This window comes from Syngnathoides biaculeatus, chromosome 19 (genome assembly GCF_019802595.1).
Source record: "Syngnathoides biaculeatus isolate LvHL_M chromosome 19, ASM1980259v1, whole genome shotgun sequence".
Taxonomy (NCBI): Eukaryota; Metazoa; Chordata; class Actinopteri; order Syngnathiformes; family Syngnathidae; genus Syngnathoides; species Syngnathoides biaculeatus.
In genome coordinates, this window is record NC_084658.1 from 11,115,307 (window position 1) to 11,259,485 (window position 144,179).

Sequence of the window (144,179 nt, forward strand, 5' to 3'; positions counted from 1 at the left end):
TTAAGGTCCACGTGGTTCTATGTACTGTATACTAGAACAACAAGTAGAATGATTTGATTTGAGAATGATGACTTTTGGCCTTACTAGTAAATCACTGCACCGTACTAGGAACAAAATTAAAAGTTAAAGTTAATGTGGTTTGAACAAAAGAAAAAAAATGTAGCTAATTTCCATTCAGTTTTATATTTAAAAAAAAATTAAAAATAAAAAGCGTTATAGCTTGTAACATGGACAATTAATTGTAATTTTAGCTAAAAAATGCATATAAGAATATTAAAAATAAAAAGTGTGATAGCTTGTAACATGGATAACTATTTTTAATTTTAGCTTTTAAAAAAAGTTTTTATTTCTAATTTTCTCATTCCATTCACACTTCTTCTTAACCTTTTGGTAAGTCCAAAAGAAACTAACTTAACAGTTGAGTGTTTATTAATGTGACCCCCCCCCCACACTTTTTATCCCTTTTATCAGTGTTAAAATACATTTATGAAAATGAATATGATTAAAAAAAAAAAAAGAAGAGACATTTCACAAATGTCAAAGTAATCAGTTTTCTTCTCCAACAGGAGGTGGCGATGATGTGTCACAACGCCGTTTGAGCGTCACATAAGCACGAGGAAGAAGAGGCCCTGCACGTGGAGTCTACGTGATGACGTCATTCGAGACGTACGCACTGACGTTGCCTCACATCACATAACCCTGTGGTAAGTTCCACCGCTCGTTGACATTGGAGGCTGAACGTGGACTTTCGTTAGCAGCTACTTATTATTTTGTGTCCTTATACTCCAACCTATATGTGAGTAAACCCTGTAGTCAGCCTTTTACCACTGTATGCTTTTTGTTTTACGTCGGGATATTTGTTAATTGAGGAACTTTAGCCAATATTAGCAGTGCTACTAGCTTGTCTGTGCGTGAGCTGCTCAACATCTCATTGAAGTCTGTGTGCTGTTTCTTAGTTTAAGTAATAAAACGATTGAACATTTCAAATGTTATAATAATATGTTTGAGTTGAAAAAAGTGTAGCTTCCAAAATGCTAATGTTAGCATAGAGGTCATTTAAACGTCCATGACAGTGTGCCATCTGATTATTATTACGTTGTTTTAATGACATGGGAGGTTAATTATGACACGAATGCACACGTGTAATCATCCTGTGGTCAAAAAATGTTTTTATCTTGACATTGATGATTTCGCAGTGGTGTGGAAGTAATAGAAGTGTTGTCACGTAGGATATGTTGAATGATGGACCTGATATAGTGGAGAAACACTATTTATCGTCTCGGTGTGTGTGTTCGTTGCCCCATCAGATGAGACAAGATGGGGGCCTCCACCTCCACCCCTGCTACTCCGACAGTTCGGGCAGAGGCAATGGTTGCTACGCCTCCTCAAGGCTGTCCTATGCACAAAGAAAACCAGCCCGTTAAAGGTGATGACGCATAATATAACACCATGAAAATTGTGGGAATATCATCTAATATTAGTGTGTGTCTCGTTTTAAAAGTTTTATCCCCCCCGTCAGAGTGTCCCATGCATCAGGCTCAGCCAGTTAAAGGTAGGTACGGGTCGAGAGTTCAGACACGCCGTACCTTGCATCGTGGTGTGAAGTCATAGCCTTCCGTCTTAACCCGGTGCTCTGTTCTGCTCGCAGCATCTCCGCCTTCGGAGTGCCCGATGCACAAAGCAGAATCCGGCCCGGTTCACCAGGATCGCGCCTATGAATTTGTGGAGTGTCCCATGAAAGCGTCAGCAGGCGCGAATAACGACATCGACCCGGCAAATATGGTACGATAAACGCGTCTGAGCGCTTTTATTTGTCGGAACGGCGTGAAGATGTCGTTTAGAAAAGTTAGTTTTTCACTCACAAGACTGAGTGTTGCACTGTGTTACATAAAATAAACCGTCAGTCTCCATCTATTCTCTAATGCTAACCCTCAGCGGTAGCTTATCTCAATTTATAAAATATACATTTTAAGTGAAAATAATGTAAACTCAAATGCAGGGTCTGACTATCTGTGGCAGGGCTCGGTCCCTTTTCCTGCGAATATCAAAAAGCCACGATTAATTGCAATAAGGAGTTAGAATTGCCGAGAGAAGATGCTACCTGCTGCCGGGAAGCTAAAGGTCCAAAAGTCCGATTCGCTTTAATGTAGTAGTTCACGCAGGCACGGGGGGAACGTGCAAACTCCACACAGGCGGGGACGGGATCGAACCCGGGTCCTCAGAACTGTGAGGGCCAAAGGTGCCACAAGATGGCGCTGAAGTAATACTTTTATCTACTTGGAATGAGCAGAAAGACGGCAAATGAGTTTTTCTGCTGAGTTTTTCATTTTGCAAACACAGTTTAATAATTACATATTAGTTACATAATTATTACATAATCACAAAAGCTGTTTGTACGAGGGCCATAAATATGTAAACATCAAACAGGACAGTAGTATCAAAAGGCACAAGGTCACAGAGGTCGGGGTAGGCCCGTAATTTCCGCAAAATCATCATTAACCGAGCTTTTGTGTTTGACTAGTTTTTTTATCCTAAATACTTTGACTTATTTCTTCTGCGACACATTTTCAGATGCCGCCTCCCAACCAAACGCCTGCTCCGGACCAACCCTTCAAGTTATCCCTCACCAGGGAAGAGTCGACAATTCCCCGCCATGGCACGGAAAACCGCTGGGTGTACCCGTCCGAGCAGATGTTCTGGAACGCCATGCTGAGGAAGGGGTCAGTGTGTTTTTTTTTTTTTTTTACTTCATCACCCGAATAATGCCGAATGTAGCAGAGCACTGCAAAATTTTAATAATGATCGTTATGAGCCACTTCAGAAAAGTGCTTAAAAGATGGCAGAAACAAACATTTGATTCGTTCTTTGTGAAAAAGGGGCGAGTCACCCCCACCGAAGACATTTGAAACTGTTGTTTTGCATTGCTTTTTTTCTTTTGTTCCATTAACCCTACCTCTAGTTTCTAGTTGTTGTTTTTTTTTTACATGTTGCGTACTTTCTGTGCAAATAATAAACAATTTGGGTTTTTTCCCCCTCATTATTGCTTGTTTAAAGTTATTTAAATACATTTTATTGCACTTTTGTTAATAAAGAAAGGTTTACAAAGCTGGGGGCTGAGTCGCTACAGATACGGCATTGCACTCCCAGCCTAGCATACTCTACTAGGCTAAAGCATACATTTTAGGCAAAAAATAAATATATTTCTTAAATGATTTAATGATATAAAGTATTTAAAGTGTACATGTATTTCTGCTATGCAGTTTATTATCGGGAAAAGCTAAAAAAAATTGCTTAAATATGTTAAGGCTTGGAACGCTTTATGTCATTTTCCATTCATTGTAATGGGAAAACGTGCTTCATTTTTTGAACGGTTTGGTTTTTAACCAGAATACTGGTTGTGTTCAAGAACCAAGGCACTACTGTACGCAGGTGTGGTCGATAATTTGCCTTGCTTTGAATGAAACCAGTCGCTCAAGTAATATTTTGGGACATCTTAGAAACTATGGGATGGCTCAATATGAGTGTTAGTCTGGTTTAAGCCTCGTGTACGTGCTCTCAAGGTGGCGCTGGCGTGATGACGATCTTGCCGCCGACGACATGAGCAACATCATCAAAATTCACAACAAGAACAACGAACAAGCCTGGCAAGAGATCCTCAAGTGGGAAGCGCTGCATGCGGGGTGAGCCACAAATCAAGAAATGGTATCAGATGATTTTTCAGGTCAAAATTTTGTCCGTATCAAATTTTCCACCAAATATTCCACCAGCGAATGTCCATGTGGTCCGACATTGAAGAGGTTCGGCGGGAAGGCCAAAGAGTACTCGCCGAGGGCTCGCTTGCGCCAGTGGATGGGGTAAGCCGGTCACTCCCCGCGATGCCTGTATGAAAATGACGTTAGTGTTTGTTGATTTTGCTGGAATAAACACAATTTTTTTCCCATATTAGGACTGTGAAAAAATATAGATATAATACTCATCATATATCTCTGCATTTGATTGATTTTTAGCAACTATTGTGCATTTTTTTGGGCCAAATGAGTTTAGCAACTGAAACAGTTTGTTGTGAAAATTAATTTATTGATTCTTTGGAATAAGTCGGTCCATTCTCACATTTTAGCATACTTAATACCATAATTTATGGCTTGTATAAGCCGCGACTTTTTTTCCACACACTTTCAAACCTGGGGTTTATGCGGCGATGCGGCAAATTTGTGCATTTTTTCCCAACGGCCACAAGCGTGAGACTGGTGGAATACATGTGCCGAAGAAGTGACTTTTACCGGTTTGGCCCTGTTAGCGCTGTGCTAGCGTATTACTCCCGTGTCTCAGTGATTTTTACCGTTTTTTTTGTTGTTGTTTTTTTTTTGTTTTAACCGGCCCTGTTAGCGTGGCGCTAGTGTTAGTGCGGCAGCTGTTAGCGTTAGCTTGTCTGCGCTAGCATTAGCGTGTCGGCGCTAGTGTTAAACTCTCTGTGTGGCCACCCGGGCAGAAAAAGTAAGAGTGAGACCAGTGGAATATATCGGCCGAGGAAGTGACTTTTACCAGTCTGGCCCTGTTAGCGCTGCGCTAGTGTGTTACTCCCTTGTCCCAGTGAATTTTGTTCCAGTGTTTTTTTTTTTTTTTTTTTTTTAACCGGCCCGTGGCACTAGTGGGAGTGTTAGTGCGGCGGCAATTAGCGTTAGCTTGGCTGCGCTAGCGTTAGCGTGTCGGCGCTAGCGTTAAACTTTCTGTGTGGGCACTCGGGCAGAAAAAGTAAGAGTGAGACCAGTGGAATATATGTGCCGAGGAAGTGACTTTTACCGGTTTTACTGAGCGAGTGTGTAACTGCCATGTCTCAGTTTTTTTTTTTTTTTTTAAAAACAGTTTTTTTTCTTTATTAACCGGCCCCGTTAGCACAGTGGTGTTACCGTTAGTGGAGCGGCACTAGCGTTAAACTCTGTGGGCACTCAAGCTGAAAAGGTAAGAGTGAGACCAGTGGAATATATGCGCCGAGGAAGTGACTTTTACCGGTCCGGGCCTGTTAGCGCTGCGGTATGTTTTTTTTTTTCGTTTTTTTTTTTTTTAACCGGCTGTGTTAGTGCGGCGTTAGCATTAGACTCTCTGTACCGTCTTTGTAAATATCTCGTGTTTCAATGTGGGCACCTGCGGTTTTTACACAGGTGCGGCTTATGTATGTATGTACCCAATGGTATTTCCTTTACAAATGTACTGGGTGAGGCTTATAACCAGGTGCGCTCCGTAGGGTGGGAATTACATATACATAATATATAGATATTCTTTTAAAGCATAGAAAAACCACTCAGAGCCGCTTTTACCCCTCTGACGCTTTGTCTCTCGCGCAGCTACGAGCTGCCTTTTGACCGTCACGATTGGATCGTCGACCGCTGCGGAAAGGAGGTGCGCTACGTCATCGACTATTACGACGGCGAGGTCAACAAAGACACGTACCAGTTCTCCATCCTGGACGTCCGCCCGGCCTTCGACTCTTTGGGCGCCGTGTGGGATCGCATGAAAGTGGCCTGGTGGCGCTGGACCTCCTGAGGGATTCTCGCGTGGACGACGCAGAACAGGCACACGCGTTTCTCGTTTCATATCTTTGCAGGGTTTTGTGGTTCTGTGTGAAGAGAACCCGTTTTTTTTGCAGTTAATCATGGCTTGCAAGACACTTGAATGAAGCCAATTATGTAACTTTGACCTCGGTTATTAGCCCACTGTTTATTAATTTATGGATGTTTATTTTTTTTTTTACATATTACCTCAAAATGTCACAAAAAATTTACATTCACGCTTCTGTAATAAATACAACAAAGTAGTTATTACTTGATTATTAATTTTCAAGGAACTCCCATTGTGTACATGGTTGGAGACCACGCCTTTATGTAAATGAATATCCTGTATTAGTGTTACTAAGTAAAGATATCTAGTCTACAATTTTATTTGAAAAAATATTAATGGACTGTTATAGCAAGTTTTCCTTGAAGGAATGTAATATTTTTGTTGTATTTAGGCAGGTACTGATTTACAAACTATTATAGAAAGATTGCTGTAAACTTGCATGTTTAAATTGTTTTATGTTTCACTATTAGCCCAGCATTGAATTGTGTTATAATTTTTTTTTTTTTTTTTTTTTTTTTGGACGTTCCTTCACGCTGAGCTCAGTTGAGTAGTTCAGGTTTGTGGATGCAGTTTCAAAGGTGGCCGAAAGAGGGAGGTGTTTGACCGCGAATGAGTTTTCTATTTGCAGTCAAGGGTCGCTAAAACGCAAGATTAACAAAATAGTGTATGGCCCTTTAATGGCCATTAATCCTTCCTGTACAGGCCCATCCAAAAGTATTGGAACTGCAAGGTCAATTGTTTTTTTTATTGTGTACTGAAGATATTTGACTTTCATCTCTGAAGATGAAATATTTCATGGTTTAAGCCACTCTACAACCGAGCAAAAAGTATTGGAACTGGCAAATTCAAGTGAATATTTAATATTTGCTGGCATAACCCTCATTTCCATCAATTGACTGCAACAAGCTTCCTTTGAAGTACTTTTCTCGGCCTTTACTGCACCTCTTTCAGTTCTTCCTTTTGGAAGTTTCTCCCTTCAGTCTTCCCCCTTCGCAAGAGCTAAAATGTATGTTCAATTGGGTTCCGGTCTGGTGAATGACTTTCCCAGTCGAAGACCTTCCACTTTTCCCTGCTGTTTTTCCTTTGTTGCGTTGGCGGCTTTTCGGAACGTGGTCTTGTTGGCACGATGAAGCTCCTGATTATCTACCCATTTTCTTCGCCGCTTATCCTCATGAGGGTCACGGGGATTACTGGAGCCTATCCCAGCTGGGGCTACACCCTGAAGTGGTTTCCAGCCAATCGCAGGGCACATAGAGACAAAACAGCCGCACTCACAATCACACCTCGGGGCAATTTAGAGTGTCCGATTAATGTTGCGTGTTTTTGGGATGTGGGAGGAAACCCACCCAGCCTCAATTTTTTTGGAGTCCTCAAAAAAAAAAGCGAAATGCCCGGGGGAAATAAAGAGAGGACATCCGACCATCTTAGCCCCATACCAAGGTGAAACTGTTTTGGTCCCCGCTTGTGTTGTTGACGATAAAACCGGCTTCTCCACAGGCAGTTCTGCCCTTCACAGCGGACCTACTTGCAAGGCCGCGGGAAGCCTGCCTGTGGATGCCTGCGGCCATATTGGATTGATACTTCTTTTGTTTTTTGTGCCGACCACAACAAAATAAGACATTATATGTGCTCATTTGTGAGCCCCGGTGTTGCTGGCGGGCACTGTTTAAGTCTCGGACCAAGCGGGCAAACTGTGTTCGTTGAACAAAATGTTTATTAGGAAAGTCAAGGCAACCCCCCCCCGAAAATCGACTTTTATGAAAAGTGAGCCACCAGGAATCAAAGCAGGTTTTTTTTTTACTCTAAACATGTTTACATTTTAATGTATATGTATGCATAATGTACTCTTGAGCAATCATTTCCATGTCACAAAACCTTAACTAGCGTCACGTCACATAGAATCCGGTTCTAAGCCTTAGAACCTGAAACCCTTAGAACAGGGGTGTCAAACCAATTTTTGTCACATTTTAGTAATATTTCCCTCAGAGAGCCGTTATGACATTGAAGCCATGAAAATCTTTCACTTCATCATTTTTACACACGAAATTTATGAACTACTTTTGCAATCAGAAATCAAGCGTAAGTTTTTTCTCAACTGTCGGTCATGTTTGGTAAAACAAAAAAAAAAATGCTTGCAATATCTCAACTTTTATCATTTACGATAGGACAATTTGAAATTTTGTGACGGATTATCACAAAAATCGTGGAAGTTGAACGACGTGATTTGCCTCCGCAGAACCACATAAAATCATGCGACGGGCCAGATCTGGCCCCCGGGCCTCGAGTTTGACACCTGTGCCTTAGCATCCAAGTGTTTCAATGACTTCAGTCTGAGAGTTTGGGAAGTGGAGCCTCATGAAAATGCTGAGAAATATCTACATCTCTATATCTATAATGTATGTCAGGGGAGTCGAACTCATTTCTGTCGCGTGCCACATTGTACTTACGGTTTCCCTCAAAGGGCCGTTATGGCTGTGAAACGGTAAAAATTGTTAACCGGCTCGTCATATCATTGTCAAAGCCGCTTATCCTCACAAGGCTTGCGGGAAAGCTGGAGCCTATCCCAGCTAGTTTCGGGGGAAAGGCGGACTACGGCCTGAACTGGTCGCAGGGCAGATGTCGGCACCGTCATCGAATCGATCCCACACTGCCCGCACTAAAGCCAGGTGTGTATACCACTATACCATCTTCTCCTCATCATTTTTACACATGGAATTTATAAATTTATATAAATTTAATTCAAGGGTAATGGGTTTTTCCAACTATTGTTGTTTAGTAACACAAAAATGCTTGTAATATCTCACTTATCATTTGTGATATAACAATTTGAATTTTGGTACAGGTTTGAACAAAAAAAAAATCATTGAAGTTGATATACATGATTTGCCTCCGCCGGGCCACATAAAATCATGTGGTGGGCCGGGATCTGGCCCCCGGGCCTCGAGTTTGACACCAGTGCCTTAGAATCCAAGGGTTTCAATGACTTCAGTCTGAGAGTTTGGGAAGTGGAGCGTCATAAAAATGCAAGGAAATATATATTTATCTATATATTATATATCAATGACGGGGCACCCCGGTGGGTCAGCTCGTAAAGCGTTGGCCTCACAGTTCTGAGGTCCCGGGTTAAATCCCGGACCCGCCAGTGTGGAGTTTGCGTGTTCTGCGTGGGTTTTGTCCGGGCACTCCGGTTTCCTCCCACGTTCCAAAAACATGCAACTCTAAATTGACCATAGGTGTGATTGTGAGTGCGACTGTTTGTCTCCATGTGCCCTGCGATTGGCTTGGCAACCAGTTCAGGGTGTACCCCGTCTCCTTACTGTTGACAGCTGGGACGGGCTCCAGCACTCCCCGCGACCCTCGTGAGGATAAGCGGCAAAGAAAATGGATGGATGGATATCCATGACTGGTCAATGATAAATATTCTCTCCTGAATTTTCGGACAATTCTCATGACAGACCAAAGCTACAGAAAGCAGAAACAAAGTTCTTGAACCTTAGATTAGCTCCCTTGGCGAGTGGAACGAGAACATTTTCTTTCTTTGTGGTTATGTATTAATAATAATAATGAAAAAAGCGTTGTGTGCTTCACTGGATTTTGTCTCGATCTCGGAACTTACGTATTCATTTCTTCGTTTTTTTTTTTTTTTTTCCATCGTCCCATTACGGCAAAAACCTGAAAGCAACGATAAGCTCCCGCCTGAATACGTTTCGCTTGTTCACTCAGCTGAGGCAAAGCTGCACGTTTCATATACTTTTGGATTCTGAGGTTATTTCTTCCTTTTTTATTTTTATGATCCTCTAGTGGCTTTTGTGGAATAACCGCCAATGGGCACATATGGCCGTGTTGAATTGATGATCAGCTGTGGGTACGTTCCGGAGGTGGACGGACCGGCAGCCTAATACCCAGTCAAGGCAGCAGACGTAACATGTCTTCGGGCTGTTGCACTGCATTACGTCCGCGGAGAATCTGATATTAATGGATTCCTGCGTGCGCGTCTGCTGTACTGTCGGTCTTTTTTTTTTTTTAAATGTAAAATTTTAAATGCGCACCACACATTCAAGAATAAACACAGCTTGTTTCTTGTCTCCGGGTGTAATTGGCGGCAGCGGGAAGTGAAGTACGCGTCATTACGGTTGTTTTTAAACAATTTCATTTCACTCGACACTCCAGCCTCGCCACTGGCTTTTCGTTCAGTCCCGTTGGAGGGGTTGCGCTACGGAAGTAGACGAGTGCCACGGGGATCTGAATTTGAAATGTTCAATTCAATAATTCGCTGTCTGAAATTCAACTCCCGTTGTTAAAATTCAACTTCGCTGTTAAAAAGACGGGATGACTTTTGGCCAGACATGAGCAAAGGATCCGCCACAGAGATGTCACGTGACTAAGAAACCGTGACAGGATTGGCTGGCTGCTTGGTCTTGGGTTCTGAAATCCTTTGCTAATGTCTGTGACCTACGGTAACCCTGTCTTCTTCACAATAAAATTGAATTTTAACAACGAAAATGAATTTTAACAATGGAGTTGAATTTCAGACAGCGAGTTCTTTAATTTAACATTTCAAATTCAAATCCCATTTCAAATTCAAATCCCGGTGGCACTCGTCTCCTTCCAGAATGCACCCCTGAAAAAAAAAGTGGAATAGTCCACAAGTCACATGGTTCACCGAAAGTTGCATCGTTCGGAACCTTCTGCCGGCCATGGGAAGAGCAAATGTAAGTTTACGTATTTATGACTCACACAATTTATTTAGTGATTTGCAAGCCGTACATGGCCAATATTAAGAATCAAAATTGAGGGTTTAATAAAATCATTGTCAGCGTTTCACCTCCACACCTATGGACCTTTCCGATGGTGACCTTAAGCTCCGCCCCCTCCGCCATGTCCCACCTGCTTTCAAAATGGCAATTGAACAGAACAACGATTGAAGTTTCTGTCGCGTATTCCAGACAATATTTTGCCAAATGCGTCGGACTCGTCCAAGAGAGTTCTAAAGAGAAGTCTCAACTATTTCACGCAAGGATATGTACAAGGTTTTGGACGGACCAGGACGCGATGTCAGAGTTACGGCGAAATGTTGGCGATCGGTGCAAAAAAAGTTTGACGCTTCACGAACTTCATATTGAAATCCGACATGATAAAATGCTGGAATCGTACTGCGCATGTAAAGCAGGGTGAGTACTTTTTACTTGGAAAGATCACAAGTAATATCATTGTGGTCTTTATAAGTGAGTGGCTGTATTCATTTGACTTGGCTCATAATGGAAGCCAGTGCAATATGATACAAATGGGCAAATAGACATTTCTCTTGCATGATATAGCGCATTTACATATCCCTAACATGACTCTTCGGCATAAAACATGACACACTTCATTCAGCAGGTGAGTGATACACTAACAAAGTGAAAGTTGTTCTGCTGCAATGTATAAAGCACTGATAATAATTCAAACTCAGAGAACATACAGCCTTGTGTTTGTTGATATTGTCCACATTTAGTTGCGCGTGCGCTCTTCTGCGAGCCTTAATCCGTCGTAGACACTTCGTCGACTGTATTTTAGGCTTTGGAAAATGAATCAATCAGGCCCATTGTAGGTTTGCAGGTTATCTTCTATATCTATCTATATATATATATATATATATATATATATATATATATCTAGCGCATCTGCGGACCATTTTCTTCATAACATTAACTTTTCCAAGCGCACGCTACTGACAACCAGCATTGCTTGTGGCACAATGGGTTGTTTTCACTGACGTCACATTTTTCTGCTGAACCACTGCGCGCCGCCATTTAACCTCTACCCAGTGTGGAAGTCGACGGATTACTCTCGATTACTGTTTGTGTTTCCCAGGCGTCTCGGGACTCAAGTCCACAAGAGAGGACTTGCTAACCATCAGAGAACCTTTTTCTGACTTTTCTTCTGACTTTTTTTTTTTTTTTTTTGACAACTCTCGCCAATTCGCTGAAGCTTTTTCCAGAGTTGCTAGTCGGCTCGCTCTTCAAAGCCTCGCGATCCGGTACACAAGTCCGTCAGCTTAATCGCAACTCTTTTCAGAAGGCCAACATTACAGTTCAGATCGTTTTATTGTCAGTCACTTGAAAGATGGGAGAATTTTGTGAAATACTGGATTCCTGCCATCGTCATCAAATTTTAGACAAATAAAAAACATTGCGCTTTGCCTGTGGTAAAGTAATATACAGGTTTGACTTTTTGAAAAAGAATTGAATAAATGGAGTTTGCCTCTATAAAAAAAATATTCCACAGCCTTTTGTTTTCCGTGTTAGCATGCAGGTAAGTGCTCATGCTTCGTGATTTCTGTCACATAGAGTAAAAGGTCAAAGGGCACGATACTGTGCCTTTGTTAGGCAGTCGTGAGTCCCATGATGTGTGTATGCCAGGTAGCCTAGCAGTCAGTCTGGGTTTTGATGTGCTGTCGGTCGCGTCTCCAAAAAATGCCGTTAGAAACACAATGTCGTACACCTCGCCTATGTATGAGTAACGGGAGCTCGGGGATCGAAAATGGCCGCCGTTCGACGTCACGCGAAAACAAACCCGTACTGCGAGAGGGGCGTGTCAAGCCAGGGGTTAAGACAATGCGGCTATCTGATTGGCTATTACTGTACGAGTGATTGACAGGTCGGAAAGGTCCATTGTCCTTGGAGCCTCACGTGTTGCCTAAAACACTTGTGTGCCTGCATGATTTCCCTCGTGTGCAGAAACAGACCGCATCGATACACAAACACACAGCAGATGTCCAAACCCTCCAGCATTCTGCACAAAAGTCAGATTTTTTTTTTCCGTTAATAATATCTGTTCCCTGCATTCTCCATTTCCATTCCAAAGAAATCCAAGCACCGTCCAAGCGACTGACTCGGCCATCTTATCTCCATCTTAATCCGCTTTTATGAAGAACAGCATCAGGGATCATTTCCTCAGCGGCTGCTCTGTTTGCACTTTTGCATCGATTTCAACGTGTCTGCGGTTTTATGAACTAATGGTGGGTTCAGGGCGATGGCCGTCGTTTCGGGATTTGTGCAGATAGGACCCAGGTGGAGGGGAGTGGAGTGGCCCGCGTGCACTTCAAGCGTAATCAAAGACATTATGGATTGTAGATGCTTTCCTAAATGAAGCTATTACAGTCACCCGTGCACCACTGCTAAAGAGATGACTTGAGGCTTTTTATTTCTGTTCAAAACTCCAGTGGTTAAACAAAACAAAAAATGCAGTGATTGAGATGTATTTTATTTACATTTTTACTGCTGTAAGATAAATATTGATTGAACTGCTCCAGATAATGTATGTTGCAGTGGTTTGCTGTTCTGTTGTTTTCAATAATGATAATAATAATAATAATAATAATAGGGGCGGCACGGTGGTGCAGCTGGTAAAGCGTTGGCCTCACAGTTCTGAGGATCCCGATTTGATCTCGGCCCCACCGGTGTGGAGTTTGCATGTTCTCCCCCGTGCCTGTGTGGGTTTTCTTCGGGCACTCCGGTTTCTTCCCACATGCCGAAAACATGCAACATTGATTGGACACTCTAAATTGCACCGAGGTGTGATTGTGACTCGGGCTGTTTGTCTCGATGTGCCCCGCGATTGGCTGGGGACCAGTTCAGGGTGTACCCCGCCTCCTGCCCGTTGACGGCTGGGACAGGCTCCAGCACTCCCCGTGACCCTCGTGAGGATAAGCGGTGAAGAAAATGGATGGATGATGATGAGATAGTGATGCTTTTAAGAAGTGGATTATATGTGATAACCCCCTCTTAAAGTTCAGGTATTTAATGCAGTCTACCGCTGCCAAATCCTTTTAATTACAATATAGTCAATATTCACATTTGCACACATCTAAATATTGGGTGATTGATTTGTTTTAATACAAAAAAAATATTCACCCATAACTTTTTTTTTTTTGTTTTTTAAGGTGTAGCTCAAGCCATGTATAATACAAAAACATTTCTTTGGTGCCTTCTGGTGGTATTTTGATGCTGTATTGAAGTAGCGGCAGAAGCTAGCTTGGTCAGGGCATACTATGTATATGTATATATTATATTCTTTTTCAAGGGATTTTTTTTTTTTTTTAGCAAAACCAGAATTGTGTTGTCTGGTTTCCGCTGCCTCCGCTTTGTTTCGTTTGGTGAAATCCATCTGTCGGAGGTTCATTTAGAATGCGCAAAATTGATTTTCATCGCCAAAACCTGGCGGTGCTGTAGCTAATTTGCCCGCGTACGTACCGCGCTATCTCCCGAGATGTGTTCAACCGCGCACCCCGTGGTCATATTTTGCTGTACGAGTGAACTGTCATACTGAAGCATGGCTATAAACGCCAGGAGATGGTGTTTGTGTTTAATTGATGCCTTCTTCTCAAGTGCCCTGAGGCAGTTTGTTTTTGCTATCTGTCTGAGGAGAAAGATCATACACCGGTGCACCTGCTGATAGAATATTAAGGAGGTCTGAGGTTGACCAAGACACTGTTGGTCAAGTTTGATTTTGTGTTTGTGTGCGCTGAATGCGCGGATCCACACACAGAGAGAGAAAATGCATGACGTAGTTCTGCGTTAATTCAATGATAGAGGACACTAAAGTGGTTCTGACCCCCCAAAAGGCCCAAGAAGCTTCGAAACGGTATAAACTGTACCGTATTTTTTTTTTTTTTTAAATCCTTGGGGTGTTGTTTATTCCCCAAGGGTGTGCATAAATCAACATTTACACTGTCAGAAACAGCCCAAGCGGGGGAAGGTCTCAAAAGCCAGATGCAGCCTTCCCATTTGCATAGAGCAAGTCCAAGGTTTTTATTGTCTCTGGTGTGACATTTGCCAAACTGAGTAAATGCGGCGTGGGTGGAGGACGGCGAAATGTGATTGAAGTGTCCGGGGAGGAGGAGAAATCACGGAGCGTGGAACGTCTTTCGCTGCACGGATGTATTAGCTCACAGGCTGCAGTGACATCGGCATGTTACAAGACATAAATGTTCCATCGGACATGTGATTCTGTCTAACGAAACTCTGCTAGCTTAATGCTATCCTGTAATGCGAAACGCCGTAGACTGATAAAACTTAGCACCGGTGTAATGGTAATTAGACACCCGCCAAGAACTGCGACTTAAAGCCCAAGTGTCATCCCAATAAACATTCCAAAATAGATATTGTAATGAAAAATACATATAACATTATTTGCGTCATCCATGCACAAAGTTACGGGAGTGTCGTTCGACATCCATATGGTCGCCATATTGGCTGCTTCTCCTGCTCGTGACGTCACCCCGGACATTCGCCATTGAAAACACGCAGTGGCCCCTACTGTGGGAGAGGAACACGCCCCTGCTGACACGGAAGCTCTTTTTGAAGATGAGAACATCTCACGACCGAGGGAAGTGACCGGGGCAATGTTACCCCATTGTTTCGAGCCATATTTAGATGATATGCGGATCACTGCCAAACCACCTCCTAGCCTGATCCACCTCCACGTGGCGGTGATAAAAACAACGCCGCCCGGGAGCGACAACGACGACGACGCGGCCACACCGCCTCCCCCATCCGATCCACTTCCGCGGCGGAGATGAGCTACCGCGGCCCGGCACCGCGATAAGGCCAAGCCGGACTTGTGAATCGTCACCGGCCTTGTTTGTCTTGCTTTTAATAAAGTTGCAAGTGCAACCTGTAGAGGTCAGTGCTGCCGGACATGTTCTGGTACAACTTAAAATTCAGACTTGGCTTTACACTTTCAACGCATCTTTTAAAAAAACAAACAACACAAAAAAACAGGGGAGAAAAAGATGAAGAGCAACACAGCGTGGAGTTTTCAATATAATAAGCACTGTGAAGAATATCAAATAATTTATTTTATATTCATGGCTTTGAAGTGTTTTTATACAAATATTTAGTGTGATTTTATTAATTTTAATAATTACATTTATTTTAAAATATTTATTTTCAAAAACAAAAAATACAAAAAAAGACCAAAAAAAACCCCAAAGATTAAACAAGAGGCGGTCGTGACAACTTGTCTTATTAAAGGAAAATCAGTGCGACTTTTGTCTTGTTCTAAATATTGCATCAAAAGCATGTCGTCATTGGTTGATTAGCTTCACACTTTTACTAATGCAAGGACCCAAACATTCCTAAAGTGACGATTCAAGGAGACGGTGTGTATTTTTTGGGGTTTTTTTTTCCCCGGGGTAACCCCCACCCACCATCACCAGTCGTGGCAGTGACGGAGAATGGTTTTGACACAGAAGTCGACGTCTCAATCAGGGCAGAGAGCTTCATCACACATCTCCTCGGGGATGTCATCAGTCCTCCTCCAATTTGGCATAAGCTGCTTATCGTGCCACCGGGAGCACTGACCAATGACTTTCATGGTCTGGGCCACTGACAAATGGAGAGAGATTCCCCATCTGCCTACTAGTGTCTTTTCACAATCGCGCTGATAAACAGTTGTGAGCATCAGGGTTGAGGCCCTTTATAATTACTTCTCGAGTGATCATTCCGTTTCACCGGGTATAATGGATCAATATTGCAAGACAGGGCCTTGATGACCAACAAAGTCGCTTAATCTCACTTGATGCTTCCTCCAATATGTTAACAAGGTAGGAGATCTTCATATGGTCAAACAATGGATTAAAGAAACTTGCTAGTACATAAAAAATATAGTTGCGGGAACTAGTCATTTGTTTCTACCTCGCTTCGTGTCTGATTTAATTAATTTCCCCAGTGCAAAAAATTGAAGGCTGTTCATTCATTCCAGCCTTCCCCAATTGTTTTTTTTTTTTTTTTTCGAAATAGCCGTCTATAATATTGCACATTACAAAAAAGTAAAAGTAAGTAATAACATAATTCAGTTAACTGTAACGTTTTGTCACAATTCAATTGATATGGTGCTGCTCCTTCTGCACGTTACAGATCAGTCGATGTATAATGACTACGACATGTCAATTGTTTGCTTCAGGAGTGATTCAGTTTCTTGATTGTGGTTCTGCTTGGTGACCATTCATGCTTGTCTTTTGCTTTCTGCCCCTGCCACATTCCGTTTTCACTTCTCTCTAAGCCTGTAGAGGTTTTTGTACGCCTCCGAATCACCGTGTGTACCTTCCGCTGCCGTGAAACCCGAGGCAGTAGTACTCGGCCACGTCTTCTGCCTGGACACCATTGATGGTCAGGGTGTAGTCCGAGCCAGATTGCGCGCCGCTGAATCGAGATGGCGTGCCAGAGAAGCGACTGGATACATAGGAGATGAGCAGTTTGGGAGCCTGCCCGGGTTTCACTTGGTACCAACTGAGATCGCCACCGATATTTGAACTCCCTGTGGCACCGATGCTCACCGTCCCGCCAAGAGAGACGGGCTTGAATCTGTCAGTCTGCCTCAGAAAATCATCGGCAGAAGATCCTGAAATGAGACTGTGATGAATGAAAGGAAAACTGACTAAGCCAACGCATTGATTTCAAATTCTCATTTTCTCCTCCATCTTTTGAAATTGACTGCTGCGGAATCTGGTAGAATGTGACACACCACACGCAGATAGTCAGCCCGGACAGCAAGCTCCAAAGAATCTCACCCGGAATCAGCAGAGTCCAAAGGACGAGCGCGAGTGCGGGCGACCACATCCTGACTCGGTTTCCAAGTGGAGTTTGTGTGAAAAGATTCGTGGGGACTTATGAACAAGCGCCGGAGCGGCGGAGCGCAGAAGCTCATGCAAATAAAGCTGCAAGCGCACCTGTCTTTGTGAAAGTGAGAGGTCATCGGTTCCCGTTTTTTGACTCTGAACTCTTCCACAAGTGTCTGAAGTCATTTCTGGCCTCGACAGCTGGACCAGCGCCTTGAGCCTCCCTGTAGACCACTGGAGCCAGGCCCAATTGGTGAGTTGCGAGGCCAGCGTAAGCGGACAGAACCCTGTCACACAAACCCCGCCAGACCCAGAACTCTGCTCGCGGTAGAGTCCGAGCCCAAGTGCAAGCCACTGTCGCTGCAAAGTTGAAGCACAATGAAATAAAATGAATGATGATCACCAGTGTGTAGCAGCTGCTTTTAATTGACAAGGGAATGAAAACGATCAATATAATTTTAAGATGGGGCTCAATTCAATATAATTTCCTTAATTAAAATTTGATACTGTATATCGAGCCGGTGGTTTCGTATTTATAGTAAATTTGTGGGATAAATTGTAAATGCACTCCATTCATCCATCCATTTTCTGAGCCGCTTAACCTCACGAGGGTCGTTGATAGTGGTAGAGCCAATCCCAGCTGTCGTCGGGCAGGAGGCAGGATACACCCTGAACTGGTTGCCAGCCAATCGCAGGGCACACGGAGCTAGACAACAGCCGCACTCACAATCGCACCTTGGGGAAATTCAGTCTCCAATTGATGCATGTTGTTGGGATGTGAAAGGAAACGGTAGTGCTTGGAGAAAACCCCCACAGACACAAGGAGAACATGCAAACTCCGCACAGGCGGGCCGGGATTTGAACCCCGGTCCTCAGAACTGTGAGGCACACGCTTTAACCAGTCCAATGCCTTTTACCATCTGAAGAACATATCTCGAACGGAGGCTTGCATGTGTGAAGCAGACCAGGAGAAGCACGTCCATTTTAATGGAAATGTATTTTGCTCTTTTCAAAAAATATACATCAAACTTACACTCAAAATTAAATTAATATAAATAGCAATTAAATGATGAACGTATAATTTTATGAGGACAGTTTCACATTTGAGTAAAATGAAAAATTAACAACAGCGCACATAAGGCCATCCTTGTTCATTGCGTAGTAATATGAATGAAACTGTTTAAAATGGAAATATTGAAATAAAAAAAATAAAACAATATACTCTCAAATGTATGTCAACCTAATGGATACAAATAATATAATTAGATAAGAAATAATGGACTGTATAGTTGGTGCTTTCATGAATTGTTTCAATTGTGATGAATTCATTGTGACATTTATGTAGTTTATATTGATACATAAGTTAAAATGAAACCCTATTCCTCATTTCATCAATATATTTTATCTCTGACAAAAATTGATAACTACTCATTCATACACACTACAAATCTTGAAAATAGAATATAATAAATATAGTGTTGTTCGTCATCTGGACAGATTCGTTAGCTTGACGACGTGTCATCTCCACATTCAGAGTGTCCTCTGCGTTCCGCTTGGCACCTTCTGCAGGCCACTTTCACTTCTCTCAAAGTTGAAGGAGGTTTTTGTACGCCTCCGAATCACCGTGTGTACGTTCCGCCGCTGTGTGCGCCGAGGCAGTAGTAGTCGGCCACGTCTTCTGCCTGGACACCATTGATGGTCAGGGTGTAGTCCGAGCCAGATCGTGCGCCGCTGAATCGAGATGGCGTGCCAGAGTACCGACTGGATACTTGGTAGATGAGCAGTTTGGGAGCCTGCCCGGGTTTCACTTGGTACCAACTGAGATCAGCACCGATATCTGAACTCCCCGTAGCGTCAATCTTCACCGTCCCTCCAAGTGAGACGGACTTCATTCTGTCCGGCTGCCTCAGAAATTTAGTGGCAGAAGATCCTGAAAGTAGATGGTGATGAATGACAAAAAAACTTCACCGTGACATGACAGCAAGTGTCGAGATTAAGCCCAGACTTTAATTTCGTACTATTCTCTCCTCCACCTTTCGGAATTGACTGCTGCGACAACTGACACTTCACATATTCTGCTCAGGCAACGAGTTTCAAAGAAGTCTCACCCGGAATCAGCAGAGCCCAAAGGACGAGCGCGAGTGCGGGCGACCACATCCTGACTTGGATTCCAAGTGGAGTTTGTGTGAAAAGATTCGCGGCGACTTATGAATAAGCGGCGGAGCAGAAGCGCATGCAAATAAAGCTGCAAGCGCACCTGTCTGTGTGAAAGTGAGAGGAACGTTGCTTCCTGTTTTTTGGACTCTGTACTCCTCCACATCAGTCTGAAGGCACCAGTACAGTATCTGTATTACTGTTTTACTAAATCCATCAGAAATTGATGTATTTTGATCCTCTTGGAGTCCACCACATCTCTATGCAGCCGTGACGATCCCAAAAGGACTCGTGCAGTGGCCTGTACTGACTGGACTCGCATTTGTGGGCAGAAACCGTCAGCTACGCCCGCGGAGTTTTGCTCGTCGACAGTCGACGAGGTTTTTGTACGGCCGCTTCATTGTTTTGCATCACTGTGGTGGAGTTTCGGCGGAGGAACCAAACTCATCCTAGGCTGTAAGTAGCTGAATTTTCATCACTATTGCTGTTATCATGTATTGTTTTGCACCCCAAAATCATTTAAAGCATTTTCTGTTTGCTTTTTGGACATTTTGAAAATGTACACATTTTCCAAATAATTCTAATGTCAACATTTTCACCTCATTCGGGACACCCGTGCTTTAATTTTTCACAGTCGGTTCTTCACTATTTCCACAATTGAGCATTTTCCCAGATAAATGAAAATTCATATCAATGGAAATGTATTAGAAATTCACCCCAAATTTTTCATTTCTCAACGGATTCAAACAATTCCATTTCTGTACTGTGACGCTCATTTGGGACTTTTGTGCATTTCACACAAAAATCGATACGCTGTATCTATATTCGATGGGGTAGTTTTCCATTTTTGCCGGGAAACTTACTGCTACAGCTAGCGTGAGCCAGCTAACATTATTGTGCTGAAAAGAGAAAAAAGGTGCAAAATTATGATCATTAGTTCTTCATTCTTACAAAATGTCAATGTTCAGCTATGTCTCCTGAGTAAGAGGTAACAACAAGTCACGATGCCAATGTTAGCTACTAACGACGTAGTGTGTGTGTATGCATACAACGCAAGGATGGGTTTATGATTATCATTGCTCTAAATTTTAATTTGGGAGCTTGTCGCACACCCCAGCCCCTCCCATGTAAAAGCACCTAATAAAAATTGTTTAAAACGGTGTGTTCGTATAGACCAAAACATGACCTAAGAGCCATTGAAACTGTCTGATCGTAAAATCTGTTCTAAAATCTAAATTCTCTCCCCCCCCCCACAGCGGGTGAGGTGCATCGCCCCACCCTGACAGTCTTCCCCCCCTCCAAAGACCAGCTGGAGACGGGCAAAGGCACGGCCGTGTGCACGGCCAGCGGGGGTTTACCCTCATCCTGGACCCTGGGCTGGAAGGTGGGCGGCGCCCCTGAAACCTCGGGGGTGTCGCACAGCCCTGTGGGAGAGCCGGGCGCGGGTGGGCGCTTTAGCTGGACCAGCACCCTGACCCTCACCGCAGACCAGTGGAGCAAGTCCCCGTCGGTGAGCTGCGAGGCCACCCTGGCCGGACAGAACCCTGTCACGCAAACCCTGCCGGACCCGGGAAACTGCTCGCAGTAGAGCCCGAGTCCGAACCCAAGCGGGAGCCATTGTCGTCGCAAAGTTGAAGCTTAATGAAATAAAATGTATGATGATCATCAATGTGTGTGGCAGCTGCTTATTGGATGAGGGAACACAAAAAATTAACTCCCCACTGCTCACTTTGGTGGCGGATTGTGACGTACGTATAGTTTTTCATTGAATAAAATTCAATCAGAAGGGTAATATCCGCACGGTTATAGTCAAAATGGACAATATGAGATCATATTTAAAAGTGCTTCAGTAAATACATATGAAAGTGCAATCATCTTTGTGTTCAGATAACGCAGGCAATAGAAAGGCACGTTTTAAAAAAAATAAAAAATATTCTTTTCCCTGTCATATGGAATGGGCTGGTGGCTATGATGATGATTAGTATTTCAAAATTGTTCAAACTCTTGAAGTTGAAGTGATACAATGCTAATATAGTTTTCTCTCGATTCAATTTAATTAGTTTTAACTTGAAAATGTTCCTGTATTTTGAGCTGGTACTTTCAAAATTATAATAAACTTATTGTGGTATAAACCGTCGATATAATTAGGACTCAAAGTTAAATTGACCCTTCAATATATTAATATAATTAACCTTTAAATGTATAATTTTTGTGAATATATTTTGTTCTTGAGCAGAAAAGATAAAAAAAATGAGCATATTTCCAATGACGATATTCTTTGCTTAAATCAAAATATATATATATTAATAATAAAAATATATTAAATACAGGAAAAACCTATATTAAAATGAATAAAATGTTTTCTGAAAAAGTTTGCACCAAAACTACAGATATGTAGTTCAAAAATGCTAACTTTGTAGATATCAAGAAGAACCCCACCTATGATGACATTTTGACAAAGTTTTCTTTTATTAGATAAAAAATATATATTTTAACAAAAGATTTGTGAGAAAATAAAAATCTTGAAACTAAAATAAAGAAAAGCTTCCTCTCAAAAACTGTTCACCAAAAAGTAATTAAGTATAAAATGACAAATACATAAATTAGGTTAATATTTACATATATTGTGCAATAAACCAGTTTGCACTTATACAGTAAATAAAATGATACATGGAGAATTGCATATTTAGTTTCACACTTGAGTAAAAAAAAATCATGACCACAAACTTATAACACAATCCTAATACTGTACATTGCTTGATAAAATAATTGCAGTACATTGATTAACAATAGAAACATTTGAACAAAAATAAATACGTAAAAAATACAGAATGAATGTACTGTACAGAATGTAGCTTATTATATAATTTAAATCAAGACATGATGTAGGTTTGAAAAAGCTCTTCATCACTTCATAGATATATTTTCTCCCTGTGTAATATAATCACCACTTACTCATGAAAATGAAAATACTGAAAATATTAATAATAATAATCATATAAATGGAGCGTTGCCAGTCAGCTCGAGTGATTCATTAGCCCGACGACCATTTATGCTCATCCTTCAACGTGACCTCTGATTTCCGCTTGCTACCTTCTGCAGGCCACTTTCACTTCTCTCTAAGCCTGTGGAGGTTTTTGTACGCCTCCGAATCACCGTGTGTACCTTCCGCTGCCGTGCAACCCGAGGCAGTAGTACTCGGCCACGTCTTCTGCCTGGACACCATTGATGGTCAGGGTGTAGTCCGAGCCAGATTGCGCGCCGCTGAATCGAGATGGCGTGCCAGAGAAGCGACTGGATGCAGTGTAGATGAGCAGTTTGGGAGCCTGCCCGGGTTTCACTTGGTACCAACTGAGATCGCCACCAATATCTGAACTGCCCGTGGCGCCAATCTTCACCGTCCCGCCGAGAGAGACGGACTTGATTCTGTCCGCCTGCCTCAGAAATTCAGCGGCAGAAGATCCTGAAATAAGACCGTGATGAATGAAAGGAAACCTCCACCCTGACGTGACACCACATTGACTGACAAAGCCAATGCATTGATTTCAGACTCTTATTTTCGCAAGAATCTTTCAGAATAGTTGAATACTAAAATAAGATAAAAAAGCAAAACTTGCAGACTCCTTTCGCTCGCGCCTACGTCCTTACTTTGGAATTGACCGCCACGCCTGATGGCGCGTGAAACCCGATATGCGCGCAAGTTTCGGAGAGTCTCACCTGGAATGAGCAGGATGAGCACGAGGGCGGGCGACCACATCCTGGCTCGGGTTGCAAGTGGAGTTTGTCCGACGAGAGTTGTGCAGACTTATGAAGATGCGGCGGACCGGCGAAGCGCAGAAAATCATGCAAATAAGCGAGAACACCTGTCTTTTTGAAAGTGAAAGATCGCCGCTTCCTTTTATTCTGATTCTCCACATCTGTCTCAGGGCATAAGTATCTGTATTACTATATTGTATGCTTTTTTTCCCCTCAATGTACCGTCGAGATTTGAACCCAGAACCTTACAAATGTGAAGCATTAGGGGCAGGTAGTCGGTTGTGAAGTCAATCACCAGACCTAAACCCAACAAAGAATGCATTTTAAATGCGAAAGAGGACACAGAAGTGAGAAACCGGACCAAATAATGCACAATACACAGCAGGGGTACTGTATTTTTATTGTTAAATATTGTTTTGACAATTGGCTGAATATCTACACAATTTTCTTGCTTTTTTGTAATGGCAAAACCTTGCATACTTTTGACATTCTTGCTTTTTTTAATCTAATGATAGACCGTATGCCGATAAGCAGCAAATCAAACATGGAGGACTGGAATGAATTTGATTAGTGTCTTAAAATTGTTCAAACTGTTTAAGTTGAAAGTAATACAATACAAATATAGTTTGCGCTTGATTCAGTTGAATTAGTTTAACTTGGAAATGTTCCTGCATATTGAGTTGGTTCTTTCATAATTATAGTAAATTTATTGTGGTATAAACCGTCAATGTAATTTGGGCTCAAAGTTAAATAGACATTTCAATATATGAATATAATTAAACTATAAATGTATAATTTTGAGTAGTATAGTGTGTTTTTGATGAGCATATTGACAATGACATAATATACTTTGATTAAATCAAAACAATAACATACATATAGGTTATATTTTTATCCTATGTTATACTTAATGTTTTTTACTCATTAATCATGACAATGTATTAACTACAGGAAACAAATATTCAAATTGATCAAATATGTTGTGACAAAGTTTGCTTCAAAAATAGTTATGTCGTTTAAAAATGATAACTCTGCAGATATGTAAATATATTTTGCTCTTCATAAAAATATATGTAAGAAGAACCTCACCTAAAATGATATCTTGACAAAGTTCTCTTTCATTGGATAAAAAATATATTTTATACAACAGATATGTGAGAAAATACAAATATTGAAACTAAAAAAAAAATAAAAAGGATCCCCTCAAAAAGTGTTCGCCAAAAAGTAATTAAATATAAAATAATGACAAATCCATAGATTTGATTCATATTTACATATATTGTGGAATAAACCAGTTTGCACTCAATATTAAATTATAAAATAAATAAAATGACATGTAGAATTGTATACATAGTTTAACACTTGAGTCAAGAAAAATCAAATGGCAAAATAGAAATATCTAAATAAAAATAAATACATAAAAAATACAGAATTAATGGACTGTAAAGTTGTAGCTTTTGTGAATTTAACACATTCATTGTGACATAAATGTAGCTTATTATGTATTTTGAATTCATCCATGATGTAAGTTTAAAAAAGCTATTCATCACTTCATAGATACATGCATATTTTCTCCCTGTGAAAAAATACAAATACTGAAAATAATAATAATATAAATAGCGTTGGGAGTCGTCTTGAGTGATTCATTGGCTCGACGAGCAGTCGTGCTCATCCTTCAGCGTGTCGTCTACTTTCCGCTTGGCACCTTCTGCAGGCCACTTTCACTTCTCTCAAAGTTGAAGGAGGTTTTTGTACGCCTCCGAATCACCGTGTGTACCTTCCGCTGCCGTGATACCCGAGGCAGTAGTACTCGGCCACGTCTTCTGCCTGGACACCATTGATGGTCAGGGTGTAGTCCGAGCCAGATCGTGCGCCGCTGAATCGAGATGGCGTGCCAGAGTACCGACTGGATACTTGGTAGATGAGCAGTTTGGGAGCCTGCCCGGGTTTCACTTGGTACCAACTGAGATCGCCACCGATATTTGAACTCCCTGTGGCACCGATGGTCACCGTCCCGCCAAGAGAGACGGCCTTGAATCTGTCCGTCTGCCTCAGAAAATCATCGGCAGAAGATCCTGAAATGAGACGGTGATGAATGAAAGGAAACCTCCACCCTGACGTGACACCACATTGACTGACAAAGCCAATGCATTGATTTCAGACTCTTATTTTCGCAAGAATCTTTCAGAATAGTTGAATACTAAAATAAGATAAAAAAGCAAAACTTGCAGACTCCTTTCGCTCGCGCCTACGTCCTTACTTTGGAATTGACCGCCACGCCTGATGGCGCGTGAAACCCGATATGCGCGCAAGTTTCGGGGAGTCTCACCTGGAATGAGCAGGATGAGCACGAGGGCGGGCGACCACATCCTGGCTCGGGTTGCAAGTGGAGTTTGTCCGACGAGAGTTGTGCAGACTTATGAAGATGCGGCGGACCGGCGAAGCGCAGAAAATCATGCAAATAAGCGAGAACACCTGTCTTTTTGAAAGTGAAAGATCGCCGCTTCCTTTTATTCTGATTCTCCACATCTGTCTCAGGGCATAAGTATCTGTATTACTATATTGAATGTTTTTTTTCCCCCTCACTGTACAGTTGAGATTTGAACCCAGAACCTTACAACTGTGAAGCATTAGGGGCAGGTAGTCGGTTGTGAAGTCAATCACCAGACCTAAACCCAACAAAGAATGCATTTTACATGCGAGAGAGGATACAAAAGTGAGAAACCGCACCAAATAATCAACAATACACAGCAGGGGTACTGTATTTTTATTGTTGAATATTGTTTTGACAAACTACTAAATATTTAAACAGCTTGTTTGTACGGCAAAACCTTACATACTGTATGCTCTCTATTGACATTCCCGTTTTTTTTTTTGTTTTTTGTTTTTTTTTAAATCTAGCGATACACCGTATGCCGATGAGCAGCGAATTCACCCTTCGATTCTGCTCGACCGGAATCACAAGCCCTAATTACAACTTTGATTAGGATGCGAGCCAAAGAAAGAACCGTTGAGCACGGTGAGGATAACCCTCCGACCGGACCTTTTGTGTTGGGCGGGACGATTCCAGTGTTTTGCACGTGGGCTTTTTGTTTGCTTAATTGCACGACAGGGCCACGCGCAACGTGGGCGGCGAGGTCTTTGTTGTGATGACACCGCCGCGCACTCAAAGTCATTTGTTTTTTAACTTTTCCAGCACATTTGTTCGAATATAGTTCACTTTTATTTCACTTTTCAGTGCAATGCAGATGCAGGTCCGATTCACGTGAGTTCTTCATTCAAAGGTGTGGCGGTTTCGGGCCTGGGTATGACGAGAGGATCTGATCTCAAATATTAATTATTTTTAACAGAACATGGCAATCTTTTTTTTTTTTTTTTTAACGTATGGCCATGTTGGTTTGGATTTTTTTCCACCCTCCCTTAATAATGAATAAATAATAAAACTATAATTAAATCATTAGATAAAAATAAATTAATAATAATTTACTTGTGCTGACTTCGACTGATCTTTAAATTTGATAATGGGGAACAAAGTGTGACAAAATATCAGAACTCGGGAAGCAGTCAAACACTTATTCACACCATTGCATGCACCCGTGAATATCGTTGTAATATTGAGCATGAAATGAGATTTTCAATCCAAACGCGGCACACGTTTAGCGCGCCGCCGCTCGCACGCAGCCCGCTCGGCTTTTATCTTGTCGGAGCAGACGACGGCACAATCAAGGCACATTACCTTTTGAAAGTGTCCCGACAATCGCAATATTCGCTTCAATTTTACATGCTGCAAATATTTGGGGGACCCCCCCCCCCCCCCCACCCCCACCAACAAAGACGGACTCACCGCTGAGCGCGGCGTCCAAAGTGCTTCAGGACATGAGAGGAAACGGCAAAAGCACTTGCCCCTCATGCTCATCAAAGTGGATCTATTTAGTATTCTCTCCAGGAGCTCACCAGACCCAACCCCCTCCCCTCCAAACCCCCCCCCCCCTCCCAACTTTAAATTCACAATAACACAAAGAAACTCTTATTATCCCCTCCCCTATGCCTAATTCGATGAAAACTTTGAACTCCAAATGAAGCCCTGCATCATCTCACCCCGCGATGAGTAATTTCACAAATGCACAGACATGGCAGAACACCGTGGGATAATCATAGATGAGACATTAGATTTGTAAAAAAAAAACCTCAACTGTGTTTGTGAAAAGACAGCATGGATGCTAAAAGAAGGGAAATATGCGAAGTGAAGAAAATAAGTATTTGAACGCCCTGCTGTGTTGCAAGTTCTCCCACTTAGAAATTATGGAGGGGGTCAGCTGTGAGAGAGATCATCTAAAAAGAAAAATCCAGAAATCACAATTCATGATTCATTTGTGTGGTACAGCTGCAAATAAGTATTTGAACAGCTCTCTATCAGCTAGGATTCTAACCCTCAAAGAGCTGTTAGTCCGCCTTTAAAAGTCCACCTGCACTCCACGTTTTCTCCTTAATCAGATGCTCCTGTGGAAAGTCGTTCGCTGCATAAAGACACTTGTCCACCCCATACAATCAGTAAGACTCAGACTTGTAACATGGCCAAGACCAAAGATCTGTCCAAAGACACCAGAGACAAAATCGTACAACTCCACACGGCTGGTAAGAGCTACGGAGAAATTGCCAACCAGCTTGGTTGGAAAAAAGGTCCACTGTTGGAGCAATCATCAGAAAATGGAAGAAGCTAAATATGACGGTCAATCTCAATCGGAGTGGAGCCCCATGCAAGATATCACCTCGTGGGGTCTCAATAATCCTAAAAAATGTGAGGAATCAGCCCGGGATTACACGACAGGACTTGGTCAATGACCCGAAAAGAGCTGGGACCACAGTTTCCAAGGGTGAATGTCGGTAATGCACTAAGATGTCATGGTTTGAAATCATGCAATGCACGGAAGGTTCCCCTGCTGAAACCAGCACATGTTAAGGCCCGTCTTAAGTCTGCTAATGACCAGAGGAGTCATGAAAGAAAGTTTTGTGGTCAGATGAGACCAAAATTTGACTTTTTGGTCATAATTCCACTAACCGTGTTTGGAAGAAGACAAATGATGAATTCCATCCCAAGAACACCGTCCCTACTGTGAAGCATGGGGGTGGTAGCATCATGCGTTGGGGGTGATTTCCTGCACATGGGACAGGACGACTGCACTGTATTAAGGAGAGGATGACCGTGGCCATGTGTTGTGAGTTTTGGGGGAACAACCTCTTTCCCTCAGTCAGAAAATTGAAGATGGGTCGTGGCTGGATCTTTCAACATGACAATGACCCGAAGCACACAGCCAGGAAAACCAAGGAGTGGCTCCGTAAGAAGCATATCAAGGTTCTGGCGTGGCCTAGCCAGTCTGCAGACCCAAACCCAAGAGAAAATCTTTGGAGGGAGCTGAAACTCCGTGTTTCTCAGCGGCAGCCAGGTAAACCTGTCTGATCTAGAGAAGATCTGTGTAGAGGAGTGGGCCAAAATCCCTCCTGCAGTGTGTCCAAACCTGGTGAACAACTACAGGAAACGTTTGACCTCTGTTAGTAAGCTTCAGTGATGCTCTGCAGCACCGTTTGCGTTCTGTTCCTAAATGTTTTCATTTCATGCATTGATGCTAGTTTTGTTAGCCTGTCTATGGAGTTTTGCATGCTATCATGAAGCTAGCAGACTTACATACACAAGCTCTTTGTTTTGTATTTGTTGAAACTTTAACTGGGAACGGTAGTAAACGGCTGGAAGCAATGGTTCACATGTGCTACTTGTTGTCAAGTCCGAATTTTGCATTTGTGACACCAATTTTTGCTTGTAAATGAAGACAACAAAAACTGTTGAGCAACATTTTGTAACTTGGAAAACTTCGACGGAAATGAGCAATTTAAGCCTTCAAAAAACTGCTAATTTAGCACACAACAGCAATGCGTACATCCATAGCATGCTTCCTCTTTTTCATACAATTACCGTAATTTCCGGCCTACAAGCCGCGACGTTTTTCACACGCTTTCAACCCTGCGGTTCATGCGGTGATGCGGCGCTAGCGTCAGCGCGGCGCTTTAGCTAACAGCTGACATGTTGTGGCACTACACCAGTGGACATTTGCTGTTTCATCTTTGACATCGCGTCTCTCAAAAATCTTAATTCAGCGTTCAGCCCGTGGAGGTTAAGTGAACTCATGGCATACGTAGCATTTCATGTCCATTCCCTCGGGTTTTAATAACCTCTTGTCTTGGCCGTGCCGCCACCGCGCGGATTCGGAATCGGCGTGAACGTAACGAAAGAGCACAAGTTCATTCGAATGCGCCGACATCCGCTTCTTTCGCCGCGCAGGATGCCGCGAATCGAATGGATTTGTTGTCCTCGGCCAACTTCCAGCGGGGGTCAGTCAGGGTGGGCCGACGCAGGGTCACGCTCACACGCGGCCGGCTCGGGCTTTCATTAATATTATTTTTCCTGCCGAGCCGTGTCGCCGGCTTATTGCTCTCTTGCACGCTTCACATTTCGATGAGGCTTACCTTTATGCTGTATGATATATATATATATATATATATATTTTTTTTTTTTTTTTTTTGACAAGGAATTATTCATTTCGAATGAAGTTCTTTGATATGCACATGAAAGGCCGGGTGGGAAAATGAAGCTGTGCTCTTCGATGGCAATCACAAGGCTTGCTTTGTTATACACCTGCAATGTTTGGATTGTAGTCGGGATGTAGTTGCAGTTAAGACTACTACTACTACTACAACTACTACTTCGAATTCAACAGATATTAATTTAACGCTATTTGAGCGAGGTCGAATCCCCTATCGGCTGTCCAATTTGGATTTGGGATTTATGAGTGTGCATTTAAGGGATTAACTCCAAGTGTGATTTGCATATTTCTTTGAATTATTTTCTTCTTTTTGTGGCGCTGATCAACTCTTCATAGCTCAATTGTGTTCCACATCAATATTCCACATTGAAATGACTTAATATGACATACATCTGTTTTTTTTTTTTTTAAACAACCACGTACTGTATGTTGCTTAGCTTTAATAATGTCTGAATGCTAACAGTACAAAATGCCATGGGCAGGCTAACGAATAGCATCGTGTCGTTAAGCAACAAATGTTTGAACGCCAACATAGCGAAAGACAAAATAATAATACTCCCCGGCATATATTTTTATACTTTATCCAAATTAGGCTGCACGGTGGGATCAGCTGGTAAAGCGTTGGCGTTGGTTCTGAGGACCCGGGTTCGATACCGGCCCCGCCTGTGTGGAGTTTGCATGTTCTCCCCCTGCCTGCGTTGGTTGGTTTCTCCGGGCACTCCGGTGTCCTCCCACATCCCAAAAACATGCAACATTCATTGGACACCTTAAATTGCCCGTAGGTGTAATTGCGAGTGCGGCTGTTTGTCTCTATGTGCCCTGCGATTGGCTGGCAACCAGTTCGAACTGTACTCCACTTCTTGCCCGTTCACAGCTGGGATAGGCTCCAGGACTCCGGCGACCCTCGTGAGGATAGGCGACAAAGAAAATGGATGGATGGAAGTCAGCAGTGTATGTTTTCTTTTTTTGTAAAAGTACTATATTACATAATACTAATGTCCTTATTAAAAACACAAAATCCCTGTGTGTGGGGGGGGTGTAAAATAAATGTTTTAAATGTGTATGCATAGTCCTTATCCCACACACATATTTTCATCCATCACGGGCGGGTCTGGAACGTATCCCTGCAATAAACGGGTTCATAAACGCAACATATAGACCCCCTCCAAGCTATTTGTGGAGTCGACTCTTCCTCCTTGGCACTGTAAAGCTCAAGCAAGTCAGCGATGGCCCGAGCCCAAATGCCTTTTGACACACTGCCAACATGTTTGACCCCCTCCCGATTCAGGCCAAAAATCCAAGCCAATTAAATTTATGTGCGGCCACGGGGGAAAGCAAAGGAAATCCCGCCGCTAGAGGTCGCTGTGGTGCCGCGCAGCCGCCGTAATTGGCCGGCGAGCGCGAGAGGCGTGGGCGGTCTGCGTCTTGACATCGTATAGAAAACACAAGTTAATGAAAGTGGAGCGAGTGCGAGCGAAAGATTATGTGAACATTGGATTTAATTGGACTTCTTTAAATAGCACTGGAACATACGCAGATGTGCGCCGGGCATATGTCTGAGTCTGCGTGGCGTCTGTGAAGGTCTGATGTGGATCAGTGATCGCCTGTTCGACATCCTTTGTTTGTCGCCCCGCATATTACTGTGTAACTAATGTGCAATTGTGTACACTGTAGAAAAAGACAAAGTTTTAGTCTTTGTATTGTTTATCTCAAACACTGAGCCAACTGTTTTTAAATCCACGTTTTTTTTAATCATTAAGGCTAATGATATCGACCTATTAAACAATTTTTAAGATCTTGCAAATAATTACAGAGATCAGGACATTCATTCACGCAATTTGATTCGATAATAGGAATAAATGTGATCATTCTGAATAATAATTACAGGTATAATAGGTCAAGATTAGCCCACCCTAACCCACACCCAAACATCAATATTTTTTTCAAATATGAGCGGCGATCAACTAGTCACTTAAAAAAAAAAAACACACACAAAAAAAATAGCATGGTAAAATTAAAAATACATCTCAAAGGTTTGGAGAGATCAGAGTCACTATATTTGTTTTTCCCAATGCATGAAAATACTTAAAGAATTGCTTTTTTTTTATGTTTTCTGTGTCGAATGCAATATTTATTTGAGTTCTTCCGCAGCAAATATGTTCCAAATGTTTAATCATTCATTTAAAATAACTACTAAGCTGTTGTACTGGAATCTACTACACGGTCTTTAAGGTTTAAAATCATTTTTTCGCCTCACACTATATTGCGTATTGCAGCATGGCTGCTCCTCCTGCTTATTTTAGAAGGTAGACTTGACACACAAATATACAATAAGTGCAACCTTGAGCTTTTCTTTTTTTTCACCCCCCGTTCTGCGTTATTTCTTCATTTCTCCGCACATCACTTACGAAGAAGGTCAGCGCGGATTTGCTACGTTTGAAAGGGGACGGACTCTTTTCATGGCCGCCTCTGCGTTTGTGCGCGCGTGCGCGCTCGCGGCCGCAAGTACATTGTGTCGGGTTTCTGCCATTTAGGAAGCAACGACTGGTGGCTTAAGGTCGATCAATTCTGTCTCTTCCTTTTTCCTCTAATCAGCCAAAAGGCGACGCTTTAATTGAAGCAGCGAAGAGGCTCTTGCAGCTCGTGGACATTTCGTGTTTGCGCTCATCGCAGCCGCTCTCCATTTTGCCTTTGAACGTGAACATGTCACGCTTTTAGTCTGTCCCCGTTTGTGTTGATTTGCAGGTGGTTATATACTCCCACTAAGTAGACGTAATTTACAATATCTGCGATGTACTGGACGTTTTTGATCAATCATGTTCAATTTGTTCTTTTTTTTTATTATCATCATGACGTCCTCCATTAAGTGAGGTCAGTAAGAGTGAATAAATGGCTTGTCAGTGACCTCCCATGTCAAATTTATAGCAGTCCTTGAATGTTTCCTATGCTGTATTCTCTTGGAAATTGTTTTTTTTCCCCGGCTCGGGTGACATTTTGCTATCTTAAAAGCGGCACTTTCCGAAGCAAGCCAGAGAGTTTTGATGTATGAGCTTCATAGAAGAAACGAAAACAGGGGCGTCAAACTCGTTGTTACTACGGTTTCTGTCAGAGGGCCATTATGACCGTGAAACCATCAAAAGCTTGAATCGACCCATCATATTTACCCGTGAAATTTAGGAACTTGTTTTGGAATCAGAAAACAAGGGTAATGTTTTTTTTTTTTTTTTTTTTTCCAACTATTGTTGACGTTTCGCGACGCAAAAACGCTTGCAATCTCTTATCATTTATGGTATGGCAGTTGGAGAATTTCATACAGATTTGAACAAAAAATTATGGAAGTTGATACGTGTAATTTGCCTCGGCGGGGTGCATAAAATCGCGTGGCGGGCCGGATCTGGCCCCCGGGCCTTGGGTTTGACAGTCATGAAATATGCATTCATCTGAGGTGACATGCTGTGGCGACCCCTAATGGGAAAAGCTGGTAGGAAAAGAAGATCATTCAAAGATTCTGAAAAGAAAAAAGAAAAACAATCCCAAATACAGTGAATACTCAGTTCTCGAACATCTCCGTTCTCGAACAAATCGGTTTTCGAATGAAAATTTCGAGATTTTTTTGCATCTGCTTTCAAACAAAAATCGGTACTCGAACGCCTGCGACAAAACCCGGAAATAACAACGCCCACACACACACGCACACACCAAAATAATGTAACGTATTCATTACTAAATAACGCAGGACGATACTTTATACCCCTGCATAGTCTCGGTTTGCCATTTGCAAACTTGCAGATTGTGTTGGGGGAAGCCCTTAAATATATATATTTTTTGTGCTCAGGCCATCAAATGGCAGCTTGAGGCTGAAACGAGTTGAAAAAAGGTTCATTTAGACAAAAGTAGCCCTTTGCCGCCACCTTGAGTCATCCATCTGCAACTACAGTACACTGTCATTTGCGGAATATCACGTGAGCAAACCCGGAAATGAGGTTTGCTGACTTCGCGTTGTCGAACGTGAAACGGAATTCCTGCTCAACACCAGCTGGACGCTACCAACTCAACTCGGCGAGGTTCTCCTCTTCAACCTCTTTTTCTACTTTCTCCATCGAGAGAAACATTTACGATCACAAAGTACTTTTAATTTAACATAGTAACTCATGGTGTTTGTACTCTTTTTAAGCGACAGTCTTCCCTGCACTTGGGCCACCAGATTCATGTGAAATTTTCAAGTGAGTTCATTATTCCAGTTTTGTAATCTTTTTTTTTTTTTTTTTTTTTTTTAACTGTCCTAGTTAGTGTTTTTCTACTTGTATCACATTTAAGAATGTTCACCTGTTACTTAAATAAACACCTGTAGAGTGAAAGGGAGCCCTTCGCGTTTTCCCGATACGATAGAAGATCCCATCAGATTTATAAATGTTGTTGTGACTTTTGACTCGTCTCATCAGCGGTTGTCAGTGTGAGTGCCTCGGATGATTTGTGTCCCTCCGTCTTTTTATTTTTTATTTTTATTTTTTGCTGGCTGCCCTTCTTGACAGAACCCGCCCATTTTTTTTTTACCTTTATTGGGATCAGCAGTGACAAGGAGTTGTGGGGGCACCGGCCGGGAATTGAACACGCCGTCTACATGAGAGGGGAACAACCGATCGGAACACAACCAGTGCCTCGGGTTTAGAATCCATCCATCCATTTTCTTAGCCGGTTATCCTCACAACGGTCACGGGAGTACTGCAGGCTATCCCAGCTGTCAACAAGAAGGAGGCGGGACACACCCTGAACCGGTCGCCGGCCAATCGCGGGGCACATCGAGACAAACAGCCGCACTCACGATCACAACTCGGGGCAATATAGAATCAAAAATTAAAATCAAGTGATTTTTACCCACTAGAAATAATTTGATCATGTACATTGGCTGCACATGATTAAATTGCGTGGCGTGTTTAATTAAATAAATTGTGGTGAGCTGACGCAATTGTCCCCTCCTAAAAATCTATCATTAAATAAATTCTAGTAACCCCTCCCCCAAAAGATATATATTTTTTGTTTTTCATGAAGGAAAATAACACAGCATTGTTGAAAACCATAATGAATTTATTAAAGAAAGTTTTTATGAAGTTTAATTAGCTGTAGTATGCATGTGTTGCGTGTGTGCCTTTAAGGCGTGTGGCCTCGTGAGCGCCAGCTGGAGTCGGGTCATTTCCTGTTTGTCTTGCTCAGGAAACTGAGGTTCTTCTGCAATATTATTTATTGTACGTGGCATCCGGTTGCCAAACAAATGTGCGTTCGTCGGAGATGACACGCTGTGGCGACCCCTAACGGGACAAGCCGAAAGGAAAAGAGGAAGAAGAAGAAGGTATAGCTGTGCTCGAGACTGCACTGCTTGAACAAACATTTTCTGCCTGATTAAAAAAAAAAAAAACAACAACAAATCTGTCATAACATCAACTCTCGATCAGATAACGGTTGCTTGTTTACTGCTGTCAATTTGTCTTTACCGGTAGTGGATTAAAAATGAACCATAAGTCACAAATGACAACTCGAGGGGGAATTTCTCCACAAAGCAACACTATCATTCCTGACTAACGTTAATTGAAATGATTTAAATTACCTTGGGTGTTTTTATCTCCCCCCCCCCCCATCAGTACTGACACTATGAAAGAATTGTTTTGCTGTTTCATGGTTTAACCCCCCCCCAGCCCCACCCCCCCTTCTATATCTTACTTATCGCTGATGATGGAAAAGGACTGATAGTCTTCTCTTAATCCTCCTTCAGGCTTCAAGCCTTCCTGAGTAGCAGGAGAAAAGGATTTAATGTCGGCTGAATCTATTTCCTTGAGGGGTTCTTACACTCTGAGGGGTATTTTGTTGGTGTCAAGTGCCTAACATCCAGTTAATGGAAGGGGGGGGGGGGGGAACACACCCAGTGGCTTTCCCCAAGACCACGTATGTGTTAATAATTTCTTCATATATGGATGATGGTGCCGATGATCCCAGTGCACCACTGACTCTTATCTTATAAAAATATGGTGATTGTGGCAGGTAATGATGTCATTCCAGTTACCCGCATCCCGAAAATGCGGCCTTAGAGAGCCTCGTTGTGAGCCACCGAGTGTGCGCGCGTCACACAGGAAAAGGCGGAATAGTGATTAGGTGGAAATCGTTATTTTATAAAGTTTGAGTTCACAGCGGGCGGCACGGTGGATCAGCTGGTAAAGCGTTGGCCTCACAGTTCTGAGGACCCGGGTTCAATCCTGGCCCCGCTTGTGTGGAGTTTGCATGTTCTCCGCGTGCCTGCGTGGGTTTTCTCCGGGTGGTTACTCCGGTTTCCTCCCACACCCCAAAAACATGCAACATTGATTGGACACTCTAAATTGCTCCTAAGTGTGATTGTGATTGCGACTGTTTGTCTGTCTCCATGTGTGCCCTGCGATTGGCTGGCAACCGGTTCAGGGTGTACCACGCCTCCTGTCCATTGACACCTGGGATAGGCTCCAGCATTCCCAGTGACCCTCGTGAGGATCATCGGCAAAGAAAATGGATGGATGTGTTGACAGCCAGCATGCGTACAAGGGCTTGAACCGGGCGTGGTTGCTTTAGAGCGCCTCGTTGTCACAGCACAGAAGAGCCCAGTGGGAAATATTCCACGCGTGGGACACGGCACGCGATTTAAGGATCAAATAATAAACGAAGCATCGTCTTTATATTTCCAACATGCGCCGAAACTAAAGGCAGAATGTAAGAAAGAAAAACAACTTAATGGCTAAATCTGAAGGTTCAAGCAGTGACTCCGTCCCTCGGGTTTTAGGATCTGGATGCTTGTCTAAGAGAAGAAAGAAAGGAAGAAAATTGGAAATTGTGCTTTGGGAGAGATCGCGTGTCGACCCAAGTGCTGTCAATCTAAAAAAAAGTATATGTGGGAACACACGCAGCCTGTCAATCTTAAACCTTTTAAGATTCAGTAAGATAACGTTATCAACCATTTAGTTGCACTTGAACAGCAACCTCCCCCAAACCTCCGCCCTCAACTGCCCCTGCTCCTCGAGTCTTACCGAGGTGTTAATTCCGCCGATGTTACCGCCTGAGCCTGCAAAAGTACACGTCTGCACTTTCTACCTTCCACTCCCATTACGTCCCATTAAGGCCGCAAAGTCCACAGGTTCTCCCGCGGGTTGTTGATCAACTTCAGCGGCCGCCGTTCGCGGAGAAAACCGCCGAATGGGCTCCAGCGCTGCAGCTTTCATTAGAAAACCCCGCGGACAAATAGCGAGGAAGCGGCAAAGGGCATCGAGTCGAACATTCTGATAATCAAGCTTGACGGTTCTGTTCGCCGTCCTTCAAGTTGCTTTATCAGGGAGGCTGCGTTTCTGGTTCTTGACCAGTTCAGCTTGTTTTGACCAAGACATTTTAAAGCCCCCCCCCCCCCCACCACCACCACGACCCCCAGAAAGGTAGCGAGAACATGGAATAACAGAACAAGGAACATCTTTCTTTTTCAAGGTAATTCAAATTCCAAAAGATTTTTAAATTGGACTGAACCAATTCGACGGAGGTATTGATTACAAGCAGATAAAGCTTTGTGAGACGCTTTGATATTTGATACAAGAAATGTTCTCGATCTGGACAATTTTTTTCGGTTTTCTGGATCGTCACGTGAAACGTCCTGTCATTGTCTGTTCACAAGCCCTACGTTCAAGATGAATTAAGATCCAGGTCCTCGCAACCCTGCACTGGAGATCCGGTATCGGAAATGGATTGATTGACGGAACTGACTTGAACGAAATGGGCCGAAGCGAGCCAATGCCAAGCAGGCGACTTAATCAGATCGAAATCCTTTGGAATAATTGTCACTGTGCCTTTTTTTATTTTTATTGTTCACTCTTTCTTCGACCCATACAGTCGTCAAAGTTGACCCACTGGTTGATACACGAATTCACCAATAGGTCAACGAGCGCCGTTTACGTTGTGTTTTCCAGGAAATTGCCGCATCAGACGCGTAATCGTGGCGCCGACATTTATCCGCTCGTGCCTTTCAGACAGAATTCAGCAAGCAGGACAATTGTCGCGTCCGTCACGGAAGTTGGGGGTTGGAGACCATCTCTGCCTCTTCTTCTTGCTTATTAAATATGCTGCATATCTTCCAGTAGACCACATGTTGTGGTATTATGTAGTACTATACCGAAGGCGTGGAACTTTCATTCAGAATCCCCGAAAAGTGTATAAAAAAAAAAAAAAACTAGCGATGGGTATTGTTACGAATTTAGCAATTCACCTCTCATTACTGATACTGCTTATTACTGATTTACTGATTCTTGTATAATTTATTATCATATAATATGAAGGCTTCCATCCAAAACTTGAACACGGACAAGAGGAGGTTGAAAATCGCGCACATCAATTCATCAGGGCACATTATATTTTGCCGTTTCCCCGTCACTGCAGGGCTTAACCCTCCCCGTTGTCTCAATATCAAACGGAGAAAAGATAAAATAATAGAGCAACACGGGAGAAGGGGGGAGGGGAGTGGCATATCCCTGAAAAGCATCCTCGGGGGAAATACCACCCCCCCCAACCCCTGTAAAACCCACAAGAAGATTATTAAAAATCCACCCCCTATTCATATTGACCCCCCTCGCCCCCCCCACCCCCTCCACTCGATACATTTACTTCCCATACATAATAGCGCTCGTATACCTTACAAAGCTGAGCCGCGCGACAAATACAAATGGTTTGGTATTCGCTACGCATTTCACAGAAACAACGCGGCGCTGCGGTAAGAAATATTCGAGCTGCGCTGTCTCTTTAATCACAATAGGTCCATTTCAGGCGCTGTAATAAAGTGATGTAACGGTTGTTTAGGACAGCTGTAGTATTTCTGTATTACCACAAGCTGTACAACAAGTAAAATAATGACATATTTTGATTAATTGCATATTAAACCAGTTCAGCACATTATTGGGAACAAACTACCGTAATTACCGGCCTCCAGACCGCACCTGGTTACAAGCCTCACCGAGTACATTTGTAAAGGAAATACCGTTTGGTACACACATACGCACCTGTGTAAAAGCCGCAAGCGCCTACATTGAAACACGAGATATTTACAGAAAAAGACAGTAGCGCCGCGCTAGTGCTAACGCTAACAAGGCCAGTTAAAATAAAACCTACCGGTAAATATCACTGAGACATACCAGTAACACAGCAGCAACACGTTAGCACAGCGCTAACAGCGCCGGTAAAAGTCACTTCCTCGGCACGTACATACCGCCGGTCTCGCTCTTACCATTTCCGCTCGAGTGTCCCCTTGCGGCCGCGAGGAAAAAAAATGCACAAATTGGCCGCATCGCCGCATAAACCGCAGGGTTGAAAGCATGTGGAAAAAAGTCGCGGCTTGTAGTCTGGAAATTACGGTGATGTTTCCTTTCACGTCCCTATTTGTAATTATCTGTGATTTGGAATAAAATGAGAAATGTTTTTCGTGTACTTGTGTACCAGGAAGTGTAACGTGACGTTTATCTCAACACATTTCTGTTGTGTAGCATCAAGCTAGCTTATTTCAAGATAGAGAGAGAAGCAGTATGATTTTCGCGTCAGGGGTAACTTCAGCACGCCTCAAGTGTCGCATAAAGAGGCCTCGATAACAATTAGAAACATTGTTTGTATGCCAATTAAGGAGCCTCGGGGCTCACAGCACATGTGTAGGTTGCTACGGCATATGGGAGTCGAAGAGGAAAGAAATCAATTGGCGGCGTAATTTAGATTTATTCAGGAAATACCGAGTGGTAAAATTTACATTTCGGATCATCCAAGTAGCTTCAAGCTGGGGTTCAGGCTTAAAGTGTTCCGAAGCACAATTGGAATAACAAAAATGTATTCATGTAAGTGTGTATCTACACGGCATGTAACATATACGTATAGGTTGATGCTTTTTTTTTTTTTTTTTCCCCATGACCAAGGGCTTATGCCTTTAAGGGGCGTGGCTTATTCAGTGATACAGATAGGTGGAATCGGTTTGGCCAGTCGCAAGCGTTCTCATTTTGCATTTGTTTGTTTGGCAGTTTTTCCCGTTCAGGAAACAGATTGGAGTGCCTGGGAGACAACAGATCCTTGGCTCAGAAAAGGCTGGGAAGCACTGCAGTATGGCACAGTACTACTACTACATCTACTAGTAATATTACTGTAATAATAATCATAATAATAATAATAATTCCAGTAAACAGGCCGGCTGCTTGGATTGTCTGCGGTGATTTGGAGCTAAACAAGTTCTCAAGCGTACTGCAAGTGCATGTTCCAGAGTGCTTTACAGTCATTAGCTGTGGCACCCCTCCTCCCACTCCCCCCAGTTTGAACCTCTCCACGATTTAGATTGGCGGAAAAGCCTCCAAGTCACAACGTAGCGGGAGGCTTATTTTATTCTCCAGACTGATTTCATCTGAAAAATGTGTTTTTAGGGGAGTGTTGGGTACTTCCTCTGAATGATTTCCATTTATTTGATACGTTCTGATGATTGTGGCGCTGCTGTCGAACACAAGGAACTGAAACATGTGGTTGTGTTGCAAATATATGTTCATATAATGTCGGAAAACTATTGGCACAGAATGTTTAAGAAAAAAACCCCAAAACACATCTATTATGGCATCCTCCTGGCAGTATCGTATTACCTTCATGATCTTCTCTCTAAAAGCCCTGGATTTTACATCCCAGTCGGTCTCGACACACGCACACACACCCAAAGAATGTTAAAAATAGGGATAATCATGACTACTTTCAGACTACATTTTTGGAAAATGCCCATGTTGGAAAGTAATAGCAGCACCACCCACATACAATCTCCTTTGCACACCTGGCAAATTGTTTTCTAAAGTACCTGTGACGGCGAAATTGTCCATTTCATACACAAATTGTCAGATACGATCGTCAGTTGTGTCAAATATCTGCGTTTTAAGCCTCAGACGCAGATGTGGTAGCAGCAGTGGTGGGAAGTGACAAAGTACAAATTACTCTGTGCTAAAGTAGATTTTGTAGGTATCTGTACTTACTTTTCTGTACATCTTCAGTGCTTTATGTACTGTATTTTCCGCACTATAAGGCGCACCTCCAAGAAATGGCCTATTTTAAAAATGTTTCCATATATAAGGCGCACCGGATTATAAGGCGGACAGAACAGACGCGACAGTAGAGGCTGGGGTTAAGTTATGCATCCATTCGATGGCGCTGCACTAAAGCCCCCATGTTGATCCATATATAAGGCGCACCTCATTATAAGGCGCACCGTCAGCTTTTGAGAAAATCAAAGGCTTTTGGGTGTGCCTTATAGTGCGGAAAATACCGTACATTATTTTGCCAAATACGCTCACCTTGATCGCGTTTATTTCAACCCATACTGGTCTTGCCGCTTCATTAATCATCATTTCGATTTTTGCTATGTCCACTTGTCGCGACAGAATTAGGAAAAAAAAAAAATGCAAGATGGAGCAGGGGGAGGGGGGGGGGTCAATCGTGTTTAGCAATATGAAACTTCAAACAGGGTTAAATTGACCCCCCGCCCCAAAAAAAAAAAAATAATTGGAGGGTTAAAGAAGAAGGCTAGAAGATCCTGGAGAATACGGCGGCGTGCGAATCAATTTTATAAGCGATGAGGTTCCCCCGGCTTTTGATGAAACAACGGGCACGTTTAGTTTGCCCGCTTTAACTGGCCCACCGAGGCTCCTGCGTCGCTCCCGCACTGTTGATCAGCCGTCGGTCGCCCGGCGCATCGGCGAACGGCCGCCATAGCAACAGAGCTATTTGAAATCAATGGGGTCATAACTGTGGCGTAAATAGACAGAAAATTGGGCTCCTAGCTTGAGGCCAGAGGATACCGCGGCTTGCATCAATAACTGCCACCCTTGAGTGGACCCACCAAGCTTGAGCTCCAAATTGAATTCCGTGGAACGATAGATGGGAAAATGAAAACATTGATAAACCTCAATGAGCTGAATGAAAGCTTCGATGCCCCCCCCCTCCCCCTCCCCCGACAATCAATGGCGTACACGGAGAATATGATGATGCCAAGACATTGAAGTCTGTGTACTGTACGCTGTGTTCTATTTCGTAATGTAAGAGATGACAAACTGGCAGCCAGGAGATGACAGATCATTGCAGTCGTGAGTGGCAGCGAGTAATTCTCTGTTCCCGGAGAGGAATTGGACCGCCTGGACTCTCCAAACACAGGAATGCAGAAATAGAACATAATTGGTAAAAGCCTACTTTCAGTTCAAGGAACATTTATATATACCGGTGCTCAAAGAGAGTATGTTCAAGTATGCTCAAGTATTTGGAACTGTGGAGCTTTACTTCTAAAGCAGCCGTATTAATAATAATAATGAAAAAAAAAAAAACTGGAAAAACTATCATCTGGAATTTGGAGAACTCAAAGATCGCTTCAGCCGTGACAGTCGAGGCACCCAGTGATAAATACGGTTTTTAAAATATCCCGACTAGTCCCATTATAACTATGAACATTTGTCACTGAAATAGCACAAAAGAAGACTGCACGAAGGTCTTTGGGAGAGAGAAAAAATATGTTAAGCATGTTTTTCAAAACATTTAATCATCTCTGTGCCGTTATAATACACTTTCTTGAATGATTTTATGCTAACCTGTAATTTGCTGCTATGATAATTATTTGTTCAAATGTAAATAACTGCAGAAAAGCCCACGCTACAGATTATCTAACCTTGTTTTACAATAAAATATGAATTCCCATTAAAAATAAATTTTCCCATGACAAAGACACAGTCATATTTGTTTTCCCCCAGAAGTTATGGAATTTACTTATTTAGCATTCCTCTGATTTTTTTCCATCGGATACTCAGTTACCATTATGTAGTAGTAATCATCATTAAAAGATTCTAAAAAATAAAAAATTCCCAAATACAGTGAATACTCGGTTTTCAAACGAAAATTTTGAGATTTTTTTTTTGCTTCCGTTTTCGAACGAAAATCGGGACTCGAACGCCTGCGACAAAACCCGGGAATAACATAACGCCCGCGGCCCGACCAGCTGACCCACGACGTGCTTTGTAATTGTGAGTTCGAACGCACCACGAAAAAAACCCGTGAATACCATAATGCGCGCGGCCCGACCAGCAGATCCACGACGCGCGTTGTTATTGTGTACGACACGGCCTCTGTACGCAGACGTGGGAAATACCGATTCGCTTTTCGAGCAAATCGCTTCTCGAACCGCCTTCTGGAACGGATTGCGTTCGAGAACCGAGGTTGTACTGTGAAAATCACATCAAAGCACTTGTTATTGCCACTTTATACCATCATGTGACACAATCAACAAAGGGAATTCATTCTGACAAAAATTGCTACCCAGATCTAAAATATTCCGTGACAATTTACATATTACTCTACATAGTCATTCCATAGGCTATTCCGGTGCAGGAAATGGCCCAAATATGTTTGATGGAAAAGGGATTGTCCGTGAGCAAACACGCTTTGATATTATTCTGGCGACATTTGACCTATAATTAGAGACAAAAACAGAGGCCGTGTTTACTCGCGTCCTTCAGTGCGCTCCATCTCATTTTCTGGCAAAACACTCATGTGCTTTTCCATCACTCACAAGAACTTCAGTCGGCCCCTTCCGCACAAAAAATGAAATTACGATCATACCACACTGGTATGCTGATCGATTGTGGTGGTGGGGGGATCAACAACATGTCTCTTGGCGCCAGGACAAAAATATACAAGACAATGTTGGCAGAGTGGAGGACAGGGAACAAAAGAAACAGCGTAAACGAGTGACAGAGAAAGAACCAGTAAGCGCTCGACGGTAATAAAGCAGGGTGACTGTGCAGGCTATAGTAGCAGAGAATAACACGGAAATATTATAAGGGCATCACTCACTATCGGCCCGGATATCTCCTGCCTCCGTAACACACACACACTCGGAGCCCCGTGGCCCTTTTGCTACATGACGGCGCTCTCTGTAATCACGTTGACTGACAACCTTATTGCCAAGCAATGTACCCATCGCTCTACATGTCAAAAGGTGACCCGTCTGACTTGACTTGATATGTTTTTAATGGATGTAGTTCGCGACAACGGCGACCGCATTCATTCAGCGCTCGGAGTTGTTTTAGTTTTCCTTTCATTCCCCCCGAGCAGACTTTACAGTACGCACAAAAAGGAGTTTCGTGCTCGCGGCGTACAGTAGACAGATTCTGAAAACCCAAAATGTCTCGCTGTAGCGTATGGGCCGCTTCCATTTTCGCCCCTGCACGTTCAAAGACTGACTTCAGAGTGAAAAGATCAGCGACAATGTGTGTGCGCGTTCTTTTGGTGTCGCTAGACGGAATAACTAGAGTATCATGAAAGGGAAAGCGCACGGGTCGCTGTGATCGTTATGTCTGAACATCAGCATCAGGCACGTGTCAGATGGACTATTAAACCAGAGCCTCAACACATACACATGAGAATCCACACGTGCATAAAAATACACATGGGGTGTGTAAATGGCCCATATTCCGCCGTTCTGTCCTATGAGGTCTTCTTAAGCGGGTGATTATGTGTAAATGCTCATGTAATGATGTGTTACCTTGCATTAATGTCCCCATCGAGCCACCGGATGGGTTCAACAGAACCGTCTCCCCGAAGACGCCATAATGGACGAGCGTTCATTGGTCCTCGGAAACAGAAGGGGGAATGCGAATCGGGCGCGGTAGGGGGACGAGCCGTGTTAGGCGAGCAATTATTTTTTTTTGGTCAAAGTATTCAGAATGAGCCGCAAGATTGTTTAATCATCCCTGTGGTTTGGTTCCTTTTTATGGTTTTATTGACCATTAAATTTGTTGCTGAAAAAGGAGTATTTCGAGCATTTAAGGCATTTTAAAAAAAAAAATGCAGCAGTGCAGATCGCTGTAGGGGATTAACGCGTCATGTTGTGATATAACAAGTGCAACTTTTGTAAGGCTCGGTCGTTTGGGCCTGAACTCGTGCCCGCCGTTGTGAAATGCTTTGGTGAGACAAGAAATAAAAATCCACGGTGAGGAAAATGAGGCGAATATTTTGTCAAATAACGGCGTTTTCAGCGCGTCCTTGCTCAAATCCGATTGGAATTCATGAAAGATGATTACAAAAGGCTTAAAGCAATTTTGCATCGTTCGCCAAGGTTGCCTAAAATAATAAAATCCTGCCAAGGGTCACTGGAATAACTTGGAACTGTTAACACATTTGAATAAAACCCTGAATATAAACAAATGAATATCAGGTATTCATATATATATATATACATATATAAACAACACCACCAACATAAACAGCTAATTAGCGCATAAAGAAATAAACACTGTAGAAGTCTTGGTCATGGTAGTAAATTAAATTTTCCAAAATTCTTCCTTCATCTGTCCAAAACAGGCATTTTGTTTGCTGTCATGTCTTATTGTACATTTTGCATATCCCAGACACAGCAGTTTGTAGTTATTCCACAAATCACATGTTTTTTTTTCCTTTCCTTAACAAAAGGTTAGCATCAATTTTTGCCTGTGCTTGCAGAGAAAAGAACATAGTACCCACTGTGAAAATGGAGTCGGTAGGCTCGGTCGCGTTCCGCCGGTTCCTTGCTGCATCCGGCACAGGTTGTCTCGAAAGAGTGAAATTTGCCGGCAGGTGTCAGAAAGTTTGGTCTCACTCCTCCGACAGGAAGTCTGTTCAGAGAAGGTGGTCAAACGCGGAACACGGGAACAAATCTGCAACAAAAGACAATGGGATTGTTTATTAAACCGCCGCTTCTGTCAGTAATGACTCGAGCTGAATGCGATCCAGATGGGTCAATTATTTCCCTGTAGTTTAGTGCTTTTGTTCGCCCAAGACAAGGCACGTTGCGAGTGCAGTCGACACAAGAAGCTTCCCCCCGCTGTCTGTAACTCCTGCTGCAGCCGAAGCCATTAATCTACCACCAACAAAGTAAAAACATGTGGGTGCAGTAGGATAATGTAGAGCCAAATCAGACCTTGGGTCAGCACTGCAGCAGAAATTCTCTCTTTTGAAGTAGGGTAAAAGTATGCTACATCAATAGCAGGTATTTTTTTTTTTTTTTTTAACAAAAGAAACTTTTGAAGTCTGTTGACTATAAAAATACTAAAATGGTTCACAAATCGTGGATAAGGAAAGGAAGCATGCAGTTTTTTTTTAAATTGCTTTGAATGCATACAGAAAATGTATAAAATCCAACAAGAACAAAGGTAACATTCATTTTTCTCTTTTCTTTTTCCATTTTTCATTTCGTTCAACTGTTTTATGTATAGAGTATATTACGCATTTAGAAATAGAGACTATGCTGTGTTCCAATGTTAGAAATCGGCATGCCGGCAAGGATCCCATTTGCATGCAGCAGATATCCAGATTTCAGCATTAATTAGTAATAATGTTTTGATCTTCATCAAAGTCGAAACAAGACATAAACTCTGTCTCCTTAAACAAATACCACGCAAACAATTATGTATTTTCCTCTTTTTATTCAACACGAAATGCTAACTGGTTGACTCTGCTTTGGCAGCATTAACTTCAACCAGTTGTCAGTTTCAGACCAGATCTGAACAATGGTCAAGTTTTGGGCCGTTCATGTTTCCAAAAATGTTTCAGTTCAGTAATATTCTCGAGATGTCTGTTGAGAATTGCTTACTTGATTCCATGCCGCACCCTTACATTCTGGTTGTGGCCTCTTGAGAAGGTGTATTTTCTTCTGTTTGAAGCCATTCTATTGTTAATTTACTTCCGCCCCTTGGGTCATTGTCCTGTTGCATCTTCCATCCCATCATAAGTTTCAATTGGAAGATAGTTGACTGAAAAATGTCTTGATAAATTTGGGAGTTCATTTTCCCATAGATAGCAATCAGTCCAGGCTTGGCGATAGCAAAGCAGCCCCACGACTTGTTGTTCCCTCCACTGATCGTAACACTTTGGATTAGATTTGAGGTCGCTGTGCCGTACATTTTTGGTGGTGAGTTCCTTCCCAACAACTTAACTTTGGTTTCATCTTTCCAGAAATAGTTTGCCAGTCGTGCTGTGGACGCTCAAGAAGTTTTTCCACCTCATTGAGCATTCTGCATTGCGCTCTTATAGTAAACTTTATATTATGGTCACTCCTCGACAGAATAGAAGAGAACAATGCAGAACTTTCTCCATGGACTGATGAAGTTTTACATTTATTCTTAATCGCAGGTCTTCTGAGAGCTCTAATGTGTGAAGCAGAGCTCACATGCGGAAATGTGCAAAAGTGAAACCAGGTGTCTGTTATTATTTCTGGACAGGGCAGCTTTAACCAACACCTCCAAGCTCGTCACCGTGGTCAAACTCTAGGTTGGGCGACTCCTGTCGCTGATTACCTCTTGGAGGAGTCATCTTTGTACAGTATCAATAGCTATCTATCAATGAGCTGCCACCTGCGAGTCAGATTTAAAAATATGATAGACATCTGGTTTTAGGGTATGAAACTCTGAAAATTCGCATTGGAAATATCGTTATGGGTGTGGTGTGCTTTGTTGATCAACTCTAGTCCACCAGAAAGAGCAGTAAGCGCACACATTCCAATTTATTTTCCTCTGCATATGTAGGGTCGCTCACATTTTTGAGCTTGGTTAAGATGTTAAAAATCAGCTACCAGGCCTCGGTGTGTATGCACATTTGTGTTTGTGCGGCGCAGAAAAGCGCGTAGACGAGGAAGTATGCCAGAGACGAGATGCCACCTGTGTGCGTCTCGGAGCCATATGGCTTCTGGTGTGGCTTGATGATTGGGCCAGCAAGTGCAGGTTACAAAGAGTTGCAGTGAGATCCAGAGATTAACTGGAACATGTGAAGTATGAGAGCCATCTGCTCATCGGTAACCAATCTCCACCTCCTCGGTTTTTGTGCTCGGGAAGGCAAGAGTGCCGGCGTTGCAGATGGTGCAAACAAATTAGCATTCCTCCTCTAAATATATTTCACTTTTCTTTTTTGTCTACATATTTGTGTGGTTTATGCCAAGATTGGTGATATATATATATATGTTTGTCATGGTAGTGGTACTTGGAGAGCTACTATATGTGTTTTTGGAGGCAGTATGTGATGTATAAAAACTGAAATTTGAAATTCTATTGGTGTTCCAAATCTCTCATCTGTCAAACCTGAATCAATATTGTTTAAAAGAGATCATTGACGGGATCTTATCAAGAAAATTGAAAGGTCACTTGTTCATAACTTGGGTATGCAATTAAACTGGTAAGTAGCTACTCTTTGCTTCTCTTTCATTGAGCTCGTCCCAATTTTCATTTTTTTTTAGCAATTATTGTGCCAAGGGGAAGATAGGGCACACCATTCTTCCTTCAATATAATTTAGAATCCGCTCCATGCTTTTGGGGTGGAGGAACTTTTTTTTTTTTCTTTCAACACTAAATGTGGCTGACGGGAGTTTATTCGTCAAGGTTGGTCTTTATTTGGGATGTCAGAGGCTGGAAAAAGAAACACATGTTCTGTTCATGAATTTCTGGCGACATGTAAGCCTTGGCAGCGGTGTTGCATTTGTGAAAGGTTGGAAAAACACAAAAAGACTTTTAATTGCAAATTGATGAATCTCTCACAATCTTGACAAACTTGGATGTTGAATTTGTTGAATTTCGCTCAGTTTTGACATAATTACTCCTCAATCCGTATGTATTTTTTTTAAAGCTTTGTCCACTTGGGTTGCAGGTGTGGCTTAGGGCGAGAGGCGGGATATATCCACTTTTTTTTACCCCACCCTAGTAAATAACCAGGAAATCAACCCAAGGAAGCTCTTCTGCTTGATTTTCACCTCGCATTGCACCCTCCATCTTTAAATCTGCATCAGTCACGCTCATCCTCAAAAAGCCTGGTCTTGATCCAGAACTCACGGCCGACTTCCAACCTTGGCACTATTCAAGAAAGAGCAGTTGCCAACCGACTCTACGAACGTATGGTCAACAATTAGCGGTATAATCCATTTCAATTTGGCTTCGGACATCAGCACATTTGTTGAGGCTGACCTTCTCAAAGACACAAATGACCTTCTCACCGCAGGAGATCTCAGCATCCCTTCTTTCTAAACCATTTGTGCACCTTGGCTTCACCAGTACAGCTCTTTCCTGGTTCCCTCAGATCTGTCTAACAGTGAACTCTTCGTCGCCATCCAATTGTCTAGATCCCTTTCAGCACCGGCCAACGGAGGTGTACCACAAGGCTCTGTACTGAGAAACAACCTTATTCAGACTATCTCCCTCATTTATGACTCTTTCGCCAGACACTTATTCATTTCCCTGATTACACGCAAATAATGTTGACCCCAACCCTGACTTTTCAATCAATGAAGACCTGGACAAATCTAAAATGTGCTTTGAAATCACTCAAGCTCTGCAGGTCCATCACAGATGTTGTCTCTGATGTTGACAAACATCAGAATGATGGAGAATTTAGCAAAAAGAAAAAGATCTGATCCCTGACCCAACTGCCGAGCCGTGGAGGCGGCTATTTCCCGAGGAAGCAATGGATCACGCGGAATCGAATACGTACACTCCACGCTTGATCATCCCTCCACCTCCATAAATGGAAGATGAAAGATGATTGTGCGTGTGATCACCAATCGAAGGAGCACATCAAGAATTGACTGACTGTCCACTCTGTCGTTTCCCCCAACAAACTGACAGAAAGACACCACGCTACACGGAACAGACTCACCTGGGTTTTCAACCTTGACCAAGAATTATAGTTTCATCCTGCGCAATGTCATACAAAAGAAGTTTATTAATATTACGGTCCTTTTTGCGGCACAAGCGACGCCTCTAACTATTGCTTCGCAGTACAGGCAGTGCTTATTATATAATTATAGCTTTCATTATTCTTCTTGATAGTGTGTTGGGTGAGTGGTTAGCATATCAGCCACACAGTTCTGAAGTTCGGAATTTTAATCTCGACTCCGCCCATCGTTGCCGCTGTTTGCACGTTTTCCATGGGATTTCTCCAGGTTTCTTCCCCCCATTCCAAAAAGATTTGAACAATTAAAATTTTCTTTAGCTGTGAATGTGAGTCTGAACGTCTCGGCTATCTAGATAGGTTCCAGTCCTAGGAATGTTGATAGGTCAGTCGTTAAATCATGTTTGAATCAACTGTAGTCTGAGTCTATCAAGTGCCAGTATGGCAGATCATTTCCAAGATAGATAGACATGAATGAAACAAAAAAAATGTTTGGTTTTTTTTGGGGTGGGGTGGGGGGGATTAAGCTGTGCTGAACGTCTGGAAGCAGCAGAGATAGGCATACGGAGTAAAACAAAAACAATATTAGTGTAGTGCATTTGGGGATGATGTGTTATACGTGTATGCTTTAAAAAGACAAACACAAACGCATAAAAGCATTTGGGCAATGTGCCCTACTCCTTAAAATCCTTTTAAGACAGTTTGTAATGCCTTGTTTAGGACGTTGAAACCCGGTATAATCCAACCTGCTGAGCAAACACACAAGCGATTCAGTTGCATATGCTATCAGTCATTTTGACGACGGGCTTACACGTCCACTGAAAAACTGATCCAGACATCAAAACACATACTTGCGCACTACATCTTAATCCAGCCCCTTGATCCATGCGCTTAAATGGCTTCTAACAGGGCAAATAAATTTTGATTCATAATCTCTTACTGCTGACCGGGTCTACACTTCTCTTTCTTCATTTCACGCACACACAATCATCACAAAAAGTACACTAAAATGAATCGGCGTCAATGTGGGACTGTGTACAGTTCGAAAACACACCCAGTTAGGCAGACAATATTTTCCTTGCAATAGTGTACCGTTATTACTTGTCAAGGACTTTTATGGGAATTTTTCATTATGATTTCAAGGATAGTCACGTTAGTACATTTCATCTACGTTGAGAAGAATTATTTTACTTTTAAATGCTTATTTCTATTATGTTTCAGATGCGTGTGCTGGTGTGTAGTCTATTATTTTTGTTTGCACAATTTGTCACAAAAGAAAGTAAAAAAAAAAAAAAAAACAGTAAAAACGACAAGTATTAACCCAAAATGCTGATACACGTGATTGCGCCAAGGACAAGCGTTCATTCCTCGGAAGCGTCTTTCTCTGACCTCAATCCAAGACAGACAGTCCCATTGATAGGAACGTGAGTAAGTAAAGCACATAGCACTTGCGTGCCAATGTCAATGTGTGTTGCCAAACCCCATTGGGAGAAGAGTGTAAACCTTATTTCATCCAGAGTAGCTTACAGAAGGTTTTTGTTCCCGTTTTAATCAAGAAGCTTTGTCCGGGTCTTGGAAAACCCACACTAATTTCTTCGAGGGGCCCCAAAAGTTGATTACAACTAAGTCTTACTTCATTGACGTGGTTAGTTTGTTCATTATTGGACCAGACACTTTTATTTGTTTGAACAAATACAAAAATCAACCACGTCTCTGGATTGGTATATCACGTCTAACACCTTTTGTTGTCATGAGCCAGGCTGGACCACGGCCAAGAGGGGCGTGGCCCCTGCCCTGGTCGGTGACACCCATCACGGCTCACAGCTGTTTCACATTGGGACTGCAATTAGATGGTGTATTTAAGTTGGAGTTTTGGTCACTGGCATTCGCCAGTTCGTTGTGCCCTGAATTAGTGAGTTGCATTCACTGACAGTACGAATCTCCACCACTAAAAATAGTGTAGTGTGGAGCCATCCTGGTCACAGTGTTTCTGTGCCACCTTAGCTTGAATAAAATTACGCCTAACATCATGTCCTCGTCTTGGAGTCCTGCATTTGGGACCAGCCCCGCACCGGAGGTTCGTGACAATCGTACGTTGGGTCTGGAACAAATTCCTATAGATAAACTCATAACGTGTATAATTTATCATTTTCCATCCGAAGCAGGTGTCGTATATTGATTAGCAAAGAAACCCAAAAAACATTTACTGTTATGTGTGCAATCTTTCCTGTTCAAATAACTCATAACTTGCTCATACTGTATAAATTAAAAACATACGCGATGTAGAATGGGAGAAGTAAAAGAAAAATAGTGTGACAATATCAGGACGAGATTAACGTCCTACAAGATATTTTGTTCCATTCCTGTTGTAAATCCTCACCCATTAACATGCCAACTGGACATATTCACTTGGTTTTATCTATAAAAGGAACTCATCCACGTGTTAGCATTCTGACACCCAAAAATAAAAACCTCTGGATTTATCTTTCAAGGCTTGAAGATTCAGACCTTTCCCAAACCCGCCGCCGCGCACTTTTGTCACCGAGGCGAGAAGCCACGCCGAAGTAGGCGGCAGAAAAGAGCATGCATTTATTAAACCCACGCAAAGCGTTCAAAGCGCGTCAGCGAGTAATGAATCGTCAACAGGCAATAAATAACCTTTGTGTGTTTTTGAGTTGCAGGCAGAGCTGCCAGTTGTGGGGGTTGGAAGGACGTCCTGATGAGGCAAGGAGGAAGGCAGAAACCGCAGAGTAAGTCTTGATGGGAATCTCATTTGTTTGGGAGGGTTCAAGCACGTCTGCATTGCGGTGCTGATTAACACATCGGTTGGAAGTCTGATCACAGTGGGTTTTTAAAACCAGTTATTTAAAATAATACCCGGAAAATGTAACTCTAACCTTGCTGAATGGCCCACTCCAGTTTTGCTCACGACGGCAGTCCCATTCGCTAACTGGATTTTCATAAAATTTAACGGCGCTCAATTAAAACGACACTTTGCTGACAAGCCCTGACCTCATACTTTCATGTAAACATCTTTTTTTTATTTATTTTAAATGAAATAATGCGGATAGAAATACCTGACAACTTTTTTTCTTTGCATACTTACACTTATACTTACCTAACACTAACATGTTTTTGGAATGACCCGTTTCCTTTATCTGTCTGAATTACAGATACATTCACTTCCATGATCTCTGATTAATACAAAATAGAGATTTATTGATAGTAGCAGCTTTGTATAAATTATTCAAATAATTAAGTTTTTCTAATACAGCTGAACACATTCCCCTTTAATCACCCAACCCCAATGATTCTTGTTATAAGGTAATAAAATATACTGCACTATGCCCTTATATTACAATGTCCCATTTTTCTTCACTAATTAAATTACCTTTGCGGATAAAATATGTTACAACGCCTCAAAGTGGTGGACAATCCTTGCACGTCTCGAGTGAGTTCTTGAATCGGCGTCTCTCAGTTCCTTGCACGGTGCATTTCAGTGCTGAACGAGTGTGGGCAATTTCTGAACGCGATGATAGACCGCAGCGATAGTGAAACGGGAGCCAGTAAAGTGCGAGAGTCGCACTCACGCACTTCACCGACTACACAACGTTCCGAGCGCCTGAATTGAAATCCGAGAAACCTCGGGGCGAAGATCAATAGTAAGTGTTTAAGACGGCAGTCAGGCGTTGTCATTATGACAGATAAAGCCTTTCATTTGCATGACCTTTACAGATTTTCAAGACGGGTAAAAGCATGGTTGCATTTTGTGTCTGAGGCAGAGGTTAACGGAAATTGCAGAGATTTTGAATCTGACCAGGACATGTATCCACTTGATTATTATTTTTGTATAGAACAGGTCGGTATTTATTTCACTCTCTTTCTTTTTCACTCTTACTTGATCATAGCATATTTTCTCCATCCGTTGAAGTTTCCACATCCCTGCTGTCATGGAAACCTGACCGTACAAGTGATTCCCGGATCTTTTTACATTAATGCACTTGCCTGCAAAAGTAGACATTAGCAAGGAACTCGTCGCTGACTAAACGACCAACTGAACTGACTGCAATAGGCCGCGCCCCGTAAAGGCCCACATCAACAACACTACAACCATTTTAAATGTATTGAAGAAATAAATCACTTAACTAATGTTTTACTAACTAATATGCAGATATATAGTGGAAAAAATTGACCGTGGTCATTCAAAACTGGAACAACTCGTATGAAGGACTATTCATGGGAGTTTGCCCAGTCAGTCCACGTTTTGTTTGCGGACTTGGAAGAAGTATTCAAGCGGTCTTCTCTGGGAGTACTCCAGTAGATTGGGTTTTGGTGGCCGCTACTTAAGCTCCGTGTACGATTGGAGTAGCAGTTTGGCTCGCATCACCGGCAGTACTAAGTCAGGCTCTTCCGAGATTTTATGGACCGCATTTTTGGTCCAGCAAAGGTGCAGATGGTGACCAGTTTGGGTGTCCAAGGCTCTAATTTCAACAGTGTGTGAATGATGTAGATCTGGTTTTGGGTTCATCTAAGTGTGACCTCCAACATCTGCTGTGGCGGATCGCCGATGATTGCTAAGCAGCCTTTTGGGGTATCAGCACTTCAAAATCCGAGACTGTGGTTCTTCAAGGTTTTTCCCTTCTCCTCATGCCAAAGTAGTTGAAACCAATCTGGGGGTTTAAATTAACACATCACTAATTGATTACACTGACCGAGCATTATTGTCACACCTGCAAAGAGTGCAAAATGCAGTCTTGATGACTGGGACATGCAAACAAAATTGCCTCAGTTCATATCTCTCCGCACCGGCTGTCTGACTGTCAAAAATTCTTCATCTAAACCTTGGTACACATGCAGGGATTTTCGAATCTTTACACTTTTTTATATTTTATCCGTGACAGCTAGAGAATGGAATCGAAAAGAAAAACAAAACAAACAAAAAAACACTTAGAATGGGGAGACTGGTGAGTGCATCCCCACTGAAACAGTAAAGACAGAGCGCAGTGCTGTAGCTTCTGTGCTCACAATGTTTCACGGATTAAGTGAACATTTAAAACACCCCTAATGTATCTTATACAAATGTACACTCGGCAGGGAGCCGCCGAATAACTGCACTACTGTGTAATTACTCTATCTTGTCAAGTCCTTTTGAAAGTCCCAATCGACAGACCTCCATACGTTATTGTCTACCTGTCACAAATCTTGTACTGAAAAACAAATGGCAATGGGCATATTGTTTTTTTTTTTTTTTTTTTTTTTTTTTTGGAGTTTGGGGGGGGGGGGGTGGGGTGGTGTGGGGATTTGTTCTAAGACCACGCAAATTTACCTTGAGAAAGAAAATTATGAAAAAGAAGAAGATGCAGAAGCTTTAAAGGGCCTCTGGTAGCTGTCCATCAAACAGCAGGTATTCCCAGCATGTGTTGGCCAGTGCATCAGCCATGTTATCATCTGTTATCTTGTCTTAACAGCAGTACAACTGCTGGGCTTAGGAAGGGGTGGGGGTGTCAGTTGAAAGGAACAAACCCCACCCCCCCTCCGCGCAGGACATAGTGGATCCGGCATCACTGCAAGACACTAGACCTACTGCAGTTAGACATGGCCCCCGGTTGGTGGCAGAAGGACTTAATTACCTATTAGTGATTCATTTGGGACTCACCGCAGAGAGTTGGCATACAGAGAAAGAGAAAACAGATGAGCAGAAAGCTGGGGGATGGCGGGAGGATTAGCTTAACCATCACACGAGAACAGGATGTTTCGAAAGGTATGGAAACCCTCCATACTGCAAGTACGGTGGCAGATATGAACCGGAGACATCCACAGGAACTAACTAACTAACCCAAAATATACAAGCATAGAAAATATCATGCATTTTGCATTATCTGTTTAAGTGTGCCTCAGGGTTAGGGATAGGGGAGAGAGACTGAGGATCCCGCGGTCGGAGCCGGGAGAAGAAGTGGACGGTCCTTCCTTCCGAAGATGTGAGGCCAACTGTCCGATGTCCCGTGCAAACCACAAATGAGGTTACCCAACACACTTTAATTAGGTTACTTTTGCATTTCTTTGAATAAAGAGTCAGGGTTAGGGTTAGGGTTAGGGTTAGGTGCGTAGCGATGAACCCCTCTCCACGAATGAAGAAGGGAGGTGCACGGGCCTTCCGACCCAAAGATTTGTTCACCCAAAACCTGACTAACTCTTTGCATCCTTTCAAATTTAATAATAACCCCATAATTTATTCACCCCCCCCTTAATTTAAGACAAATTCTAGTTCAATTAATCAAATTTGAGTGCCTGCCTCCATCATTTTTGTTGCCAATTGTTTCCGAGCAACCTCCAAATTTAAATACTACCAATAAAAAACATTGTAAGAGAATGAGTCTTGTTACGCAACGCAACGTTTCGGCTAGTGTAAGCCTTCTTCAGGCGCGCACTCACTCCGAGTCAGTTAAGTCGCCAGTTGTGTCCCTTTGGACGTCGTAAGTCAAGTGTCTCGATGTTTGTCAGTGAAAGAGAATTTAATTTAAGTCGAATCTTAAGGTGAGGATAAGGGTTTGGGGATAGGGTTAGGTTAGGGTTAGGCTAACCCTACGGCTCGGTGATGTTGGACTTTGTGCTCAAACTGTGGCCTGTCACAGCTATTACGCGTCATCGGTATGAGTAACGGTAAACAACCCTCTCTGACTCTGAGGAAAAGAAACGGCGCTCTACATAAAGATGGCCAAAAGATGGATGTGGACATGAATTAAAATTACAGTTTAACCTTCTTCCGCCCCACCCCAGCCCTGCTTTTGTCTCTCTGACCACACATCCATTCAAACTGAAATGGAGGACAGTAGTGTTTACTTGACCTCAGTTATTCAGGGACCAAGAGTGATCAGACTGGAAGAGAAATTGGAATTAATAATGTAGACGGACTCTAATATGTTTACTGAGCTCCAATGATGGCTTCAATAAAATATGAAGAGTACAGTACGCCATTAGGCGATACATTGTGAGAGACATACTAATCCTCACTACTCCTATTTGCCAGGCAAATCCATTAAAGGCTGGAGGCTGTGGTGGCGTTCTGGTCACCCCTGACCAAATAGAAAAGGGGGTTTGGGTCACAGCATCTATCATTTTCTATTTGGAAAAGGTTTCACCTTCCCTTGACATCGAGACTAAGAACACACAAATGGATTGGATTCAACAAAGTGGCAAATGAATGAGAAAAGTATAATGCGTACCCTCATCCCTGATTTCTTTTGGGTCCGACCTTAGGTCATCGCGCTCACCGGCAACGAAAACCTTCAATTTCGATGTTAACATCTCCCCTTACAAGCGCCCTTTGTGGACGACGCCGACTAAAATTGTCCAAAAAAATAAAATATAGGAAATAAAAATTGTTGCCAGCTTGGCTAACCAATGCAAACGTTGAGTCTGTGTTTATGTGTGCTTATTAAAGTTGTCTACCAAAATTGTCAGCTCTGAAAAGAAAGCTTGAAACAGTTTGAATTTAATTTTTTTTAATTAGTATTTTTTATGCAATTGATTGCTTTGCATGTCCTTTTTTTTTTTGGCCATCATTCATGTACAGTAGTCCAGTATATGCTTTAAAACAATTTGTTAAAAAATATTAAAGTACAAGAATATACATTTTTATACACCACCAAACAATTGTGATTGTGGTGACTGCTTAAAATGAAAAAAAAAAAAGTTATTTTTATGCTGATTAAAATTGGGACATACATGGATCATAAATATGTTCCAGGATTCATTAAAGACTGTATAGTATTGCAATTTTCTGTGTTGCTACGTATTCTGTCAGCAAAATTGATCCAGCGAAGAATGTGGCAAGGTCTTTTTTTATTTTTTGTTTTCCAATGAGGAGTTTTGAAGGATAGCCTTCTTGGCGATAGTTAAAGAAATGAGCAGGGCCCTTCTGTAGTTAAGCAAAGAGTCGGTGAGAATTGGATTCTGCAGGCTTTTGGTGGCTTATTGCGGTCCAGAAGGAGCGAACAGTTTGGCGAGTCCAAATGGCTCGGAGATCATCTGTTCCGCTTAAGGAACGTTGGCTGTGTCAACTGATCCCATTTTTAAGCGCTTTCCTTCAGAGTTGTGTGGATTATCTTCAATTGTATTGGTTGTAAATGTTTATTTGGTTGCAAAATTGAGAGCTGGAGGACAGGGAACTCGTTTCCCCGTTTTGGAGTTGGAAGCAACAGTGCCCAAGGAGGTGCAAAGTGGGGACAATACACGGAGCCGATGCTCAAACTCACGATTTACACCTATTTGCATTTTGAAACACTATTGCAACTCTCATGAGAGCTACAATGTCATATATGTATATTGCACATAATAACTTATTAATAAATGCGCAATTAAACACAGATTCCTTATGAGTGAACTGATCCAAATGTAATGTAGGATTTACTGCACTAGCAAATATTTCTTATCTCTTTATTTTAATTTTTTTAACATTACTAGTAATTGTACTGGCGGCACGGTGAGGACGCAGGTTGGATCCCGGCCCTGCCTGTGTGGAGTTTGCATGTTCTGCGTGGGTTTCCTCCAGGCACTCTGGTTTCCTCCCACATCCCAAAAACATGCAACATCAATTGGACACTCTAAATTGCCCCTAGGTGTGATTGCAAGTGCGACTGTTTGTCTCGATGTGCCCTGCGATTGGCTGGCAACTAGTTCAGGGTGTGCCCCGCCTCCTGCCCGTTGACAGCTGGGATAGGCTCCAGCACTCCCCGCGACCCTCGTGAGGATAAGGAATTTCACCACGCCGGGCAAAAACAATCACGATACACTATACACACTCGCCAAGCCATAAATCGAATTACTCTACACCTTGCTTCAACTTTTACGGCTCGCCTCGACCTGAAAGACTGAGAATCGACTCCGACATAATTTCAAGTGGAGACGGAGGGGAAACGACAGCCTTGCCAGGTGTATTAACTAAATGTAGTTTTAAAACATTCAAGAGTGCGCGAGCGGCTGCGAAGATACGGGGATGAGTCTGATAAAAAAGGACAGTCACTCTGATTGATGACTCTGATTAATAGCTGATTGGCTGCGTAAATCTTCACAAAGGTCACGTCTCACCTGCTAGCCTGTGGCCTTTAAGTACTCTCCACTTAATCACAGTTAGAGGAACACGGCCGTGCTGTTTCATTAAATTTAACCCGGCCATGATTATGGAGGCCATTAGGAAATATTGAAAACAACAAAATAAAATCAGATCAATAAAAACAACCATTCAAGATGTAAAGATGAAGGAAAATAGCTACAGTGTGGCTTTTTTTCTGAGAGAGAGGAACACCAGTGCGCAATTTGAGATATTGGACTGTAAAGTTGCAAGACGGCATCCGTTGGTAGCGTTGTAAGGTGACAATGGTGGAAGTGTCATGAGCGAGGCTGGACCACGACCAAGAGGGGCGTGGCCTGGCCACCGGTCACAACTGTGTCACATGAGGCACTGTGATTAGACAATGTATTTAAGTTGGAGTTTTGGTTATCCTCTTTAGTTGACTCGTAGTTATCGGACATTGCTTCCTGTGTTTTGGATCCTGCCTTATTGGACTGTGTTGTCGTGCACAACTTTCGTTTATAATAAAACCCGCTGAACATCATGTCCTCGTCTTGGAGTCCTGCATTTGGGTCCGCCCGTGCACTGTTGGTTGTTGTTTTGATAGCCACCGTAACAGTGTTGCTAAGTCGACGTAGACAATCGTGCGAAAGCGTCCGCCTCGGTCGGTCGCCGCCATTGATCTTCTGCTATGAGCGGAGTAGGGCGCGCTGGGCAGTCGAGCAGGTGCTGTGTGACGTGTGGCCTGGTGCCAGAGTCCGGGCAGACGTCGGCAACTGTGTTGTCGAGGCGGTGTTTGTAGCTGTTCAGCAGGCGACAGAAGCCCGAGCGCAGTTGGGCGAGGATGGAGCGTGCTTCCCGAGGCAGAGACCGTTCGTCGTCGTGAGTTGGAAGCGGGTAGCCCCTGAGGACGATGTTGGGCTTTTTGGCCAGCCTGGTGTTGGTGACGACCGATGTGTGGAGTTCAGTAAGTCCGCGCTTGTATTATTGGTCGTCTAGCCGTCCGTTGGTGCCAACAAACTGGTCTATGTCCGTTTACCACCGAGAGACGTCGTAGATTTTGAAACGCTGTGGTCGGATGCGACAGACTAGGTCGCTGTTTGGATGAACCGGTCGATGGCATTGAACAACATTAACAGGATCCGGAGTGGCCCAAAAAAAAAGATGGCCGCACAATTGTCAACACCGACGCAGCATAACTGCGCCGGAAAGAGTTGATGAGTCTTTGACCGCTCAAAGGCGGTGTGGATTTGCTTCTGACAAACACATTCGTCGTGAAATCCTGCACAGTTGGTTTGTGACGGGAAGCTGAGAAAACTTTTCCTGAGGAATTAGTAGGTAGGAACTTGGTACTGAAACGAGAAGCTTCAGTTATGTGTACAGGAAAAAGTTTAGCGAAGGAGAGACGGGGTAGACCAAATCAGCAGACAATTACCAACCGTGTACTCAATTACTCTTAAAGTTAGCACAATAAATGAAGCCAATCAAGGCAGAGGAGTTGTAAATTGTTGCTTGAAAATGCTGAAATTACCACATGGCACTCAAGCCACTTAAGTGGTCATAATTGCTTTTTGCTTGCTTTTTACTCCGTCTGAAGGTATTTAATTTGCATCAGATGCGATTATGAAAATTAGCGGTATCCACCCCCTTTATGTTGGAAATCTGTAGAGCTGAAAACGCCGACGCAATTGCCGAAGGTTATGACACCAATAAAGGAGACGGTTTATTGTATTTTTTTAAACCAGCAATACACTGACATAATGACACCATATTTTGATTTTATCAATCAAACTGAAATCCCTGTTATATTTATGTTACACCGGAATTGGTCGCTATATTAGTGCGGTTGGATTTGCACAGGCGAAAGGATGTTTGGGAATGATGATTGAAGTCAGAGAGTGATGGTGACCCGAAGCTTTTGTTACTCTACGCAAATGTTCTAGGGACAGAAAATAAACATTCACCAGTTTCCACAGTCCTTGGCAGTTTTCTTTATACAACACAACACTGTTTCTATATCTTTACCGAACACGACATATCAATATCACGGTGCAAAAAGTACAGCGTGTGAACATTTTGTATTTCATATCTGGTTGATGCTCCTTTGGCAGCAATAATATCAGTTCTGGATCCGACCTGCACTATGACTTTAGAACGTTGTTTTTACCCAAAACTGCTTCAGATGAGCAATATTCTTCGGATCTGTGGTGTGAATCGGTTTTTTGAGGACAGGTCTCTGAATCCCTATCAGGATGAGGTTGAAACTTTGACTGCGGGACACCAGAAGAAACCCCCCCCCCCCTCCCCTTCACCCCGCATTGAACGCATTCTTGTTGTTGATTTTCTTCTGTCCTTAGGGCAATTGTCCGGTCGCATCATTCACCCTCAGTTCCGTTTCGCTTGGCAAGTTCTCCTACAAAAGGCCTTGGTAAACTTAGCAATTAAGTTTTCTGCTAATGATAGCGATTGGTCTTAACCCTGAGGTGGAAAAACAGTCCCAAACCATTGATGCCACCCTTCCCATACCTTTCGATGGTGGTGTTCTGTTCCCTTTTTGCCCCCTCCATGGCTGTAAAAATACATTGTGTGTTCATTCCAATCAACTTTATTTTAGTTTTATCCGTCCACGCCAGTGTGTCTGTGCAAAGGTACACGTTTCGACTAGTCAATAACGCTCGAAAATCCTATAGCCTCATTACCAGAAACCCCTTGGACAAACAGCCGGAGGGCTCTTATTCCAGGTATATCTCTCTGGCCACGTGTCGCGTCATTCAGTCCGACATTTTTAACTGATATCCATTCAAGGAATGTTATCGACAGTTAGTGTGAAAATAGTCAAAGACTTGTCCGCCGTATGTTACCCACGCCTGGGGACATTGTAAAAAGATACCCGAGATTAAGAAACTCGATTAGGTTTGTAATCGGCGCCAGCAATGTCAGCGACATGTTAAGTCTTCTTCTTTGGCTATTATTGGATTCTTGAGTTTTAGGCATCAATAGCATGTTTGTCCAATCTCCAGTTAGCGGCATTATGCATAGATAATATTTGTGTACAATAGAAACTGTTAGCCTGCTGCCTCCCACAAACAGTAAAATCACCACCCTCCCATAAGCCACCCTGACATTTTTAAAAAATAATCTTCTAGCTAAAAGAAGTAAATCCTTAGTAAATCCTGATGGCTCGAGCAAACAAAAGGGGGGGGGGGGGGAATCAGAGCGGAAGCGACTGTGTGTTATAATTGTGATTCTTTTGCTGCCAACTCTGTTTTACAATGCAGTCCCAGGGAAATGTAGCTAATGTGTTGCTGAATAATTTAAGAGCAATTGTGCTTGAGGACATATTGGTTCATGCGTCTTATCATGGCCTACCCTTCACCCTGACGGTATTACCAAACCCCTCTGGATTTTTATTTTTATTTAAAAAAAAAAACCCTCTATTCTCCTTACCTCATTGTGGTGGCTAGACAACATGTGAATCTAAGTTATTTGCTCTACTATGATTTATGATTGTACTGCATTTGACAGAAAAATGTATTTCAGTTTTCTACGCCTAGGAGCCACTTATCCGACCTGCAGGGAGGGCAAGTCGACAAGTACTTTGTACACAATGCTTCCGAGTGCACAAAGCAATCAGCATACATTAAGGCCGTGCCTTTTGTGCCGTACTTTCAGACTTTCTTTCATATTTCAGACCGCACAAACATCGTGCCTTCACAGTCGTCTATTGCCTGGCGAGCTGTCAGTTTCATACATTTTGTATTTTGTATTTCTTAGCACAAGGTAGTATAATTTCTATATCATAAAAAAAGGTGGCTTGTCTTAAGGAATAAAACAAACTAATTGAATATTGTTGGACTGGTTTAGCTCATACTTGGAAAATGGAACCTTTGCTGTCATGATTGGAGAAGCCTCCACCTCCTTTGCCCCTATTGTTTGTGGCGTCCCTCAAGGGTCGATATTGGCCCCCCTCGTATTTACTATAAAGCTTAAATGGGAAAACTCTTATTGTGATGATACCCAAGTGTATGTCCCGCTGACTCCAGCAATATGTCACTGGATGTCCCAAACCCTTTTAAAGCTGAACGACTGCAAGTCAGAGGTTATTATAATTACCTTCCACCCACCTTATGGCCTTACTCCCAGTAGTATAAGTAACTCTTCCAATATAGGTGTCTTGTCAATAAATGTGGAGAAAACGCAGAACCTGGGACTCATTTTCAACTCGGAGCTGACATTTGATGCTCAAGTGACCAAAGTGATGCAGTCCTTCTTTGTACACCACAGCCGGCTAATGATTGTCAGATCATTTCTCTCCCCTGTAGATTTGGAAAAGGTCATCCACGCTTTTATTATTTCCAGACTCGACTATTGTAGTTGCACGCACTCTATGCCGGTATTTGTAAACTTAACCTTCACAGACTTCAACTAATCTAGAACTCTACTGCCAGGTTTTTTCCACTCAGGACGAGTACTTTACCCAACTTGAGCTTTGAATATCGTTTGGCTTCGTGGATCTTCCATCGCTTCAAATTTTCTTTGGCTCTGAAAACTTCTTCCCGCCTAGTTACCAAGTTATTGGCTGAGAAACGCAATGTGGGGGTGGTTATTATGTAAATTTAATATTCTTCAGTTCTGCACCAATGTTGCATAGCGGTGCCGAACAGCGAGTTCATGGACACTTATTCAGAAATACGCAGATAAAAGATCAATGAGGTTGTTTCATCTCGCACTCGATGGGTGAGCAGGCAACCCACAGAACCAAGTATTGGTATCCATTTTTTTTTTTTTTTTTTATAAAATATCCCCGACAGTCTAAATGAGAATTAAGAATTATGGTCTGCTCATCCCCCTCGTTGAGCATTCATCTTGACATTAAACTGTTTTTGGGGTGTCAGTTCTAAGGGGAGATTGTGGGTGGCTCATAGTCTAGATTTCATTTTCACACTAAAATAATCGTGCAGCCATTTTTCCTCCAGAAATATTTTCCGAGTGAGGCAGTTCACCAAAAAATGTACTTGTGTAGCATTCCAGAGATGCAAATACTGTACTTGTACACCTGCACAAGCAATCAAAAACTCACTTTTCCATAAAAAAATATTTTCAAGGCTAACAAAAGTCTTAGCTGCTGACTTTATGGCTCTCGATGACTCATTACTGGATTTGGATTCACAGAAGACGCATTCTCCACTTTTAGCTGATCTATTAGCTTGACCTCACCTTAAAATGTAGACAGCATGCGCTGCCTCCAAAAGTCTGCTTAACTCATTAAAAACCATTGAATGTATAATTAATGCTCAATTATGCAAATGTTATTACATTTTCACATCCCTTACTGAGTAAAATTAAATACATCATATTGAAACTTGAATTATTTACAAGGCCGGGGGATGAAGTTTCACATTCAGGACAAAAAGAGATGCACTGCAAAGAAATGCGAGGTGGTGGGGTGAGCTGTAGTCCGTTTAATCTCAACCAAACTGATTCGGGTCATTAGGAGAACAATGTTATATTGCTTATACACTAACACAGACAAACGCGTTGAGAAATTCATCCATTTTCTTTACCGCTTGTCATTATTAGGGTCAGTGCTACAAGGAGAGTCCCTGGTCTTTAGCAGGAGATTACCGGAACAGTTTTTGGAACTCTGGAGTAGCTGTAGGAAATCTCTCAGAGCACGGGGGGAATCTGTCATCTACAGCAATCCACGAATATCCAGAATGCAAAGAATACCATTTTACAATCATTTAAGGAAGCGTGACACGGTTTCCATACTGTCAATTTGGATGAAACCACCGACTGGGTCATGATTCCCCGTTTTAGTTCATCTCCATCTATTTAACGGCGCGCTCTCAAATTAAATTTCGCTACGGGTCACATTTCAAGGATATTCTTTCTCCATGTCAACGCATAAATATACATTTCGGAGCATATTGAACACACGGCGAACATGACAGGTGTGATCAATGGTCACATCAGTTCGTTATGGTTCGAATACTTTCTGACACGCTTCTGTTCGGAGTCGGCTTGAACCGTCCACCGAACTTTTTTTTTTACCTGTTGTGACTAAATTGTGTCCTTCATCTAGACGCAGAAATATCTTCACGCTGATTCAAAAGCATGTTGTCTTTATACAAAAGATACAAACACGGTTCGGCTCGTTCATCCTCACAAGGCCCGGCGGAGGAGTCTACCACTCGTCGCCATGGCAACAGTTCGAAAGTGTAACATGATCCATCAGATCCAATTCAGAGGATGGAATGGGATTAGATTTTAATAGATTTGATTGCATTTAGGATAGATCAGGTTGATTGCACGTTTGGATTTGGAAGGACAGGACGCTTCCGCTCCGGACAACTGGCAAGGTGCTGCTACTCATCTGTTCATCATTTTCTCCAGGGCACTCCGGTTTCCTCCCACACCCCAAAAACATGCCGCGCTAATTGGGCACTCTAAATTGCCCCTTGGTGTGATTGTGAGTGCGGCTATTTGCCTCCAGGTGCTCTGCGATTGGCTGGCAGCCAGTTCAGGGTGTACCCCGCCTCCTGCCCGTTGACAGCGCCCCGCGACCCTTGTGAGGATAAGCAAAGCAAAGCAAATTAATTTGTATAGCGCACTTCATACGCAAGGTAACTCAATGCGCTTTACATGATTAAAGGCATTTGAAAACAAAGAGATAAAACATTTAAAATGGGATAAAGTAAAAAAGACAATTAAAACCGCATACAGTGCAATTTATATGATCAAAAAGTGGATATATATATATTTTCAACCTGGATTTAAAAACATTCACACTTGGGGCTGACCTCACTTCTGTTGGCAACTTTTTCCATTTGTGTGCAGCATAATAGCTAAATGCCGCTTCACCATGTTTGCTTTGGACTCTGCGCGCCACTATTTGACCTGTGTCAGTTGATCTCAGAGCTCTACCGGGTTTGTATTCCATAAGCATTTCTTTCATGTATTCAGGACATAAATCATTTAGTTATTTATAGACCAGTAGCAGAACTTTAAAATCTATTCTAAAGCTGACTGGAAGCCAGTGCAAAGACTTTAGGATTGGAGTTATATGCTCTGACCGCTTTGTTTCGGTCAGAATTGAATGAGCTGCAGCTGTTTAGTACTCTTTTTTTTTTTTTTTTTTTTTGTGAGTCTAATCAGAAGACCATTACAGTAGTCAAGTCTACTTGAAATAAAAGCATGGATGAGATTTTCCTGGTCTGCTTGACACATACAAGACTTCACTCTAGATATGTTCTTCAGATGGTAGAAGGCAATTTTTGTGATGGATTTCATATGATTGTTGAAAGTTTCAGACTTGGTCTTTGTTTTTTAAAGATAGAAAGTGTTTACTAACAGCAATTCTCTTTTCTTATTGCCAAAAACAGTTGTAGAAACAATTGTTTCAGTTTTGTTGTGATTTGTGATTTAAAATTTTGGCTCATTCAGTTATTTATCTGATTTTGACAGTGACGGAATACCTCAATTGAACTGTGGTCATCTGGAGACACAGCTAAATATGCGTGTCAAAATTAAAGTTTTGAAGAATTTGACCCAAGGGTAGCATATACAGGTTGAACAGGAGAGTTCCAAGAACTGACCCTTGTGGGACCCCATAGGTCATAGCCATTCTCTGAGACCAGGCACCTCCAATGGTCACAAAGTAGCTCCTTTCCTCCAGGTAGGACCTAAACCTTTTAAGGATCGTTCCATCTAGTCCCACCCTGGTTTCCAACCTGTTTAGCAGTATATTGTAATCTCCCGTATCAAAAGTCGCAGCTAAGAAAATAGATGGATATCTGGATGGAAGGATCCTTTTTTCTCTGATAGGCATGTACGTCTTTGTATACTTCAAAATACATTTTTAGAATTACAAAGCTCTGGCCTGTCACTGCATGTGCAGCTGCTTTTACGGTAAAATCCCGTATAGCTTTATATATACTACCGCAAACACTTAAGGATTTCGTCACGCCACCATAAATAAATGTATTAAAGTTCCGTTTCCTTTTTCCCCCGCTGTCAACTCGTAAACGACTCCTGTCCGTAATTTCAGTGATTAATACCGCGGTTCACACACACGCTGACAGCATCATAACCACCCTAATTGAGTGGAACTGCTCGAAGTGGCTCGGCTGCTTCACCCTCGGAGTGAGTCACCACCTTTCACCTTCGCGTCCTGACACCCACCACCGTAAAGCTCACCGGCGCCCATTAAGACCGGGCCCTGTAATTGTCGAATGCGCACACGAGCCCGGACTCGCGCGCGGGACAAATTACAGGCCGCGATGAACCGCTAAATGGCTTTGATGGAAAGGTGTGGGAGAGTCGCCTCATTTTCTCGCGCGGAGCATAAAGGGCTCCTCGGTGAATTTCCGCAGCCCACCGGGTCAAAAAGCTATCTATCCCACCTTCACACTGCTATTAATCTGACTGATCTATTAGTTACCGCCTCTCCCTTGTTCTACCTGTCCATCTGCCGAATGTCACCGTCTTTCTTTTCCCTTCCGTGTGACACATCGAAGGCGCACTTTTAACATGCATATAAACTCGTGACGACTGCGTTCGGCTTTGTCAAAGTCAGAGGAACTCGCGCAAACTCAATTTCCTGTTGCCCTTTTATTGCTTGATTATTGGAGCCGGTTCCGCGGTGGAAAAATGCCAACTGAACTTAACCGGAAGTTTTTTTTTTTCTTCTTTAATTTTTTTTAAAAGCAGCTTTGATGACTTTTTTGTGTTTTGCGTCTGAAAAAAAATGTACCGTAATTTCCAGCCTACAATCCGCGACTTTTTTCACACGCTTTCAGCCCCGCGGTTTATGCGGTGATGCGGCTAATTTGTGCATTTTTTTTCCAACGTCCCCAAGCAGCAAAGGTAAGAATGAGATGCATGGAATATATGTGCCGAGGAAGTGACTGTTACCGGCCCTGTAAGCGCTGCGCTAGCGTGTTGCTGCTGTTTTACTGGCGCGTGTCAGTGATATATACCGGTATGTTTAACGTTAACCGGTGTGATGGTCTGAGCGCTCCCGGTGCTGAAATCCGCATATCCATCCATTTTTCTTTGCCGCTTATCCTCACGAGAGTCGCGGGGAGTGCTGGAGCCTATTAGCGCTTTCAGCGGGTAGGAGCCAGGGCACACCCTGAACTGGTTGCCAGCCAATCGCAGGGCACATCGAGACAAACATCCGCACTCATAATCACACCTACGGGCAATTTAGAGTGTCCAGTTAATGTTGCATGTTTTTGGAATGTGGGAGGAAACGGAAGTGCCTGGAGAAAACCCACCCACGCACGGGGAGAACATGCAAACTCCACGCAGGCGGGGCCGGGATCGGACCCCGGGTCCTCAGAACTATGAGGCCAACGCTTTACCAGCTGAGCCCACCGTGCCGCCCGAAATGCGCAAATATTAATGCAGATTTTCTAAACTTCCAGCCAGTCTGAAACGTCCCCATCCATGCTTCAACGTGTGCGATTCGACAACTTGTTGCCAAGTGTTTGCTATTATGTGTATGTGAAATGTTTCAAGGGGTGCCTATATGAGGACGAGAATGACGGACGAGGGGTGCTTCTTCTCACCACTGCTCTGGGAAACTACGCTGCTTAGAACTACACTCACGCCGGCTGCCTTTCGTTTTTGGACCGGCTGGAACTTTCGCTAACTCGCAATACCCGCTGGGACGAACATTTGCTAGTTTGGTAACACCTGTTCATCATTGGTGACTATTCGCCGTTGTGGCTCATCGAGTCTGTTCTTGAACGCCTATTTTGTGTTAGCTATTTTATCGTGCTTTTGTTGCGTTGATGTGCGTGAGATTAAATTGTCAGAAACGTAATACAACCGCCTTGTCGCATTTTGCTGGTTTGAACAAAGGGGACGTTAGGCTACATTCACAGAAAGACGAACACAGCGAACATACGTATATGTGTATATCTTTTTTTTTTTTTAATCAACTTTTGTTTTCAGGTTAAGTTAGGGTTAGGATATAACGTATGTTAGCTAGCTTATGTAGAAGAAGGAGGAGGAGAAATGAGAGCGGTGCATTTCCCAGTAAGTGTCGGTTACGTAGCCACAGTTCCTCTGTTAGTAATGCATGCGCATTAATCACAAGGAGACTTTTCAGCACGGGGGTGCGCTCGGACCGTCACACCGGCCCTGTTAGAGTTGGCGCTAGTGCGGCCCTAGCGTTAGCACGGCATTCGCGCTAGCGTTAAACCCTTTCTGTGTACCGTCTTTCTTTGTAAATATCTCGTCTTTCAATGTGAGTACGCAGCTGCGGCATATGTTTGTACCAAACGGTATTTCCTTTACAAATGTACTCGGTGAGGCTTGTAACCAGGTGCGCTCTGTAGGCCGGGAGTTACGGTATATTAAGATTTGAAAAATCCCTGCGTGTACCAGGCCTAAGGCGCACGTTTTCCGTCTTTATTCATGCTGTCTAATCAGGATTTTCATAATGCCACACCTGTGGGGTGGATGGATTAACTCGGAAAATGGAGCAATGCTCAGTAACGCGGATGCAAACAATATTGGGAGAAATGTCTTGTGTAGAATGTGAAAAATTGGAGTGATAAGATGCAGTTTTTTGATGTTCATTGTTACATTTAATCTATATTTGAACTTCAACTTCAGAGTTAATCATGATTTTTCCATTTTGTACAGCTAGTTTATTTATGTCGTCATGGTACTAATTACCTGAATTAATTTGGATTGAAGGTCTCTTTTGGACATAAAAGCCCTCTGGGAAAAAATCTGCTTGACAAGGTTCAGTTAGCGTGCAAAAGTTCACGTTAATGAATTTAGAATTATGCGAGTAATTCATACATTCTCTTTCCTATATAATTAAGAAAGCACGATATTATTAGTTTTGTCCAAGGCCTAAGTGAAAAGGTACTCACACTCTCGTACTGAAGTACAAATACAGAAAGAAGTGGCAAAAAAAAAAAAAAAAACCTTGACCAGGAGAAATGTTTCTGTATGTGGTGCATATAACTTAAAAAAAAAAAAAAAATCCTCCAATTGTGGAGTGTGCCCTTATATCTAGAAATATCGAAATACGATGACAGTTTTAGCTTTTAATTCGGTACAATCTACTAGTCTCAGTATTTGCTTTGAACACGTCTTTTTTGGGGCGGGGGATCCGTCGCAAAGCAAAAGTTGAGACAACACAAGTTGTTTGCAGAGTTCGGCGCAGGCGACCCGAGCAAGTTTTTATCACCGCGCCGTACAGAAATATTTCCCGCCCACGCTGCTTTTGACGATCGTCGCAAAGAAAAAAACGATTCCTCCCAACCCTCGGTCCCAAAGTCCCGAATGTGAGTCAAAGCCTCGGTCCCACGTAATCCGTTTGAGGAGCGGGATTCACGCTGTGAAAGTGTCGGATGTCCCCACGCCCAATTATAACACCGCCTATCTTATATTTACGTCCAATTTCCAGGGATTCTCCGTACTTAATCTGTTCTATGCCACTTAACGCCGCACTGAAAGATACATTTCATATCGGAGGCGTCCAAGAGTGTCATTATTATGCTATTACTGCAGGTGCTTCAATTAATTCAATAATGCTCAGCTTAACGATTAGTTGCTGTTTCAGCTCTCAAATGTCGCAAAAATACTACAAAGATGTAGTTGGTAAAATAGAGCCACCTGCATAACGCGGTGACCAGAACAACAATATGCATTTAGTTCTATTTTTTCATATTTCAATTTTACACGAAACTTCAGTTAGGAGTGAAGTTGAAGCAAGCACTCGGCGCTTCTTATTTGGAGAACCGGCTTTAATTCTTTAATTACAACACTTTATTTTGCCCAAATAAGGGAGTTACTGTTTCCAAAGTTGCACAAAGACGTAAATAGAGACGCAAAGTCAATTTGCAGTTGAAATATTAGATTGATTGATCTGGATAATTTGCCAAGTTATCAAAACTTTACTTTTATAGCTAAGCACATTTCAAAGTGTAGGCTTTTTTCATTTCAAATAAAAGCAGTAAAATCAGTAATTTTTTTTTACTCGTGTTTTTTTTTTTCCCACACGAGGCTCTGCACTTCCCCGCTGCAGTTACACCTCCGTGCAGCAGAGGGCGCTCTGACTGCAGCAACAGCTGGCTAGGCGCTCCAGTGGTGCATTTCTGCAAAATTTAATTGTCTGAACCTGCAAGCATGCCGCTTTCAGCATGCATGTGTGCACGCTCGCGTGTGCGTGACTATATGGAAATCTTGACTTGGAAGTCTGTGCGTGCGTGTGCGCACACGCCCGCGCTTGCGCGTGTTTTTATGAGCGAAAGAGCGCTTGCTTTATACTTCATTCAGCCAGTTTCCATGACGATAATAACCATCACCATTCCGCTTAGATTTCCCTGCATGTGTTCTTATATTCATACAGGTTATACCCATTAGTGCAAATAAAGTTGGGCAATGAAGTATAATTTTATGGTCTGTACGCTGTGCGATATGGGTTAGAAAAAAAAAATACATCTGGTGTTGTGTTCGCGGCATGTGGTAGCCTGAGCTTCTACCAGTGCCCTTGTGTGTTTTTGGCTTGTTTGAAATCATAAAAATGCATCAAATTGGAAAGCTCTGACACTTGAGTTACATGCCCGCCAGAATAAAAGAGCTGTTTTTTTTTGTGTGTACAATAATTCACAATAATCGATAATCCATAATGCGTGATTTTTTCCCCCATTTTGTTAAAAAAGATGTATATTCACATTTCTGTTTGTAGACTGTTGAGGGTGAAGGATTAAAATGATGAATTTGCTATCAAAACAATCTTGCAATTTTTTTTGGAACTCGTTTGGAGACTCACTTCATGTGATCCAAATCCTCTGATTTCACCCTCTCATCTGATACTCTCAGATTTCTGTAGCACTTCCATGAAATCATTTCAGATAATTATTATTATTATTGTTTCATCCAAATTTGCTCACATCTTTTTATTTACTTGGGGTAAACAGTGAATCAATATTCTTGGCATGTACCTGACATCTTACCGACCCAAACTGTAATGGAACCATAATCAATTGTGTGTATTCAGAACAATCAGTTTAAAATAATGTCCCGTTTTTTGTTTTTTTTTATTGTGAAGGATAAATTACTAGGCGGCACGGTGATTCAGCTGGTCCAGTTCTGAGGACCCCGGGTTCAATCCCGGCCCAACCTGTGTGGAGTTTGCATGTTCTCCCCGTCCCTGCGTGGGTTTTCTCCGGGCACTCCGGTTTCCTCCCACATCTCAAAAAAACATGCAACGTTAATTGGACACTCTAAATTGCCCCAAGGTGTCTCCATGTGCCCTGCAATTGGTTGGCAACCAGTTCAGGGTGTACCGCGCCTCCTGCCCGTTGACTGCTAAGATAGGATTCAGCATTCCCCATGACCCTTGTGAGGATAAGCGGCAAAGAAAATGGATGGATGGATGGATGGATGGATAGAGTGAGTCTCATTAAGGATTTTTCACAAGATATTGGTAGGGTTACAGTCTATAATTTGCTTTAACATTCTGGTTAACCTCTTCTTTTATGGACAAGCTTTAAAGTGGCAAACAGCTTGAAGCAAGCATACTTTGCCTCTATGGACAACTGTGGAAGCAAGTCTTCTTTTCCTCAAAGTGATGTGATGCAATACTTTTCCATTTCCTGACAGTGAAAGAGTGAGACAAGGTGCTAAGGAACTGTTTTTTTAAAAAGCGGTTTAATAACTTTTGTGTGTTTTAATGGGTTTAAAAAGTTTGTAAGTTTTATGGAAGGGTAAAAATACATTAAAAAAAAAGAAAGTTTTTCAATCTGTATCATGGATTTCCACCAATAGTGATTGGGCCTCATATGTATCCCCCAACCATAAATGGGTTCACTGTGCTAGTTTTTCCTCATATCGCTTCGACTGGATATGATACATAAAGCTTGCTAATATCCTGCATGATTGAAGCAGCATATGCGCAGCCTCGTGCGCCAGACAAGCAATCTTAAGAAGAAGAAAAAAGGCTGTCAATAACAATGCGCACTTACTGTATATATAAATGTGCGCGTGTATATACAAATACAAAGGGAAGATGAAAAGATGTTAAAAATGGAAAGTGGAGAGGAGAGGGGAAAAAAAAAGTCTTTCACCCACACTCTCTCGCGAGAGTGGTAGCAAAGGTCTTGCAGCACATCACGGGGTCAGCGGCACACATCCGCATGGATTATCACACTGTCACACTCTGCCTCACGCTAACGGGTAACAAGCTGCAGACAGATGTCCACCGGGGAGGATGGGTGGGGGGGGGAGCAAAAAGAAGTGTGGAGGAAAGGAAAACCAAAGGGAGTGAGGGCTAGACCCTGAACTTATTTAAACTCCCAAGATGGATTTGTATTTTTGGGGGGGGGGTGCTATGTCGCTGTTGTTGTTTTTTTATGTATCTGTATCTGTAGTTTGTTGTGCCCTGAGTTAGTGAGTTGCATTCACTGACAATCGGAATCAAGTCCTACTTCCTCGTTTGTCACCTAGTCATCAGACCTCGCTGCATGTCTTTTGGATCCTGCTTAGCCTCGCGTTTCTGTACCTCTGCCTTCTCGGACTGCTTACACCGTGTTTGACCTCAGCTTGAATAAAACTACGCCTAGTATCATGTCTTCGTCTTGGAGTCCTGCATTTTGGTCCAGCCCTGCATCGGAGGTTCGTGACATTTTGTGTGTGTGTGTGTGTGTGTGTGTGTGTGTATCCAAGGCATCATTTGATTATCGGTGCCAAGATATGAAGTGAATGGAACCCTTACATACTGTTCAGGTGAAATTTGAACCATTTTGACATTAATAAAAGTAGTCTAAATGTCATCATTTCACCCTGAAATCTGATGGCTTTTCGTAAAAGCTCCCCAAAATACACAGAAATGAAAATATTTGATAATGTCAGTCTTCTGTTCCAGTGCTTACAGTAGTTGTGTGGACTGCAAAATCAAATTTCTCCGGAGTGGATTCAATCACGTGTGGAAGCGTACATGCCATGAATGTAATTATTTTTTTTTGTTGAACACAAATAATGTTCAAGAGAGAACTTGAGACAGTGCCAAGAACTTTCTGTTTCTCCACCAGATTTCCCGCAAAATCACGCACGCATTGTTCTTTCTCGAAACGCTGACGCGGATGAAACCTGACAAAAATGAAAAGTATGCAAGCAGTAGGGCCCATTTTCACCTCAGATCCTCCGAAATTCTCCAATTACTTGTGACATACGTTGCTTTCTAACAAACCTATTGGACCACCGCCTAAGGGTCTCGGAGGCCGTCCGGCATCACCGAGCGCCTAAATCCCCATTTTCAAATTCACTGAGCTCTCGACATTTTTGAACAGGGTTAGTAAGTTTCTCTTCTCTTTTTGTGTTTTTAGATCCGATTTTGAGCCGACCCACCGGGAAGTCATAAACGAATCAAGTTGAACGTTCAACAATGAACGCCACGGGAATGACGTATGATTTTCAATGAAAACCTGTCAGTTTTGGCTAAAAAAAAAAAAAATTAATGCAGATGCGCATTGTGAGGCTTGTACAAATAAACACGCCGACGTTGGGGAAATGTCGGCACTCTACACACTTATTAACCATGTGCGTACTGTACACCCCCCCCCACATACACACACACACACACAGTAAATAATAATATTGCCAGATGTGGAGGCGGCTCGGACCCGTGGGACTGAAGCGGCACCTGCCACGGATGCCGCTGCAGTACTGCATGCAGGATTACAACCTATGCCATCTCTTGCACATATATCATATATATATATATATATATATATATATATATATATAATATATATATATATCATATGTGAAAAATGTACAAGTGTGGTCAGTCATGCCCGCAGATATAAAGTCACAGGTGTGGTCCACCAGTCATGCCCGCAGATATAAAGTTGCGGGTGTGTGTTCTGTTTGTAATTATGAGTGTACCCCTTTAAGAGAGGCGGGGGGCGGTGTCAGGTAAACTAGGAAGTAGAAGTAGGCTGAGCAGCAGCTTGTGTGCTTCCGAGTTAAAAAATAATAATAAATAACACGTCAGGCTCTTGGTCACTGCGTTGGATCGGTTTTTATGTGTGCTAATTGTGTGCCACAAGTGCGCAATTGCGCAGTGCCGCAGCTTAGAGGGAACATTGGTCAAGATGACACAAAATAAGTACATCTTTCAATATCTATGTATTTCTACTCGTAACAACTTTTATGTGTGGTTTTTCGTGGTCCACTGTGGAGATTTGCGCGTGCGATGGCGCGCTGTCATGAGCAAGGCGTGGCCACTGACAAGAGGGGCGTAGCCAGGCCACTTCTCTGAGTGGTGACCCCTGTAACCGGTCACAGCTGTTTCACATTCGAACTGTAATTGGACAGTCATTTAAGTTGGAGTTTTTGTCACTGGCATTTGCCAGTTCGTTGCCTTGCATTAGTGAGTTGAATTCACGCGTCTATGCTCCCCTAGTCACAGTAATTGTGCGCCCTTTTGTTTGATCCTGTCCTGTTGAGTTTTTTAGTTTGCCCCATCATCATCGGACCTTGCTTGCATGTCTTTTGGATCCCGCCTAGCCTAGCGTTTCTGTGCCTCTGCCTTCTCGGACTGCTACACCGTGTATGATCCAGTTTACGGACCAAAATACATTGAACATTATGCCTCCGCCTCGAAGTCCTGCATTTGGGGCCGCCCCCGTCCTGGAGCTTCCTGACACGTGCGAGTACATATGCACCTGTCAAATCACAGTGACTGATATATATATATATATATATATATATATATATTATATATATATATATATAGTATCTTTTGCTATTCACACACTGACAAATTCCCCTTGAGAATTTGAGAATCTACGTTTTTCATTTTACTCCGGATAACGCCACCGTACACGCAAAAAATCCCAAATATAATCTGGTTACTGAAGTAAAAGTAAACATCACCAGGAACAGTTATTACCTGCAGCATCTGCCGGTTGCCGGGCAACCTCGCCGTGACAACAAGACTTCTCGAAAAGCTCCTCACCAGTGACCATGAAAGTCAATTGTTAACCTCATTGAGGAGGAGAACTGTCGCGTGTAAAAACATCGCACATAGGAGCCGGGCTTTGTTCTTTTGGTTCCTTTTATTATGATGACGCGGTCGTGTGTAATCGAGATTAAAACCGTGAAAAGAACGGTTGTTCTACAAAGGCAGAGCAGATGGTGAGAGCGAGCCGGAGTGGATCACCGCTAAATCAACAGCGCGCAGGAGTCGGCGGATTCTCTGCGGAGCCTCGGAGCGCAAAATGCGAAAAAAAAAAACCCAAAACATTCGCTTGTACAATTACATGCACAACCGATATAAAAATAACAAAGAGCTCCCTCAGACAAAAAAAAAATAATTTAGGAAAATGACGCAAAATGAATGTTGTTTTACGGTAGCTGGAGGCTTTAAGCCCCCCCCGAGATGCAACTATTTGTAAACGACAATTAAAAAGTCAATTTTCCACGTTATTTCCCCCTCTTAAATGAGGAATATTCCACATTTCTTTTCAGATATTAAAACAGTTCTCACGCCTTTGAGTCAAAAGGCCTCTGCCGTTCTTTGGTCAAAATACATTAAAATTAAAAGCATTATGATAATTGATTGCCAATCACAAATGTTAATAATAAATGTATACAGCAGATAATTGGAGCGCAATCGGTGTAATACAAGTTTGAATCAGCTCTGAGTTAATTGCACAAATTTAATGCCGCACTTCATCAGGCCAATCAGTACCTAGTACTTCATGCTGGATTTTTTCAAAAGTCTGAGGAGACGAGGACCAGGCAAGTGCCGCCAGAATGATAACAAAACATTTTGAACGCAGATATGTCATAACTGAAGTGTCGTATTAAGGGTTTGAGGCTGAAACTGAGCAGCAAGAAGGATCGATCTTATTAGCCTGCAGGGGAGGAAGCTGATTGGTGTCAGCCCAAAGCGCAGCACTCAATACTACTTGTGTCCGTGCGCCAGTTGCGCAGCATTTTTAACCCTATTGGGCAATTTTAGCCCAGTAGTCCTTAAGTGTGGACAGTGTTTTTGGTGACAGTTCAGGTCATCGTAGGATAAAAGTGCCATGAGTGGGGCTGGAGCACTGCCAGGAGGGGCGTGGCCTGGTCAGCACTCTGGGCGGTGCTACCTCTGGCACTTGTCAGCTGTTGCGCATTACGCTAATTGATCATGTATTTATGTTGGAGTTTTGATCACGGGCATTTGCCAGTTCATTGAGTTTGCACCGGGTCACCGGGTCCGGACAATGCTTCTGAAATAAAACCCACTGGACATTATGCCTTTGCCTCGGAGTCCTGCGTTTGGATCCTTGCCCGCACCAATGGCTCGTGACAAAAGGAGGTGAAACGGTTCAGCTTATAATAATTTCAGCAATACGTAAAACAAAAATGGTTCATTTTAAGGTCACACTTGGGTTCATAAAAGGTGCGATAAGGGAACAAAGTGCAAAACATGAAACTATGACGTGAATCTTTTCCATCTAAGAGATTTAAACTACACTGTGATAAAGTCGAAACAATAGAACCATAGGGGGAAAAAAAGAAAAATTCATGAGTACACATTACAAGAAATTCATGGTACATAGTGTACAGTACTGCTATATATTTATATATTACTGTATGTTGGAGTTGAAAAGATGTTGCAGAAACAGAAAGTGGATATAAGAGTATGGGTAGCGGTTAATAGGAATTTGGGGAAGATCAATCAGAGTCTGGGGGACTTGATAAAGCTTTAAAATTTCTACAAATTTAAAAGAAATTGGCTAGTTCTTCACTGATTTCATCTATTGCAGGGGATGGTCTTTGATAAATGAGAGATGACTGCAGAGTGAACCGGGAGTTTTACGACTTCAGGTTTTTTCAGGCAGATACTAATGTGATGAAAGTTAAGCAGATGTCGACTCGTCGAGCTCCCCCCACCCCCATCAGTAATTAGCAAAAAGCAGAGGAAGATATTCATTGGACAGATTTTATGCAGAATTTACGCACAACAACGAGTAAGTACATCAACGAAAAGCATGACGTTTTTTCCAGCCTGTAAAAAAAAAAAAAAAAAAAACTCATATTGGTCGCTACAGGGACAGCCAGCTAACATTTACACAACTTGTCCAAATGGGGAAATCGGTCCCTGTTATGAGCTCACCACACCGGCGGGTTCTGCATGGTGGACCACTGGCATTTGGTGAAAGGTTGCCCAATTCCCCGCTCTCCTTTCTGGCCCATACGTTGTTCCAAAATCTTACTCAAGCTTGGGCTTTGTTTTCCCCATTTACCGGTACCTCCTCACATACCAAATCTGTGCATGCAGAAAGAAAAGACAATTTAAAAATCAATTAAGGTGGTGGACTTCTTTTATTCAGGGGTCTCGTTGTGCCTCCTCAACAAATCGACTAGTTGGCTCGTGTGTGCAACCCCCTACAGTGAATCCCAGTTCACCGCAGGCCATCTGATTCACACATCTCTGCAAAGGAAGAAAATATGTTAAAAGAGACCTCCCACATTAAAGAGGTTATTACGTTTCAAGTTATTCAAGTGACAAGTTTGAACTGTCAAAAGCGTGTTCTGTATTGGGCCATGACGTCCCGCTTGCCAGGGGCTTAGCTGCTCTGTCTTTGTTTGCAGTGTGGACACGTAGCTAGAGTGACACTAGTAACTAGTAACATTCGCGCTGTCTTACCAAACGTGAAATTTTGCTCACTCGCGGCCTGCCTCAAAATCTCTCTTCGTTATGATCTTCACAAATGTGTTGGACGGGGCTGAGGACCGGCCAAGTCGACCACACCAGACGTATCCAATAATTGTGTTTTCCATCCATCCCATCCATCCATCCATTTTCTACCGCTTCTCCGGGTCGGGACGCGGGGGAAGTACCGTATTTTACGCACTATAAGGCGCAGCTAAAAGCCTTTAATTTTCTCAAAAGCCGACGGTGCGCCTTATTTATGGATCGATATTGAGCCTTTAGTGCAGCTCCATCTAATGGATGCATAACTTAACCCCAGCCTCTACTGTAGCATCTATTCTATGCGCCTTATAATCTGGTGCGCCTTATATATGGAAAAAGTTTATAAGTAGGTCATTCATTGGATGTGCGCCTTATAATGCGGTGCGCCTTATAGTGCGGAAAATATGGTATCCCTTTCCCCAACCACTTCTTCCAGCTCTTCCGGAGGAATCCTGGGGCGTTCCCAAGCTAGCCGAGTGCTGTAGTCTCTCCAGCGTGTCCTGGGTAGTCCCCGGGGTCTCTTTCCGGTGGGACATGCCCGGAACACCTCACCAGGGAGGCGTCCGGGAGACATCCGGATCCGATGCCCCAGCCACCTCATCTGGCTCCTCTCAATGCGGACCTTTGACATTGTTAATCTTACTGGGAGAGGGACATGACATCTTACCTATCCATCCATCCATTGTCTCCCGGTTTTCCGGGCCGGGTCGTGGGTGAAGTAGCTTCAGCATGGATACCCAGACGTCCCTTTCCCCAACCACTTCTTCCAGATCTTCCGGAGGGATCCTGAGGCATTCCCAGGCCAGTCGAGAGACATAGTCTCTCCAGCGTGTCCTGGGTCGTCCCGGGGTCTCTTTCCGGTCGGACATGCCCGGAACACCTCACCAGGGAGGTGTCCGGGAGGCGATCAGATGCCCCGGCCACCTCTCAATGCGGAGGAGGAGCGGCTCGGCACTGACCCCCTCCCGGATGACCGAGCTTCTCACCCGATCTCTAAGGGAGAGCCCGGACACTCTGAGGACGAAACTCATTTGGGCTGCTTGTATCTGGGATCTTGTTCTTTCGGTACCAACCCATAGCTCATGCCCATAGGTGAGGGTAAGATCGTAGATCGACTGGTAAATTGTGTTATACAAGGATTAAAGCAGTAGAGTTCTTTTAAAAAATCTCACTTTACGGCTAACACAAAACAAGCCTGACAAAAATGAAGAACGTGAGCATATATTAAAAGCAAGGTGGGCGTCACCAAATATACAGATGAGTGGATAAAGTTGTGCATTTAATTGTTCTGACGTGTATTTTTTATTAAATAGTCATAGAATATTGTAGGAATTAAATCATAGAGAAAAAAAAGATAATTCACGTCAAATACATTTACTTGTTTAAAAAAAAATACTTATTGTTTATTGACTGCCACTGGGGGAAGTGGCACAATTGGTGAGTAAAACGTGCAAAAATGAGTTAATACCCACAGGAGCTTTTGTTGCCGCATTATCAACCCACCTCTGTGTATTGAATAACAAGTAGCATTTGGGGCCTGAAATTAAAACCGGAGCTGAGAGCAAGAATCCCTGACATGATCAGCAGACTGGATTCAAATTAGGAAATAGTAATTGCAAATGATTCATCTTCGGCAATTGCCTCTGAATGGCACTTGATTGTATTTACGCCGAGCTCCCGAGTTATTTTGTCCGTCGACGAATTGAAGTGAAAATATAATCTGATCCGAACAATAAAGGGGAGGACAAAAAAAAAACCAAAAAAACACTTGGGTTTTGAGATTTTTTGCCGTGTTTTACAATGACCTCCAGCTGAGCAGCCGTCATTATGTGGAAAATCAAACAAAAGACGAAGCTTTTGAGTTCAGCGTATCACTTGAATAAATTAACAGCCTTGTGCACAAAGCCATGAAGAGAAGACGAGGCTGCCCGACATCTCCGGCGTCTTTATTTAATCAGAAAAAAAAAAAAAAAAAAAAAAAAAAAAAAAGCCGAACCTGAGGAGAACTTGTGAGGGGGGGGGGGGGGGGAACAAGTTAAGGACATACTTAATTAGCTTGACGTTTCTTTCCCTGAAGATGTGAGGACTTTATTAGGGTCAGCGACACTGATTTATTCTGTCTGATCCATATGTGGGTTTGTGGCGCCTGACAACAACATCTATTGTTGTTCGCAAATTAGCGACAGGATCCGAAAGGTTGAAATGGAAAGTTTCTCAGAACATGCTGACCAAACTGTTGATAATTAAGCAATTAGCGAGTTTTTTTTTTTTTTTTTTTTAGGGACGTGGGGGTACTGACAAATGTATTTTGAAATCGCTTTTCCACTGTTACCATGGATATCCAAGCAATCAGATTTTAGCGGTTGGAAACGTTTAGGTGTTTAAATATATCTCATGTGCGGGGGCCGGAGCACTGGGCGGTGCCACCTCTGGCGCTCGTCACAGTTGTTGCGCATACGGCATGTTAATTGACCGTGTATTTATGTTGGAGTTTTTGTCACGGGCATTTGGCAGTTCGTTGAGTTTGCACCGGGTCACCGGGTGCGGACACTACTTCTGCAATAAAACCCACCGGACGTTATGCCTCCGTCTCGGAGTCCTGCATTTCGGTGCTCCGATGGCACGTGACGATATACACTTTAGAATTTGTTTGTTTCACTGCCATTTTCCCACAGTTACTGCTGTGACAAACAGGATGAAGCGAGCATACTTAATTGGAGTTCCGTACCGATATTTTTGTTTCTTGAAAGCAAGAGAGCGAGTACAGGCGAATACCCTTAAAAAAGTGCTTGTTTAAGGCATGTGGGTGGAGTACAGTATTAATAATAAAAGGAATGCAAGACTGATGACATTCAGTCTTTCCCATGAACGATAGTACCCAATAGATACTCAAAACCATCCATAGTAAAATGTTGAGCACTTATCCCCGTTTATAAAGGTAAGAAAATGATTGATTGACACCCTTTCTGCTTCGAATTTGATTCATCCAATGCCGACAATGCCCCCAAATCAATGTACTGCGCCCCTCTCTTCAAGGCCTAAGTGTGAGAGCAACACTTTGTATTTCTCCAGTCCCCCCAGGTGCAAAGGTAATACGATTTCACACAGAAATCACATTATTCCAGAGAGCCGTATTCCTCTGCTGCCATTGCCACGAAACTGCGGGGTTTACGCTTCTCACGAGGTTACGCCTAAAGTGAAACAATCAAATGCTGGAGAATCATTCCCTCCAAATCCCTTCAGATCATTTGGATCCAAGTGCCATATGTTGAACTGGTTTCTAGTTTCAGTAAGTCAGCTTGTAAAACGCATACTCTATCGGGTTTAAGTCTGGAGATTCACTTCTTTCCTCGAATAAGCTTCTTTGTTATTTTGGCTGTGTTCTGGGGCATTGTCTAGCTACGTATGTTGAAGGTTGATCCCATTCAGTATAGAGCTCGTGCACGTGACGTCACCATTTTCACGGCGGCATATTGCCGGTCAAACAGAGCTGCTCGACATTGTGGGAGACATTGAACCGGAGGAGAATATTTACAATACCCGAGACCTGTTGTGCTGTTGGTTGTCACAACAGGCGAGACAGATATTCAAAGAGATCATTCTATGGAATACTAGCTGAAAAGACCACAAAATATCGATGAATTTCGGCAATTAAATGCAAAATACACACACACACACACACCTGTGTAACGATCACTTCATTTCAGGTAGGAATTATTCTTCTTAATCTCAAATTTCTAAAAAGTATTTATGATGCCAAGTTGGCTCATTTGAGAACAATGCGTGTTCAAAAAAGGAGGTTTACAGAGGTTAAGTGTGACCGCAATCGCAATTTTTTTTTTTCAATCATAGTTAATGAATGCGAGTTTGTGTAAAACCAGGGATCAATTATTTAAATATTGGCATTTGTATTGAATACTACCTGAAAAGATTGATGGATTCCGGCGAAGGTTCACATGTAGCCGAACACGCTTCCGCGTTCACAAGCCGTCAAAACCGTCACTACATGGGATTTATTCCTGATGAGAACAGATCCGTCAACAAAATATTTGTATGCGTCCAGACTTTTATATGCTTTAAAACCTTTCCGTGTAAATCTCGACGACTTACTCTCCAGATCCGTGTGTAGATCCAGTTGTCCAAGACAAGGGGAAACGAATCAACAGTCCAATGTCTTATCGGCGAAAACATCGATTTCGGTCAAGTGTATCTAATTTTTCTACGTACCGTCGTTTGTTTTCACCTTCTAAATCCGACGGTATCGGACAAGACTCTCGGCGTCGTGCTACAAGACGTATTTCCGTGTCGTCTCCAACCGACTTAGCGTTGAGCAATGCTTCGCTCGACCGGCAATATGGCGAGGTAAACCAGAGTCACGTGATTTGATCTGTAATTGAGTCTTTCTTTAAAATGACTTACGTTAACTGGACCCCTAAACAAACTGAAGCCTTAAAATATGCTAAATATAACAATGATTTAAAATGACGACTGTACCAGTAACAAATGCAAAAATTTGACCTCAGTCGAGAAATTGCCCTTTTTTTTTTGTCTGTGCTTCTTTATTATGAGCTCTCCAGAGCATTTTTTTTTTTTTTTTTTGATGTAGCTTGTGTGCATGTGTGAATGAGTCAGAGCTCATTTCCAAGAGGTAACAGCTGTGATGTCAGGAGAGAGACATTGAGAATGAGACAGGGAGAGGAGGAGAGTTGCGAACAGATGACTCCCAGAGGTGCTTCCGGATGCCTAATAGTCTGAAAGATGCTGTCACAAAATATTGCTCCCTCTGTTCTACAGGGGAGCTTTAGGGAGATTGTGTGGGTGGGGAAAAAAAAAAATGAAAAAGTTGAGGTCGGGTGAGGAATGTGATCTCGAGGTTTGAGCGCCGTTTTCCCTTTGCGGCTCCCGGTCCCCGGCTGGACCAATGAAGCCGAGCAAGAGCTTAACATCCCGTGTTAGATCCTCTGTAAGGAGGCGAGAGCCCGGCTGTCGCGCCACAGCGAATTATGCGACACTTCTCCCCTGGCCTTATCTTAGTCTCGTTTATCTTCTGTTAGAGTGAATACTTCGGAGGCCATGGCTGCTTTTCAAATATGCCGTGCCAAACGTACCGCATAATTTTACTTTGTAATAATAATGAAAAAAAACAAACAAACATCGAAAAGGCGTAGGTTAATTGTAAGCTGACACCCACAAAGATAGACAAATACCCACTTGTCCCTGACAAAGCGTCCACATTTGGACGCTTATCTTTATTTCTCTTGCGCTGAAGACTTCATTAGCGCATTATTATTCGGACAGGTGGGAGCACCGCAAATGACTAAATGGACAAAAGTTCACCTTGCGCTTGTAATGTGAAAGAAATCCTACGGAGAGCAGTTGAAGCGTTTATTTCATATCCTTGACTTCCAACCTAAGGTCCATTTACTAGCATGCTCATTGTTCTCACTTGTGAGAAAATTAACTAGTAGAAAGATATGTATTATAATTCTTGACACTAGTAGGACAATTACATATTAATAGTGCGGCAAAACTGTGCATTAATTGTCTTCTTTCAGCTACTAGTAATATTGGTGAAGTGCCACTGTAACCTCACTAGTTGTGCCAGCAACATATGTACCATAATTTCCGGCCTACAAGTCGCGATTTTTTTACACGCTTTCAACCCTGTGGCTTACGCGGTGATGCGGCTAATTTGTGCATTTTTCCTAACGGCCGCAAGGGGGCACTCGAACGGAAAATATAAGAGTGGGACCCGTGGAGTATATGTGCCGAGGAAGTGACTTTTACCGGTGTGTTTTTATGTCTTTTTTCTAGCGTTAGCTCTGTGCTAGCGTGTTGCTGCTGTGTTACTGCTGTGATTTTTACCGGTATGTTTTTTTTAATCAGCCCTGTTAGCGCTGTGCCAGCATCGCACTAGCCTTAGCGTCGCGCTAGCCTGTTGCTGCTGTGTTACTGCCACGTCTCAGTGATTTAGATGTTTTTTTTTTTTTTATTATTTTCCAGTGTTCGTATGTGGAGTCTTGATCTGAAAAAAAATTACCGTAAGTTCCGGCTTACAAACCGCAACTTTTTTCACACGCTTTCAACCGTACGGTTTACGCGGTGGTGCGACTAATTTATGCATTTTTTCTAACGGCCACAAGGGGGCACTTGAGGAGCAAAGGTAAGAATTAGACCGGTGGAATATATGTGCCTTTTACCGGCCCTGTTAGCGCTGTGCTAGCGTGTTGGTGCTGTGTTACTACCGTGTCGCTGTGATTTTTACCGGTATGTGTTTTTTTAACCAGCCCTGTTAGAGCCGTGCCAGCATCGCTCTAGCGTTGGCGTTGCGCTAGCCTGTTGCTGCTGTGTTACTCCCACGTCTCAGTGATTTTTATGTTTTTTTTTTTCATTTTCCAGTGTTCGTATGTGGAGTCTTGATCTGAAAAAAAATTACCGTAAGTTTCGGCTTACAAGCCGCGACTTTTTTCACACGCTTTCAACCCTGGGGTTTATGTGGTGATGCGGTTAATTTATGTATTCTTTCTAACGGCCACAAGTGGGCACTTGAGGGGCAAAGGTAAGAATGAGACTGGTGGAATATAAGTGCCGAGGAAGTGACTTTTACTGGTCCTGTTAGCGCTGTGCTAACGTGTTGCTGCTGTGTTACTGCCGTGTCTCAGAGATATTTACCGGTAAGTTTTATTTTAATCTGCCCTGTTAGTGTTTGTGCTAGCGTGGCCCTAGCGTTAGCACTAGCGCTGCGCTAGCGTTAAACTCTGTGTACCGTCTTTCTTTGTCAACGCCTCGTGTTTCAATGTGGGTTTCAATGTGGGCACTTGCGGCTTTTACACAGGTGCGGCTTATGTACGTACCAAATGGTATTTCCTTTACAAATGTACTGGGTGAGGTTTATAACCAGGTGCGCCCTGTAGGCGGGAAATTACGGTATTTCTGTCACTAGTAACATGTCGTATAAATGCTCAAATGTCCTTAAAACATTCATTTGTTATCCAGCTTCAGGTGAATATATTAGTAAGTTGTTTTTACAGTACTTACATTCTCGTGGACTAGTGGGACAAGTTTGACATAGGAGAAAGACAACTATGACGTATTTGTAAGGCAAAACTACTATGAAAAAAAAATGACTGGGCTTTTGGTGCTACTAGTTTACAAGACACATGCCTACTAATGGGGCTGAAGTGCGACCCTTTGTAACCAGTTCACTCCTCTATCTCCATTCTGTGACGTGGACATGAGTGCAGCAAAATTAGTAATAGCATCGACAGCTAATGGTCTTCACGGATGTGTTAATTATATGCTAGCTCACATGATTGTAACGTAACGACAGGTTGCACTAAAACAAATTACGCCCTTTGATATAATGACACGTCTTTGCTTTGGCGAGTTTGAAGTTTGCACCTGCGCACATGCTCAATGTTTGCTGCTTTGTTTGGTTTTGTTTCAACGTCAGATTGCAGTACGTCTTCTTTTGCGCCGAGCAAATGACAATAATGTGCTCAATCGGTGCCATTTAAGTGCACTCGGCTATTTTATCGGTGTTATGTAAGCCGCGATATTGTCCCGATAATTATTAACGGGTGTCAACCAATGCCAGTTTTGCTACACTTTGGGTTTATTTGTGCTGTTTTGTTTTCTGATCAATCTCTCGTCTGGAATGTTTATTGTGTGAGCATAAAACAGAACTAATGATATTTACAAATTAATCAACAGCTTTGGATCTGAGAAAGCGAACTGTAAGTGTAAAACCAACATTTTGATAATCTCTTGAGTTTATTCTTCCCTTCTCGGCGTTGTCATTTAAAAAAAATAAATCCCCGCATGCTAACAGAGAAAGCAAAACACACTTTTGGATACTTAAGAAAGTTTTAAGATGAACAGGTTGAAGCCACATCATTGGTTATTAGCAATATTATTATGTTTCATTAGTGGATATAGGATGTCACTGATGGTTTAGTGGTTCACACACCTATCTTTGGTGCTGGTAGCGTGGGATCGATTCCCGGTCAGTGATGGTGTCGATATCTACCCTGCGACTGACTGCCGACCAATTCAGGGTGTAGTCCGCCTTTCGCCCGAAGCTAGCCTGGGATAGGCTCCAGCTTTCCTGCAACTCTTGGGAGGATAAGGAGGATATATATTAATATTACAATCCAATATTAAAATGATTACATGTAGAATATATTTCATTGGAGCCGCACTGTAGGGCAGCTGTAGCGCACTGGCCTCACAGTTCTGAGGACCTGGGTTCCTGTGTGGAGTTTGCATGTTCTCCCCGTGCCTATGTGGGTTCTCTCCAGGCACTCCGGTCTTCTCCCACATCCTAAAAATATGTATTAATTGGAGACTCTAATTTGCCCCTATGTGGGATTTTGAGTGCAACTGTTGTCTGTGCAACCAGTTCAGGGTGTACCCCGACTCTTGCCCGATGACAGCTGGGGTAAGCTCCAGCACTCCCCGCGACCCTTGTGAGGATAAGCGGCTCAAAAAATGGATGGATAGTTCAACTCTTAGAGTTCTATCCGTTGTGTTGGCTATCACTGACTTCATCCTCGCCGCAGTAGCATGACGAGGACTAACTCCCCCCGCCGCAGCTGCTGCAAATGGCCTGCATCAATACTTTATGAAAGTTAACGGCGGTATTGGGTCTTTTGATGGCACAATGGATGGAAATTGGAGCGCAACAGTATCTCAACACCTCTCTGCGGAGTTATCTGGCACGCAGCCTGCTATTTGTAGGTTTCAATCTTTCCTGGACGGCGAGAGAAGGGATGCCTCCCCAAGCCTTTTTGCGAAGGGATGTGTTATCGCGAGCTCATTCATCTCGGGACCCATTACAATGTCAAATATTTCACGACCACACAAGTGCAAGTGATTCCAAGTCCGGAACACTTCGGAGAAGACTAGTTATATCTGTTAATGTTAATCCAGCCACCTTTCGGGTTACTTGTTGGGTCGAACACCTCCCTTGGTTTACTACAAGAGTGGTTGCTACTGTTAACAAAGTACAACTAGAAAACACACTGATTCTGGTTCTATGATCAGGCACAGTCTCATATTATGCTTCCAAACCCAAGACTACTTTTCTGATCTGCCACTTAAAAAACGTGTGCTGTATCTGCCCAAATTGAAACCTTGGTTAGTTTTGCCGCTGATTGTACCAGTTTCATCCTCTGAGAGTGAAATGAGGTTTCGAAACGTCTCAAAGACAGAAGACTTGGCTACGTGCAGTCACGTCCGTCAAGATTAATTGGTCCTAACAGACAGCCGGTGGGCTCTCCTTTTTCAACCAAAACGGAATGCGGCGTTTGGCATCCGTGAATAGATCATCAAGGTGAAGCTCTATATTAGTTCAACGCAGCACATGCATAATGTTGTGTCCAACGTAGAAAACCTCGAGGTACTGTGTATGTATATATTTGATCTGCATTGGATTATTTGCATTATACCACACTATGAGCCATGTGCTGACATTTTTTGCATAAAACTCCTCATGAACGGCGATATGTAACGCTCAGTTACACACTTGATTATTCGTATTACATTGTAATATGACATTTTCTCCACCCTAAGCATTTTGGAAATCATATGTGTGTGTTTTGGCATGCTTGTCTACTGTTTACGTTCACTATATGAATTGTTTATACAAATTCATTCCCCGTAAATGACAGCTATTTCAATATGAAAACTAAAAAATGTACACTATAATAATATAGTAACAATACAGTAATAATAGTCTTATTCAGAGTATTGATACTTGTCATTTAAAGGGATTTGAGTAGTTATTGATGAAAAATCAATGGCGGTGGTGAGGAAATTGACCTTTTAGAGACGAAATTTACATTGAATAATAATTTCATTATTTGTTTATCATAAATCTTGAGCAGATTTTCTCATATTTGCTAAATTTTATATCAACAGGATATGTTCTGTTTCATCCCTAGTTGTGCATCATTATTCTGTATAATACACCATATTTCATTGTCATTGAAGTAATGTTGCAAGTTTTATGGATGTACTCTATGTGTTCATTTAGACCAAATTATTATAATATCAAAGAAAGACATTGACGTTAAGTTCTCGTGATGCAAAGTAGTCTTCGTTTTGTGTTGAAGTTCATTAATTTTATTTGTATTCTGAATTTTCAGGATTTATTTTTGGTAAATGGTGTATATGTATATATATATATTTTTTTAATTTATTTAAATGAGACGATGCTGGGAACAAAACACATCAACCTAACCAAGGACCATGACAATTTATTTAGGTCCACCAGATTGCTTATGAAAGACATTTAATAATTTGAAAGTACCAGACACAAATCGGATGCAAGTGCTCGCCATCCATCTCCATTGGAGGGGAGAAGCTGGCTGTTATTGCTGCAGGTTATTATTGGGCAGTGGGCTTCTCTTTGGATGCAATGTGACAATCTGCGTACGTGCGCTTCCTGCTGGGTGATGGATACGTGTTGCTGGGCCTGGATAGAAAGGGAAATTGCTGTTGTCCCTCTCATTTGCACTCATTGATCTCGCGGAGACTGGGTGGGAAAGGATGGGAATACGCGGAAAGAAAGAGACAAATTGCTAACGCTACTGGATGCAGGTGGTTGCCTGCAGCATATTAGTTTCCTTTCCTCTGAAGTTTAACATACTGTAAGAAAGAAAAACCCCACGCAGCATAAGAATCCTCTCCAGCTCTTGCTGTGTTTAATTTAAATGCAGAAAACTGAATTACTTGTGAAGGTGAATTCAGTCTTTCTACTCTTATTATACATGTATTTTGTTACGTATGAATTTAGACTAACGTCCCCTTTGTTCAAACCGGCAAAATGTGACATGGCGCAGCAAGTTGTATTGTGTTTATGAAAATTTAATCACCAACACGATAAAATAGCTAACACAAAATAGGCGTTCAAGAACAGAGTAGTTTGATCCACTACGGCGAATAGTCACCAATGTTGAACAAGCGTTCCCAAACAAGCAAATGTTCGTCCCAGCGGGTATTCAAAGTTAGCGAAAGTTCCACCCGGTCCAAAAACGAAAGGCGGCAGTTTGTTTTCCGAGCATAGTTTCCCAGAGCACCTTTGAGGTCGTAAGAAGGAGCCTCGTTGTCCGTCTTTCTCGTCCTTATATAGGGAATCCTTGAAACGTTTCATACTTCCGCGTCACAAAGGACACAAAGAGTTTCACGTCACACGGACTCGGGAGCATGAGAGGAAACCGCGTCACATCATAAGGACTTAAGAGTATGAAAGGAAACAGTGTAACAAAGATCCGCATCTTAACAACTTAAAAGCATATAAGGAAAATGAAGAGAACAAAGAATAAAAATATACACACATGTGACTTGACAACAAACACTGTAAAGTAAGCTAGTCAATCGGACCCATCTGTTTTTGTCGAGAGGAGTCTGATCCTGTATTTTAAACAACTCTGATAGACACAAGAAGCCGCCCAATTGAAAGTCGGCTGTCTTGGTGTTTCAGGTCTTTCAAATATCACGTATCCCCTTGCAGGCGACCAATTGGGGCTAATCCTTCAAGACTCCATGGCTCTCCTATTTTGAGTCAGAGCCATCTTGAGCCTTTTCGTGCCACTTCTGTGATATCGCCTATGGCCGACCTCCTCCTGCCGCAACCGCACGAGGCCTCTGGAGAGCATTCTGGATCTTCAATGTTCCACAGACACTCGCAGCAATGTAACCTTTTTGGTGATCCCTGCCACAAGCATGATGTCTGGCTGCTGGGTTTGTAGCAGTCGGAGGTCTCGGAACAGCTGCCAATCCCTTGCTGGGGTCAGGATGCTTGCAAGAGCGCTGTCTGCGGGTCTTGGCTTCTCTCCAGCTCCCACTACAGCAATCCTCTATTTGCATGACCAACACACTTGAGTCCTATGCTAATGGTTTCTGCAATGACCTTAGTACTTGATTGTTGTTATTGCTGGTATAGCCTTTCTCCAAGAGTTTTCGTATAGCCAGAGACCCATCCTATATATTAGTCAAGGGCTTGGCTTGTGAAAAATGACTGCAGTGCAGTTGGTTTGGTATTAGCCATCTCTTATAGTCCTGTTCACATTACAATTGTTCTCACCGACTTTTGGTGGTACAGTTACTTCTTTCAGTTGGAGTTTTGTTTTGGAAGATGGAAAGGATCCCAACCTGGTTTATCCTTGTGTAAAAAATCCCACTAGCATCCTATACCGCGGCCTCGATTCTGGTTGTGGAACAGCACCCCCAGTCCGATAAACCGCCTCACATTTGAATATTTTTCTTAGCTTTGTGTTACAAGCAAGCTTCAAAAAGGTCCTGGATAGAAATTAAAACAGTTGCCGATTAACTTCCTGCTGTTTATTGGACAGGACAAACAGTCCGCCTCCAATCCAAAATGAAAACACTCTCAAGGAGCATGGAGGATTGGCTGGCAACCAGTTCAGGATGTACCTTGTCTTCTGCCCATTAACAGCTGGGATTGGCTCCACCACTCCCGTGACCCTTGTGAGGATCCGCGGCTAAGAAAATGGATGTATAGAATCAACTTTTACGCATACCTGTAATCGAAAATCAGACTGACTCCAGGTTGGAGCTCAGCTGGTTTTGAGAGAGCGTTTGGGTCCACCGTGGAGGTTCACCTGATCGATCGTGGTCTTTGGTAACAAAATGAAGGCCCGAGAAGGCTTTGTTGTAAATCACTGCATATTAATAAGAAACATCCAACAAATAGTAAGTAGCCTTTTCTCCAATTATGTTGTATGAATTTACTCATTATAATGTTACATAACTCAGTTTACAGAAGTAAAAGAAAAGCCGACAAATTTCACTGATGGATTCAAAAACTATGTAAAATACTCAGTGTGAGAGGTGGCGATAACTGGAGGGGACAATAATCAATTTGCATAAATAGCCACCATTAGCTATACGCGTTAGCCGTTACAGCCCAATAACCCGTACGGTGCATCGCCTTGATATAAGGGCCAGAGTGGGTAAAGTATATTTTTTTTATAAGACTGATCACATGCGTTGGATGAAAGGGAAACAAAAGGCTCTATTTGGAGTTCAACCAAAGGTCTGGCGTATCCCGCTGCCACATCCGTGCATTTATTGTCGAATGCCTGCCGGTTATTTGTGCATTACAGCGCCACTTTGAGTGATACCAGTCACAGTTTAATGTGGAAAGGGTGGTAGGAGGCAAGCCATCCATCATAAGCTCCTAAAAGTCACAAAGTGAGAAATGACGGCGTACCCACAGAACATTGTTCAAACCTCTGGAAAGGCCAGTCCCTCCATAACTGTTCTATTAAAAAAAAAAAAAAAAAAAAAAAAAAAAGTGAGGCTAGTAACCTCGAGCCTTTCACTGCAGCTGTCTTTGTGACAGAAATTAGATGGTTAGATAAACAGCATACATTGAGTACTGACATTTTATAAAACTGTAAAAAAAAAAAAAAAGAACCGAGCCGCATCTAAAAGGCCATTCTGGTGAAGGAAGAGTTTGTTGGTTCAACTGGATACGAGCTCATATTTGTAGGACGATAAAAAATGCTCAGCATTTCCAGTGCAGATACAATACTCTTTGAAAATGTCTGGGGGTTCATGAGAGAAAATATAAACAACACTTTGGCTTTTGCTGTAATTTTCCCTGAATTGTATTAGAAAATGTATTAAGGAAATAAAAACTACGATATAAATGAATGAATATAGAACACCAGATTACCACAGATGCATAATTTGCCTTGAGGATGCTTGTGGAATTGTACAGAGAAGGTCTTTGTAGGCCTAGAGAAAGCCTATGACAGAGTACCAAGAGAGGAACTGTGGTACTACATGCGCATGTCCGGTGTGGCGGAGAAATATGTTACAATAGTCCAGGACATGTGTGAGGGCAGCAGAACAGCGGTGAGATGTGCCGCAGGGGTGTCAGAAGAATTTAAGGTGGAGGTGGGACTGCATCAGGGATCCGCACTGAGCCCCTTCCTGTTTGCGGTAGTCATGGATAGGCTGGCAGATGAGGGTTAGACTGGAATCCCCTTGGACTATGACGTTCGAAGATGATATTGTGATCAGCAGGGAGCAGGCGGAGGAACAATTAGAAAGATGGAGGCACGCACTGGAAAGGAGAGGAATGAAGAATAGCTGAAGTAAAACAGAAGATATGTGCGGAGGGGGAAGAGTGAAGCTCCAGGTGAGAAGAGATAGCGAAGGTGGACGACTTCAAATACTTGGGGTGAACAATGGAGAGTGTGGCAAGGAAGTGAAGAAACGGATCCAAGCGGGGTAGAACAGTTGGCAGAAGGTGTCTGGTGTTCTATGTGACGGAAGAGTCAATGCTAGGATGAAGGGCAAAGTTTAGAAAACCGTGGTGAGGCCGGCCATGATGTACGGATTAGAGACGGTGGCACTGAAGAGACAACAGGAAGCAGAACTGGAGGTAGGAAGAAGAACACCTCTCTGGTACTTCCCACTATTTTTACTTCCTGTACTGTATGTGTAGTGATTACATGCAATGCATTGGATGTATGGTGTTTTGTCATGTCACTCAAATGTTCTACCCGTTCACAACAATCAATGATCTAGAAGAAGCAGTAAGCGCATCTTAACACAGTCAAATGAGGTTTAGTTTATTCAAGTAATAAACACTCGAGCGACAGCCATTGAAGCTTTTCTATCTGCCAGCTGATTAGGTAGCGCGGCCCCATTAATCACAAACAACAGCTTTGGTGAAGGCTAATCTATTCTAATCAAATCAAAACAAATTGGTCCTATTGTTTGGAGAGTACTGTGGCTGCTTGGCTATGAGAGAAATTACATGGCTTCAGTATGAGGTCTGCCTCGGAAAGCTCTAATTGAGATATTGGACGCGTCTCAGCCGAGCAGATTGGCTGAAGGAAGCAAGAGATCAGTGGCGCCAAAGAGTGGGCTTTTTGCATCGAGGCGCTTCCACTTTCATTGGAAGTTAGTTCTGGAGGTGCCGGAGAGTGCTAACAAGCACTAAGCCAACTTGGCTCGGATGACAGGATGCGGGAAAGCCAAAAAGCTCAATAAACTCGTGTTTCTGGCCGCAGAGTACACCGGGATCTTCATTCCATCCTCAAACATGGGCCATCGTACAGCATGTGCCGAGTGTATAAGTTAGGTCAGTGTAATTTTGCTTTATTGTTTAGTTTTTTTTTTTAATCTGTCAAAACAGACAATTCTTGGATTCAATCCTTCAGTTAGAGGAGTAGTTAAGAGAGTTATATTTCCCCGGAGTCCAATATAACCTTTATCATCCTTTTTTTTTTTTTTTTAAATTGCACACAAACAGTACTTCCTGAAAAGCAATGGAAATTTCTCTCAATATGCAAAATGTGTTCACAGACCCGTTTCCGGGTATCCTGTGATATATATTTGAGATATGCAAATATGACATTTCTTTCTTGTGATTGCTTCTTCAATCCCTGCTCGGCTTCCCACTTTTTCTATCGTTCTCTCTCAGCCTGGTAAAAGGTGAAACGTCACCTGTTCATTTACCCAAAAGTCAACAGCAGATTAAAGACGGTGTTTGGTAAACCTAAGGATGGCGGGATGTTGTTAATTTCACGTTTTATCCATTCTGATAAGCATGGATGGTTGCACCTCAGTGAGACCCCCGTTTATCTCAGGGAGTACATGCCAGACCCACCTGCAATATGGGACCATTGGCCATATAGCCATCCATCCATTTTCTTAGCCGCTTATCCTCACGAGGGTCGCGGGGAGTGCCGAAGCCTATCCCTGCTGTCAACTGGCAGTTCAGTACATCCTGAACTGGTTGCCAGCAAATCGCAGGGCACATATAGACAGACAGTTCACAATCTCACCTAGGGGCAATTTAGAGTGTCCAATTAATGTTTTTTGGGATGTGGGAGGTCACCGGAGTGAAACCTGGAGAAAACCCACGCAACAGGCGAGGACGGGATCAAACCCGGGACCTCAGAACTGTGAGGCCAACGCTTTCCACCTGATGCACTGTGCCGCCTGGCCATATATAGTCCAATATCCATCCATCCACCATTTTCTTAGCCGCTTATCCTCACGAGGGTCACGGGAGTGCTGGAGCATATCCCAGCTGTCAACAGGCGGGGTACACCTAGAACTGGTTGTCAGCCAATCTCTCTCTCTCTCTCTCTCTCTCTCTCTCTCTCTCTGTCTCTGTCTGTCTCTCTCTCTCTCTCAAGCATTGGCACTGTTCTGAAGAAAGAGGATCTGGGTTCAATTTTTGGAAAGAATATCAGTAGTGGGTGGCAGGGTGGCTCAGCCGGAAAGCGTTGGCCTCACAGTTCTGAGGACTGAGGACCCGGGTTCGATTTTTGGAAAAAAAATGTCAGTTTCGGATCGGCTGCAAAGCGATAGCCACACAGTTCTGGGTCCCGGGTTCAATCGCAGGCCCACCTATGTGGAGTTTGCATGTTCTCCCCATGCTCGCGTGGGTTTTCTCCAGGCATTCAGGTTTCCTCCCACACTCCAAAAACATGCAACATTAATTGGACACTCTGAATTCCCCCTAGGTGTGATTGTGGGTGCGGCTGTTTGTCTTGTTGTGCCCTGCGATTGGCTGGCAACCAGTTCAGGGTGTACCCCGCCTCCTGCGCGTTGACAGCTGGCATAGGCTCCAGCACTCCCTGCAACCCTTGTGAGGATAAGCGGCGAAGAAAATGGATGGATGGATGGAGAAATAATGGGAGCGCAATATATGTATCCCACTAAACAACATCAACAGCTCTGGTCAAATTTAAACGAGATGAAAAAAATTGGATTTCGCGGTACTTGTTATGAATTGTGGATTTGTAAAGCGCCGGAAAAAAAATCACTTTGCAAAAGCTGCCTCACATGCTCATTGTCATGTTTCCAGGCAAAATGTCACTGGCCAAGAATGCCGTTGTTGTGTGTCCTGACAGAAGTGAAAGCCGGGCTCGGGCAGCTTGATGCTGTGGGGGGAAAAAAAAAAAAAGAAAAAAAGCCCGAAAACAGATGCCTTTCAACAGAAGTGTGAGAGTTCGAAGCCATGTTCATTTAGTTTTGTTAGTAAACCAAACGCTGCTCGGAGATTCGCTGCCAGTCTGCCGCTGCATCTGAGATGGTAAAATGAGAAATTCACAAGAATTAAGCAGAACATTAATTGCAATGTAACTTTTGTCACCAGTACTTCAATACATCAAATACCGATGAACTATCTTTTCAGTTAGGAGTCTTGAGAATGCCGAAGCATTCATCTGAATGGATATGAAAATACAGCACGGCATAGATAGACACGTCATGTTTTGGAGTCAATACCCAAATGATTTAGTCTGTAGAATAAGGTTGAGGACGTTTCGAAGAGGACTTTAAAACAACTCATCCCGCTTTTATTTGGATGTCTTCATTGTGTACCGACCTTGCCTTTTGATTCCCGCACGATATACCTCCAACCGTTCTGAGACGACCAAATTCAATAAACAAGGTCCTTTGTGCCGACTCCTTCACAGTCGCGGGTTTTTGTGGAGCTAAACTAGCTTCAAGGCAAAAGCGCTGTCGTCAATGGGCGCACTTGCCGTTGTAATGAGTTGCAGGTGTGAAGTGTTTTCGGTCCCAAGTTTGCTTTGCTAAGTGCATTTCAAGGCAATATCGAGAGGAGCAGCAGTCGCGTCGATGGCACCGTGCCGCGAGGGTGCTTCATTTTGCTCGTGCTGGGGATTTAGCCGCGCCGCCGTCAAATTCAGATGAAGCGTCCCGAAAAAACACCTGGCTGAGTAACAAAAAGAATGTCGAAATTAAATTGGGCAGGCGCCGATGCTTTGCAATTGAAGGGACTGATTCTATCTAGTGGATCCCCGTCAGATACTTAATGGAAAAACAATAGCAGACAGCTATGCAGAAATGATCTTTTTGTGTGAGGCTAACGTCATAACATTTTCTGTTAAATTGTATTACGCCTAAGCATTATTATTTATTTATTTATTTTGCAAAATAAGTGAATGAAGAATCATTTTCTGGATCAGGGGGAGAGTGTTTAAACTCCCCCCCCCGCCTCCCTCCAGTTCCAATGCCAACCGCAATTATTTTTGGCGCTATTCACTTTTGGCCTTCGCTTTTCATTAACGTATGGCACTGCGAGCTGCGGAATTCAAACCTTCAATTAGAGGTTGCGGTGATGATTTCTCAATTGGCATTTGGAGGCACCTGCGAGAAAGCGCACGGAAACACTATTAATGTTTATAAATGAGCTCGGAGAACATGAATGTGTGTGCGTGCCTCTGTATGTGTTGATCATGGTGGGGTAGGAACTCATCTTCAGACTAATATTTATAGTTAAGACTGATGAGTTGGCAAAAGAGAACTCCTTATGGTTTCAGTGGAGGTACGTTTAGTGTGATCAATAGGAAATATGGTGGTTTATTAGCGTTCACTGGACACCCAATTTGCTATTCTAGCAATGTTACACGTAACCAGATATTTAAAGATTGTCAGATGTTTAAATGTACACTAGAAACATGGAAGTCTACTACTTCCATAACAGCCGTGAGCGGCTCTGCCACTCAAGCGCTCGGTTGATCGGGAAGACGGAGGAATACTTTCACATACAGCCGTGAGCGGCTCAGCTGCTCAGTTGCTCGGGAAGACGGAGGAATACTTCCATACACAGCCGTGAGCGGCTCTGCCACTCGACCGCTCGGTTGATCGGGAAGACGGAGGAATACTTCCATACACAGCCGTGAGCGGGTCGGCCGCTCAGTTGATCGGGAAGACTGAGGAATATTTCCATACACAGCCGTGAGCGTCACAGCCGTGAGCTTGCTCCCCCGAGGCCTGGAGCTCGCCCCCACGGCTCTGGGAGCGAGTTCACGGCTGAGTATGGAAGTATTCCTCCGTCTTCCCAATCAACCGATACTGCTATTCGGCAGATGACGATAAATCCGAGAAAGGCATAAATGCTGTTCCATGTAATCGAGCCTTTGTTGCGCCACGTAACACGTCACATTCGGGCACGTAGGTCATGTGACTCGCGAAAATGGCGGCGCCTCTGAAAATTCGTAATTGTCGATAGAAATCTTCTCAAAACACAATTAAATGAGAGAGGATTTAACATCACATTGGAAAAATACAGTACATATGCATGACCTATTGGATACATTGTTAATGCAAAGCACTGGATTTCCCCTTTAAGGTTCAATTGCGCACTCATAGCTAAAAGTAGCACTAGTAGTGTTTAATATTAGCAGCGATATTCTTGTTGGTGTATATTGTTGTCAATCAGCGGTTGCACCTAGTCTCATTAGCTTTCTACTTCCCCTCCTGTGTCACAGCATTTAGTTCCTTCACTCATCTTGTCTCTTCCCCTGCTGTGTTTTTTCTGTTAATTAGTCAGAGCTCCCTCCCGTCTGTACAGTGTTTATTAGTTCATTGTTTTGTTGTGCGGCGTCTTGTTATGCCTTGTCAGGTCATGTCATGTAACGTCAACCGGCTGGTATCGGATACGACCGTCTTAGTTGTCGTGTTTGCCGCCACTCCGCGAGTTATTCCTGAATATTTCGAGGGAATAAAGCCCTCGGGCAAAAGGTCACTTAGCCTTCACATCGCTGCTGCTGTGAAGAGCGCAGTGCTCTGGCCATCATCTCTCCCGCCGGAGACGCAAGTGTCACTCGTCTTCGGCTTCCTTTTACTGAACAAACAGTAAAACACGATCTTTATGTCAGAACGTCACGTGTCATGTGAGGTTTCCAGTACTGTATTTCCTTTGGGCTACATCCGTTGCGCAAGATCTGTATTATTCAGAGTTTCTCCATCGTATTAAAAAATTGACGTGATCTGTGGCTGTAACGCAAATTCAACCTTATCAGAGCGAGGATTAAACGTATTAATCGGGTTAAGTATCACAGTAATGTGAGGCATTACCAATAAAAAAAATTAAATTGGGCAATATTGTGTTACATTCACGGGCATTTAAACCTCGGGGTGACCATTGGTTGTATTTAATTTTACACTGGGATTTTAAAATTATCCACAATAACATTCCATCAAAAGTCAGTGATGGTGTACTGGTACCCACGCCTGGCTTTGACGCGGGCAGCGTGGGATCGATTCCCGCTCGGTGATGGTGTCGATATCTGCCCTGCGACTGACTGGCGACCCGTTCAGGGTGTGGCCTGCTAATGACCCGAAGCTAGCTGGGATAGGATCAAGCTTTGCCGCAACCCTTGTGAGGATAAGCAGCTAGGATAGTGACATTACATTCTATCATACGGCTCCCGTTTCGGTGACGAGTGTTTCTGGTATAGTCCCGCCTTCCTGCAGCTTGACTCTTCCATCACTGGCTGGCTTTTCGGTGACACTTGACTGTGTAGTCCAGTTGTTCCCAAAGTCAACCTGGGCCCGGACCCCCAGTGAGTCGTTTAAAAAGCTCCCGGACCCCCAACCTCAACTTTCGCCAATAATGTAGTGCTGGACACAGCTATGCCATTCTGGTACAAAGAAATACTCAATTTTAGTGGCTCACGTGCTCTTGCTTTTTATTTTTGGACAATAAATCAAAACGTGGTTCAACACTGGAAAGGGCAATTCTCACATCATGATGAGCTTCCAGATGATTTCGTTTTTTCGTCTGCACATCTAATAGAGTTGAAAATACCCGCCTCACACTTGTACGTAGTAACGAAGGGAACATAGTATTCCACGGCTGATTTGGCGAGTTTTGGGAACAGTTCCAAGCCCTCGCACCAAAAGGTGCTGTCTGACATGTTCTCAAATTGTTGACAGATGGCTTCTGAATGACGAAGTTCGATGAGTTTTTCCTTTCTGTCGCCGTCGTCGTGCATCGTGTCAAGATTGACGCCAAAAGGATCTTGAACCCATGATTCTTCTTTTCCAGACAATTCATCAGGTGTAAAATAGTGGTCAAAACCACCCCGCAGTGTTTTATAATGCTGCTGGATTTCTTCTTGGATATCAGCTTGGACCCCCTGGGGGTCCGTGGACCCCACTTTGGGAACCTATGGTGTAGTCAAACATTGTGATTGGTACACGGCGACTGTCTGTCATCATCAGAATTTATTTTCCTTTTTTCGTGTTCCAAGTTCCAAGCTCTTAACTGTTTTGTACTTTCGAGGAGGCTGCAATGTTTGCAATTATTTGAAACGCTATTGTAGAAAATCATCAGTGATATGCGGAAATTTGCCATTCGCTGTCAGACTCAGTCCCTATTCCCTGTACTTTGGAGTTCCGCAGTTCCTTTGGTAAAATGAATTCAAGCGCAACGCACAAGTAGCGTGACACAATCCATTACTGCAATGTGTACACCACATCGAATAGAACTACTTTTGTCCAGTGTGGGAGAACGATGGGATTTCTGCGCTGGCCTATATGCAGAGCACCGTGTATATCAAAAGCTTTTTCATCAGTCATAAAATATTTGTTTATAGTGACTCAGAAGATTATTCTTGAAACATATTCCCCCTCCGATTCCGACCACATTGTTTGCATATCACATTTGACAGGCTTGTTCTGTCCCCTTTTCTTGTTATTAATGCCATTACGCCATACCGGGTTTCAGTCCACTGTTATTTCCTGAACAGCGAGCGGGACTGATAAACGGCAGTGATTTGCTGTCTGACAGAGTGTTTGACAGTTTTCTTATTTCCCTAGCTCAGAGGGCTCCTCATCAGCTAATTTCAACATGGCAGCCTCAGAAACTGAAGTCTTCAGGGAAATGTCATTTTTAATTAAATCCCAGGTCCTTTAAGATAAGCAGTTGGGCGTTAATTTAGCCCAGGGCGTGACGTTGTCGGGAGCCCAGCAGCATGACGTCTGTCTGTCAAGAATAATCATTATGCGTAAACTGTCCATTTTTTCACCATCTTTTTTTCCGCAGTAAACAGGAGTTCCCCACTTCCTTGCTCACAAAACTAGGCCATATTAGCATTATTTGTAATGCCAATAGTATATTTAGTGTCTATGTACAGTACGTTTAGAGTAGTACAGGACATGTTTGAGGGCAGCAGAACTGCGGTGAGATGTGGCGTAGGTGTGTCAGAAGAATCTAAGGTGGAGGTGGGAGTGCATCAGGGATCCGCGCTGAGCCCCTTCCTGTTTGCGGTAATAATGGATAGGCTGACAGATGTGGTTAGACTGGAATCCCCTTGGACTATGATGTTCGCAGATGATATTGTGATCTCCAGCTCCAGGGAGAAGAGCTCGCGAGGGTGGATGACTTCAATACTTGGCTTCAGAGGGTGGTAAGGAAGTGAAGAAGCGGGTCCAAGCGGGGTGGAACAGTCGGCAGGAAGGTGTCTGGTGTTCTATGTGACAGAAGAGCCCTTTACACATTCTGAGTTATTACCCCGAAGTGTGGGAATTTGCTCTCATAGTTGGTGAAGCTCGGATTCTCCCAAAGATTCCAAATACCCGGGAAAGTGAAACATCCTACTGCATGTTTTCATTTCATTCACAGGCACAGTTTTCTGGAAAAATTACATTAACGCTAAAGTAATTATTGTATCGAGAATACTGAAAAAAATTGCTCCTTGAAAATAGTGCTCATGTCGCACTGGCGATACATAACTGCCACGTCCTCCATGGGTGTTAATTTCACATTTAAAGTGTGACATGCAGTATTTTCAAACTGGATTACTATGCCAATCACATGTCTCGGGGAAAACTCCACTTTCTAGAAATTGCAGCCTCCCGCCCGCCTCGTGAGCTGTTGCGTATAGACTTAATCAGCATGCACGGATGTGTCAGAAGTCATTAGTGGAAAATTGGTGCACCTTGACAGAGCAATTAAAAAAATGGGAGAATATAGCCCATAGTAAATGCTCTTAATAGTTTTGCATACTTGGTGACTTTTCAGAGCCTCTTTCCGACATCCAATATCTAGAATTCACCAACAATACTAGTGACTTTTTTTGTTGAAGTGGACGTATGTAGCGTAGGTACTTCATTTTATTGTTACATATTTTAATAAAAATGCATTGTATTGTATAAAAGAAGAACGAAGAAGAAGAAACACGACGTCAGGAACATGTCGGGTTCGTCTTTGTGTGAGCATCTGGTTGTGTGTTTTGGCTCAATCGCTTACTAAAATAAATAATTTCTCATTCTTCACTTGTATTATCCCGTCTCCTCCTCTCAAGAACTAGGCTTCAATTCATAAATTACGTTAAATCCAAACCAGTCTTGCATTCATTTGAAGGGTGGAGCTTTCGTGCTTAGTAACTCCTCCCATGTGACATGATAAACTAATTGAATTTAAAGGTCAAGTGTCATCCCTATCAACATTCTAAAATAGATATTGAAATGAATACATATAACATTATTCACTTCAATGTCTTTACGGAAAAATAAATATAAGCAGAGAGCGCATCATCCATGCGCAAAGTTGCGGAAGTCTCATCCGACATCCAAGTGGTCCCCATATTGGCTACATTTCCTGCCCGTGACGTCACCCTGGACATTCGCCATTGAAAACCTGCTGTGGCCGCTCATGTGGGAGAATATTTAGATGATGTGCGGATTCCAGCCAAACCACCTCCCTGCCCAATGCACCTGCGCGCGCCGGTGATAAAAACAACACTGCCCGCGAATGACGACGATGCCGCGGCCATACCGCCTCCCCGTCCGATCCACGCGGCCCGGTGCCGCAACGAGCCACCCCGGCCGACAAGGCCGGTGGCCGGCTCGTTCTTGTCGACAAGGCCGGGGGCGATTCACAAGGCCTGCGGAGGCCATCCTTCAGCAGCTGCTGGACGGAAGCCTTCCGATGCGCACATCGACACACTTAGCACCTTTGATTTACGGATTACGCCACCTTCCCCCAACTGTTTTTTTTAGTAGATGTATACACACCTACCCATCATTTGGAACCCACAAAGCTCTCGTCCTTTGCACCTGTGCAATCAATTTTTCACGATGAACCGGATCTTTTGGAAAAGGTATGAAAAGTGAATCCATCCTCCTGAGTGTTCGAGCAATATCCAGCAATGCATAGAGCCGGCATTTTGACTAACACGAAGGAACAACGAGCTATCTCCCCGCAGATAAAACTAGTAGAAACGAGTCCGTTTGAGCACGCTGTGACTTCCTGCTTCTTGTCAAAAACAACCCCCTCGAGAGGATTTTCATGGCGGGAGTTACAAAAAGCCATATACGTCAAAATCATGTTTTGTGGTGGGGGGAAAAAAAAACGGATGGGTCCATTCCGGCTACCATTTTTTCACGAATAACATACTGAAAATCATCCATTTTCACGACACTTGACCTTTAAGGAAGTCTAGATTCCGGGTAAACATGTTCTGGATTTATTGAATCTTGAGGTTTATCTTCAACTGGGTTTGACATATATATTTTTGACATTATTATTATTCTTATTTTTCTAAATGAATTTCCGTTTGACAAAGCTTGTCCGGGTGTCGGTTCCTCAGGGCACACATGATCGTGTTCCTCAAAATCTTCGTGCATTTTCGTCCATTTCCGCTCAAGTCCGTCACAGAAGGATCTAACGCCGCCTCCATTTTGGTCTCGTGCGCGTGTGTTTGTGCATCGTTGATGTCAACTGGACGAACAAGAGGACCGAACGCAGAGGCACTATTTAGATCGAAATGGACGGGTAATTGTTTGTTCCATACGTTCCGAGTGCCATTACGCGGACGAATGCGTGTTTCATTTGAGATAAGTTCGTGTATATCGTTAACGGGGTTCCTTGTGCCAATGTGGGGACGTGACTCCCATTATAACCGCAGCAGAATTGTAAAGTAGCTTTATTATTGATATGAAGTTCAATTATGAGTATATTTCGGGAGCGTTCAAGGTAGTCTCATCACAAATGAGTGACGGTGAGGCACCTTTATCCCTATGAAAGGAACGCTTTATTTAGCAGCCTTTGTGTTTAGCTTGCATCTAACGTTAGCTCACCTAGCACGCAGCCGAGTGCTTGCTAACTCACTTTTGAACGCATCTCATATTAGTTATCTCACAATATTGGCTGTTCGCGAACGAAAGCATAATTCAGGAACCGAATCAATATTATTTTGAGAATCGTGCCGGTACGCTGATTTTGGTTCCACCGTCCATCAAGTATGGTTCATAAGTGTAACAATAGTTGTTTGACCTAATGATAAATTATCCATCTTTCAGCATCAGCGATGTTGCAGTTGGAGTGAAGGTGAGCTTGCACTGTCGTTTTTTAAAAAAATATTATTATTACGATCATTCAGCACCTCAGGAATTGTACCATAGCCCCAATGTAGTTTAAAACACTACCTTTTTTTGGTCATTTTTTTGGTTATTTTTTAATTTCTGAGCCAAATATGGACAAAGCGGATACAAAACTGGGTTTAACAGAAGTAGCTTCCAGAGGAGCCTTTTATGGATTAGTATGACAAAACCGAGGTGTTTTTTTTTTTTTTTAATTGACAGTTTTCTACTAAGTCCATGTTAGAGAGTCTCTCTATGGCGTAAATGGCAAAAGTATGGGATCGTTAATAGCTATTTTTGTTTTCGGAGTGACATTCCCTTGTCAAATTACATATATTTACTCCCGTTGTACACATTTTGCTTGCATTTTTTAACTATTAAAACACAGTGCAAGTGATGCCTAAACATCTTGCAATCAAGGGTGACAGTCCCTTGTCAAATTACACATACCTACTCCCGTTGCACACATTTTGCTTGCATTTTTTAACTATTAAAACACAATACAGGTGATGCCTAAACATCTGGTAAACAAGGGTGACATTCTGTTGTCAAATTAAATATATTTACTCCTGTTGTACAGATTTTGCTTGCATTTTTTTACTATTAAAACACAATACAAGTGATGCCTAAGCACCTGGCAACCACTTTTCCTTAGCATTTCATAAAGGCTCAGAGTGGTCGGAGATATTTTCAAACACAAGTCATATGACTTTCCAAAGCAGCCCCAGGCCATCACTTTGCCACCACCGTATTTGACCATTCCTGTTATTATTTTTAGACAAACAGAAAGGCCCGCACACCTTTTCATAAAGATATTCTCCAAAAGTCTGGGGGATCATCAGATCACAAGTCGAATTTGAAAACCCATTTAAGACTAGCTTTACTTTTACAGTGTATTCAAGTGAATAAATTCTGAAGCACTGCAAACATTGCTCTTAAATGTTGAATATATAGTTTGCAATTTAGTTTGGCTCAGCCCGGGAGCAGATGCGTTCGTATTTGTTACACAATCAATGAGTGCGCAAATATGTGCTTTTCAAAGTCACTGTGGGGAATTTATGGGTACCATTTGATTTCCTCCATGTTTAATTTTAGCTATCACGGCATTGAAGAAGCTGGAATCCAGCGAGTATATTTATGTCCTTGAAGATTAGCAGCTAGTGTTGATTGTATGTAGAGACATTGCTGCAGTATTTCTTCCTCCCTAAAGTTTAAACACAGTATAGTATACAAAACAGAGGGGCCTCATTTTTTTTTCGTTACGTTCAGTAGTTAAGTTACTTTATGAAATTATAATGTGCATTAACACGCCTAGCTGTCTTTTTTTTCTGTAGAGAGGATCAGATGAGCTGCGTATGTACAACAGTCCCAACTCTGGCATGAGCAGTATGAGTGGTGAGTTTTTGCTAACCGCTACTGAAAAGGTAATGCATAATGAAGCACATCAATCTCTAGAAATAATCGGGTATTAATTTTTGTGCGGCAGGATTTACAAGACACTTGTCCGGTGGTCTGCAAAATAGGTCCTAAAAGGCAAACGTGTCTTGTTCACTACCTAGATTCTAATTTTAGATAGCAATTAAATCTATGTTTGTTTTTGACACTTTATTTATGAAGCATAAGTAAGCTACACCTGTCTAATGAAACCCCACTCGTTAGATTTAAATTAAAATTGAAGTTTGTTTGAATATACAATTTTCCCACATAATTATAATACTTGTAACATTCTTGGTTTGTTTTTTTAAGATGGGAGTTCCAGTGGCAGTGAAAGTAAAAAGCTGAGGGTAGAGGAGGCCCCACCGTCTCGTGTGCTCCACATCAGGAAGCTGCCCAACGAGGCTTCGGAGACAGAAATTATTGCTCTTGGCTTACCATTTGGAAAAGTCACCAATATCCTGACACTTAAGGGAAAGAATCAAGTGAGTGGCAGAGAAAAGTCCATGTTTGTCACCAAATAAGTCTTAGGCCTCACGTGATCAAAACCAGATTTATTTTTTGTTGGGGGTGAGGGAGGGTATGCCATTTGTGGACGTTATTGAAATAGTGCTTTTTTTTTTTTTTTTTCTGATACTGGAACAAAGCTCTCACTTTCCTGCAGAAGTGTACCGTAATTTCCAGCCTACAGAGCGCACCTGCTTATAAGTCTCACCCAGTACTAAAGGAAATACCATTTGGTTCATACAAAAGCCGCACCTGCGTAAAAGCTGCAAGTGCCCACAATGAAACCCACATTAAAACACGAGATATTTATAAAGAAACATGGTACACAAAAAGAGTTTCCAAGTTTTAATACCTTAGCTTAGCTTAACATAGCACCAACGCGGTAGCACGTACAGTAGCACCCATTGCAGTAATAGGAAGTTGTAGTATCCTGATTTTTTTTATTTTATTTTTTTTATACCCTTCCATAGGCGTTTTTGGAAATGGGTACAGAAGATGCTGCCATCACGTTGGTGAACTACTACACCACTGTAGTTCCTCATATTCGTAATGTCCCTGTTTTTATACAATACTCAAATCACAAGGAGCTCAAAACCGACGCCGGCAATCAGGTTAGTCGTGCCGAGATCATTAATTTGACTAATAAATCAGCAAGAAACAAATGTTCTTGTCACTCGGTACGTGGGGAATTGATGGTTTGACCTCTTGGCCTTGTCTTTGACTGCAGCGTACACAGGCGGTGCTGCAGGCGGTTTCGGCGGTTCAGTCTGGTGGGTCACCCGCCTCAGATGTACAGGAAATACTTGCCACCGCCTCTAGTCCAGTGCTGCGCATCATCATCGACAATATGTTCTACCCTGTCACACTGGATGTGCTCCAACAGGTATAAATCAGTTCTTTCGTTTCAACTGTAAAATGTGCCACTTGTGCAACAATCGGGCCATTGTAAAAATGCCCCAATGGTTCTGTCTTACTCAATGAACACTTCCCTCCAATCTCTTGAGTTTGCTGTCTGACCCTGTCTTAAAAGAACGAGTACCTCCAATTATTCAAAATACCATTTATCCATCCATTTTCTTTACCACTTATATCAGGGGTGTCAAACTCATTACACAGTGTCTCGGCCACATACGGCCTTAGTAGATGTCAAGTGGGCCGGACCATTGAAATTATATCGTACTCGGCTATAAATATCCTGTCTTTCCTTTGTTTTGGGGGAAAGAAGCACAACAACTGGTGTTTCCTCAGACCCACCTGCCATTCGTTGATCTTCTCTCTTCTCATTGTCCTTGCAAGCCATCATATTTTTCGCTGCGAAGAGTCTCGGAGTGGCGTCGAATATTCTTTCAATGCCGAAACTTGTTGTTAACACACCAAGCATAAAGGTTTTCCGTGCATTTCTATAAATAAATAGAACGTGGTCCATTTTTGTTTGAAAATTCTACACGCCGTATCTACTTTTCTTCCTTTGATAATGACATTTTGGCTAATGGGGGTGTGTGGGGGGGGAATAGAGACCAGGGTAAAAACAAAGTTGTAACAAGCAGCAGGTGGCGCATTGATACTGTTGTGTTGGGTATGTCTCAGTGATCATGTTTTCTGATCAAAACAATGTTGTCTTCTACTCTGATCAATCCATGAATTGCATCTTATTAAAAATGTTTATTCCGTATCTTTTACACATTTTTTTCACTTTTGAATTATCCTGTGGGCCTGAGTGAACCTCCTTGCGTGCCGGTTCCGGCCCGCGGACCTTATGTTTGACACCCGTGACTTATACTATTTGGAGTCACAACAGAGACTAGAGCTGAAACATCATTAATCCAAATCTTGCTCCGTGGGTTCTCCAAAACACTGCAGGCAACGCAGAAGAACGTGGCTAGCACATTTGTCTCGTAGTCGAATGTTCCGAGTATGAATCTTGACTTTTCTGTGTGGACTTTGCATCTTCTGTTGTTGCTTGCTTGCTTGTTTTCTCCAGCTATTCTGCTTTCCTACCAAGTAACAAAAACGGAGTATGAATGGTGGTCAGTTTATATGTGCCATCTGATTTGATTGGCAAAAAGTTCAGAGGCTGCTGGGATAGGCTCCAGCTCCCCCTAAACGCGATAAGCGATAGAAAACGGATTCTTGAGTTTGACGTGACTTTCATAATGATTGGCTGAGGTCTATCAGTAGTTGTAAGGTGACAGGTGATTTTTGTTTCTAGATTTTTTCCAAGTTCGGCACCGTCATGAAGATTATCACTTTTACAAAGAACAACCAGTTCCAGGCTCTTTTGCAGTTTAGTGAACCTGTCAATGCACAGCAGGCCAAACTGGTAAGAAATGACACTTTACGTGCCCTTCTCGCAAAATATGAATATTTTATATGGCCCACTAAGCTTTTATTCATGTAATTCATTTGACCCTTTGCCCTGTTAGGCACTCGATGGTCAGAATATCTACAATGCGTGCTGCACACTGCGGATTGACTTCTCCAAGCTGGTCAATTTAAACGTTAAGTATAACAACGATAAGAGTCGCGACTACACACGGCCAGAGCTGCCAGCTGGCGACGGCCAGCCCACCATGGACCCTGCTGTGGCTGTTGCTCTTAGCAAAGACAACTCCCTCCTTGGTAAGATTCCAGGTAGATACAACTTTTTATTTTTAATTCCTCTCTTCTGTCTTCATCTCTGAGACCTTTACTAAGCAGAATGTTATGCAGAGTTTAAAACGGGAAATGTAATCGGTAATTCTGTGGTTTTCAAACTTTTTGATTGTGGAGCAAAACACTTAATTCCAAAAACTTGTGCAAAGAAAGTGTGTTATTGGGATAATTGCTCCCTCAGATTGTGATATTTACAAGTGCGTATTGTCCTCATGTTGACCATTTTTACCTTCCTGGACTTGGATGCAAATTCCCATCCGTTCTGTTATTCCCCCCCATACAATTCACCTTTGCCTACATACTGCAGCACATAATAAAATCATGCTCATGACATGCCGCGCTGCAACACATCACAACTTGTCACGTGTCTTTAATTTACAGAATAATTGAAATAGAAATTGAAAGTCGAAGCGAAATCTCTCCTTCGAAGCTTTGAACTTTTAATTTCTCAATGTGGACTAATGGTGGTGCAGACTTACTCACGCGCTCTCCATGTAGAAATAAGTATGGAGCATCACCGATTCCATAAATAATACATAGCTGCAGCCCTATAATTGCTATAGTTCAGATCAAATGGTACACTCTTAATTTATTTTTATTTATTTATTTTTTTTTACTCTGCAACAGGAGCTTTGAACCCACTCAGCGCAGCGGCGGTAGCTGCTGCAGCTGCAGGAAGGGTGGCACTAGCTGGGCAGGCAGGGTCCAGCGGGGTGCTGTTGGTCAGCAATCTGAACGAAGAGGTCAGTAACACACGACACTTTGAGCTGCACACAAGCTTGAGGGATAATCCAAGTATTAACACTGCCAACTTTACCCCATCACTCAACCCACGCAGTTCGCAGGTTAATCTTATTTATCCCGTGAGTGTTGACATTTCCAGCCACATTGGGTTCAACTAATTCAAATTAACATGTTAGCCCGCACCTTTTTGTCTTGGACGGCTACTTATGGACACTGGGGGGAAAAAAAGAATGAGTTTGTGGATCCTTTTTAACGTATGCATGGCGACATAGTAGACTAGGTTGATCGTGTTATGAAATGGGTTTTGGAATAATTTGGGGCATGGGACAACCAAATGGCTGCTCCAGTAGGTTCCATTTTCTTTTTTTTTTTTTTTTTTTTTAAACGGAGGAGTAAAGTCGACACAGCAAGAAATTCACATTTATTAATTAAAGACACAAAATGCCAATGACATTAAGAATAGAACTCGTCCTCAAGCCTGTATTTACCTGCCTCACTGGAAGGCTTTGTCTTTATATCCAACATTATTTCATTAATTGATAATCCGAAAGTTTTAATTCTGATTTATCAACATCAAATAAGGCGCCGTCTCTTGCCCATCAGCCTGTCATCGTTGAGTGATTGTCATCCTAAAACTGCAACAGTATCATACCAAACTTCTGAAATTATGATACTGTGCTCCAGTGTTCTTTTAGCCTGCTAGACTTATGCGAATGCCGCAGTTGTACCCGCGCGGCCTTCACATCAACTCTCGCACGTCAAACGGAATTTCGACTGCACGCTCGCAATGCAAATGTCGGCACTTTTTGTACCGTTTGCACTAATATTCTCCCTCACTGTGCACTTGTATCTTTTCAGATTGCTGCATGTTGTTTGAATCCCATGCTCATGACTCTGTTCATTTTGATTTATTATTCTTTTTGACATGAATGTATTTTTTGACCCTTTGCTTTGTTTAGGGTGAAATACATTTTGTTGCAATTATTGCTGCAAACATTGATCCAAGCCATGATCGCTGGCTGACCTGCATTCCAGTGTACTGACCTATATATTTTTTGTCCCTCCCTCACTTTTTTATTTCCCCCCCAATTTACATTTACCTCCCTTCTGTTCCCCACCCTCCTTTCCCCCCCCCTCTCCATTCAACCCCTTTTCCTGACTCCCATGTGTTGCCGGGGGATGTTTAACCCTTGAAATCAACACTTCTTCCCTTCACCGCCACCTCCAATATGACACTGTCCCTTTCAAAACCTCTTCATGACTTTTCTCTCCTCCTCCATGACCACCATCTCCATCACTATCCCGGGGGGAGAACAAAAAACACCATTCCTTCTACCTACCTCCGTTCTGGATTGATCTGTCCATCTCTACCTCCGCTCCGCTCCGACTCTTCTACCTCTCTACCTGTCTCACGCTGCTTGTTGCTCTTCTCTCCCTCTAAAGATGGTTACGCCCCAAAGTCTGTTTACCCTCTTCGGTATGTTATCGTTGGCTCTTGCTCTCCTCTCTTTTCTGCTATCTACTTGTTTTTTTTTTTTTCTATTTTCATCCTATCTTTATATTTCTCATTACAATTATTAGTACTATTTGATGTCACAAGATTGTTTAGTTATATACCCACAGTAGATTTAAGTAATTACGAAACATCTATTTTTTTACAGTTAATTGGTTTGGGTTAATGTTTATAAATGATCATAATTTCACTATAGTAAAACAGTTAATGCATGGTTATGCAATATTTTCTGCATGTTTTTATTTCTTGCCATATGACCAACAGTAACCTGATAATCTGTCTTAAGAGGCTGTTTCTTTTTAATTATCCTTACCACACACCTCTCTCTGAAATCTTCGATAAATTCCATCTGTGTGCTCCTCTGCTCTCTCTTCTTTGATTCTCATCTAAGATATCCTTGTCTCCACTGCTCTTTTTGTTTTTTTTGTTCTAACTTATTTTCTTTGTGTCCACTTGCACCTCCCCCTGGCTCTCATGTAGGAGTCTATGGTGATGTCCAGAGGGTGAAAATTCTTTACAATAAGAAAGACAGCGCTCTCATTCAGATGTCAGACGCCAACCAGGCTCAGTTAGGTGAGTCGGCTTTCATGTTGGAATACTGATGTTAAATTTGTAATTTTGGGGGGGAAAAATATAAAGTTCCCCAAATTACTCTGCATAACTCTCAAAAGTTAGTTGTATAATGTGGAGCATTGACCTTTGACGTTGTTAATCTTACTGGGTGAGGGACATGATATCTTATCCATCCATTATCTACTGCTTTTTCGGGTCGGGTCACGGGGGAAGTAGCGTTCCCAAGCCATCCGAGAGACATACTCTCTTCAGCGTGTCCTGGGTCGTCCTCGGGGTCTCTTTCATGTGGGATATGGGCGGAACACCTCACCAGGGAGGCGTCCGGGAGGCATCCGAATCAGATACCCCAGCCACCTCATCTGTCTACTCTCAAAACGGAGGAGTAGCAGCTTGACACTGAGCCCCTCCCTGATGACCGAGCTTTTCACCCTATCTCTCAGGGAGAGCCCGGACACCCTGCAGAGGAATCTCATTTCGGGCGCTTGTATCCGGGATCTTGTTCTTTGGTTCACGACCCACAGCTCGTGCCCATAGGTGAGGGCAGGAACGTAGATCGACTGGTAAATTGAGAGCTTCGCCTTTCGACTTAGCTCCCTCTTTACCACAACGGACCGATTCAAAGTCCGCATCGCTGCAGACGCTGCACCGATCTGTCTGTCGATCTCCCACTCTATTCTTCCCTCACTCATGAACAAGACCCTAAGATACTTGAACTCCTCCTCTTGGGGAAGGATCTCATCCCCAGCCCAGAGAGGGCACGCCACCCTTTTCCGATTGAGGACCGTAGTCTCTGATTTGGAGGTGGTGATTCTGATCCCAGCCGCTTCACACTCTGCTGCGAATGGCTCCAGTGAGATCTGGAGATCACGGCTTGAGGAAGCCACCAGAACCACATCATCTGCAAAGAGCAGAGATGCGGTGCTGAGGCCACCAAATTGGACACCCACATCTTATCTAACATCTATCTTGGAATAAAATATTGCTTCACATTTATCATTCAATGAATTGATGTATGGATGGATGAATGAATAATAGATGCATCAATTATTGATCCAAGGGAAACTCACATGTGTGACTTTGTTTTCCTTGATCTGCCTCAAGCCATGAGCCACTTGAATGGCCAAAAGATGTACGGGAAAATTATTCGGGCAACGCTGTCCAAACACCAGACGGTTGCACTGCCTCGTGATGGCCTGGACGACCAGGGCCTGACCAAGGACTATGCCAACTCTCCGCTTCATCGCTTCAAGAAACCCGGATCCAAGAATTTCCAGAACATTTTCCCGCCATCTGCCACTCTCCACCTTTCCAACATCCCGTAAGTGCCATTGATCGGTTTGTGTGGACTTCTGTTGGTTTTGTTCCAGAAGACACTTAGAATTGTTTCAGATGGCCAAAGATGCCAAAACTGTCAGTGTAGTCTATGTAAAAAATTGGTTGAAAAGTGCAAATGCTCCGATTTCTTTTCTAGGCAAGATGTGTCAGAGGATGACCTGCGATTGCTTTTCTCCAACGCCGGAGGCACTGTGAAAGCATTTAAGTTTTTCCAGTACGTACATATTTCTAACCCTTGGACAAGTGCCTGATAGCTGAATAGTATACTTCAGTTAACGCTCGTTTTAATATTTTTCAGGGATCGTAAAATGGCCTTGATCCAGATGTCCACAGTGGAAGAGTCGGTCCAAGCCTTGATTGACCTTCACAACTACAACATGGGATGCAACCAGCACCTAAAAGTTTCCTTCTCCAAGTCCACCATTTAACAATGTGACTTAAGAACCGTCATTTCTGTGGGTCGCCAGAACCAGAAGTCATTTGAGGGTAACGTGGCCTTCATCCTGTTCTTGGAAAAACTGGGGAAATTGCAGTCGACCGTCGTTGGTCGGCTGTTCTCAGTGTATCTGGCAAATATTGACATTGATTGTCATCCGTATGGTAGTTTGATGTAGAACAGCATTTATTCCTTAATTGAGACCGAAATGTACATGTGCCTTATTTGATATCTGCTGTCCACAGCGCACCCCCCCCCCCCCCCATCTGCTTTTTAATCTCATGGATGTACCGCAAAACAGTGTCGTATCTAATAGACGTGCGTTCATCGAGCATTGGTACCAGTCAGCATTTTTTTCCCCCACTTTGGATTGTATATTTTCCATATTGAGTCATACTTGGGTAACAATATTCCTGAAAGTTACTTAAACTGAACTCCACAACCAACAGGGGAATTTGGCCGGGTTTGAGATTGTTTTTCCGCAATTGTGCCCAGTGACGTAAAATTACTTCGACCACCCCCACGTCAGTACTGCAAAATAGAATTGATGAAATTAAAATATATTCTGTCCGTTAGAATTCCTCCCCCCCAAGTATATTCAGTTCTTGCTGTCAGTGATCTATCAGAATGTGGCTTGTAGTTTCTGTTTTTTTTTTTCTTTCTGTGGCTTATTATTAAACAATTGCTGTCCTTTCCATAGGAGATCCACGTAATTGTCAATATTTGGTTTTGAAAAGATTATTACAAAACAGGTTACTTGAGACTTCTACTCAGTTGGACCAAAGTTTCTGTGCCTTAAGTATTCCTGTAATAATTAAAAGAAAACAACTTTGTATTTGCAGAAAATTGTCCTTAGTTTCGGGGCATTCCTAAATTTCCTCTGATTATTTGTAGGATCAAAACAACTATTGTCTGAAATGAGACGTTTAAAAAATGTGACTATTTTTGCTTCAGATTTTTTTGTTCCTCATATTGTAGTGGTCTGTCTTGAGTAAAACATTGTTTTCTTATTTGGAAGTTTTTTTTGAGTGTAGATTTATTTGTAGTTCTGCATTTCTTCTGTAGCATGCTCAATAAAACTTTTTTCTTTAATAGTTCTCCGTTCACCTCCGTCTCTCGTGTCCTGAACTCGGGCTCGGTTAAAAATAGCCGTCAGTGCCAGAGCGGAAGCGATGCCAAGATTCCGTTTTGGAGGAACTTGTAAACAGCTCTAATGAGCTGATGCCATTGATTTGTTTTCTTCCATTTTTCACTTTGTAAACAGCTTTTTGCTGTATTCTTGCGCTTAAAACGATGCGTTTGACGGTAGTTTTGTGTGGATTTTATGGTAGTGTGAACTTTGCACTCACGCCATAATGGGAAATCAAAGATTACTACAGACGAGGTACAACACTGGCAAGAAGAGGGGGGAAAAAAAAAAACTATAAATCCATTTTGATTGCTCCGGAAGGAAAGTTAAATGCGCTCACTGCATTTTTTTTCAGTTTTTTTTTTTTTTTAAACAGTAGAACAAAACAAACTGGCATCTCACAAACACCGTTTCATTACGAGACTGCATTTGCAACCTCTTCAAAAATTTTCACTGAGCTCGGGAAAGAGCTGGCTGTTCCCCTGATTTCCTCCCACACTCCCAAAATTGGCTGCAAGCGTGAATGGTCGCCCGTCCCTACTGTAACGTAGATTGATTTATGGCTGTCAATTTATTCATTTTTTTTACTCCTCCTCCCACTTGAGGTCACCTGGGGATAGACTTCAGTTCCCCCATCATTCAGTACACTACAAATGGTACAGAAAATGAATTTATAAATAATTGAAAATATTATCATGATGCCTTTTTTTTTTTTTTTTGCGGAACCAATTGTTTGGAAGCAGTCACTAGAATTTAATCTACAGATTATTTTGGCCACGATTTACGCCTTTGGTTCTAGAAATGCTTTGAAATTAAAACAAACACCCCCCCCCAAAAAAAATGTTGAATTGACTTGACTCGCAGGGTGTCAAAAAATATAATAATAATAATGATGCTTCACTGCCTCAATGATGACAGCTCAGTTCAGTTATGGAGTAGGTTTTTTAACAGAGTATGCACATTGCTTCGTGTGTGTGTATGTCCTTGGTGTGTGTTTTGGTTACCACAGCAACAAGCCTCCCTCTTTGGCGTGTTGGTCAGTTGTCAGCTTTTTTCTACAACGTGTAAGATCTGTGTGGCAGCATCTTCTTATTTCATATAAACCAATTTCAAAATGCCAATAATGAGCCAGTTTTCTAGTTCAATGCATGAAATCACATTACTAGTGCTCAAGCGTACGAGTGCTCCTCCATCAAGACCCACTTCCGGGCCTCGCTTTCGATGCGGGCTCCTGTAAACCGTGTCTGAGGGAGAGAAAAACAAGGTCCGTTCATAAAGTGTCCTTGGAAGGTAGTAAGACACATGAAATATGTCTTCAACCTGTTGACTATAGGAGCACAGTGATGGAAAACGGGATCACAGCGTCCTTCCCATGTGATGTATTAGCCAGACGAGCTATTGATTAGTTCTGGCCTCGCGCCTTGATACATTATGTCATCTGTGCGGATGGCGGGATCCGGGATAAAGCCGTTCTATTGGAAGCCCATAAAGTAATAAAAGAAAAATACTTGGGTTGACAGAAATTCATGGCGTGCACCTGATTCGAGGGCCTTCCCGAGATCATCTTCATCAAACAAACTGACAGGGCTGTGCGGTTATTACAAAGTTACATTAATCCTCGACAAACAGGCCGTTTTTATCATTTTCGATAAACCTTATATTCTGCCGTTGCCACTGTATGGCAAAAATTCCCTTGTCTTATTTTATATCGTCACTCCTTGTCAACTGTACTCTTGTGAAACCTTTTGAGACCCTTCTGCGATGAATTAACCTTCATTTCTAAGTCTACGTCTAACCTCATCTGTCAGCCTATCCGTTACCACCGCAAATAGGAAGGGGGCTCAGCGCGGATCCCTGATGCACTCCCAACTCCACCTTAAATTCTTCTGACACACCGACTGCACATCTCACCGCCGTTCTTCTCTCCTCATACATGTCCTGTACTATTCAAACATATTTCTCCGCCACACATCGGACTTGCGGATGCAGTATCGAAGTTCCTTTCTCTAGGTCTACAAAGACATGAAGTTCTTACGACGTACACACCGAGATGAGACAAACATGCGGTCTGTTCGAAATACAGACACCAACGCCTCAATGTTATCCAGTCCAGTTTTTTTTTTTTCTTAAATATCATCCATTTTAAAGTTTCCCTTTCCGGGCCATTAATTTTAATCAGTATGACCCAGGAACCTTAAAAATAATACATTTAAAAATGGAATTCATCAAAGAGCATTCGATTCTATTGTCTGAAATGTGCAAGTGGGGGGGGTGAGTGACTTCTTGAACCTGTTAATGTCTTGTCCAAGAAAACCGAATCATAAGACAGTCATTATGTTTTTTGTAGTATAGTTCCATCTACCACTTCACTTTCTATTGAGCCGTCTATGCAGCGATCATCCATACCATTATAACTCCCTATATTGAATACCTAAGCTTTTTTTTTTTTTTTGCCAGCAACTGACCGACTCGTTGAGTCCCGGAGAAGTTTTGGGGCTGATCCTTTAAGTTCTTGAAATTGCATGGATCACAGATCTGACTTGTATGTGGAGGGAACCCGACGGGTGCTCAATTATGTCGAGATCTGGGGGGGGGGGGGGGGGGTTGGATTTCAGGTCACCGTATTGAACTCGTGTTCCTGAAACCGCAAATCTAGGAAAACTCAACCGCGGCAAATGTTTTTGGGGGGAGTTGTGCAGGTGCGTAGAAGCTGAGTTCAGTTTCTTTTTAAACATTTCCACACTCCTAGGTCACACAATAAACATTAATATCTTAAAATTTGTCCTAAGCATGTTGTCAGACTGCTATGCTATTTAATTGCAATGTAATATTACTGTATTTATACCTGTTGCGCACACCAGGAGAAGCACAATGTCCAATGAACTGAAGTAAAAAAAAAAAAAGGTGGCAAACATCCCCGTTTATATACCTATATGTAGCAATATTTCCACAACAATGAGGGGAAAAACACTTACTCGAAATAGAAATCATGCTTCCGCTGCAAAACACACAGTGTACTTTGCGTGCAATTGTTAGCAAGCTACTTACACAAGCACGCAATCATACTCAGGCCCGCTCTTGACGTGCGTCTGCCATTTCCGATGCAAAATCAGTGAATGGACGGATTTGTGTGCACCTTTGTTGCTCTAATCTTTTGCCTTATGTCATGTTTCACCAATATGGGCAACCAACAGTTTTGCTACAAATTATACTGCAGTTGAACCATTGAGAGTGTTTATGTGAAGAAGGGTTGATACTTTTACTCCGTTAAAATGCTCGCCATGCCGTTTGCGATTTCTATTCATTCATTCTAGGCACTGATCTAAAAAAAAAAAAAAAAGACTGGATGGCTCATTGGCAACCAAAACTAAATTCCCTGTCCGCCATCTTGATACTCCCAAAACAACCATGCCGACCTGTACGTTAATCGCCATTTTCGTGGCCATGAGAAAACATTCCACAGGTAAGTTAGAAAGATTTACTTTGACACTGTTAAACTTTATTTGTAAAGGTTTTTTATTTAATTTCTGTTGAGCTTAATTCACTTGAACAAAGTTTTGTTTCCGGTTGTTATTCACTGTTCACTCTGCATCACCATTATAGGCTGACGGTTTTTCACGAAAAATAAAATATTTTCCCAAACTTCATCAGTGGATAAGCAAGAAAACACATTTTCTATGAAATTTTTTGATGGATTTAAAAAAAAAGCTCTGGAAATTAGATTTTTAAATGCAAGGAAACGAGTTTAAATTTTCTGTCTGAAATTGGACGTCGCAGAGACAACAAATGAATGACGCGTTTCGCATGTATTTTCCCATTGCGAGTCCTTATTTCCAAAAATATATCTAACTGATTGACTTAAAATTTAATATTTTAATGACAAAAAATCCTTTTTTTTTTTTTTTTTTGCTATGTTATGATAGCGCTCCACAGCGGATTTTGGAAAAAGTCAATATGTCATGGTGTTCTGTCTTTCCTTTGCACTTAGCCTTTTTTTTGGCTTACCAAGTCGAATTAAAAAAATCCTTCATGTTACCAGAACTCAAAAATAGTCAAGCTCACACGACCAGTTTTAATTGTACATGCCAAACTTTGTGAAAAAATTAAACCATGTCCTCCGCAAGTTTTGGGAGTACCAAGATGGCGGCCAATGGCTTCAACCAATTGCGATACCGCTCGTTGTGTTTTAACCAGTCTCTTCGACTTCCGCATAGGGCGGCCATCGCACCAATCAAACGGGGTTTCTAGGGGTCATTTGACTCTGATTCACCAATCAGACGCCACAAGGCAGTTACGACCTGGACGTGACCTTCACATCGTAAGCCAATCAAAAAAATTACTCATGATAAATACGTTTATTAAAAAAAAAAAAAAAAAAACATTGAGCGTGTTTGCCATCTAATTTGGATATTTCATCTTACTTCAGTTTACTTCTGACGGTAAGTTGCAGCTGTTTCTGTTGTCGTTTTGGCAGTGGTTATGGCTATATTGTGTCACCTGTCGCCCCCGCGCACACAAACACAATCACTAATTGTGGTCCGTGGACATCTTCCTCAAATATTTGATATCATAGAATGAATCAAGCAAATAATGTTTCTGTAGGGCCAACTGATTTTTAGGCAGTTAAAAACTGAAATGGTTGCAGGTCTGTTAACTCCATTAGATTATTATTATTATTTAATTTGGTGTCAGAACTTACTCACAAGCGAGTTCTTTCATTGAGTACTCTCCTACCCTTAGACAAATAAATATTTGGCGTAGTACTTTGTACATATGTCATTCTGAAGTTACAGTACTCTTACTCGAGTACAATACAGTATTAGGCCACTCTCCCTGCCGAAACCTTTTGTGGCTAGCGGACAGCGTAAAACTGGTGTCTCGGGACATGACACTATACAAACTATTTAAATTTGGAAAGCTCCAGCAGCTACTAGAGTATCCGGAAATACTTAGTTACAGTACTTAGCTGGTCTATATTCCACGTTACTCTCCAATGGAATTTTGTTTACAATTTTGTAAACATTTGTGACTGAATGTGTACTACCTTTTAGAAATTACTGTAATTTAAGTTACACAATTTAGCCCTGTGTTAAATTGTTTTTATTACTGGCCAATATGGAATTTCTTTATTTATTTTTTAGATTTTTGTTTCCAATTTTTCCGACTATGTATGACATTTAATTGCAATTTGTTTGCATGTTTATTTTATTTCTTTACTGCTGATATGCCATATCTTTTTTTCTTCTCAGTCATATTTTTTTAATGCTTGCCTACTAATCGGATTTGTCACAGATGGAAAATATGCTATAATATTCATTTTGCAATTGAGATTCTATTCCTACAGTTATGTTTTTAGGCAGAATTTTTACCCCCTCCCCCCCTGTGCATCTGAAGTGTTGCTGCCGGACACGGAAATAAATAAAACGCCTTGTGATGTTTTCATTTTCTTTCTTTTTTTTTTTTTTCATTTTCCAAAGCCGACACTTTACACAACTTTACAATCTTTATTTTATTTGCATTTTTTTTTTTTTTTTTTTTTTGGGCCCCGAGGTAAAAGAGAGGGATTCGGCACAGGCCATAAAAAAAAAAAAATCCACAGTCGCCCGTTTTTATGCGTCTTACTTCACTGAGGAGTCTGCAAATTTATCGCCGCTGTACGTCACTTTGCTTTTTATGACCCGCATTGATCACTGAGGTGTGCGGCCATTATCTTGCCGCGTACATTTTTTTTTTTTTATTTTTCTTCCCCTCCCCCACTCCCGCAGATAGTGAGACGGATGAACACGAGATGATCCGCCTTTTAGAATTTCAGATAAGGACGAGCAAGCTGTCAGGGGTCATGCGGAGATGGCAACGTCGCACTTTAATAAATGGAGTATTTATTATTTTTTTTAAACCTGTCGACATATTTCATACTGTACGCGGTGGTTACTCGTCAGCAGCATTTCTTTTTATCTGATTGTAAAAATATGATTGCAATTCCCGGTGGGTATCATTAAATAAAAACAGGAATATAAAACGGGATGCTTCTGCATTCGTACCCAGCGTAGTTAACTTCAAATCAAATCAATCCCTTATTGTTAATTTTTTTTTCCGGGCCGGAGTTAAAAACAAAAATGAGATTTTGTTGGTAAACAAATGTTTCTTTTTACATTTTTTTTTTTTTTTTACACTTTAGGAGGTCTACGGGTTTGCAGTAGAATTGGGAAGGCCCCACTTCCCACCGAAGTGGGCGCGTGTACATCATCTCTTAATTAAAGCCGAGGCCGGGAAATTGTGATAGTCGCCCTCGCGCGCCCCTTTTTGCACAAACACAGAGAGACATTTATGGAGATATTAAAACCAAATCTTTCAGATTGCTGTGTAAGAAAGAAAAAAAAAGGTAATTTACAATATTAAACTGACTTGTATCTATATGCAAATGACTCCCTCTCCTGCAACCTGCTTGAATAATTTATGGAAAAGCTTTATTTGGGAAAATGAGGTGTCTAAAATAATGCTATAAAAGAGACTATTAAGCGCCTTCCCTGTATTCGTTCTTCTCCCATTTCATTTTTTCCCCCCTCTTTCCCCAGATTTTATTTCATTCAATTACACCAATGGCTTCGCCTTCAGGTGCAGAGCCAACATTCGCATGTTATTGCATTCCTTTGTGGATGCCCCCCCATGGGTGTTTCTCATATTTGTTCCTTCCTTTTGCTATCAAGCTATCTTTTGCTATCAATTATAGCCTGGGGGGTGGGGGGTGGGGGGCTGAGGTGCAGCAGGCTTCCTTCGGCCTCTGTCAATAGGCACGGACGTCGTGTTACCAACCTTCTCCTTTGCCCCCCCCCGCCCCCCATTTCTTATCGTGTCTCGTTTTGCTTCTCGTCAGATGTTTTTGTGTTTTAATATCACGTCACATCTCACATGGCAGCCCCCATCCCTTTGAATGCTGCTGCGGTTTTGACCGTTTTGAGCACGTGCTTACCGTAATTTCCGGCCTATAAGCTATGACTTTTTTTTTTTTCACATGCTTTCAACCCTGCGGTTTATGCGGTGATCCGGCTAATTTGTGCATTTTTTTTTTCCAAGGTGGCACTCGAGCGAGTGAGACCGGTGGAATATATGTGCCGAGGAAGTGACTTTTACCGGTATGTTTTTTTTTTTTTTTTAACCGGCCCTGTTGGCGCTGTGCTAGCATGTTACTGCTGTGTTGCAGTGATTTTTACCGGTATGTTTTTTTTTTTTTTTTTTTAACCGGCCCTGTTAGTGCTGTGATAGCATGTTGCTGCTGTGTTACTGCTGTGTCTCAATGACTTTTACCGTTATGTTTTTTTTTTTTTCCGGCCCTGTTAACGCTGTGCTAGCATGTTGCTACTATGTTTCTCAGTAATTTTTACCGGTCTGTTTTTTTTTTTTTTAATTTCATTTATTTATTTTTTTCTAAACAGCCTTGTTAGTGCTGTGCTACCGTGTTGCTGTTGTGCTACCGTATTGTTGCTATGTTAAGCTAAAGTATTAAAACTCTTCCTTTGTAAATATCTCGTGTTTCAATGTGGGCACTTGTGCCTTTTACACAGGTGCGGCTTACGTATGTACCAAATGGTATTTCCTTTACAAATGTACTGGGTGAGGCTTATAATCAGGTGCGCTCTGTACGCCGGAAATTCTGGTAGATTCCGACGACTGCATCGGCAGATTTGTCTGTGATGTTACCTGAGAATCGTGGTTGTACATGAGGACACTTGTTGCCATTGTATTGCCTTGATTTGGGCATATTTTTCAGAAAAATGTCTGACATTGATAAATAGATGATTCATCCTGAATCAAGTTTTAGAGAAAAATGAATTGAAATCATGTGCAGTTAACATCTAAGATGCTGGAACCAAATTACACATTAGCCCCAATTCCCCCCCCCCCCTTTCTTCAACTTGTTTTAAGGTGGCTTCATTTTTGTTGTGCTGTACAAACATATTTTCATGAAGCCTTTAAGTAGGGGGCCCCTTTGAACAGATTTCCTCCATCTCCCAACCTGTCATCGCAATGACGCATGAGTGTTGTTTCATTGATATGGACCACTATAAGACGCCTGTCTGAGGCGGGGCCCACCAGGCTTATTGGCTTACCACCAGAGCTAGGCGGGTCCACCGCTGTTAAGTGGTCTTTTTAAAATGCTTGTCAGTTTGTTCTCCAGTGGGGGGAAAAAATGGCAACAACAGTTATTTTCGTTGAAAAGTTGCAGTTAATGTGCTCAAGCCCCATGGGCTAGTTTGGACCCTGGACTGGATGAATCCTTGGGTTATTAACCCATTCATCGGCGAGGTGGCAATTTTTTGCCGTATTGAGATAAAAGTCTCCTAACAGGCCACAATCAAGGAAATAACACTTCTTTTATGGTTCAGTTATATGATAACTTTACTAGTTTATAATCTTGTCCCAAAAATGGGACGCTGCCCACGAGAGGGTACTTGGGGTTTCTTAGTCGATCGTCCCAAAAATCTGAATCAGATTAAAACACGAAAATATTTTGTTACACTAAAGGATATAATGCGTGAAAATCATGATGTCCCAAAAATGGGACGCTGCCCACGAATGGGTTAAGACCAATCGTCACCTTGCCCTGGGCGACGCATTCGGATTGTTGCTGGGTTTCCCAGCTTGACGTTATGGTTCTTGTGACGTCACTTGCTGGTTCTGCGGTTTCCAATTCGGATTTCAAATCCAGGCACCATGGATTCAGGTCTCACTCAATGACTGTGAGTGTGAACGATAGCCATTTTAAATCATGACGTCCCGAAAATGGGACGCTGCCCACGAATGGGTTAAGACGAATCGTCACCCTGCCCTGGGCGACGGATTCGGATTGTTGCTGGGTTTTCCATCTTGAATTTATGGTTCTTGTGATGTCACTCGCTGGTTCTGCGGTTTACAGTTCTGACTTCAATCCAGGCACCAGGCACCAGGGGTTCAGGTCTCACTCAATCACTGTGAGTGTGAACGATAGCCATTTTATGTACTGTACATGCCTTGCGATTGAGTATAGTCTGCCGTTCGTCGTGAGTCAGATGGGCTAGGCTTCAGCTCACCTGCGACCCTGAACAGGAAAGTGATATAAAAAATTAATGGGTGGATGTCACTTGTATGTTCATGCCATTTATGAAACAAGTCTTCATGTATCATTAAAAATCAGAATCTGTACTCATTATTAAGAGTCGGGAATGCTCCGCGCAATTCATTGATTTGCATTGTGGGGACCTCGCGAACATGAAGCCAATGTTTCAAGCCCCATTATTGTCCCGAGACTAGCTGTGATCATGAGTGAGTCACACTCCGAATAATGAGGTAGCATCAGACTCTTGGAGGTTAGCAGAGGTGCCATCTCGACGCCAGTGGCTAATTGACGATTATGTAGAGTACACGGTCCAGGCAAAATGTTTCATTTTAATGGGGTGATTATTGGCAGGAAGGATAAGCGGGAGAGAGGCCCCGACGGTGGCCTCGGAGGGGATGGTCTACACTGTGCGAGGGTTTAGATCAGTGAGTGAGGTGAGTTCACCAAAGTAATCTAATCTCCTGTTTCTCCTGCGAGGAACTATCAGGAAAATAAAACGAGATTAATTTCCTGTTTCTTCCGAGTCAGGATATGTACCTTGATGTCGAGGGGTGCCACTGAGGGTAAAAAAAAACAACAAAAAAACAAACAGCTGCCATACAGACATTGCTGATATTATCACATTGTAATATTTTTCTTCATCAAACTGTACTACCAGTTGGGGGCTGGCGTCTGTTTAGGCAGACAAGGAAGGGATTTGCATAGCAACAGCATCTTTGTTGTCCACTTGCAGTTGACACCAATAGTCACAGTTCGTCAGAGAATATTTGGACAGCGACTTATTTGTGATGATTTTGATAGTATATATCCCCAGAATGGATTTGAAAATAAAAAGGATGGCAAAAATCACCACGAACCTTTTAGCAGTTTGACTGGTACGAAAAGTCAAACAAAAATCGCGTTAGCCTTTCATTCCTGAGTAGTAATGCCAACACAGTCACTCACATTTGAAAAATGTGCAGGTGTGGTCAGTCATGCCCACAGATATAAAGTTGCGGGTGTGTGTTCTGTTTGCAATTACGAGTGTACCCCTTTAAGACCGGAGGGGGCGGTGTCAGGTAAACTAGGAAGTAGAAGCAGGCTGAGCAGAAGCTCCCTGTGTGGTTCCGAGTTTTAAAAAAAAAAAATGTCAGGCTGTGGTTCACTGCGCTGGATCATTTTTCATGTGCGCTGACAGTGTGCGCGATTGCTCAGTGGCGCAAGACTACACAAAATAAGCGACACTTTTCAATGTCTATGCATTTCTACTCGTAACAAATTTAGTTGCGAGTGCGATGACGCGCCTGTCAAGTCACAGTGACTGCCAACATTATCCATATTCTATCAGAAAAACCCGATCCCTAATGCCGATGCACTTTTGTAGACATAAAAATATTACACACACAAGGAGTGACTTCGTAAGACGCATATCAAGGTTATGGCGTGGCCTAGCCAGTCTCCAGACCTAAACCCAAGAGAAAATCTTTGGAGGGAGCTGAAAGTCCGTGTTTCTCAGCGACAGCCCAGAAACCTGTCTGATCTAGAGAAGATCTGTGTGGAGGAGTGTGCCAAAATCCCCTCCTGCCGTGTGTGCAAACCTGGTGAACAACTACAGGAAACATTTAACCTCTGTAATTGGAAACAAAGGCTACTGTACCAAATATTAACATTGGTTTTCTCAGGTGATCAAATACTTATTTGCAGCTGTATCACACAAATAAATCTTTAGAAAATCATACATTGTGATTTCTGGATTCTTCTTTTTATATTATCTTTCTCACAGTGGACATGCACCTCCGATGAAAATTTCAGACACCCTCCTCGATTTCTTAGTGGGAGAACTTGCAATATAGCAGGGTGTTCAAATACTTATTTTCTTCACCGTATATTCACTATATAAACTGTTGTGTGAGTTAGCCTGGTGCGTTTGCAGATCCGTTCCAATCGGGCACGTTCACGAGGCTGCGTGCACTTTATTGTTGTCGATCCGAATACGAATGGAAAATGAAAACACTCACAAGGATCACGGAGGAGTGGCGAGCACTGAGCTTCCTTCCGCGCGGTAAACGCCCAGCGCGACGGACTCCAGGCACTCATCAATATAGAAATGGACAACTATGGACCGGCTCTCCATTGCTCACTGGACACCTGATTTCTATTTACTCAGTGCAAGGTAAAATTGGAAGTCTCGCAGCAGACATCAGCGGTCAGCGAGGTTACCGTTGCCGTATCCCGCGGCAAAGAGTGCGGGAGACGTATCGCTCGTTGTCGTTGTTAATTGTTGCGCGCGGTTCTGTACGCTCTCAAACGGAGGCCGACAGCCCAGAGGAAACGACTGGCAGAGCCTGCGTCATTTCTGGACTAAAGGGAAAGGCAGATTAGCACATAAATCAAAGTACTTCTGTTTAGCCCAAGAGTTTCAGACTGACTGGCGCATCGAGTGGGCATGCCCGATTACACCAATAATCACATCAGTGTACGGTATGTCGATGGTGAATTATTTGGATTATTTTCGTCATTTCTGGAAATGACTCCCTTCCAATCTCATTTCGGCTTCGACGGTTTCCAGTCGTACTGTTCTGTTTGGTTTATATCCTGAAGATTCAAAGTCCCCAACCAACATACACACGGAGTTAATACGAATATGGACAAACATGTTTGTGCAACAATTCATGTTTTTGAATTATTCCTTTAAAGGGGAAATCAAATGCTTTGCATTAACAGTGTATCCAATAAGTCATGTAATATGTACCCTATTTTGACAATGTGATGTTAAATCCTCTCTCATTTGAATACTGTTTTGAGAAGATTTTTATCGACTACGAATTTTCAGGGGTGCTGCCATTTTCGCGAGTCACATGACCTACGTGCGTGGATGTCACGTGGTTACGTGCCGCAACAAAGGCTCGATTACATGGAACAGCATTGATGCCTTTCTCGGATTTATCGTCATCTGATGAATAGCAGTATCGGTTGATTGGGAAGACGGAGTAATACTTTCATACAGATTCAAACCTGTGGTTGCAATTAATGTTGAATATTTGGATGGTTCTGCGGGCGGAATGATACGGAGTCTGAGTATTTGGAGGCCTACGCGCGACATAAGTGTGTAAACAAAGGCCGCCGGGAGCTCCGGGCCGGCAGCCGCGGATGGTTCTTCGGACGGGAATGACGCGGAGTCTGACGAGCGAGCTCCGGCAGCAGGCCGCAAGCTGAGCTTCCAGGCGGCGGGCCCCAAGCCGTGCTTCCAGGTGGCGGAGGCCTTTAGCCCCGGACGCCAAAGCGACGCTAAAGGCCTCTGCCGCTGCCAAAGGAGGGACGCGAGCTTCTGAGTGGCGGGCCACGAGCCGAGCTTGCAGGTGGCGGAGGCTGTTAGCCCTGGATGCCGAAGCTCGGCTAAAGGCCTCCCCGGACTTATGTCCTGCGTGTAGACCTCCGAGTAGTCAGACTTAGCGTCATTCTGCCCAAAGAACCATCCGAATATTCAACATTTACAGCCACAGGTTCAAATCTGTACGGAAGTATTCCTCCGTCTTCCCGATCAACCGATACTGCGATTTCTCCATCAGATGAGGATAAACCCGAGAAATCAGCGCTGGGCATTAATGGTGTCCCATGTAATCGAGCCTTTGTTGCGGCATGGTACACGTCACATCCTCGCACGTAGGTCATCTGAATTGTGGAAATGGCAGCGCCCGCCGCCGGACGGCTTTAGCCTAGCTTCCAGGCGGCGGAGGCCATTATCCCCAGATGCCGAAGCTCGGCTAAAGGCCTCCCCTGACTTATGTCCCACGCGTAGGCCTCCAAGTAGTCAGACTCGGCGTCATTCCGCCCAAAGAACCATCCGAATATTCAACATTAATTACAGCCACAGGTTCAAATCTGTCTTCCCGATCAACCGATACTGCTATTTCTTCATCAAATGAGGATAAACCTGAGAAATCGGTACACGTCACCTCCGCACAGGTAGGTCATGTGAGTCGGGAAAATGGCAGTGCCCCTGAAAATTCACAATTGTCGATTATTAAAAAAAAAAAAAAAAAGAAAATCTTCTCAAAACTCTATTAAATGAGAGAAAGATGACCTATTGTATACACTGTGCATAGCACTGGATTTCCCCTTTAAATACTGCATATTTCTAAGAAAATAACTCTTTTGGTTTCAGATTTGTCAAAATGATGGCACTCGTAATAAATGAAAGTCTGGTGCGGAGGAACGATTGAGAGAGACTCGTTGCTGTCGGGCAATTAAGGTGACCAAGATGCCACGTGAACGCAGACAATCTATATTTGATGAGACTCTAATTGCATGCGGATAATCAACTCCCACCGTTGGTCTGTCAGTAAATAAAACCCAACGTGCCATAACATTTCATTTTGACCTGGATAAACACACGTGGAGCACGTCCCCAGTTGGATCGAAGAGCGAGTACCACGCCACTGATGAATTAAAGCGCGCTCAAGGGAATCGTGGGAGTCGTGAGAAGAAGTGGAATTGCAACTCTTTGACAACCATTCCCTAATTTCTATATTGTCGGTTTTAAGCTGCCTGAAAGAGAAATATTTCCCACACCAGATCTTTGTTTGCTTGTTGTTTCAAGATGCTGTACGGTTCATTGCTTCACTATGAAAATGTCCATCATATACTGTATCTTTCTAAATATATAATTACACAAACTGGTGACTTCTGAATAGCAGCCGTTATCTAATTACGGGTTTGTAAATATTTGGATGTATGGCTTGTTCTTTATCTAAGCTGTCAACCAGAAGTCCTTCTGTTTCCATGCTCGCGCGGCGTTGGCTTAACAAGGTCTCCTCGGAAATAATTTCCAATACAAAATGTTTGCCTAATTGGCACTAGTTAATAAGTTTATTTTAGGCACATGCTTGGGTGCTTCTGTTATAGCTCAGAGGGGTCTAATATTCTCCACGGGCTTCCGTGAGGAATTAAACGAAGGATACAGTGTACTAATTAAGCAGCAAAGGGAATATTACAGCCAGAGATTAGTCAAAAAAAAGAAAGCCCGTTGTCGGAAAGGTTACACAGCATGCTTGACGAGCCTTGATTTTCAATTTCCGGTTGTCCAGGATTTAGCCCCCTTGCCGTAATAGAATATTTATTACCTTTTAGAGGTAATATTTTCAGTAACATTTGGCTATTCTAATATGTAAAATAAAGTTAACTGCCCTATAGAGCTCGTGCACCTGCGTTATCAAATCCGCGTCACCGGCCGGAAGTGCCGGTCAAACAAAACGTTCTTCAATGCTAAGTCGGTTGGAGACGACACGAAAATCCGTCTGATAGCACAACGACCGGAATTTTGTCTGATACCGTTAAACCTTTAGAAGTTGATAATAAATAAAGTTACGTGGAAAAATGAGAGACGCTTGGCATGGCGGACCCACATTTAATGCCGAAGTCGATGTTTTTGCCGAAAAAAAAAATTGGACTGTTAAGCCGCTTCCGCTTGTCTTGGACAACTGCATCTACGCATGTATCTGGTAAGTCATCGAGATTTACACAGAAGTGTGTCGAAAGCGTGGAAAAGTCTGGCCGCATACAAATACGTCGTTGCTGGATCTGTTCTCAAATCAAGAATAAACTCCACATAGTGATGGAGCCACTTGGATTTAAAAAAAAAAAAAAAAAAGTCGGCTCCTTGTAGACGGAAGTGCATTGCGGCCACACGTTAAACTTCAGTAAACCTCTCCGTGACTGACTTTTTTTTTTTTATGCATTGTTCTCAAATGATTCCAATGCGTATTGAAAAAAAAAAAAAGAAAATAAACCGCTTGGATACGCTTCAGCCCCCGTGCACGGAAGCGCGTTGCAGCCACACGTTAACCTGTGTGACCAACGGTTCATTTTCTTTTTTTTTTAAATACGCATTGGACTCATTTGTGCACAATGCATATTATTAAAAAAAAAAACCAAACAAACAAAAAAAAAACATCTGTCGGAGAGATGTTTACCAAAGTTTAAGATGTGACCGCAACACGCTTCTGTGTACGTTGGAGACGAAACCCTGTCTTTTTTAAAAAAAATTTTAAACGCATTCTTCTCAAATGTGCCAACTTGGCATTATACTGAGATTGTGAAGAAAAATTCCTACCTGAAATGAAGTGATCGCTATACAGTCGTGTGTTTAATTGCCGAAAATCAATCGATCTTTTCTGGTCTCTTCCCCTGGTATTCCAAAGAATGACCTCTTTGAAGATCTGTCCTGTCTGTTGTAACAACCAACAGCACAACAAGTCCCGGGGCATTGTGAATATTCTGCTCCGGTTCAATGATACCCACACCGTCGAGCAGCTCCTTTTGACCGGCAATATGGCGCCGTGAAAACGGTGACGCCACGTGCGCAAGCTCTATAGAAAACACAAAACGAGAAATTTGGGTGTGACGTGCAGCAACAATTTATGGAGAGAGAATTATCGAAGGCCGTTCACCTCAGTTTCAGATTAAAGACATTTGTAAACATTCTTGGCAGCTGTACAAGTGTTAAAAGTTAAATGTCAAAATGCAAAAATAGTAAACAGTCCTGCGCAACATCTAATGTCGGCCTGACCTCTAAAATTTGGTGTGACGTTGTCAAGGCTGAATTCATAATTTTCCGGTAAAGGCAGAGTTCCAGACAGACTTCCAAAAAGTTTGGTACAAAATAAAATTATTCATCACGTCAGAGAACAAAAAGGTTGGAAAATGAGACAAAGTGAGCTGATAAGTCTGTTCGGAGTGCTTTTGCCAAAAAAAAAAAAAAAAAAAAAAGTTCTGTGTCAAGGCTAATCGCTAAAATAGAATCATTTGCAAATGAATTAAACAACAGAATAATTGCAACGCGCACGCTAGCTCACTTCAACATCCAAATCAGACGTCCACAATGGCTGCGATCGTTTTTATGGTCCTGATATAATGTAGCTTTTGAAATGTTTGCACCTGGTCTTGCTGTTCATGTCGGTTTTTGTCTTTTGTCTCTAAATGAAAACGGCAAGAGGAGGGATGAGCCATTTTTCTTTCGATTAACTGTAGGCATAAGGGCATTTTGAAAGAAACGCGTCACTAGCGCGACGGTTTACCACGTTCTTTGAAATAAAATTCAGTCGTACTTTTTGTACCTTTGGGATTTGTCATAATGTTGACTCCCCCGTTCCCCAAATGTCACTTATTTTAGATGATAAAAGAGTGCCCTCGAATGAAGAGGACATGATTCTTTACCGGGTGCGGGGAAAACTCATTAAAGAGTCGGCTACATAAGATCGTGACACGCGAGGTCTGCAGAATGTGAAGTTCTCAATGTTCCGGCTAAGATTAGAATTATTGAGTCACAGAGGTGTGGAAAAAAAACAGTCTTTGAATATGTATCAGTCGCTTTTGAATCAAAGACGGCGAAAAGAAGAGATGGCTGTATTTTAAAGGAACACAACTGTTGCCACACAGTCTGATTCATTTAATCTGGCCCTCCTGCTGGGAGCATGTTCCCGAGAGAGACCGTCTGGGTTTGTTGGCTAATTGGGGTGACTTAAACAGAAATCTGTGTCCATGTGTGTGTGTGTGTGTGTGTGTGGTGTGTAGGGGGGGGGGTCTGGGGTTGGTGGGAGGGGTGCATGACTCCCTCTGCTGTGTTGGATGGAAACCAAACATTTACATGCTCATTATCGTCTGCATACATTCTAAATATTTAAATATAATACGTGGCCACCGCAGGCTAGTCGAGCGCAAACCACGTTGACGTGTCATTTGATGGGTTTGATTTCAGCAGGTTTTTATGTACGTGTATGGAAATGTCACTTCTTTTTGTTTTCATTTTTTAAATGCCGTTCAACATTTGTGATTGTCATACTGACAGCACAAGTGCAAATCAATGCTTATGGTGGATGTTTTGCTAGCTGCGTTAGCTGTGATGGTAATTGGTCAAGAACAAATTATAAATGACAGAAAAACTTCATTTGCACCCCCCGCCCCCCTCTCATGTATCAGGGTTGTATTTTGCGTCACCTTCTATAAAGCTCGTGCACCTACGTCATCAAATCACGTCACCGGCCGGAAGTGCCGGTCAAACAAAACATTCTTCAATGCTAAGTCGGTTGGAGACGACCCGAAAATACGTCTTATAGCACTACGCTCAGAGTTTTGTCCGATACCATTAAACATTTAGAAGGTGACAATAAACGAAGGTACACAGAAAAATGAGAGACACTTGGCATAGAGGACCCATATTTAATGCCAAAGTCGATGTTTTTGCCAATAAAAAATTGGACTGTTAACCCGCTTCCGCTCGTCTTGGATAACTGAATCTACACATGGATCTGGTGAGTAAGTCGTTGAGATTTACACAGAAGAGTTTGAAAGCCGAGAAAAGTCTGGACGCACACAAATACTTTGTTGGGGAAAAAAAGACAGCGAGCCGGCTCCTCGTACACGGAAGCGCGTTGCGGCCACACGTTAAACTTCGGTAAACCTCTCCTTGGCAGCCTTTTTTTTTTTTTTTTTTTTAATACGCATTGTTGTCAAATGAGGCCAATGCCTATTTAAAAAAAGAAAATAATGCTTCAGCCCCCGTACACGGAAGCGTCTTGCGACCACACGTTAACCTACGAAAACCACTGTGTGACTGACTGTTTATTTTCTAATAATAATAATTTCTACTCGAAATGAAGTGATCCCTACACAGGCATGTGCGTATTTTGGTTGGGCACCGTCCATCACGTTTAATTGCCAAAATCCATCGATCTTATCTGGTCTTTTCAGCTGTTATTCTATAGAATGATCTCTTTGAATATCGGTCTTGTCGGTTGTAACAACCAACAGTACAACAAGTCTCGGGCATTGTGTATATATTGAGTTCTGGTCCGGATCAATGTCCCCCACACCGTAGAGCAGCTCTTTTCGACCTGCAATGTGGCGCCGTGAAAATGGTGACGTCACGTGCACGAGCGCTATAAAGATACTTCTTCAGAGCAATTAGCTCGGCAATCTACCTTCTACAGAATTGGCTGGCCGACTATTCTTTCTGTTCCGCCAGATGGCCAAAAAGGTTTCAGTCATCGGGTTGCATGTTTGTTGAAACACATCTTCAACAACAAAAGCATTACTGGGTGTCAAACTCAAGGCCCGGGGGCCGGATATGGCCCGCCACAAGATTTGATGTGGCCCGCAAAGGCAAATCTTGTCAATTTCCATGATTCCTGTAAAAATTTGTACCAAATTTTCAGAACGTCATATATCATAAATGATGAAGTTGAGATATTACAAGCATTTTTTGTGTTACCAACCGTGAATAATTTAAAAACACATTACTGTTGATTTCTGATTCCAAAACTACTTCATAAATTGATGATGTAAATATGATGAGATGATTAAATATTTTTGTTCCGCAGTCATACCAGCCCTCTGAGGGAAACCGGAACAACAATGTGGCCCGGGAGAAAAATGAATTTGACTCCCCTGATTTAGAAGCATCACTACAGGTGTATGTTGGCTCATGCAAACAATAATTTGAAAAATGTACATGGTTATTACACGAGTTATTACAATTGCAGTTTCATCAACAAATGGGGATGAATTGGTAACATTTCTCATCATTGTACATTATTTTAATATTAAATTCACATGTCAGAATTTGACAAGCACTGTCACCCTATAAGCGAAGACCATCATATGGCTGAGCCATTGGGAAAAAAAAATAGCAACCGACTGTCAGGGAAGTACTTTTTTTTTTTTTAAAAATATAATAAAGGTCAATCCTATTAAAAGCTGGCAGGTACATTCTAATTAGTCAATGATCAAAATAATGTCAAGAAAAAAAATCCAATTTTCTCTCTGTAAAAAGAGAAAATGTCAGTGAAGGGATGTTTGAAAGCTGTGATGTGTTATTCTCATGAGGGGAAAAAATAGAATGAACCACTTTCTTTTGTTAGGACTTGTCCAAGATTTTCAGATGAAATTGAAGAAGAAAAAAAAAAATCTACCGAGTTAGACGCTGAGATGTAACCATCATTTTTTTTTTTTAAAATACCAGTATTTTAATTATAACTTGACCTCCACTGTTACAAAGGAGTCCGAGGAAAGAACAGTTTTAACCTTTTAATGTAGTTCAAATATTGCGGGTATAATAAATTGGCTTTACGGCACTAAATAGCAATTCTCTACTAACTTTAACCGTATTTATCAAATATTACATGACGAAAGCAATATATGTCCATGATTGTCTTTAAGGTTGACACAGCTCATGACCATAATCTAAAAATAACGAAATTCCACAAAGTTATGTTGATTTATTATTGTGTGAATGAAACCTCCATTTGCATCCATGGATAACGATAGCACAAATTCAACATCCAAATACTGTAAATTAATAAAAAGTCTTATCTAAATGTTCGAGGAAACTAAATATCATTTCTTTCCGTCGCGGCCTCGTCAGTTTAATGGCTCTCTTCCCCCTCACGGATACTTTCCATTCCGTGGAGCCGCTGCGATAACTTCTGCAGACTTTTGTTATCTGTGCGCGCGAAACATTAAATTTGTGACAGATCCGGCGAGCAAACCCCCCGAGGAGGAGCCGTCACCCGCGAATCGTCTGACGCGCTCGTGCAGGTAAACGGAAAACGGCGTTCTTGTATTCTGTACATCGTACCGCCACGTGTATTAAATGTTATGAAGGCCTTGAAGCAGGGCTCCATCATAACTTTTTTTTTTTTTTTTAATCATGTGCACAGTGGCCCCTTGTTTAAAATTTCAAGGGCACAAGGGTCAAATATTTATTTTTAAGGTTAATGTTTAGCCCGGAACTCGGTGCCGGTATGACCAGCAATTTTCGTGTTCCTCACGTTGTGGGTATCATTGAATTGGCTGTTCACACGTCATCCAATCACAGTGGTCTCGTGGTTTTAACGTTATTTAGGAAGCTCAGGTGTGGAATTGTTTCTGAAATTAAAAAAAAAAAAAAAAGAGGGTGAGAAAGACAAAACTCATCAGCACACGGCAAAGATTGAACAGGAACTGAGAATAGCGAAGGGGGCACTCGAGCGGAAAAGGTAAGCATGAGACCGGTGGAATATGTGTGCCGAGGAAGTGAATTTTACCGGTACGGCCCTGTTAGCTCTGCGCTAGCGTGTGACTGCCGTGTCTGTGAATTTTACTGGTATGTTTTTTTCTTTTTCTTTTAACCAGCCCCATTAGCGTGGCGTTAGCATTAGCATTAGCGCTAAACTCTCTGTGTACCGTCTTTCTGTGTAAATATCTCGCGTTTCAATGTGGGCACTTGCGGCTTTTACACAGCTGCGGCGTATGCATGTACCAAATGGTATTTCCTTTACAATTGTCCTGGGTGAGGCTTATAACCAGGTGCGCTCTGTCGGCCGGGAACTGCGGTAATCTTTCTTCATTTTATTAATTAAACTATCTTTTTCTTCAGTTTAATTATTTTAATTAGGAAGATGCATGGGGACTCCCTTAAGCCCCGGAGAGGAAATTCATTCCACGATTCGGCCTCGCTGGTCAGAAGCAGAAAGATTTCAACCAGGATATGGAAGACTGTACCAACGTCTTATTTTTGTACAAAATAAACAATTGGATAGTACCTTCGCACCATTGAGGACTTAGCAAATAAATGGAAGCTCTTCTGACACATTTCGTTGAATTATGATGCATTGAAATACAATTCCAGCTCCAGAATCTCAAAATGTTTGCAAATGGCTCAATTCCCACGGTTCACACATGAACTCCAACATGAACACGCACTAAATCGTGCCGTGATGTTTTCTTAAATGGACCCGAGATGTTGATGTTTGGCAGGAGAAGGTTTAGGAGGCGAGCGGGACAAGTGGAGTGAAACGGCCGCTGCCTCCAGCAGAGCTTCGGTACTTGTGGAGGTTTTTTTTTTTTTTTTTTTTTTTTTTTTGCTGCAGGGTGTCCCTCCAGCTTCGGGGTCATTGACTCCACAGCATTGACTGCAATCACCTCACACTCCATTGGCTAGCTTCACACCACTAGGCCTGCTTTCTGCTGCGCTATAGGCACATACACAGTTACACACATATCAACACACACACACACACACGCAAAAACCAGCGTAGGAAAGAAGGCGGAATACTCGAGGAGGGGGAAGCCGATGAGACGCGGCTGAAATGAAATACAGTGGAATCTAAGGCCAGCTTTGACTCTAAAGCGGCGATTCCCAACTCGTTGTGGTTCAGGTATCACCTCCAGCCTCGGTTTAATATCAAGTGGGCCAGACAAATGCAAAGCAACGCAAGGACAGTCGGAAAATCTTTATTTAATGCACTATTGTACGTCACACCAGTCCATGGCATTGATTTCTTTCTCACAGCGGATTCTTACGTTTCAGCGTTTTAAGTCACTGAGCCACCAAGGAATGTAAATGTATTAACTTTAACATGAAGTGAGGAAAATAAGTATTTGAACACCCTGCTTTATTGCAAGTTCTCCCCCTTAGAAATCATGGAGGTGTCTGAAATTTTCATGGTGGGTGCATGTCCACTGTGAGAGAGATAAATCTAAAAAGAAAAATCCAGAAATCGTGATGTATGATTTTTTTTTTTTAATGATTTGTGTTATACATTCCATACATTATCCTGAATCAGATGCACCTGTGTGAGGTCGTGAGCTGCATAAAGACACCTGTCCACCCTGTACAATCAGAAAGACTCAAACTTGTAGCATGGCCAAAACCAAAGAGCTGTTCATAGACACCAGAGACAAAATCGTACAACTCCACACGGCTGGTAGGAGCTACGGAGAAATTGCCAACCAGCTTGGTTGGAAAAAAGGTCCACTGTTGGAGCAATCATTAGAAAATGGAAGAAGCTAAACATGACTGTCAATCTCAATCAGAGTGGAGTCCCATGCAAGAGAGCACCTCGTGGGGTTTCACTGATCCTGAGAAAGGTGAGGAATCAGCTCAGGATTACGCGACCAGACTTGGTCAATGACCTGAAAAGAGCTGGGACCACCATTTCCAAGGTGAATGTTGGTAATGCACTAAGACGTCATAGTTTGAAATCATGCGTGGCACGGAAGGTTCCCTTGCTTAAACCAGCACATGTTAAGGCCCATCTTAAGTCTGCCAGTGACCAGAGGAGTCATGAGAGAAAGTTTTGTGGTCAGATGAGACCAAAGTGGAACTTTTTGGACATAATTCCACTAACCGTGTTTGGAGGAAATCGAATGATGAGTTCCATCCCAAGAACACCGTCCCTACTGTGAAGCATGGTGGTGGTACCATCATGCTTTGGGGTGTGTTTTTCTGCACATGGGACAAGAAGACTGCACTGTATTAAGGAGAGGATGACCGCGGACACGTATCGTGAGAGTTTGGGGAACAACCTCGTTCCCTCAGTCAGAACATTGAAGATGGGTCATGGCTGGGTCTTTTAACATGACAATGACCCGAAGCACACTGCCAGGAAAACCAAGGAGTGGCTCCGTAAGAAGCACCTCAAGGTTCGGGCGTGGCCTAGCCAGTCTCCAGACCTAAACCCAATAGAAAATCTTTAGAGGGATCCGAAACTCCGTGTTTCTCAGCGACAGCCCAGAAACCTGTCTGATCGAGAGAAGATCTGTGTGTGGAGGAGTGGGGCAAAATCCCTCCTGCGGTGTGTGCTAACCTGGTGAACAACAACAGGAAAAGTTTGACCTCTGTAATTGCAAACAAAGGCTACTGTGCCAAATATTAACATTGGTTTTCTCAGGTATTCAAATACTTATTTGCAGCTGTATCACACAAATAAATCCTTAAAAAAAACATACATTGTGATTTCTGTTTTTTTTGTTTTTAGATTATCTCTCTCACAGTTGACATGGACCTACGATGAAAATTTCAGACCCCTCCATGATTTCTAAGTGGGAGAACTTGCAATATAGCAAGGTGTTCAAATACTTATTTTCTTCACTGTACATAAAAATCAATAAAATTTTATGTTATTTTATTTTATGGCGTAGTATGAACGATAGTAGTCTAAAAAAAAAGCTGTTGACTTACTTTTAATTGCACATTTTTTAGCTCTAACCTCAGCAAGGTTTCTCTTTTTTGAAGAACTGTAAACAGAGCTGGCGCTGCGGGAAAAACGGAAAGGCGTTCGGTCCCAGCAGCCGCAAGAAATGCAACCACAAAGTCTTTTATGTATTGCAGACGTTGAAAGGATGACAAGGAGGCGGTCGATCAGCAATTTCGTTAATACCCACAGCGTGGGTCGCTGTCATCCTTGACCACGCCAAAAATATCAACAACAAAAAGGTTACGCAGCTCACTGTAGCGATTTGCGACCCATCCGACCCTAAAGCCGAAGGGGGTCTTTTCCCCAAACACGTGTAACGTTAGCTTGATTAAAGACTCAAACTTCCCTATAGGTGAGTTGTTGGTAAAATAATGAGAATAATAATGATGAAAATCTTACCTGCTGTTGACTGCCGACCAGTCTGGGATGCCCCCCAAAGTCAGCCTGAATAGGCTCCACCTCACCCGTGAACCAGAAAAAATTGAAAAAAAATGGATTAATACAATCTGCGCAGATTCTCGACAACCTCCAGCCATGCCTCGCTTTCGAGCCCCGTTACCGGTTCCTTTTTGTACATTGAGCGAGGTCTTATAGAAGAGGGGCAAAGAAATGGATGAAAATAGAAAGCCTTTGTTGTTATTGTACCGTGCAGAGACAAAATTACGAAGTACATCCAAATTTTCTATTTACGAAACACGGCGGAATGGAATACGCACCTTAAGAAATGGAAAACCGACAGTGATATTCACACACGGGTTAATAAATAATAGGAAGGCACAGTAGAATAATTTTATATCTCTTGTCGAATCGTTGCAATGCAGAAATATATGGACGGTGATTTTCTTCAGTTGTCTTTATTATTATGTGCAGAAAAAAATGTGTTAGAACCAAAAACGCCTCGCCGGCGTGGTCACACCGTCGCAAATTCACATGGCACAATTTGTCCGGACGTTCACGTTGTCCTTGGGTGTGATGTCGCGTCGATGCCAAGCGACACCAAATAATTCTTCGGCACACCTGGGTTTGTGGCCTTGAGAGTTTCATATATGGAAACCCGGGCCATTTTTGTCCGTATAAAAAAATGAATTAAAAAAAAAAAAAAGGATGATTTAAAAAAAAAAAAAAAAACAGGACAGTTGTTGTGATGCTATTTTTTTCCCCTGTGAAGTAAATGTGGAAACTGGAGTGCACGGGTGCGAGACAGTTGTTTTGATGCCAATAATTAGTTTTTTTGTTGTTTTTTTTTTTTTGGCACTAGTATGGCTATTCTGACAAAGCGTCAACATTCTTTTGATTCACTCTCCCGACTTTAAACGGTGGCAGGTGTGGGATGACCCCAATTTTGGCGGGCACAAGGACTTTTTATAACGACTGTATGTGAGGAAGCTGTATTGAAATCTTGAATGGAACTATTTTAATGTCTCACCTTCCGGCTCGGTTCAGTCACTCGGTAGCAAAGCTGAGCTAAAAAAAAAAAAATGCTTTCCACAATAATTGAGAAGCCATCACACCATCTTACACGATTCAGAGCGGAGCAAGCCCGCGTTCCCAGGTGTCCTCATGCACTGAGTAGCTGTTGGCCTGAATGTCTATGTTAGTTACTTTTTTACAGCAGTGACAAAAACTGGATTTGTACATAAGTTGGAATTGACTGTCGTCTATCATCAACCCACCCTAACACGGTAGTAAAGTCCTAACTACAGCAAATCTTTCTGTGAAGAACCCTTCCCAACCATAAACATAAAACATTCAAATGCTTTCTGGAGTTGCACGACAACATACCGTTAACGCCGTGTCTCTAAAAACCAAGGACCCCCTGGAGTAGTGTAGCGCCTCTCTAGTATAAAATACTTCGACGAGGTAGCCATCCGAGTTCTTTCCTTACTCCAAAGTACGAAACTAATAAATTAACTCAATGTTAATTACTCTAAATGTCTATTACAATTTTACTCTTTACTTGTGCATTTAATTCTCTATCAAAAAGTCTCTGAAATAATATTTCCCCTTATGAGTTAATATTATCCTAATTTAAATAATCAAGCTACCAAATAAACTCACCACTATTTTAACTGTCAAATAGAGAGTCAAATAATAAACCTAGTTATGGAACAAAAAGTGTGAACATCTAATAACAAAATGAAGGATGGAAAATCAAACATGTATACACAACAGTCAAATAAACAAAATCAATATAGCAGGTACACAATGGGCACATGCTAAGCTAAGGGTCCAAACAACTATGAATATAGCCGGCAAACAAATGAAATTCAAACCCCAAAGTCACTGCGGTGCTTCCCAAGGCAGGAGTGAAGAAAGGTGAAGGTGGTTTTTCCTCTGTCCGGCGTCCTCATGGTCCTCGTCCCTTTTTCTTCCTTGAAGTCCAAACACAGCCTCGCTAGCCACGTTAGCTCGATGCTAGCGCCCTTGTACTCTCCCTCGTGGTCCAACACACAGGCCTTGCTAGCTAGCGTTAGCATGCACTTAGCACCTGTGGCAGCGGCTAACTCCACCACGTTACGGTGTGATTTGAGTCGTCCACTCAAACGACACACTATCCCGGTCGAAATTTTAACAGTCCTTGTCGAACACGTCGATCAACTTTTGATAAATGTCCACCGTTCACTTTCGTTGTCCTTTCGTTGTCCTCCAACCTTGCACTCAGTCTAGCCTTTTTTTTCTGTCCCTCTTTTTCCCTCGTCTCCTCAACACGTCACTCCCTGTCCTACTGAAACAATGCTTACAACAAAAAATGACAGAAGTATTTCTTTTTTACAAATGAATCAAACACATTTAAATACAAATCCCTCCAAAAGAAAATACAGTCAGCACACACGGTTTAACAGATATTCCACCACATTGCATAAAGAAAACCTATAACCTAATTGCTACTCTAGTATACTGAAATTTTACCTATACCAACTTTTAACCGGGTTATAGTAGGGTTCTCTATTTGCCAGATTTTTAGTTTCCAATCGTAACCCCAACTGTTTTGCTGACTGTCACGGAAACAGTCCAGTCTGTCTGTCCAGTATCACCTCATTTGTGTCTTTTACTGGCCCTCATGCCCAGTGTTGTGTCCTGTGGCTTTACTTTGAGAGAGCTTTGACAGCCTTGGTATTTGGCTCAGCCAGTCATGCCTGGTGGCAGTGAGCCCCCCTGCAGCACCAGCCCCACTGTGCTGGCCTACCCATCTGCCTGGTGAAATGAAATTAAAGAGGACTTGATGGCACAGTCATCCTCTCCCCACCCAGAGGCTGATTGTATTACCCAAGCATAAACTCAATTTGGTACTTTTCTGAGGCCATCAGAGAGGAATTGATTAGGGTTTAAACTAACAGGCCCTGCTACATACAGTATCCTCGGCCAACATTGGTGGCAGTGGGGAAGACTTTGCTCGTTCACAAACGTTTTTAACGTGGAATCGATTTTAAAAAATACATACACAACTATAGTCACCGTCTGAAAAGCAGCATAGTAAGTGGCAAAGAGCTGAAAGTAGCCAGAGCTTGAAATAATCTCTGCGTTGGTTTAACTGCCCGAGATGCACTACACCGTATTGGACTGATCGTGTGAAAAGTCTGGTGTGGTGGAGAAATATCTTAGAATAGTACATGACATGTATGAGGGCAGCGGAACAGTGGTGAAGTGTGCCGTTGGTGTGTCAGAAGAATTTTAGGTGGAGGTAGGGCTGCATCAGGGATCCGCGCTGAGCCCCTTCCCGTTTGCAGTATTAATGGATAGGCTGACAGACGGGGTTAGACTGGAATCTCCTTGGACGATGATGTTCGCGGATCATATTGTGATCTGCAGTGAAAGCAGGGAGCAGGCGGAGGAACAATTAGAAAGATGGAAGCATGCACTGGAAAGGAGAGGAATGGAGATTAGCTGAAATAAAATAGAATACATGTGCGTGAAGGAGAGAGGCAGAGGAAGAAGTGTGAAGTTCCAGGGAGAAGAAAGCAAGGGTGGATGACTTCAAATACTTGGGGTCAACAATACAGAGCAATGGTGAGTGTGGTAAGGAAGTGAAGAAATGGGTCCAAATTGGGTGTAACAGTTGGTGGAAGGTGTCTGGTGTCCTATGCGGCAGAAGAGTCTCCGCTAGGATGAAGGGCAAAATTTATAAAACAGTGGTGAGGCCGGACATGATGTACGGATTAAGGACAGTGGCCCTGAAGAAACAACAGGAAGCAGAACTGGAGGTAGCAGAAATGACGATCCTGAGGTTCTCACTTGGAGTGAACAGGTTGGATAGGATTAGAAATGAGCTCATTTCGAGGGACAGCCAAAGTTGGATGTTTTGGAGACAAGGTTAGAAGGAGCAGACTTCGATGGTTTGGACATGTTTGGAGGCGAGAGTGTGAGTATATTGGTAGAAAGTTGCTGTGGATGGAGCTGCCAGGCAAAAGAGAGAGAGAGGAAGACCAAAAGAAAAGGTTGCTGGATGTTGCGAGGGAGGACATGAAGACTGTGGGTGTTAGAGAGGAGGATGCACGAGATAGGCATTGATGACACGCTGTGGCGACAAGCCGAAAGGAAAAAAAGATGATGTTAAAAGTACATAATTATAAAAGAAGAGATTTGAGTTATTGTTGAAATCAGACAAATGCACTCACAGATCAAAATCGGGTAAATGTGACAAAATCAAAATCAGAGAGTGGAAGTTGTAACATTTGAGCCGTCCTTTGTGAAGTCTGAAAAATCTCGCAAAAATTCTGGTGGGGGGAGGTCACATGGGTGACGAAATTGACACACTATCAGTGGACACACGAACAAAAAACTAGTGGACACTGATGAGAGAAAAAACCTGGCTCGAGTTAAATAATTTAGAAAGTGAATGACGTAGCCATGATTGCGTTAAAGGATATGTTTCCAATCTTCCAGAGCTGCTGCTTGTCTGTGTTTAATTCCAGCAGCTCTGTGGTCATCCAGGTTGTTTTCATGCAGGCAGATGACTTTTGATAAATGCAGGCTCGAGGAGAAGTGCAGATATACAGCGACAGGTCAGTCTTTGTTGGCTGGCTGAGTGGGAAGCTATAGATTGCAAAGAGGAAGGGTCCAAGTAGAGAGTCTTGTGGTATGCCTTGGGTGACGAGAGCTTGAGTGGATCTGGATCTAGAGGTGATGACAGTTTTGAGTGGAACCAGAAAAGAGCTTCACCAGTGAGACCAAGGTGCTCAGGCAGCCCGAAGGAGGATCGGAAGGGAGTGCCGTAAGCAGGAGAACAGAACAGAGAACGACAATGGTGATGTGTTCTGAGTCAACATGGGGAAGTCATTTATCAAGGCTATAAATCTCGGTCTCAGCCACACATCATTGGTCCAAAGAGGATAAAGAGCCAAAAACGCCCAAGAATGCCTAGATACAAAACACTTGACGATTCAGAAATACATACTTGACGCATATGAAGCCATACTTAGTAATACGACTCGACATCGTGCTCAACGGTATTACCCTCCTCCTCCACCAGAAAAGGGCTTCGTCTTTTGAATTTTTCTTCATTTTTTTTTTTTTTTTTTTTTTAAAGTCAGCCCGTGGTCATCAAACAAGGCCTTCACATTTTCCTGACAAAGATAACTTTGCTATTTCACATTTCATTTGTACTCCCATGTCAAGGGCATCCACGCAGACACATGAATACCTTGGGAAAAAAAAAAAAAAAGTCTTTGGAATCCTCTTACCTTGTAATTATGGGAGGCCATGTTTTTGAATTGACGAGCAGCCAAAGAATGTCATTGCTTTTTATATTATGCTAATCTATCGTCATGATTACTGAGGCTTGCCTTCAATAGAATTGCCTTTGGTGTGCGCGCACGTGTGCTTGTCTGTGCAGGGGAAAGAGGGCTGTGGTGTTTCTGAAGCCAGAATGAAATTCCTTGAATTTACTTCAAAGCGCTCGCACTGTTCTCAACATCACTTCTACACCAGAGCGGGTTCTCTGCCGCGATCAAACTTAATGGGAATTTTACCGCGTCGCCGAGGCGATGAAGCAAAGAAGTCAAAGGATCATGTCTGATCACGTGGGGGCGTCGGTATAACTGTTGCTTTAAGTTGAATTCTAGTCAGTATCCCGACATGACTTTATGTTGTACGTGTGGCGAGTCTCCCTGAGAGATATGGTGAGAAGCTCGGTCATCCGGGAGGGGCTCAGCGTCGAGCCGCTGCTCCTCCGCATTGAGAGGTACCAGTTGAGGTGGGTGGGGCATCTGATTCGGATGCCTCCTGGACACCTCCCCGGTAAGGTGTTCCGGGCATGTCCCACTGGAAAGAGACCCCAGGGACAACACAAGACACGGTGGAGAGACTGTCTTTCGGCGGGCTTGGGAATGCCTCGGGATCCCTCCGGAAGAACTGGAAGAAGCGGCTGGGGAAAGGGGAGTCTGGGTATCCCTGCTGAAGCTACTTCCCCCGCGACCCGACCCGGAAAAGGGGTAGAAAATAGATGGATGGCAGGGAAAAGTCATTTCAATGATTGAATGGGAATACACCCCCCACACCAGACTGAAGTCCATGACTTTGCAGTTACGCTCTGCAACGATCGACCATTTTCCTCTCATAGCCGAATGAACTTTGCTCCCGAAAAAAACTTCATTCGAGGTGGGGAAAATGATTTTCTCAGTAGATCGCCGTTGTGTCACTGTCATGCGCAAGGCTGGACCATGGCCAAGACGGGCGTGGCCCGGCCACGACTCTGGGCGGTGTCACCTCCGACACCTGTCACCGGTCACAGCTCTTTCGCGTGAGGCACTGTGACTAGATCAAGTATTTAAGTTTGGAGTTTTGTCACTGGCGTTGCCAGTTCGTTGCTTTGTGTTAGTGAATTGCATTCACTGCTTGGGGGATTCTCCGCTTCTATGCATGAATTAGCGTAATCCCAGTCACAGCGATTCTGTGCCCTTTTGTTTGATCCTGTCCCGTTGAGTTTTTCAGTTTGCCCTGTGGTCATCGGACCTTGCTGCATGTCGTTTGGATCCCGCCTGGCCTCGAGTTTCTGTACCGCTGCCTTGTCAGACTGCTACACCGTGTTTGACCTTGCTCTTGAATAAAACCATGCCTAATATCATGTCCTCGTCTTGGAGTCCTGCATTTATGTCCACCCCCGCGCCGGAGGTTCGTGACAATCACACTTTGATTGATTATTAAAGGTTTGTGTACACAGGCAAGTGGGTGAAGGGTAATGATGATTTGGTCGCTCTAAAATATGGATTTTTGTACATTGAGTATAGAAAGTGAGAAGTTATTTTTGTAATTTATGCAGTACGGACACCAACACAACACCCATGATTGAAAATCGTGAATGTGAGGCAACGTTTGTGACATGGACATTGAGCTGTTGTGGCTTTTTAACAC

The 144,179-nt window shown here is 42.7% G+C and overlaps 2 protein-coding genes, 1 long non-coding RNA gene and 5 gene segments (V, D, J or C); 3 read left to right on the plus strand and 5 right to left on the minus strand.

Moving 5' to 3' along the window:
* Positions 1 to 593: 593 nt before the first annotated feature.
* On the plus strand, positions 594 to 6,122 carry LOC133492637 (holocytochrome c-type synthase). 3 transcript variants are annotated; one of them, XM_061805114.1, is made up of 8 exons: positions 594 to 704; positions 1,308 to 1,426; positions 1,502 to 1,552; positions 1,649 to 1,782; positions 2,572 to 2,720; positions 3,561 to 3,680; positions 3,768 to 3,854; positions 5,343 to 6,122. In XM_061805114.1, exons 2-8 carry the CDS (start codon positions 1,318 to 1,320, stop codon positions 5,539 to 5,541), a joined length of 849 nt encoding a protein of 282 aa, XP_061661098.1. In that variant the 5' UTR covers positions 594 to 704; positions 1,308 to 1,317; the 3' UTR covers positions 5,542 to 6,122. The 3 variants fall into 3 exon arrangements, with proteins under 3 accessions (XP_061661098.1, XP_061661097.1, XP_061661095.1); XM_061805113.1 differs by having other exon boundaries at positions 633 to 750; XM_061805111.1 differs by having other exon boundaries at positions 655 to 796.
* A 4,077-nt stretch (positions 6,123 to 10,199) lies between these two features.
* Positions 10,200 to 21,035, plus strand: LOC133492421 (Ig kappa-b4 chain C region-like). The segment is given in 2 exon segments: positions 10,200 to 10,328; positions 20,629 to 21,035. Coding segments are annotated over 2 exon segments (390 nt in total).
* Positions 10,406 to 113,704, plus strand: LOC133492420 (polypyrimidine tract-binding protein 2-like). Of its 7 annotated transcripts, XM_061804563.1 has the most exons (16): positions 33,730 to 33,788; positions 33,899 to 33,947; positions 52,131 to 52,199; positions 103,359 to 103,386; positions 104,753 to 104,813; positions 105,165 to 105,337; positions 105,830 to 105,970; positions 106,087 to 106,242; positions 107,569 to 107,679; positions 107,783 to 107,990; positions 108,639 to 108,754; positions 110,199 to 110,232; positions 110,749 to 110,841; positions 111,943 to 112,159; positions 112,313 to 112,390; positions 112,475 to 113,704. In XM_061804563.1, the coding sequence occupies exons 5-16, from the start codon at positions 104,774 to 104,776 to the stop codon at positions 112,602 to 112,604; spliced, it is 1,497 nt and encodes a 498-aa protein (XP_061660547.1). In that variant the 5' UTR covers positions 33,730 to 33,788; positions 33,899 to 33,947; positions 52,131 to 52,199; positions 103,359 to 103,386; positions 104,753 to 104,773; the 3' UTR covers positions 112,605 to 113,704. The 7 variants fall into 7 exon arrangements, with proteins under 7 accessions (XP_061660543.1, XP_061660542.1, XP_061660547.1 ...); XM_061804559.1 differs by lacking the exons at positions 33,730 to 33,788; positions 33,899 to 33,947 and adding an exon at positions 10,406 to 10,787 and having other exon boundaries at positions 107,783 to 107,978; XM_061804558.1 differs by lacking the exons at positions 33,730 to 33,788; positions 33,899 to 33,947 and adding an exon at positions 10,407 to 10,787.
* Positions 16,677 to 17,321, minus strand: LOC133492422 (immunoglobulin kappa variable 6-21-like). The segment is given in 2 exon segments: positions 16,677 to 17,001; positions 17,171 to 17,321. Coding segments are annotated over 2 exon segments (360 nt in total).
* On the minus strand, positions 18,458 to 19,733 carry LOC133492423 (Ig kappa chain V region 3547-like). The segment is given in 2 exon segments: positions 18,458 to 19,148; positions 19,327 to 19,733. Coding segments are annotated over 2 exon segments (360 nt in total).
* LOC133492424 (Ig kappa chain V region 3547-like) lies at positions 21,923 to 23,150 on the minus strand. The segment is given in 2 exon segments: positions 21,923 to 22,835; positions 23,090 to 23,150. Coding segments are annotated over 2 exon segments (351 nt in total).
* LOC133492651 (Ig kappa chain V region 3374-like) lies at positions 24,332 to 25,508 on the minus strand. The segment is given in 2 exon segments: positions 24,332 to 25,203; positions 25,458 to 25,508. Coding segments are annotated over 2 exon segments (351 nt in total).
* Positions 77,595 to 89,391, minus strand: LOC133492802 (uncharacterized). 2 transcript variants are annotated; one of them, XR_009792749.1, is made up of 4 exons: positions 89,198 to 89,391; positions 88,558 to 88,722; positions 86,215 to 86,360; positions 77,595 to 77,816 (listed from the first exon to the last, which is right to left on the minus strand). It is a non-coding gene; the product is annotated as an uncharacterized LOC133492802 (long non-coding RNA). The 2 variants fall into 2 exon arrangements; XR_009792748.1 differs by having other exon boundaries at positions 77,595 to 77,981; positions 89,198 to 89,388.
* Positions 113,705 to 144,179: the final 30,475 nt, after the last annotated feature.

Coding starts and splice junctions, on each gene's coding strand:
- LOC133492637 (XM_061805114.1), top strand. CDS start 1,318: ATGGGGGCCTCCACCTCCACCCCTGCTACTCCGACAGTTCGGGCAGAG. Junction 1,553..1,648: donor TCAGGCTCAGCCAGTTAAAG/GTAGGTACGGGT, acceptor TTCTGCTCGCAG/CATCTCCGCCTTCGGAGTGC. Junction 3,855..5,342: donor CGCTTGCGCCAGTGGATGGG/GTAAGCCGGTCA, acceptor TCTCTCGCGCAG/CTACGAGCTGCCTTTTGACC.
- LOC133492420 (XM_061804558.1), top strand. CDS start 10,465: ATGGTGACCTTAAGCTCCGCCCCCTCCGCCATGTCCCACCTGCTTTCA. Junction 105,971..106,086: donor AAACCGACGCCGGCAATCAG/GTTAGTCGTGCC, acceptor CTTTGACTGCAG/CGTACACAGGCGGTGCTGCA. Junction 106,243..107,568: donor CACTGGATGTGCTCCAACAG/GTATAAATCAGT, acceptor TTTTGTTTCTAG/ATTTTTTCCAAGTTCGGCAC.